This window comes from Oryctolagus cuniculus, chromosome 9, assembly GCF_051225735.1.
Source record: "Oryctolagus cuniculus isolate XC-2025 breed Fujian yellow rabbit chromosome 9, ASM5122573v1, whole genome shotgun sequence".
NCBI lineage: Eukaryota > Metazoa > Chordata > Mammalia > Lagomorpha > Leporidae > Oryctolagus > Oryctolagus cuniculus.
This window is the reverse complement of record NC_142875.1, coordinates 97,471,997-97,583,189: the sequence shown is the minus strand read 5'-3', so window position 1 is coordinate 97,583,189 and position 111,193 is coordinate 97,471,997. Positions and strand designations below refer to the sequence as shown.

The 111,193-nt window shown below is 44.6% G+C and overlaps 2 long non-coding RNA genes across 2 annotated transcripts; both read left to right on the top strand.

The window, feature by feature from the left end:
* Positions 1 to 1,158: 1,158 nt before the first annotated feature.
* On the top strand, positions 1,159 to 14,828 carry LOC149124674 (uncharacterized). Its single transcript, XR_016213421.1, has 3 exons — positions 1,159 to 1,499; positions 2,488 to 2,560; positions 12,989 to 14,828. It is a non-coding gene; the product is annotated as an uncharacterized LOC149124674 (long non-coding RNA).
* Positions 14,829 to 17,889: 3,061 nt separating this feature from the next.
* Positions 17,890 to 89,649, top strand: LOC103349020 (uncharacterized). Its single transcript, XR_016213420.1, has 7 exons — positions 17,890 to 18,133; positions 19,607 to 19,777; positions 41,643 to 41,875; positions 80,004 to 80,128; positions 81,467 to 81,594; positions 86,153 to 86,215; positions 89,496 to 89,649. It is a non-coding gene; the product is annotated as an uncharacterized LOC103349020 (long non-coding RNA).
* The last annotated feature ends 21,544 nt before the right edge of the window (positions 89,650 to 111,193 follow it).

The window sequence follows — 111,193 nt, the reverse complement described above, 5'->3', positions numbered from 1 at the left end:
CTATCAACAGCTCACGGGGTGGTGTCACTGTTGGTAATCATTGTCGTAAGTATGTTTCATTTGGATTTGTTGAGTGGCAATTGTTATATTCCGACAATCCTTCTCCATTCATTAGGTGATGATGTTTTTTATAATATGAAGCTCTCCTGCATTGATCTTCCCGTCTGCCCCCTGCTCTGAAGTCTCTCTCTTTGGGTACCTGTCGCTCCCCCTCTTCGTGGAGGAACGACACCAAGCCCTGCCTAGGCTTCATATCCGAGTCACGGCACCATTATGTCGCTCCCCCTCTTCGTGGAGGAACGACACAGGACCCTGCGCTGTTCTTTCGTCTGCTCGGCCCTCACCGGGTTTGCTGCTGGTGCTTCCCGGGTTGGCTACTATCCCTTCCACCTCCGTGGAAGGGCAGTTCCCCCTGGCCACATTCCCCACTTCCGCAGGGGAGCGGCACACTGCCGGCCGGTTCTCTCGGGGGCTGCACAGGTGTTCCCCTTAGATGTTCCCCTTAGATGTTCCTGGTGCATGCCGTCTCTCTCCTCCTTTATAGTCCTCCTCTGCCAGTCCCAACTCAGCTGCCCACACGCCGAGTACGCTGCTCTCCAATCAGGAGCAAGTCCTACAGTTTATTGGTTGAACTGGAGGCAGCTGTGCAGAAGCTGTTTACTTCTCTCCCAGCGCCATATTGTGGGAGAGCAGATGCATAGAATAAGTCTTAATTCCAGTAACTCAGTCTAGTCCGGATTGCTCCCCACAGGTACCAACATTCAAGAGGAGGAAATGGTGCAATGGGCATCACTGTGGGTGTGGCAAATAAAGTTCTTTGTGTTTTTTTCTGTAGTTCTCCTCTCTCTCTCTCTCTCTCTCTCTCTCTCTCTCTCTCTCTCTCTTCTATCATGGGATCATGGATTTTTATATGCATATATTTAATGTGTTTTAATCAATAGTATTCATTAATCCTTTTGGCATTCAAATTGTATGGACTATGCCCAAGCCTCTTCAAACCTGCTCTTGTAAGAAATGATCCTTTAGTGAATTGAACTTGAACTGATTGCTTAATGAATTGAACTTGATTGCTTAATGAGTTGAACTTGATTGGTCAATGACTTGAAGATACTGGTAGTAAGTTAAGGGATAGGAGAATCAGAGAAAGAAAAATCCATAGAGCTTGAGATGCAACCATTAAGGAGAAATCAGAGCCAATTAACTCAGGATGGGATCACACAATGGCTCAAAGTCAAGACCAGAGACAGGGAGGTGGGGAACAGGTGCCAGGAGGAGCCTCCCGCCACACTGGGGGAGCTGACACCTGTGGGAGCCACTGCTGGATCAGAAGCCCATGTGCTGCACCGGAGGTTGAGAGAGAGAGAGAGAGAGAGAGAGAGAGAGAGAGAGAGAGTCTCCCTCTTGCCCGGAGGCTTAAGCAACCATAACAGTTGGTCCAGCAGGGCTGGCGAGAGTGGCATGGTGGCATGGAGCAGGAAGTGCTGTGGCCAGTCCCAAAGGTGGGTTTCAGTGTTGGATTGACTCAATTAACTGGGGAAGCAGTGGCAACAGGCCGGCGCTGAATGGGTGATCAGCAGCCAATGCTGCATGCCTATGATTAAGCCGTTTTCTCTCCGGGTGTATTAGAGAAACGACAGGAGGGCTAGTGGTGAGGCTGCCTCATTCACCCCGTCTCTGGGAAGAGAATGAGCATCTTCCGTGTTCTTAGATACACCCAAGGAACGCTCCGCCACAGCGGGGTCCTCTGTCTTCCTGTAATGGTGGGAGGGTCTTCCTTACCTCTGCTCTCATTAGTGCTCAGGTCACAGTTTAAGGTTTGTATTTTTTGCATGTTTTAACCTGCAAACCTCCTTCATCCTTATCTTTAAGGAGCTGCCCCTACAAGCAGTATGTTGTTATTGCTTTTGAAATCCATTCTGATGGGCGTGGACAGACATTTGGCGTAAGGGTGAACACACTCACATCCCACCTTGGAGTGCCTCAGAGCTGCTTCTCAGCTCCAGCTCGGATCCCAGTTTCCTGCTAACACAGACCCCGGGGAGCAGTGGTGATGGCTCACGTAATTGGCTCCCCGCCACCCAGCTTGTGACTCCGGCCCCAGCGCTTGGGGAGTGAATCAGTGGATGGGCGCTCTCTCTGTGCATTGTCTCTTTCACTGTTTTTTTTCCAATGGCTGCACCTGTTCCAATTCCTCTTCTTCCCCATTTTGTCTTCTGGCTGGCCTTTATTTAGGTATGCTCTCTTTCCCACTTGTGGACCATGAAGAATACAACAAGCACCCTTGGCTGACTGGAGTCCAGTATAAAAGGGCACGTTGGTCGCTTCCCGGGGAATTCAAAGACCTTATCTGAAAGTCCTTTCTTCCTGCCTTGGTAACTGCAGCTGGCATGCTGCTGCTCTTGGTATCTTTAAGACCCTGTAAAGCAGCAACGTGATTGCTCCCCAGCTTGCTGTTGAGTTCACCGCGATCATATTTCCTCCTTCCAGGGATTTTCATTGCTTCCTGCATTCCTGTGCTTTCTCCAGAGGTCGTTTTTCTTTCTCTAAAGAACATTCTCTGGTATGTATGTGCTGGTAACACTTGGCCCAGATTTTGTTGTCTGGAAATAATTTCAGCTTGCCCAAAAAATTTTAAAGGATTTATTTATTGTTTAATTTGAGAAAGAGAAAGAGAAAGAGAGAGAGAGAGAGAGAGAGAGAGAGAAGAGAGAACTTCCATCTGCTGACTCACTCTCCAAATGACTACAATGGCCAGGTCTGGGCCAAACTGAAGCCAGGAGCTAGGAGCATCTCCCAGGTCTCCCATGTGGGTGCAGGGGCCCAGGGACTCGGCCATACTCTGCTGCTTTCCCAGGTGCATTGGCAGGGGGATAGATCGGAACTGAAGCAGCCAGGAATTGAACTGGTGCCTACATGGGATGCTGGTGTTGCAGACGGCAGCTGTATCTCCTATGCCACAACGCCACCCTGATCTCATGGTTTTTGACTTCTAGTGTTCTGATGAAAGTTAGCGGCCAGGGGCCAGTGCTGTTGTGTAGAGGGTAAAGCTGCTGCCTGTAGTGCCGGCATCCCATATGGACACTGGTTCAAGTCCTGGCAGCTCCACTTCCGATCCAGCTCCCTGCTATGGCCTGGGAAAGCAGCAGAAGAGGGCCCAAGTCTTTGGGTTCCTGGACCCATGTGGGAGACCTGGAAGAAGCTCCTGGCTGCTGGCTTCAGATCGGCACAGCTCCAGCTGTTTCAGCCATTTGGGGAGTGAACCAGCAGATGAAAGAGCTCTCTCTCTCTGCTTCTGCCTCTCACTTTCAAATAAATAAATAAATAAATAAATAATTCTTTAAAAAAAAAGAAGAAGAAAAAAGAAAGTTAGCGGTCAGTCTCACTGTTGGTCTCTGATGGCGAAACCTCCCAGCATCCTGGTTTCTTTTAAGATTTTCTCTGCTCCGTTTTTCAGCTTTCATCACTTTTATGATACTATGCCTCACTTTGCTTTTCTTATACCTCTCCTGCCTGGGGATCCTATTTTGCTGGATATGTGACCCAATATTTTTAATCAGCTTTAAACATGTCTTTAGATATTGCTTCTTCTCCATTAACTCTCTGTCCTTCTGGGACCCCACTAACATGTATCCTAAGTCACTTCTGCTGTGAGCAATATGGCTCTGTCTCTCCCTTCTGTGATCTTTATCTCTGTTTCTCTCCATGCTTCAGTCTGTATATTTTGATATTCTTTTAAAATTTAACTTAATTTTCAAGATTTATTTAGTAATTGAAAGGCAGAGCTACGGGGTGGTGCGGTGGGGGGAGAGGCAGAGAGAAAGAGAGATCTTCCACCTGCTGGTTATTTTCCCTCCTAAATGGCTGCAATGGCTGGGGCTGGGCCAGGCTGAATCCAGGAGCCAGGAGCTTCACCTGAGTCTCCCACATGGGTTCAGGGGGCCGGGCACATTAGCAGGAAGCTGGAGCAGCTGAGATTCGAATCAGCATTGCAAGTGGTGGCGTAACCTGCTGTGCCACAATGCCAGCCCCTTATATGATATTCTTGACTAATTTTCTCTTAAGGGCTATCTAATCTGCTGCTAAATCCCTCCACTGAATTTTAACTATAATTTCTGTATTCAACCATTTAAATTTTTTTTGCAACTTGTGACAAAATGTTACTGTCTTTAATAGAAAGTTGATTTTGTGAATCAATTTAAAGATACCCCAATATAAAAATGGATAAAGGTAAAGGATATACAATTATATCAAAGTAATATATTAAATAACTACAGAAATTCAAATCAAAACAGGAATTACCTATTTTTTTAAAAAAAATTTATTTATTTATTTGAAAGGCAGAGCTAGAGAGAGGCAGAAGCAGAGACAGAGAGAGAGGTCTTCTATCCCCTGGGTCACTCCCCAGATGGCCACAATGGCTGAAGCTGTGCCGACCTGAGGCCAGGAGCCAGGAGCCTTCTCTGGGTCTCCTACACAGGTTCAGGGGCCCAAGGAGCTGGGCCATCCTCCACTGCCTTCCCAGGCAACAGCAGAGAGCTGGATCAGAAGTGGAGCAGCCAGGACTCGAACCAGTGCCCATATGGGTTGCTGACACTGCAGGCAGTGGCACTAACCACTATGCCACAGCGCAGCCCCAGTAATTACATAATAAGGGCTACAAAAGGACACCACGAACTGCTGGTGGGAGTAGAGGCAGCCGTGGCACTCAGACCTTGGTGGGTCCTTTGAAAGTATCAGAGCCTTGTAATTTCCCATCCAATATTATAAAGCTTTTTAAAATTTCTAAACAGCAGAAAAGTATTGCTCACAGTTCTAGAGGTGAGAAGCCAAGACGAGGGCGCCACAGATGCAGCGTCTGGTAGGGGACTGCTGTCTGCAGCAGAGGCGGCACCTGCTTGCATTACTGTCCCCAGCAGAAGCAAGCGGGAGCCTCACACCTCTTTCATAAGGGCGCCAATCCCCATCCCTGTGGGCTCTGCCCACATTCCTCAATCTCTTTATTTTTAAGAAAAAATTTTTAAAAAGTTTAATTCGTTTTTTTTTTAAAACAGATTCAATGTGATTTGCAGATAGGACTCTTTTTTTTATTTATGTGAAAGGTAAAGTTACAGAGAGAGAGAGAGATTTTCCATCTGCTGGTTTAATCCCCAAATGGCCACAATGGCCAGGGCTGGGCCAGGCTGAAGTCAGGAGCCAGAAGCTACTTCCTGGTCTCCCACATGGGTGCAGGGGTCCAAGGACTTGGGCCATCTTCCACAGCCTTCCCAGGCCATAGCAGAGAGCTGGATTGGAAGTGGAACAGCTGGGACTCGAACTGGTGCCCATATGGGATGCTGGCGCTACAGGAGGCTTTACCTGCTATGCCACAATGCCAGTCCCACCATTTGAGCTTTTTACACTTAACAGTTCACATCTGAATATTTCCGTCTTGTTTAATTCCATGACCATCTTTTTTTTTTTTTTAAAGATTTTATTTATTTATTTGAGAGATAGAATTACAGATAGTGAGAGGAAGAGACAGACAGAAAGGTCTTCCATCCGCTGGTTCACTCCCCAAATGGCTACAGTTGTCGGAACTGGGCTGATCCAAAGCCAGGAGCCAGGAGCTTCTTCTGGGTCTCCCACATGGGTGCAGGAGCCCAAGGCCTTGGGCCATCTTCTATTGCTTTCCCAGGCCATAGCAGAGAGCTGGAGTGGAAGAGGAGCAGCCAGGACTAGAACCGGTGCCCATATGGGATACAGGCAGAGGATTAACCTACTGTGCCACAGCGCCGGCCCCATTCCGTGGCCATCTTAATCATGGTCATTTCAAGATCCATGTCTGATCATTCCAGTATCTGGGCTCCCGAGGGTCAGCTTCTGTGCTGATTGTGGGGACTGTGCTTCCTGTCTCAGGTGGAGGGAACTCCAGGGCCCTTTCTGCTGGGTCCATTTCCAGGCCTTCTGGTCTACCCTGATTTCGCCTAAGATTACAATTGTGCTATTTCCTTATGGCTTACATTTTCAGACCTCGTTGCCATTTCAATGGAATTTGTCTGCTGAGCAAGAGCTTGGGGTCCAGAGCAATGGAAAGATTCTGCCCTGAGTCAGTACAGCCCTCTGTGATGAGGACGGGCAGTTGTTACTTTTCTCTGTGGCTCACCATCTCAAAGCCCTTCTTAGGTTCTAAGAACAGGAGCCAGGGCCACCCTCAGCCCAAAGACACGACCTGCTCTTGCCTGCCAGAGGGCCCCACCTAGACATTGTGGCTGCAGTGAATGCGGCAGAGGCCCAGGGGGTTGAGCCCCCCGCTGGCGGAGTGGAGGCGGCAACGCTGCTTCCAACAGGTGGGACAGCAGCAGGTGCCTTGGCGTCCACGTTAACTTTGTCCTTACATAAACCTGGCTGTCGTGGCAGCCCCTCGGCAACTCCCAGAGTCTTCCCTTCCACTCTGTGAGATACTTGATGCTGTCCCAATAGATTCCTGTTCTCAGGGTGGGTTTTTACGGTTGTACTGTGCAAACACGTACCACAGCTAGCACAGAGACCGAGCAGGTGAACGCCCAGGGATGCGGGTGTCTGCTCCACTCCTCGCAGAGGACCAAGCTGTGAGGTGATCGAATGTCAGGCTCAGCCCCTCCCGGCCAGGGGAAGACCAGGGGATGCTGGGTGTATGCAATTGTCCTGGAAGGGCAGAATACTAATTTAGGTCCCATATCGGGCTTGAAAGAACTCATTTGGGAGAACGTTTCAAGAAAGGAAGAGAACAATGCACAGATATGGTTAGAGCAGATGCAAGTTGGGCTCTGACCTTGACCTGGTGTGGGGCCTGTGGCCAGAGCAGCTGCAGGGGAAGCAGTGCTATCTACACCTCCTGGGCAGAGCGCCCCCTCTTGGGAAGGTGCAGGGGTCTTCTCTAATGCCCTCCTGCAGACCTGTGCTCATGGGACAGCCAGGCTCTGGCTCCCTCCTGACCCTGACCCTGACCAATGCACCACCCTGGCCTGGCCATTCCCAGAACAATGCTGAACTCGGCTTCCAAGGCCTGGAGGGTGGAGAACTTTAGGAGACCATGGTGTCAGTTCGGGACACCTCTGTCCAGTTTTGCTGTCAGACCCCAAGTTCCAGGAGGGCAGGGGAAGTCCCTTCAGCTCTGTTCCCTGTGCACACGGTAGGCTCAACAAATCAGCAGTGATGTGCCTGTCCAGCTTCTGCTGCTCTTTGCCAACACTTACCCCAATCTGCTGGGTCTGGGCGGATGAATTCAGTGACAAGGCACACGTGGAGTCAGAGCAGGGCTTCCGAGCTGAAGTTCTGGGCTGGGCCAGGCTGAAGCCAGGAGGAGCTTGCAACTCCATCTGGGTCTCCCACGTAGGTGGCATGGGTCCAAGCACTTGAACCATCTTCCACTGCTTTCCCAGGGAGCTGGTGGAGGAGCAGCCGGGACTTGAACCACTGCCCATCTGGGATGATGTTGCAGGCATCAGTTTAACTGGCCATGCCACAGCTTCGGCCCCTAGAAGGGCAAGTCTCGGCGGGTGGCTCCTACACACTTGTCAGGCCAGTGGATTTGCTCCACTATCGGGATTCTGGCATGCGTTTTTTTTTTTTTTTTTTTTTTTTTTTTTTTTTTACAGGCAGAGTGGACAGTGAGAGAGAGAGAGAGACAGAGAGAAAGGTCTTCTGGCCAGTGCCGCGGCTCGCTAGGCTAATCCTCCGCCTTGCGGCGCCGGCACACTGGGTTCTAGTCCCGGTCGGGGTGCCAGATTCTGTCCTGGGTGCCCCTCTTCCGCTCTCTGCTGTGGCCAGGGAATGCAGTGGAGGATGGCCCAAGTGCTTGGGCCCTGCACCCCATGGGAGACCAGGAGAAGCACCTGGCTCCTGCTTTCGGATCAGTGTGGTGTGCAGGCCGCAGCGCGCCGGCCGCGGTGGCCATTGGAGGGTGAACCAACGGCAAAAGAAAGACCTTTCTCTCTGTCTCTCTCTTTCACTGTCCACTCTGCCTGTTAAAAAAAAAAAAAAGAAAAAAAGAAAGGTCTTCCTTTGCCGTTGGTTCACCCTCCAATGGCTGCCGCGGCCGGCGCGCTGCGGCCTGCACACCGCACTGATCCGATGGCAGGAGCCAGGTACTTATCCTGGTCTCCCATGGGGTGCAGGACCCAAGCACTTGGGCCATCCTCCACTGCACTCCCTGGCCACAGCAGAGAGCTGGCCTGGAAGAGGGGCAACCGGGACAGAATCCGGTGCCCCGACCGGGACTAGAACCCGGTGTGCCGGCACCGCAAGGCGGAGGATTAGCCTAATGAGCCGCGGCGCCGGCCCTGGCATGTGTTTTTATCCATGTCTATGGTGTGTTTGCCCCATACACTTAGAATGCAAGCTGAGAGTGTTTTCCCACCATGCCCCAGGGTCGACACAAGCCTGGAGGTTTCGGCTTTTCTGTTCAAGTGCCTTTAACACTGGAGGAGAGAGCACCTAACTCAGGGTGTGCTCCCCAGGCAGTCTTCCCATGCACACATCTATCAGCTTGCTAATTCAGTCAGATCAAACATCTGCCCTTGGCGAGTGCCCTGGGGCTCCTCACCCCTGCCGCCACGCTGGCCTGCTGCCTCCTGCCCTCTCCTCCTCCTTGCTCACAGCACTCCAACCAGACTGCTTCCTCCTTACTCTTCCAACACTGCAAACCTCAGCACCTCCCCCCACCCGCCCCCACCTCCAGCTCCAGGCCATCTTGCAGCTTTTTTTTTTAAAGACTGATTAATTAATTAATTTATTTGAAAGGCAGAGCTACAGAGAAGTACAGGCAGAGAGAGAGAGAGAGAGAGAGAGAAATCTTCGATCTGCTGGTTCACTCCCCTAAAAGGCTGCAACAGCCAAAGCTGAGTTGATCTTAAGCCAGGAGAGCCTGGAGCTTTCTCTGGGTCTCCCATGTGGGTACAGGGGCCCAAAGACTTGGGCCATCTTCTACTGCTTTCCCAGGCCACAGCAGAGAGCTGGATTGGAAGAGGAGCCGTGGAGACATGAACCAGTGCCAATATGGGATGCTGGTGCCCCAGGCAGAGGCTTAGCCCACTATGCCACAGCACCAGCCCCATCTCTCATGGCTTTTTTCCACAGCCTGCAAATGATTACAACATCCAGGGCTAGGCCAGGCTGAAGCCAACAACCAGGAACTTCATCTCGGTCTCCTAGGAGGGTGGCAGGGGCCCAAGTACTTGGGTCATCTTCCACCACCTCTCAAGACAGGTACCTTGTTAGCTGGAAAGCAAGGAAGCATCTCAGACCCTGCTCAGGTCCCCCAGACCCTCTGATCTAAGTCTGCTACAGCTTCAGCGTGCTGCTCCCCAAAGTTCCTGTGTTGGGCACTTTATTCCTCCATGGGGCAGTGCTGGGAGTGGGGTATGATGGGAAGTATCTGGGCTATGGGGCAGAGCCTGCATCTGTGTCTTTGTCACCTGAGGGAGCTCCGCCTTTCTGGGGCGGGGAACCAGTTGGTATGATGCCAGGCTGCCTGTCACACGTGGCCTCTTGTGCCTGTATCCCCTCACCCTTGGTGCTTTTGCCCTGGTTGAATCAGCACGAGGCTTCCACCAGATGTGACTTCCCAGCCTCAGGGTCCAAAACAAACCTCTCTGCTTTGTAAATTACCTGTCTCATGTATTCTATGATGGATGGCGGCAGTGCCCTATAATTTGGCTTTATGTTACTGGTACACACAGTATGCTACCACGTGGAACCTCAGGGAAGCACGTCTTGTCTTCCTGGGGAGGGCGGGCTTGCACTCTGCAAACCCTCTGGTAATGGGGCACTTCTTGTTGGCAGGTACTCCTCTGGGTGGCCTGCACCCCTGAATGTTGGCCTCATGGTGGTGGTGGCGGTGGGTCTTCCAGCCCACGGGGTCTCTACATTCTGCCTTGGACCGTGTCCTGCGTGCCCCTCCACTCAGAGGGGCAGAACGTGCCAGGCAGGATGGCAAGGGAGGTTGTTAGTAGGAATAGATGTAAATGAATTGACCCAGAACCCTGGGGCAGGAGTCCACGAGGCTGAGGCTTAGATACAACATCATGAGAGAAAATAACAAATCCAAGTTCCAAATCAAGGACTTAGCGTCTGCAGCCTGAGCAGTTGCTCTGCCTGGGATGCAGGGATGCTGGGGATCAGGAACAGGAGACCCAGGACAGGGGCTGGGGTGCAGTGGGTTAAGCTGCTGCCCCAGACACCGAAGTACTGTATGGGAGTGCCTGCTCAGGTCCTGGCTGCTCCACTTCTGATCCAGCTAAGGTGTCTGGGAAGGCAGTGGAAGATGTCCCAAGTCCTTGTCCTTCACCACCTACATGGGAGACTCAGGTGGAGTTCCTGGCTCCTGGCTTCCTCCTGGCTCAGCCCTGGCTGTTGCAGCCATTTGGAGAGTGAAACAGAGGATGAAAGATTCTCTCTCTCTCTCTCTCTCTCTCTCTCTCTCTCTCTCTCTCTCCTTCCCTCCCTTCCTTCCTCCCTCCCTCCCTCCCTCCCCCTCTCACTGTCACTCTGACTTTCAAATCAATCAATCTATAAACATTTTTAAAACAATGAACAGGGGACTTGGTTTCCAGGCTCTACGTGGATCACTCCAAGCTTTCTCCTTAGCAGGAGGCACTGGGCTGCAGCGACTCAGACACAAACCCACACGAGGAAACCCCCAGCCCCATCTCTGAGTCAGGGTTTGGCAGCTGCTCACTCCGCTTTCATCACCGTACACTCTGTGAGCCTCTAGACAGAAGGGGCGCTCATGCTGATTTTGCTTAAAAATAATAAAACAACTGCTATTGACTGTAACTCATGCAAACAGGGAGCAGCAGGCCGGGGAGGTGTGGCCTTGGGGCTCCTGAGTGCGGGTCTCAGCTCTGCACCTGTGAACACAGGAGACCTCATTTCCTCACCTGGGAAAAAGGAGATCACAGCAACGACCTGGGGTCCACGGTGGCTGTGAGGGAGGGGAGCATGAGAGCTTGCAGGTGCTAGGTGCACGGCTGGAGGCTCAGGTGAGGCAGAGGGAGGGCAAGGCCAGGGATCACTAATGAAGCCCCTTCCTGAGAATCCCTCCCCATAAGGAGAGTCCTTGGGTGGCTTCGAGAGCAGGAGCTGTGCTTCTCGGCTGAGTCAGGGTAATAATAATAGTCACAGCCATGGTGCTGGAGGTGTGCGCGGTGTACCAGATGTTCCCCACATAGATGCTGCTATTTCTGATCGTGAACCTGACATTGTTAATGTTCACAGCAACTCCGTACTGTTACACCTTTCAAATTAGGAAACCAGCTGTTCAGTAATTTGTAGGGCATGCCAAGGCTACGAATTGAGCTTCAAGCTGGGAGCCCCACCCAGGGACCTGAGACGGAGAGACAGCAGCTGCAGGAGCCACGGTCCTGGGGTAGCTCTGTGGCTGCACAGAATGAGGCATGGCAAAAGGACCTCCTTGGCAGATGCACATTTAACCCGGGCCCTGCAATTCATCAGCACCGTGGCAAATCCTTTCCTAAATGTTCTTGATTGAATCCTCATTGCCACCTGCTGTGAGAGTATGAGTGGCAGCACCAGAGCCCACAGGGAGAGGTGGGGTGGCTGCATGTGTTTCTGCTGGGGGCCTGGCTTGCTCCCTCCTCCTCTCAAAAAGCCGGGATGGGGCTGGTGCTGTGGTGCAGTAGGCTAAGCCTCCACCTGCCACACTGGCATCCCATATGGGTGCTGGTTCTAGTCCTGGTTGTTCCTCTTCTGATCTAGCTCTCTGCTATGGCCTGATAAAGCAGTGGAAGATGGCCTAAGTCCTTGGGCCCCTGCACCCATGTGGGAGACCCAGAGGAAACTCTTGGCTCCTGGCTTTGAATCAGTGCAGCTCCGGCCATTGTGGTCCATTGGTGAATGAACCAGTGAATGGAAACCACCCCCCACCCCCAACTTCTCCTTCTCTCTCTGTGTAGCTCGGACTTTCAAATAAATAAATAAATATTTTTTTTTTTTAAAGAAACCGATGTATCCTTCCGAAGGGTCTTTCATATCATTTCAGGCCTCAGGATCTGCGTGACTGTGCAACGTCACCGACACGTAGGTCATGCTTCTACTCCACACACTTTGCTTTCGTGCTGCAAGACAAAGGCCTCTCTGCCTTGCTGCCGGACTGCGACAACGGCCCCAGGTCCCTGCAGAAGGCTCAGCTCTCTCCAGTCCTAAAGCTCTCAAAAGTCTCGGGGCTGAGGGCTGAGGGCAGATATTTGCTCAGAGTTCTTCCTGGCCACTTCCAAGAGTGTGCCTTTCCCTCCCGGCCTAGGGTTCTAACAGGTTTCGGAGGCCTTGTTTCCGGTAAGGGCTCACTCTTGGTAGACATTCTGAGACATCTTTGTGTGGACAAGACTTTCTTTAGCTCACAATTCAGCTGTAGTTTGCATGCGGCTAACTTGGCCCCTGGTCTTGGGAATTCGCACCTCAAGCTTAGCCATCTGTGTTTGACCCCTTTGGGTAGTTCCTTCGCATTGTCCCAGCTGGCGCTGTCCAGGTGCCATGGAGTTTGTTCTGTTGGTGCAGCGCCAGCATTGCTGAATCTTGACTTGTGCATAGCAGCGTTTCATTGCTCCGCTATGGAGCAAAAATTTGCCTCAGGAAGTGACATCAAGCCTTAAGTCTTAACGGCATATTCCTTCCAGAAGTCATTATTCCTTCTTACCTTAGAAAGGGAAACCGTTTCCATAGAACATAAGTGCAACAATATTCATAGCAGAAAACTTGGTAAGGAAGAAGGCACAAGCCACCACTCAGTAATAATCAGTATTAATATATCGAAGAATTTCCTTCCAATTCTTCTCCTATGTTATATGCATCATGTGCATATTAAATGTGTATTTAGTTGTTTTTAAAGTACATCTATTTAGACTCATTTCAGAGTGAATTATTGCATTGGCTACTGGTATTTTTTTTTTAGCCTTTGCTTCCTTTGTAGTTTAGGAGTAGCAGTTGACCTATTTCCTATTTTTTTTTTAAGGTTAGCTCAGGGGCTAGCACTAATGGCACAGTGGGTAAAGCCCCCGCCTGCAGTGCTGATGTCCCATATGGTCACTGGTTCGAGTCCTGGCTGCTCTACACTTGTGATCCAGCTCTCTGCTATTGCGTGGGCAGTAGAAGCAGTAGAAACAGTAGAAGATGGCCCAACTCCTTGGACCCCTGCACCCACGTGGGAGACCCAAAAGAAGTTCCTGACTCCTGGCTTCAGATCGGCGCAGCTCCGGACGTTGTGGCCATTTGGGGAGTGAACCAGAGGATGGAAGATCTCTCCCTCTCTCTCTGCCTCTGCCTTTGCCTTTTTGTAACTCTGCCTTTCAAATAAATACATCCTTAAAAAAAGAAAGATTAGCTCATTATCCTACCACATTTCTTGCTGGGTTGGTTCTCTTTTCTCTTAATTTCTGATGTTTCTGTTGCTTCTTGGAAGAATTTTACTGGAAGGAGGCACCTCCCAGGCTACTTACTGAACTAAATTCCCGCAGGTTCTCACTTTTCTTTGCTTTACAAATGAAGAAATGCAAGAAGTGTCAGAGAAAATGACTAACAGGCCTGCGATTAGGGACAGAGCTGGGATACATTCCATCTCCACTGAAGGTGGCGCTGACTGGCAGCCGAGATTCTGAAGTTGAAATGAAAGAAGGCCAAGGACAACGCACTCTGCCTCATCTGTGTTTTCTGTAATCGCTGTGCCCATGGGCTTCAAACCTCAGCTACAAGTGGATGACCCCTGCCGCTGGGTCAGAGAAGGCCCCGCAATGGACGCCGGGGCGGGGGCCGGTGGCCCACACGCTGCAGTGGGTGACAAGCTCTTGGAGAGAAATGGCAGCACAGGTGCCTGTCACACAGCTTTTCCCACCCAGTGGCTCAGAAACAGCCACTAAGGGCAGCAGACTCCCCGCCGCAGCCATGGCAGCTACAAACCCACGGGAAGCCTTGGCGCACAGTAGCAGGGACCTCTCCTGACAGTCCCTTGTCAGGTAGTCAAAGTTGTCCATGATGACAGCCACAAAGAGATTGATGATCTGCAGAGAACAAGGAGTAAAATGAGGCACTCGAAGAGGACTTTCCTACACCCTTGCCTCTTGAATCTACCTTGCCAGCTAGTGCCCTTGCTCAGCAGAAGCCAAAATCTCTAAATCCCAGCATCACGTTGCCATTTAAACAGCAGCTCCTAGATCCTGGGTCTCTTGGACATAAACTTGACCTGGCTCCCCTGAGAGTTGTATGTAATGAGCCCACATGTAGGCTGGACATCTTCCCTTACACCAAGTTGCTGGGACAGGCTATCTTCTTTTCCTCACTCCTCAGCAAGGTTCCAAAAGACTGTAAGCTCCCTCTAGGCCTCCATACATCACCTCTGTCCTCTGGGACAACCCCACCAGGACAAGAGCCAAGAATGAACAGAAAGATGCTGGCTGAACTTGCTCTTGCTCTGGCCCAGGGCTTCCTGCCTGTATCTTTGTGTGGCTGGGCATTCCTAAGAAGTCAGCTTCTCTGATGGGGTTACCCTGATCATGAGCTGCAGAGACCAAGGTGCTGGGCTGCCCCGTCACTGTTGAGGCCCTCCTTGGCTTACCAGGAAGGCACAAAGCATGTAGAAGCTGATGAAGTAGAAGACGGTGAAGCTGCTGCCGCAGGGGGTCTCCCCTTCTGTGCTGTTGTGGGGCTCAGACTCTGGGGCACACTTCTTGCCTGGCATGCAGGCCAGCATGATATCCTGCCAAGCCTCCCCCGTGGCACACCTGAGGGAGAGGTGAGAGAACCCAAGATCCCTAAAGCCAACCTCACTCACAGATGCAGCTGGAGCCCCCCGCCCCCTCCCCATGGGGAATTATTGAATGAGTGTGATGTTTATCACTCCCTGAATGCTCTGATGCAGTCATAAAAGATGAAAACATATAGCATAATTTTGAGTGTTCTGAAGTTTTAAACAGCGACACATTATACCTTTTCTATAAACGCATCCTTTTTGGCTCTCAATATTAAATTTTTGAGGTTTAGCCACCTGGGTATATTTTAGCTCTAGTGCCTTCATGTTAGCTGCTGTACAGGAGTACAGTCTATAAGCACAGCATTAAGACAATCCAGAGGTGGGTATTTGGCTTAGTGATTAATTAAGGTATCTGCTTCCCACAGCAGAGTACCCAGGTTTGGTAGCCAACTCCAGCTCCTGATTCCAGCTCCCTGCCAATGCAGACCCTGGGAGGCAGTGGTGAGGGCTCAAGTGATTGGGTTCCTGCCACCCACGAGAGACCTGAATTCAGTTCCTGGCTCCTAGCTTTGGCCTTAGCCCAGTCTTAGCTGACTGTGGGCATCTGGGGAATGAACCAGCACATGGGAGCTCCTGCCCTATCTGTCTCTTCCTCTCAAATTAATTTTTTAAAAAATCTACCTTCCTGTTAAGGAATGTTTAGAATTTTGTTTTTAGCTTTATTTATTTATTTGAAAGACAGAATGATAGAGAAGGAAAGACAGACAGACCTTCCACCTGCTGATTTACTACTCAAAAGCCCACAACAGCATGGGCTGGGCCAGGTCAAAGTCAGGAGCCAGGAACGACACCCAGGTCTTCCACATGGGTGGCAGGAACCTAAGTACAAAGTCCATCATCTGAGACCTCCCAGGCTCATTTTAATCTAGCAGGAAGCTAGATTAAGAATGGAGGTTGAGGGGCAGGCGCTGTGGCACAGTGGGTTAACGCTCTAGCCTGAAGCGCCGGAATCTCATATGGGCACTGGTTCAAGACCCAGCTGCTCCACTTCCAGTCCAGCTCTCTGCTATGGCCTGGGAAAGCAGTAGAAGATGGCCCAAGTCTTTGAGCCCCTGTACCCATGTGGGAGACCTGGAAGAAGCTCCTGAATCCTGGCTTTGGATCGGCACAGCTCCAGCCATTGCGGTCAATTGGGAAGTCAACAAGCGGATGGAAGACCTCTCTCTCTTTCTCTGCCTCTCCTCTCTCTGTGTAACTCTGACTTGTAAATAAATAAATATTTTTTTAGAAAATTGGAGCCACTGGGTGGGAAAAGCTGTGTGACTTGGTCCCAGGCACTTCAATATGGAATTTCAGGTATCTCAAATGGTGGCTTAACCCACTGTGCTATAATGCGCTCCACCCCTTTTCTATTACAAATAACACAGAAATAAACATGCAAGTCCACACTGTAGGTATCTGCTTAGAAGTGGAACTGCTAGTTGAAAGTACATGTGCCTTCACTGGTACCAGGCATTTCTTGCTCTCTAAGTGTTTGTCCAGTTTCGACTCCCATCATCAGTATGGGAGAAGTGTTATTAGAATTGCATCAACTCGTGGTATTAGTAGTGAATTCTTAAAAGTGTCATTCATACAGTAAGTGGCAATGATATTTAATGGTTTTTTAAAATTATTTTTATTGTTTTGACAGGCAGAGTTAGACAGTGAGAGAGAGACAGAGAGAAAGGTCTTTCTTCCACTGGTTCACCCCCCAAATGGCTGCTACAGCCCGCGCGCTGCGCTGATCCTAGCCAGGAGTCAGGTGCTTCCTCCTGGTCTCCCATGCGGGTGCAGGGACCCAAGCATTTGGGCCATCCTCCACTGCCTTCCCAGGCCACAGCAGAGAGCTGGACTGGAAGAGGAGCAACTGGGACCAGAACCAGGTGCCTCAACTGGGACTAGAACCTGGGGTGCTGGTGCCGCAGGTGGAGGATTAGCCCGTGGCGCCAGCCCTCTAATGGCTGTTTTAAAATGAACTGAAAATTTTATCTTCAGTTAAACTGCATGTTCACATTTGAGCTTGTTGGACTCTGGGTTATTTTGGTTGTTCAATTTGTAGGATTATTTATATTTTCTTCATATATCCATCTTTTGGTAATTATATGCATTACAAGAATCTTCCTCCAGTCTGTAGCTTGCTTCTTGCTCTATTTGTAGCATATTTTGATGAATCTAAGTCTTAAATTTCAATGTGGCCAAATTCCTTTTTTTTTTCTTCTACATTTTATGCTTTTTGCATCTTACTTAAAAACCCCATTCGGTGGGGGGCTGCATTGTGGCATAGTGGGTAAAGCCACTGCCTGTGATGCCAGCATCCTGTATGGGCACCAGTTTGAGTCCCAGCTGATCCACTTCCAACCCGTTCCCTGTTAATTCATCTGGGAAAGCAGAGGAGGATGGCCCAAGTGCTTGAGTCCATGCACCCATGTGGGAGACACAGAAGAAGTTCCTGGCTCCTGGCTTCAGTCTGGGCCAGCCCTGGCTATAGCAGCCATTTGGGGAGTGAACTTGCAGATGGAAGATCTCTGTCTCTCTGTCTCTCTCTCTGCCTTTCAAGTACATAAAATAAATCTTAAAAAAAAAAGCAGCCTTCAGTGCTGGCATTGTGATACAGTGGGTTAAGCCACCACCTGTGACACTGACATCCTTTCTGAACATGGGTTCAAATTATGGTGCTCCACTTCTGATCCAGCTCCCTGCTAATGTATGTGGGAAGGCAGAAAAAGATGATGGCTTAAGTGCTTGGGCCCCTATCATTTATGTGGGAGACCCAGATGGGAGTTCCAGGCTCGGAGCTTCAGCCTGGCCCAGCCCTGGCCATTGCAGTCATTTGGGATGTGAACCAGTGGATGGAAAAAAATCTCTGTCTCTCCCCTTTCTATAACTGTGCCTTTCAAATAAATAATAAATCTTTAAAAAAAAATCCTTCCCTATTCTAGGTCACAAAGGTATTTTCCTCTATATTTTTTGAAAGGTTCTAAAGTCTTTTCACAATAACTTATAAACCTGAATTACTGTATTTTTGTGTTCAACATTAGGTATGCATATGCTTTTATCTCCCGGTGGGAGCTGGGGCAAGGAACCGCTTCTGTTCTGCTCAGAAAGACTGGCGACACACTGGAGCCAGAGGCCTGGAGCCCTTGGCTTCAACCCTGCCCCGCGGCCCCAGTGACAATGGCCGGGAGATCTCCCTCGCTTTTGAACGTTGGGTTCCACCCCTGCCACGCCTCCTGAGAGCTGCTTGCCAGCGCCACGAGCGCAGTGACGCTCACCCGCACGCACGCCGGCACGCACGCGCAGTGTTCAAACTAACGGAAGGACCAGACCGGCGGCTGAGGGGCCTGGATGGCAGCGGGGAGTGGGGTTCCTGCTCAGGTGAGTTTCTCCAGTGTCTTCAGGATGCGCAGGGTCGGGGCCAAATCGAGGGCAGTATGGACAGCGTGGGTGGCGAGCTGGAGTTCAGGCTTCAAAAGGTCCACCTGCGTGTCCGTACGACCCCGTCCCCTCCATTACAGCAGCCCGACTGTGCCCACTTCACCAGCCCGGCTGTTAGGGCAGGAGCACCTTCGGGGAGCTGTGGGGGTAGGCAATGGACATGACAACAGCAGGCGGCACAGTGGGCACAAGGGCATAGAGAGGGGGACAGGGATGATGACATGAACCAGGAGATGGTAGCCAGGCTCCTGTTCCCCGGCCTGGGTACCCTGAAGCCCTTCGCCAAGGCAACCGGGCCGAGACCCTGGCTGTGGATCTGAGGCCCAGAAGCATGCTCTGGAGGCGATGGAGGACATGGCAGCTGGAATGTGGCTGTGATGTGGAGACAAATTCTGTGGAGGGGAAGATGGGGCAATGCCATGGTAAGGTCTACCTCCCCCCAGGACACCCACGTGGCCAGTGTCTCTCCACTATGGCCACACCCCTCCATACCTCCAACCTCCTACCCCTCCCAGTATCTTGGACAGTGTTTGGAGGTCCAGGAGCACATGTCATTGGTGGTAATGGCAACTGGGCGGCAGTTTGTGGACACGTACCATAGAGGGGAGTATGAGGACAATTGTGTGAGCAGGTCTGTGCCTAGACCTGAGGACCCCACCCCCAGGCACCCTGTCCCATCTGCCACCTCCACTTGCTTGCCTACCCCTGCCAGCCTGACCGTGGCCCATCTGATAGCCCTGAAGTGGTTTGGAGACCCAGGGGCTCTTGGCAGGAGGCAGCAGGGATGCTGTGGAAAGTAGGATTTGAGTGGAGTCATGGCTGGACAGGGTCATCAGTAATGGCTGATGGTAGCGAAGCCAGGGTTACACTTACACCCTGTCGCCCTTGCCCCTGCTGCCGTCCCCACTCCTGCCTGAGAACTCCCTCTGCAACAGCCCAGCACAGGGACATATGTCAGCACCCAAGACAGGCAGGCAGGAGGCAGGACAGGGCTGGTAGCACAGGAGCCGTGAGTGACTGAGGGCCTTCTGCTGCAGCAAGTTGGCAGCTGTTGTGGGGAGGCCCAGCATTTCCTGCAGGGGCAGCCATTTGCTTCTACTCTGCTGAGCTTCACTGCCTGTCTCTTCTCGCTTCCACCACACACACCTTCTACCATCCCAGTCAGACCCCACCCCTCTAATAGCCAGTTTTTCCAATGCACAGATGCAGGGACAGGCAGACAGCCAGGCAGGCAGATGGCAGGCTGTTTGGGGCTGACTGCTGAGTGGCCAGGTGGAGCGCAGACCTCAGGTAAGTTTGCTGCTGGCTGGCACAATGGGCTTTAACAGGGTACACAAGGCAGGGCATGTAGGTGTGGGAGATTAGGGAGTAAGAACCAGACCACTGATGTCTGTCCTCTCCTACCTCTGCCAGCCCTGTAACAAACTGCCTGCCAACTCTTGTGGACCATGCTGGAACAGACCATAGTGGTGTGAAGTGAGGACATCGGGGCCTCTGCTGTAGCACTCCTTCTCCCCGTGGCTGACATGTTAGCATCACCTTGGAGTCTTGTGCCTGGAGCAACACAAGTGTGAAGAGCAGCAGGTAAGGACTGACCTGACCCAATATGCACAGGGAAAGAGCTCAGAACCTGGAAGGCAGAAGCACTGGGGATGGAGAAGCCACCAGGGCCCAGGTTCTGCTGCCAATCCTTATCCTCAGTGACTCTTTGTGTTCCTTGGTGGAAATCAAATGGTAGGTGTGGAGCCTGTATCTTAGAGCAAATGGTAGAGATCTGCTGTCCATTTGGGGTAGGTGGAGGCAGGCTGGGCAGTAGCCCCAGAAAGCCTGGGACTAGCGTGAGGAGTTCTGTTTGTGCAGAACAGTGCTCTGGCCTGGTTCCCTTTTCACAGTCAATCTCCAGGCATAACTCCCGGCTCTGCCTCCTTGCCTGGGCACGGGGTGCAGAAGGTGTTGTGTAAAAGTCACATTTCCTCTGTGTGCTATGGTGCCCTGGTCTTTAAAATCTGTGGTCTCTAGGGCAGCTACTCTCCATAGCCCACTGTGGTTCAAGTCCTAGGAGGGGCACCTGGAGGCGTGGCCTGCAGGACCCCAGGACAGCTCAGGGCCAACACTTAAGAAGCACTTTTGACCAGCTTGGGGTGGGGCAGGGCTTTGTGCCACCAGTGTTTCTCTGGGTGTTGTCAAAGTGTTGGTGCTATAGGATCCCGGCCTCAGGCATCCCCACCCCCAAAGCATAGACATTCACAGTGATATTTAGTCATGTGGGAATGGTCACTCAGCCTGCTCTCTCTCCCATTTCAAACCATTACCATGCCAGCACTGTGGGATTCCTGGCTGCCATAAATTGCATTAGATGACTGTGGTATTTCTCAGCCTTCCTTGCATCCTGAACTCAGTCTGTTCCATTCACTCACCAAGCAAATCACTTGTTACTTGAATACAAAAACCCTGTCACAATGTCTGTATTTAAGAATCACATGCAGGGGCCGGTGCTGTGGCTCACTTGGTTAATCCTACGCTTGCAGCACCGGCATCCCATATGGGCGCCGGGTTCTAGTCTTGGTTGCTTCTCTTCCAGTCCAGCTCTCTCCTCTGGCCTGGGAGTGCAGTGGAGGATGGCCCAAGTGCTTGGGCCCCTGCACCCAATTGGGAGACCAGGAGGAGGCACCTGGCTCCTGGCTTTGGATGGGCGCAGTGCCAGCTGTAGCGGCCATTTGGGGGGTGAACCAATGGAAGGAAGACCTTTCTCTCTCTCTCTCTCTCACTGTAACTCTACCTGTCAAAAAAAAAAATAAATAAATAAAAAGAAAAGAACCAAATGTGCCTTCAGAGGGTCAGCCATGTGGCTGGATTTCTCCCAGTTCTGGTCCTGTGGTTTCATGGCCAGGGGTGGAATGGAAATGAAAGGCAAGGCAGAAAAAAAAAAAAAAAAAAAAAAAAAAAGAAAGGCAAGGCAGTGCGAGTAGGTTCATCAAGACCTGGCCGACCTCCATCTTTCCAAGGGGACTAACTTTTTATTTGATCCTTTCTATTCTGTGGTGAAGCCTGTAGACTTTGAATTTTTAGTATTGTATTTTCAGTTCTAAATTTTCCCTTTGGGTTTTCTTTTTATATTTGTTTTGTGACTTCCTGTTTCTTTGTTGAGCTTTCCATTTTTTTTTCCATTTGTTTCAAGTGTGCTTGTAACTGTTCATTCATTCAAAAAAAATTTTTTTTATTTGACAGATGGAGTTAGATAGTGAGAGAGAGAGAGAGAGAGAGAGAGAGAGAGAGAAGGGTCTTTCTTCTGTTGGTTCACTCCCCAAATGGCCAGCGCTGCGCCGATCTGAAGCCAGGAGCCAGGTGCTTCTGCTTGGTCTCCCATGTGGGTGCAGGGACCCAAGCACTCGGGCCATCCTCCACTGCCCTCCCGGGCCACAGCAGAGAGCTGGACTGGAAGAGGAGCAACCGGGACTAGAACCTGGCACCCATATGGGATGCCAGTGCCGCAGGCAGAAGATTAACCAGAGCAATGGCGCTGGCCCCTTCATTCAAGCATTTTTTACCACAAGCACTTTAAATTCTTTGTTGAAAGGTTACAGCATCCCTGTCATCTCATTTTTAGTGTCTGTTGATTCTCTTTTTTCACTCCCTTTGATATATTCCTGGTTCTTGGCATAATAAATTATTTTCTATTTAAACTTATACATGTTTTATTCTTTTGATAATTTGAATCTGATTTGCATATTACATTTAACTGGAATGGTATATCTAACCCATTTACCGTGTGTGTGTGTGTGTGTGTGTGTGTGTGATTGAGACTTGCATATGCTCGATAGGAGTAAATATTCAGCATAGTTGTTTCGATGATTGTTTTTTAATTCTTAATTTATTAAATTATAAAAAGTTATTTATTTGAAATGCAATTCCAGAGAGAGGGAGAGAGAGAGAGAGAGATCGTCCATCTGTTGGTTCACTCCTCAAATAGCCACAATGACCAGGGCTGGGTCAGATAGAATCCAGGAACCAGGAGCTTCCTCTGGGTCTCACACAGAGGTGGCAGGATCCCAAGTACTTGCACCATCTTCCTCTACTTTCCCAGACACATTAGTAGGGAACAGGATTGGAAGTGGAACAGCTTGGACTCAAACAGGCACCCATGTGTGATGCTGACGTCACTGGCAGCAAGCTTTACCTGCTAATGCAGCCCCAGTTTCAATTGGTATCTTAATTGATAACTTACTGATATCTTAGTCCCTTTTTTTCTGCTGAAATGAGCACAGAGGTTACGTGAAAGACCTAACTAGCAGATCCAGGTCTGAAGGATCAAGTCATCCCATGAATAATTTGTTTTTTCTATTTCATCATGATGATTTTCTTTGGATTAGGATTTGCCTGGCTTCAGCTTAGCTAGATCTAAACTTCTCTTTACTGTGTTCTGTTTGTTGAAATGCAGCTGTTTAAAAGTGTTTAAAAGAGAGGAAGTGATTTTGATATTACATAGTGTTGTCATCTGTAGCTTACAGTTTAACTCTTTAAAACCCATCCCATCTGTGAATTGGCATATCTGTTTCTGTTTATGAAAATGTCCTTAATTTCTTGATGAAACAAACTATTTTCAATTCTGATTGCTATGAAAAATAACAGAAGATAATTTGCTTTGTAATGAGCTTAATAGTTCAATTGCATACGGGCAACATGCTATATATGAAAAATTACTAACTGAACTACAGGCATTAAATACTGAAAAATTAATGGTTTATTATAATTTATTTTATTTAACAATCTTGGAAGTTGGCAGCCAGCAGCAGTTCCATTGTGACTGATTTCAGGTCGGGGAACAGAAGACCTCTGTCCATTGACCTGGAGGAAAGTATTGAATTTTGGACTGGTATTCCCCAACTCCTGCAGTGGAATCCAATATAAGAGATTATGGGTGCTGAAAATAAAAAAAAAAGGAGCAAGAACATTTAAATATTGTAATGTCCATGCAGTAACAGCCATGTTGAGTGGCCCTGGTCAATGAGCTGAAAATGAAGCCAGTGAGGCCAATTTTAGAAAGATCCCTGTACATGTGCTATCAAAAGCATGCATGTATTTTACCTACTCCAGTTGTTGTCTGTGTGCTCAAGGGGCAGCCCTCTTGGGTGGAGGTCTGAAGGCCAAGAATCACTATGGGAGTGGATGACCCCGGGGACTTAACTTAGTGCCAATCAGTGGAGTGACAGCACTTGTTCTTCTTCTTGCCCGTTTCCCTTCCTCTGTCAAGGTTACTGCAGACAGTCGATTGCTTGAGCAGATAGTCACCAGACATTACAATATGTAAAAGTTCCTGCTCCACTTTTTGTATTCAGCTCCCCTAATTTCTCTTGGATTCCATTGTTGGGGTAGGGCAAATACCAGCCCAAAATTCAATATTTTCCTGTAGGTCAAAGGAACTTGCCCTCACCCATGTCTACTTGTTTGTGGCCTGTGATAGGGACATGGCAATACAGAGGCACATGGGGTGTTTGGGTTGGAAGATCTCAGTGTGTAGCTTCCTAGTGCATGAGTTAGCCTAGCCCTAGTTGCTGACTGTTGTTTTACCTCATGGGGAGACTTAGCTCTTCATCTATACATGTAAGGTGCTGTTTGCAAATGGTGGGGTGGTTGAGAAGTCCCACTCAACATCCTCTTACATAGCCACCGTGCAGGTTGATGTGGTACTCAAGGTGACAATATCAGGCACATCATGGGAAGGCTGCAATTATTGCAGTGCTAAATTTATTTGACACTTATTCTTTGACTTAGAGGCCCTGTTCCATTTCCACTGTTTTACATAGTACTGTGATAATCATTAGAGCTAGAACTTGTATCTTTTTGAAGGATTTCTGTAAATGAAATTTCTAACTCATTTATTTGTAAGACTTTTGATGCATGAAACTAAATTGACTGTCATGAAGGATGGATTTTTGGCCTCCCCGATCTACACTGATGTTGAAAATTACAAATATTTTATGAAAACGTGACAGAGTTCGCTAGGGGACTGTGGGGCCTGAAGTCATCTGGAAGTGTCTTCCTGCATCTGCCACCAGACTCAGCACCCTCCCGTGTCGTGTCTGCATAGCTAGAGTCTCAGTATTTCTGAAGCTGCACTGGAGTTGAGCCTGACTGGGTGAGAAGGAGGAGTGTGCAGGATGCTGTTGGGGATGAGGACCATGTCCTGTTTCCTTGTTTACGCCGTCTTTCCCCATAGGGCCGGAAGGAAGGGGCCAGGTTCTCTTTACATCCACTTCCTGAGTGGCCAGGGCTTCTATATCAGATCCTCCTTTGCAGCTCAGGCTCATTGCAAGCAAGGAGATGGTGCTTGTGTGTGTTGTATGAGGAGACATTGTCCCATCAGGAGAGACAGACTAGGAAGCATTTCCCTTGTGACTCAGGGGTGGCAGGTGTAACTGTAGACTAGCTTCCTTCCTCCAGACCGCATTTTCACAACTCCTGCAGCATCAGGCCGTTTGCAAGGCTGTGCCAGGACGATGTGGGGCACTGTCAGGACTCTCAGTGCTGCTTCTTCCCTGCTGCTGACTAAAGGAATAGATCCTGGGGCCTCAGCTTTCTGTGAGTCTTCTGATCACAAGTCTTCTGATTGGTGGTTATTAAAAGTTGAAATAATTTTTGCATCTCTTAGGATAATTAAAATGTTTTATCCTTCATCCTTTTGATGTCACATATCACATTCATTGATTTTAATTTTTAAGCAATTTTAAAACCCCATTGATGAATCCCACCAGGATTATAGAAATCAGCTCTTAACTGGTCACTCTGTGTCCTCCTTTGCCCATCCATGTACTTATTCTCTGGTCAGCAGGCAGAATGAACCTGTAGAAATTGAAGTTTGATGCTGGGCCTCTGCTCAGAACCTGTCCCCACATGACTACTCACTTCATGCAGAATAAGGACTTGTGACCTTCAAGGCCCAATCACTACTTTTTCTGTCTGTCTGCATCTGCTCCAGTCTCTTTACTATGTACTTACCACACTGATCAGTCTCTTGTTGACTGTTCTCTGTGCTGCTCCCCTCATCCCCTTCTGTGTCAACATAGCCATATTAGTTCACTCAGAATCATTCCTGAGGCTGGCATTGTTACACAGTGGATTAAGGCTCTACCTGGGATGCCAGCATTCTGTATGTGTGCCTGTTCAAGTCCCTCCTGCTCCACTTTTGATCCACCTCCCTGATAATGCACCTGGGAAGGCAACAGAAGGTAGTTCAAATGCTTGGGTGCTTGTCACCCATATGGGAGACTCAGATAGAGTTCCAGGAGATGGAAGAGTCTTTCTCTCTCCACCCTCCCTGCCCCGCTGTGTGTGTGTGGAATGTCTGTTTCTCCCTCTCTATATAAGTACCTCTATTTTTCAAATCCACTGGGAGTTAGAAAAATCCCTTCTTCAGTAAGCATTCCCCAGCATCCCATCTACAGCTGCACACTCTGAAGTTTCTCTCTCTTGACTTAATTTTTTTCTGTAGCATCTGTCATTACTTAAGTAATTATTAGTCAGATTTACATTACAATAATGAAACACTTGTAAAAATATAAGGAGAAGGTTTTATTTATTTTCAGCACACAATTTGGATGTTCGAGTCTGAGATGAAGTAGCCATACTTATTGGCTACTGTTGAAGGTGGTGGGTGGCAGTGGTGGAGCGTAAAACATGGGTAGAAGAATCATATGTCAAAACATGATGCAGAGAGAGCATCTGGGCCCAACTCATGCTTAACCAACCCTCTGTTGGTTTAGAACTATCCATCTTCATTGCCCCTTTTCAGCACTCTCTGGAGGTGCTTAATTGTACAGTGTCCTTAGAAATAGAAATGAACCATCATTATTTGTAGATAATATGATAGTCTATGTAGAAAACCCAATCTATAAATAAATTATGGTAATTAATAACTTTAGAAAATAGGCTGGATGTAAAAAAATCAAGCATTAGTGTATTTATTACAGTTTATTCTGACAAAATATTAAATAATGTTTGATAACTGAAGTTATTAAATCTAAATTTTTGTCCACAAGAAATTTGATGAGGAGGGAGAAAATCAAACCTCAAATAGGAGGAAATCACCCTATATAACATATGTTTGACAGATAAGTAGTAGAGAGGATATACTAATATATTTAGCATATATTAAAGATAAGGAAACTGAAACTCAAATCACAATGAAAAATTTCTCAAAATTAGCTCAAAATTGGGAATGTGAGCAATAGCAAGGATTGGGAATGTTTCAGAGAAATGAGAACTCTTATACACTCCTGGTGGAAGTATATATTGGTGCTTTCATATTACTTAATAATTTTGTCCTTGCCCTGTGCCTTGGAGAATCTTGGCACAAATGGTTGAGCATATATGATTGCAAGAATGCTTATACTAGTGAAGTTTGCACTGGAAAATAATTATTGCTTCTCAAATATCCCTCAACACTAGAATGGGTAAATACATTTAAGACATTATAGTCAGTTTGAAACATATACTAAGAAAATGTACTGTTACATGTATTCATGATGTACTAATCTCAAAAGCATAGTGTTGAACAAAAGAAGAAAGTCACTGAATACATGTACTATGACTAAATTTATATAAAATTTGAAAATATCAAAGATAATGGAATCTTGCATAAGATTATACATGTTTTCCGTACATGACAGCTGTGCCAGCTCTTGTGCATGCGCCCAGGAGCCCAGGAACTGACCTAAACAAGATGCCATATTATCACTACTGTGGCAGTTGCTCAGGTCCACACACCTGGCAACTGGCAGTAAGAAAGCACCACTGTGAAAGCAGAAGGAGCTGTGACCATGGCTCTTATGCACATGATCCAGGGATTCAGCCAGAGGGAAAAATCCACATTCCCTATTGACATCAAGTCTGGCTGGGAAGATTGACAGGAGATTGGGTACCCACATAGGCCTAGGAGGTGCTCCCAGCCTCTCAACATATCACAGGCTCTGGGGCTCAAACCACCTAGGTGGAGTACCCATAGGGAGCTGCCTCTGGGAACATTGTTGCTGTGCTCTAGATGGGACAGTCTAACAGGTTGGAGTGGCTCCCATGTACCCTGTGACAATGGAAGCCTTGTGTGCTGAGACTGTGGGAATTCTGACTGCATGAGAGAGTGCAGGGTGTAGCTGGGTCTCTGGGCAATCAGTGTGAGCGGCTCCACATGCTCAGAGCTCTCTGATTAACTGGGTCATTACAACAGAATCCATGCCGACACTGAGAACTGCACTGATTCTTTGTGTGGTTCTTACAGCAGCTCAGACAAGTATTACATCCACTATGCGTTAATACCCAGGCATTGGTCACATTGGAAGAGAAAATGAGGGTGTGATTATGATAACAGAGGTGATAAAACACTCCCTGCTAATAAAAAAGGATGTATACCATGCCCAGCTTGGGTGTCACCCTGGATACTTGCCCAACCCTATAGCACTGACCAAAGCTCTCTGGCCACACCCAGCACCCACTTCTGGGTTTTCACTGAAAGAGCAGACACTCTACCAAGCCACAGAGGAATAAACCAAAGATAAAAGCCATCAGAGAAACACACCAACAAGTGTCTCCACAAATGCCTTAAAATAAATGCAGAAATTCAAGAAACAGTAAGGAAGACCACATGATGTGCCCCCCCCTCCAGAACAGAACAACACTTCAGTATCAAACTTTGAAGATGAAGAGATTGATGAAATGACTGAAATGGAATTTGAAAGATGAATCATAGGATTACTTTGAAGCAATGAGAAGCAAATTCTCAAATTAGAACATACATGACATGAATGAAAAATACTCACAGGAAATTGAGATTTTGAAGGGATATTAGAAATGAAGAATTCAGTGTATCAAAGAACAACAGACTGGATGAGGCAGAAGAAAGAATATTTGATCTAGAAGACAAATCTTTGGAAATATATTAGTCATATACACACAAAAGAAAAAAAACAGAAAAATTAAAAACAATGTTCAAGATTTGTGGGACGCTATAAAAAAAAACCCAACATGTGGATCATAGGAGTTCCCGAAGGTGTGGAAAGAGAGAATGGATTATTCAATGAAATAATTACAGAACCTCCCTAATTTGAAAAAAGGGATGTCTAAATACACGAGGATGATAGAAATCCTTATAGTCATGACCAGAAAAGATCTTCACCATGACACATTGTAGTCAAACTTTCAAAAGTAAAACAAAAGATTCTAAAATGTGCATGAGAGAAATTCCAAATTAATTTCAGAGGATCTCCAATTAGACTCACAGCTGACTTCTCATCAGAAACCCTACAAGATAGGAGAATGGAGAGAAATAGCCCAAGTTTTAAGAGGAAAAAAACCTCTTAACCCAGAATACTGTACCTTTCAAAGCTCTCATTTATGAATGAGCATGTATACTAAAGATCTTCCTTGACAAACAGAAATTCAAAGAACTTGTCACCACTCACTTAGCCTTAGAAAAGATGCTTAAGGATGTGCTAAACACAGAAATGCAGGTAGTAATAACTATGAAAGAAAATGAAGGCAGAAAATCTCCCAGTAAAAGTACAAAGGAAATACAAAGCAAACATTGGAGTATTCACAGAAGAATGGCTGGGCCAAGTTGTTAACTATCAATAGTAACCTTGAATGTAAATGTTCCAAACTCTCCAAATGAAAACTGCAGGTTGGCTAAATAGATTAAAAAACAAGACCCATCTATTTTTTGCCTACAAGAAAATCTCTTCACCAACAAAGATATATGGAGACTAATAGTGAAAGGATGGAAAAGATATTCCAAGCTAATGGAAAGCAAAAGAGAGTAGGTATAGTAATCCTAATATCAGATAAAATAGACTTTAACACAAAAGCTGTTAAAAGAGACAAAGAAGGGCACTCTGTAATGATTTAAGGGATCAAATCAACAGGAAGATATAACTATAAGACATGTGTGTGTACCAAATGCCAGAGTACCTGGCTGTTTAAAAGAAATGTTAATAGATCTAAAGGGAGACGTAAGTTGCAGTACAATAGTAATAGGGGACCTCAACACCTCACGTTCATCAATGGATAGATCAACCAGAGAGTAAATCAAAAAGAAACAACAGAGCTAATCTACATTATGGACCAAATGGACCTGATATCTACAGAACCTTTCATCCTACAGTTGCAGAATTCACACTCTTTTCATCAGCGCTTGGAATTTTCTCTTTGATATACCATATGCTAGGTAATAAAGAGAGTCTTAGCAAATTAAAAAAAATCAAAACGACATGTGTCTTTTCAGGCCACAATGCAATGAAGTTGGAAATTAACACTAAAGAAGATATAGAACATATACAAACCCATAGAGACTGAACAACATGCTTTTGAATGAACAGTGTGTCATGGGAGAAATAAAAAGATCAAAAGAGAAGTCAAAAAGTTTCTGGAAACTAATGAAGACAATACAATATATCAAAACTTACGTGAAATGACAAAAGCAGAGTTAAGAGGGAAGTTAATAACAATTGGTTACATCAAGGAATTGGAAAGGCACAAATAAAGGAGCTATGAATACATCTAAAGGATTAGAAGAACAACAAACAAAAACCCAAATTAGTAGGAGGAAAGAAAGAATTAAAATCAGAGAAGAAATAAACAAAATGGAAACCAAAAATAAATACAAAAGATCAGTGAATTGATACATCATTGGCCCAACTAACCAAAAAAAAAAGGGGGGGGGGAGGACCAAAATCAACAGAAACAGAGATAAAAAGGGAAATTTAACAACAGACAACACAAATATAAAGAATAATTAGCAATTACTACAAAGTGCTGTATGCCAACAAATAAGGAAACCTACAAGAAATGGATAGTTTCCTGGACACACATTATCTACCAAGCTTGAGTCATGAAGGCATAGGAAACCTAAAAGACCAATAACCAAGAAAGAGACTGAATCAGTAATAAAGACTCTCCCAACAAAGGAAAGCCCAGGACCAGATGGTTTCACTGCTGAATTCTACCAGATATTTAAAGAACTAATTCCAATTCTTATCAAGCTATTAAAAAACAATGTAAAGAGAGGGAACCCTCCCAAATTCCTTCTATGAAGCCAGTATCACCTTAATTCCTAAACCAGAAAAAGATACAGCATAGAATGAGAACTATAGGCCAACATTTCTGATTAGCATAGACCCAAAATTCCTCAACAAAATACGAGTTAATTGAATCCAACAACATATCAGAAAGATTATTCAACTGGATCTAGTGGGATTTATCCCTGGTATGTAGGGATGTTTGAACATTCACAGATCAGTAAATGTGATACATCACATTAGCAAGCAGAAGAATAAAAACCATATGATTATTTCAGTAGATGGAGAGAAAACATTTCATAGAATGCAGCATACTTTCATGATGAAAATCTTAAGCAAATTGGGTATAGAAGGAACATTCCTCCTCACAATCAAGGCTATCTATGAAAAAGTCACAAACAGCATCCTAAAGAATGTGGAAAATTTGGAAACATTGCCACTAATACACAGAACCAGACAAGAATTCCCACTGTTACCATTACTATTTAATATTCTAATAACAATTATAGTAGAAAGTCTTAACAATAGACTCAACGAGGTAGAAGAAAGAATACCCAAGCCAGAAGACAGCTTTTTGGAAATAACTCAAACAAAAATTTAAGAAAAAGAAAAATTAAAAATAATGTTTGAGATTTGAAGAATATCAGAAATAACCAAACATACGTGTTTATGAGTTTCCAAAGGAAGAAAATAATGGATCAGAAGGCATACAGACTGAAAGTGAAAGGGGCCTGCCCCGTGGAGTAGTGGGTAAAGCCGCCACCTGTGTGCTGGCATCCTATATGGGCATCAGTTCAGGTCCCGGCTGCTCCACTTCCGATCAAGCTCTCTGCTAAAGCCTGGGAAAGCAGTAGAAGATGGCCCAAGTCCTTGGGTCCCTGCATCCACGTGAGAGACTCAGAAGATGCTACTGGCTCCTGGCTTCAGATTGGCGCAGCTCCAGCCATTGCGGCCAACTGAGGAGTGAACCAGCGGATGGAAGACCTCTCTCTCTCTCTCTCTCTGCCTCTCCTTTTCTCTCCGTGTAACTCTGACTTTCAAATAAAATAAATAAATCTTAAAAAATAAGAAAGTGAAAGGGAGGAAAAAGATATTTCAAGCTGATAGAAACAAAAAGTGAGTAGGATTAGCATCCTAATATCAGACAAAATATACTTTAACAGAAAAACTGTTTGAAGAGACAAAGGGAGACATTATGTAATGATTAAGAGATCAGTTCAAGAGAAAGATGTGACTATATATTTATATGCACCCAATTATGGGGCAAGTGGTATATAAAACAAATGTTAATGGGTATAAAATATATATTCCAATATAGTAATAACAGAGAACTTCAAACCCCCCTTTCATCACCAGACAGATCAACAAAAGATCTAATCTACACTATTGGAAAATGTACTTCATTCATATCTACTGAATATTTTATCACACAGTTGCAGAATGCACACTTCTTATCAGTGCATGGACATTCCTTTAGGATAGACCGTATGATATGCCATGAAACAAGTCTCAAAAAGTTTTTAAAAAGATCGAAATCATATCATGCAGATGTTCTGAACAAAATGGAATGAGACTAGAAATTAGCAACTTAAGAAACTCTAGAAAACATGCAAACACATGGAGACTGAAAAACATGCAACTGAATGAAAAGTGAGTCATAAATAAAAAAAGTAAAAAAATTCCTAGAAATGAAAGATGAAAACACAACATACCAAGACTTTTGTGATACTGTAAAAGCAGTGTTAAGAGGAAAATGTATAGCTTTAGTGCATACATCAAAAACTGAAAAGTCATCAAATAAACGATCCTACAGTACATCTCAAGGATCTAGAAAAACAACAACAAACCACACCCCAAATGAGAAGGAGGAAAGAAATAATAAAAATGGGAAAAGAAATGAACAAAATTGAGACCCTCCCAAAAAGAAACTAGATATCAGTGAAATGAAGAGCTACTTTTTTAAAAATAAGCAAAATCAATACACTGTGGCCACACTAACCAAGAAAGGGAGAAGGCTCAAATTAGTAAAATCAGAGATGAAAATGCAGATGTTAAAGTGGATACCACAGAAATAGAAAGAATCATCAGGGATTACTACAGACAACTGTATGTCTACAAATTGGAAAAATCTAGAAGAACTGGATTTCTGGACAGATGTTTTCTACCAAAATTGAGTCATGAAGACATAGAAAACCTAAATGGAACATTCAAGACCCAGGTGGAATTGATACCCTCCCAACAATGAAAAGCCCAGGACTGGATGACTTCACTGGTGAATTCTAACAAACTTTTAAAGAAGAACTAATCTCAATTCTTCTCAAATTATTTTTAAAAATTGAAAGAAAGAGAATCCTCCCAAAATCTTTCTATGAAGCCAGCATCACCTCAATTCAAAATGAGAAAAAGGTACAACAGAGAAAGAATTATGGGCCAATATCCTCGAAGAACATGGACGCAAAAGTTCTCAACAAAATACTAGGTAATCCATTTCAACAACACTTGGAGAAATTCATTCATCTGGACCAAGTGGGATTTTTGCCTAGCATTCAGAAAAGTATCAATATATGCAAATAAATAAGCATGACACATCACATTAGCAAGTTAAGGATTAAAAACCACATGATTATGTCAGATGCAGAAAAAATTTTTGATAAAATACAACATGAATTACATACACTTTGATGGTAATGTAAACTAGTACAACCATTATGGAAGACAGTATGGTATGACTCAATTCTGAAAATGCATCTACCATATAACCCAACCATCCCATTCCTGAGAATTTACTTAAACTAAATGAAATCAGCATATGAAGAGTTATCTGTACCCCCATGTTTAGTGCAACTCAAATCACAGTTGTTAAGATACTGAATCAACCCAGATATCCATCAACAGATGACCAAATAAATTGTGACACACACACACACACTATGAAATACTATTCAGCCATAAAAAGAATGAAATCCCATCTTTTGTAACAAAATGGTTGCAACTGGAGACCATTACGATTACTGAAATAAGCCAGAGGCCAGTGCGGTGGCATAGTGGGTAAAGCCACCGCCTACAGTGTTGGCATCCCATATGTACACTGGTGCAAGTCCTGGCTGTTCCACTTCCAATCCAGCTCTCTGCTGTGGCCTGGGAAAACAATATAAGATGGCGCAAGTCTTTGGGCTCCTACATCCACATGGGAGACCTGGAAGAAGCTCCAGGCTGCTGGCTTTGGATTGGCCCAGCACTGGCTGTTGCAGCCATTTGGGGTATGAACCAGCAGATGGAAGACCTTTCTCTCTTTCTCTCCTGCTGCCTCTCTATTTCTCTGCCTTTCAAATAAATAAATAAATCTTAACAAAAAAATAAGTAAGCCAGTCCCGAAAAGACAAATATGTTATCCCTATTTTTTGGTAACCAATATACAGACTATAAAAATCTATACTATATATGAGCAAAATTGACATTTTGAGATTTGATGATTGTTTATAGCCCTTCATTATACTCCTGAGGAATAGTGATTTTTCTACTTACTATTTGTTGAATTCTTTATTTAGGGTTGAGCTTGTGATTATAAAGCAAGTTGAAAGTATGTCATAACAAAAATTAAAAATAAAGGAAGGAGGAGGGGATGTGGGAGTGAGGGAGGGTTGGGTGGAAAGTATCACTATGTTCTTAAAACTGTATGAAAGATGTGAAATCTGTTCCCTTAATATAAATTTTAAAAAGCAAAAAAATACAGAGAATCACAAATTCTGATAAGGATGTAGGGCTAGAGAACTCTTGTATACTGTTGTTTGGAATGTAAATTTGTTCAGCCACTCTGGGAAATAGTTTGGAGATTCCTTTAAAACTAGAAATGGAACTGCCATGTGAGCCAGCAGACTCACTATTGAATATATACCCAATATACATGAACTAATTAAAGAGATACCTGCTCAACCATGTTTACTGCAGAAATGGAACAGTGGCCAAAACATAGAACCTACAAAGGTGTCCATCATCAGATGAATGGATAAAGAAGATGTGCATACACACAATAGAATAGTGTTCACCTGTAAAATGATGAAATCCTCAGCTAAATGGATGGAACTGGAGGACCTCATGCAACATGAAATGAGCCAGATAATGAAAGAGAAATAAAACGTGTTTTTCCTTTTATATGGAACATAGAATTAAGAAAAAACCTCATTCCTTCTGAGCACAATGTTGATTATTAGAGGCTGGGGTGGATCGGAGGGATAAAAGGATCTTGGATGTGGACTGGGTTGAAATGCTGGATGTGACTCTGGATCTTGTGCCAGAGTTCGATGGATCTTGGCTGGGTAGAGGACAGCACTCTGGTTCTTGTCCTGCCATCACCACTGAGCAGTCATAAATTGTTCATTTTTTATAAAGTGAAGGATTCATATATAGCTCAGCTGTGGTATAATTTATAGTTAGGTAGAACTTGGTCCTGACTTAACCCTGAAAGTAAGAATTGTCATCTTCTAATCCAAGATATATGTAAGTAGTCCCCTTGAAACTCCAGGTGGATGCAAGGGAGCTGCTGTCTCAGGAAGCTAGAGACAAGAGTAGCCACCTCTGTACATGCACCTTGACACCTTCTCATCCTTTTGCTGAAAGGATTCTGTTTTCTGGAAGAGGCCAGGTACCTGCTATCCACGAGTTACCCTTTTGTATGTGGCACGTTAGATTACTGTGGCTGAACGCTGGTTTAGTGTCTCTTAACCATGAAAAAGTCTGCTGCATATTTATCATTTCTATAATCTGGAGGTGGATGCCTGATCATCACAAAGACACCAGCAGTTATTTTTCTGTATTTTAACGAAGATAAAGGACATCTCAGGTGGGCCTACTAGCTTTCATTTGAGAAATCCTTAGGGCACTGGCTCTTAAGTGGGGGTGATTTTGCCTTGCAGGAGTCATTCATCACTCTCAGGAAATGCTTTTGGTTGAACATCTCTAAGGGGAGGGCTACTGGCATCTCATTGGCAGGGGGCAGGGATGCTGCTAAACATATTATAATGCACAGTACACACCCATACCATTCTCTGCAGAAAGAATTATCCTGTCTAGAATGTCGATAGCACTGAGATTGAAAATCACTTCCTTGGGTATTATATGTCTCCTTTGTTCCTGAAAGCTCTTCGTTTCTCAGAGGAGTAGTTACTTTCTCTGATTTTGGTACTTTCTATGCTTAGTATAACAGGGAGTTAAATATTTACTCTGCTCTGTACAATTGGGGAAATTGTATATAGATCTAAGCAAAATTGACTAGAGTTTTGTAGGGGTGGTTGTGTACTGAAATTTTGATGTCAGGCTTCCAGGGTATGGGTTACAACTCTGCATTTTCTCATCTGTGACTTGGACAAGTTACTTAACTTCTGTGTTTTATCATAGGGGATAAAAATCTTTAATTCACTGGATTGTTATTAAGATGAAATGATTATTTATTTAGAACTCTTATTGTATTTTTTGGCATTTGGTAAACACGAAAAAGATAATGGTTTAATCATGGGCCTATCATGGGGACTTTGTGGACACTTAGAATAATGGTTTGGATAAGGTGTACCTATCCTTGTATCCATATCATGGGTATGGACAGAGATTCTTCCAAAGAGGCAGGGGGAGAAAGCACCTGTGATGAATGCCATTGAGAAATGTCAGAAAGGTGGGTACATTTCTCTGCTAAGGGTGTAGGAGAAGGTATGTCAGGTGCTATAGAGGTAATCTTGAAACATACTGCTTTGGAGCCTTCTGGGTAGATTTAGAAGAAATGACCCTACATTTTGAAATCAGTGTGGGGAGCAGGATGTGCCCTCTGAAAGTCAGTGTTGTAAATACCAGCCTTATTTTGAGGTTTAAACATTTATTCTTACAATATAATTGTGTGGATCTAGGTAGTTCTGAACTCACAGACTTCTCTGATGAAATTGTTGTCCTTGCTGGAGATCTGAAACCCATTTCCTAGGGATTGAAGGCAGGAGCTACAAGCCAGCAGATGAAGGATGGGTAGGAAATGGCTTGGTTTGGTTCTGTAATGTGTAACATATCAACAGCTCATGGGTGTGGTGGGATACCTCCACCAGGAGTGAAGAGATTGCAGCTGCCACTTGTGGCTGAGACTTATGGTGTCATGACCTAAGAATGATAATGGGGCAGGGAAGGGAAACCTTATTGAAGGCTTATTTCAGAGATTAAATGAGCTGGATTCAATAGTGGAATTATGTGTAGAGAGTGAAAGAAGCCAGGGTCAAGCTGGCTGCAGTGTTTTAGCTGTGGTGACCAGGTAGACAGATCTTTCTAGTCCTGTCAGTCTTTGAAGGTTAAAGTAAGATAATTTAAGATAATATTTGGCACATTTTAAGTGAGTGTTGATTCATCATGAGAGTCCTTGTCATACAGTGTGGTGATTAAGGGTAGGGAGCTAAGATTTGGATCCTAAATCCCACTAAGATGGAAGGCACCCTTAAGCAGGTCACTTTGCTTCTCCTAACACTGTCCTCTCTACTACACTGAGGACACTGTATGCTTCCTATTATTATGACGATCCAAAGGGAGAATGCTGGCTAGTACTTTTCTTTTTACTCTACTTTTTTGTGTTCCTGGACACCAGGCCAAGTCGAATGATGATTTCTGTATAACACCCTAAAAATCATGCTGGAGATGTTTAGGTAATGACATTGAGGCACAGTTTAGGAATACCCAACTCAGTCTGTGCCGCCTTCCTAGAGTAGAGGGACCCACCTGACCATAACGTGGAACATCAGGGACTAACCAGATCATGGGAGAAGCCAGTTTTGTGAAGGAGGATCTTGACTGAGCCAAGAGCAAGGCATGTGAGATGGCAAGTGTATGTGGACTGGTGAGCATTTGACATCACTGGCACTGTAGTGTGGAGCAAGGACAGTTGGCCAGTTTGGGAACTTGAGCTTTATTTACAGGCATTGAGAATACATGCATGGGTTGTACTCAGTAAGAAACAGGTGATGTTTGTGTCTCGAAAAGATGATGGTGATGCTTATGTACATGATTGATGTGAGGTGGAGGGGAACTAAGAGACGATTACAAAAGTTCACAAGAGCAGTGATGTTTACCGAAGAGTTGATAGTGGCTGTTAAATGACTTGGGAATCAGATTTTTCTAAAGTAGTAGAATAATAGAATAGGATCTGCAATATAAAATCTGGTGGCTGATGCCATTGGAGGTAACATTTTAAGAATGAGAGGTTTTTATGGTTAGAAATATTGTTAATTGATTTTAGTAATAAATATTTTGTGTGAGAACTTAAGGAATTCAATTTTGAGATGGCTTTCATAAATTATAGTATATCATAGACAGTAACTAGCACATACTGAGAAATTAATATCTGAAGCCATGTTCCTTTAGACCTTGTTGGAATTTCTGTCTCCTGATTTCAGCCTGGCCCAGACTTGGCTCTTTTGAACATTTGCAGAGTGAAACAATAGATGGAAGATTGATATCTCTAACTGGCCTCTCTCCCTCTCTCTATGTGTCACTCTGCTTTTCAAATAAATAAATGTATCTTTTAAGTTGAGAAACCTTGTGATTTTTTTATCTCAATACTCAGAGTCAGAGAAGTGTATATTACATTGCAAATCCAAACTTATATGTCATATATAATATATTTTAGATAAAGATATCATTTGTTATCTCCTCTAAAAGTAATTTATAATTCAGTCATTTGCCTTTTCTCCCAAAAATGTCAAAAAAGGAAATATTTCATAATGTTACAAATGTTAAGCCTTTCACAAATTTTCTCATAATGGAAGAGAATCTTCTTTAAAATTTTAAAAAATTACTTTGCATGAAGATTCATCTTTTTTTTTATACTTTCAGTGTATGCTTGTATATGTTTGAGAGATGTGTATATAACTGTAACCACCATCACCATTCATATACAACATTTTTTTGTCCTTAAACTTTGCTTTGGGTCTTTTTGCAGAAAATCTCCCCCAGTCCCATCCCTCACCTCTGCCCCAGGCACTCACTGATCTGCTTTCTTTTTGTTTATTTAATTTATTTGAAAAGCAGAACAGAGATAGATATGGGGACAAGAGATATACTCCATCCTTTGGTTCATTCCCCATATGCCTTCAACATGTGATACTTGGCCATGTCAATGCCAGGGGCTGGAAAATCAATCTGGGCCTCCCATACTTGAGCCATCACCTGCTGCTTCCCAGAATCACATTCGCAGGAAGCCAGAGTGGAGGGGTGAGCGGAGACTCAAATGGGGAGAGCACCTTCGAGTCTTTCTCTGTCCTCTTTGTCTATACCTCTTTGTAGTTGAATCAAGTCCTCTTTTTACTGCAGCTGTTGAATCAGATACACTTAGTGTCTGTCACCTTACGTTACCAAACCCTGGTGTTCTTCACCTCCTCCCACCTTTGTCCTGTGAAAGGGGCAGTGGTTCTGCCTAACTGAAGTTACGTCTTGTTCCTCCTTTCATCTCCCCAACATGGTTCCCTTTCTACAATCCAAACACTTGGCTATTTATTGCAAAGTTCTCATATCCCTGTTAGCAAACAAAAAATTCTGAACTATATGTACAGGTATCTTAATGCACTTCAAGGAACCTGCACAAAATTGTTGGAATGTCAGCAAAAACAAAATATTCTAAGACTGGTCATACTAATGTATAGTTACATTTCATTTCCTAGTCCCTTTCTTTTTTTTTTTTAAATATTGAATATTTATTTATTTTTTTCTAATTTTTTTTTATTTTTTGACAGGCAGAGTGGACAGTGAGAGAGAGAGACAGAGAGAAAGGTCTTCCTTTTGCTGTTGGTTCACCCTCCAATGGCCGCTGCGGCCGGTGCACTGCAGCCGGTGCACCGCGCTGATCCGATGGCAGGAGCCAGGTACTTCTGGTCTCCCATGGGGTGCAGGGCCCAAGGACTTGGGCCATCCTCCACTGCACTCCCTGGCCACAGCAGAGAGCTGGCCTGGAAGAGGGGCAACCAGGACAGAATCCGGTGCCCCGACCGGGACTAGAACCTGGTGTGCTGGCACCGCAAGGCGGAGGATTAACCTAGTGAGCCGCGGCGCCGGCCCCTAGTCCCTTTTCTACTCTAAGACAAAATCGATTGGACTTTCTCTATATTGCAACTACATATGTGTGTGTGTGTGTGTGTGTGTGTATAAAGAGTACAAGATTTGGATCTTATACCTGAGTTGCTTGTAGCTGGAAGTACCATTAAAGTAATGTAGTCTATCGTTAAAGCATGTGACGTAGACTGATGTTAGTTAGGTGTTCTTCCACAATTTTAGTGATCAGACCATTTAAATCTCATATAAACTTGTTGGAATGGAAAGAAGTAGAAAGATTCTGTTTCCATAAATATGTGATGACCTTAAGACTAAAACCAGATGAATGAGGAAGAAAATGAAAGGCTGCTGTCATTAGCACACACATAAAAGATCTAAATAGTAAGCTGAATTCTGTAATATATTGAAATGGTAATATCTGTGATCCTGTTTATAATTGAAAAAAAAAAAAAGCTCACTGTAGGCACCCTATTAACAGATTCAAGGCAGATGAAGATACCGTCTCGGTAGATGCAGATAGATATAGAACAAATATTTGTGTTCACCACTCATTAATAAAATAGCTCCTAGCAAGTGATAAAGGAAGCTTTCCTAATTTGCTACAGAGAAATTGCAAAACACTTTAAGAGAACATCATTGTCAACATTACCACTTTTAGAAAATGATAAAACCATGTAGAAGATAAGGATACCTATTCCCACTATTCCCACTCCTCTTCGGCATTTTATAGGGATTCCTAGAGAGGGTAATGAAGAAACAATGAGAGATTTATGGACTAGAAATGAGGAAACATTAATGGGGTAGCACACTATCTTCATAGGAAACCCTACAGTATATAATCATAAATTATCCATATTAGAAGTAATAGGTGAGCCTCTCAGAGTGACTGGATATAAGATCACTGTAAAAGATCAAACTCATTTTTATATTCCAACCACAAATGCTGAGGAAACTTCACTTTATTCATTTTCTACATATGTATTTATATGAGTGACAGCTCCCCATGTTGGTTTTCTTCCCAAATGCCTGTAACAGCAGTCAGAGCTGACATCAGGAGCTGGGAATTCAGTTCAGGTTTCCCACGTGGCTGGCAGAAACTCTCTCAATTGAGCCTATACCACTGCCTCCCAGGGTCTGCATAAGCAGGAAACTGGAGTGGGGAGCCAGAGGCAGACATCAAATGCAGGCTTTCCAGTGTAGGATACAGGCATCTTAACCACCAGGCTAAACACCTGTTTCCAGAAAACTTAGAATTTTAAATGATATATTCATTTTTGTTTATTTGAATGGCAGACTGTCAGAGAAAGGGGAAGAGGGAGGGAACGAGAGACACACAGAGGGAGAGAGAGAGAGAGAAACTGGTTCTGTCTCATCAATGCCTGCAACATTTAGAAGATAGATAGATAGATAGATAGATAGATGTCTTGCACAAGTGAGATTACAGCATTTACTAGAAGTGAGAGAGTGAACATACATTAACACATGAGTATGGGCTACTCCACATGGAGAGATACCCAACATGAGTGTACCAGAGGGTTGCCCATAAAAGAAAGAGTAGTACCTCCAAGCATGGGACATGGCAGAAAGAGGCCTCTCCCTCATTCTCAGCCTCTTTTATGAGGTAGCAGATAAACTGGGTAGAGTCTTAGTATGTCTAAAGGCCTCAGGAATTTTACAACACTTATTTGTGAAATTGAAATTCCATGTCGTTGTGGTTGACTCCTTCCTGGTTCTGGATGTGACACAGGTAATCAAGCCAACAGTTAAAGAAACAAGCCTTACATTGCAGTGCTGTAAGGATTGCAGTTCACCTAGACTTTGTAACCACAAGCAGGACCAGGTCTAAATTCCCAAATCTTAACTGTTCTCTAGAGATCTTTGCCTCCTAAACAAGTCAGATAATTCTGAAGCATTTGCATTAGTGAGTCATGCTGACCAAATGTGATTTTGTGTGCTTCTTGCCATAACTTCTTAAAGTCTTTTCTTTCTCCTTTCCTACTTGTCGCTAAAAGCTTCCACATGAGAGTTTCTTGTGCCTTAGGAAACCTCTGTTGTTGGGACATTTAAAGCAGCCTGCACACTCAGTTTTTGTCGATACCAAAATACAAAGTTTCACTTTGGGTATACCATCTGTATCCCAGATTCTTTGTTAGTCTTCTGTAGAAAAGTGGGGTTCCCTCTTCCTGAGCATGGATTGTACTTACAGTCTTGTTTCTAATGAATAGACTGTGGTGGAAATAACAGGGTGTCATTTCTGAGACTAATTCCTAAAAAGGCATGTGGTTTCATCCTTTTTCTCTCATTTGGGTCATTTGTTCTAGGGAAGCCATCCACCGAGTCATAAGGAAATCCAGGAAGCTCTTTGCGGAGGTCCCCATGGGCTCCAGCCAACAGCTGTAGGAGTGAGCCCTTTTGGAAGCGGATCATCCACCTTCTTCCCCACCTTCAGATGACTGCAGTCCTGGCCAGTGTCTTGACAGCGTCCTCATGAGAAGCCCTGAGCCAGGACCAGCCAGCTAAGCCACCGCTGAACTCCTGACACAGCAATTGTGAGGTATTTCAGTTGTTTTAAGCCACCACATTTTGGGGATAATTTGTTATGTGGTGAAAGATAACTGATAGACTATCGCGAAACATTTCATACTTAAGAATACATAGGCCTTTTGTCCATCTTATAAAATAAGCCCATTAGCATTGTTTAGTTCTTTGAGATTCTTATTTTTCTGTTGTTATTTTTTTGGATTTTCTTGGAAGCAGAGATATGCGTTAAAGATATTATTAGCGTGTTTTTGTTTCTTCACTCTTCTGGAGTTTCTACCTTTGGGAAGTTGTTGCAAAGATATCAGTGACCATCACATCTTCTTAGTAAGTTCTTGTCTTTAGCAGTAGAAAAGTTTTGCTTGACTGTTACCCTGAGATTAACATTATAACCCTTGACTTTTGAAATTTTTAATTACCCATTATATCCTTCATTCTTTTATTTCAGGCTCTCATATACAACATGGAGTTGAATTTTACTGTGTGAGCCAATCTGAGAATCTTTTCCTTTTAATAGATGATTTACACACACTTTTAAAGATTGATACATCTATTGTATTTGCTCTCCATTATGTCATTTTGAAAGAAATTCCTTTTAAAAATAATTACTTAATTGGGAAGCAGCAGGAGGAAGACAGATAGGGAGAGAGTGAGCACACATGTGGGAGAGCACAGGCGGTAGTGCTCCCATTGGCTAGTTTACTCACAAGACTTGCAATGGCCAGGGAAGCTCAATCAAGGTCTCACCTGTGAGTGGCTGGAAGCCAGTCACTTGCTCCATCACTGCTGCCTCCCAGGGTCTGCATAGCAAGAAGCTGGAGTCATGAGCAGAGCTGAGTCCAGGTGCTGCACTGTGGGGAGCAGGTGTGTTAAACAGCGTCTTAACTGCTAAGCCAATATACACTGCTCATTTATGTCATATTTATACATACTAAAATGCATGGTGTTTTATTACTTTCCATGTGTTTATATATTTTTGTAATTGTCTCATAGTAGTCACCTTTTTAACAATATTCATATGTCCTTCAGCTTCCCTTCTTCAAACATTGACTTTACCTGGAACAACAGTGAGAGCACCTGAAACCTCCTCCTTCTCCCTGTGGGGCCTTTCACCATCCAGTTTTAGTCAATAGTATTATGTTTCCTAATGTTTATTGTCCTGTCAAACATATTTTGGTCATAATACTCGGTTTGTTGTGTTCATTATTTTTAAATTCCTTAAAGAGGGAGTGAAATACAGAGAGAGAGCTCTCATCTTCTGGTTCACTCCCCAAATGTCCACAATGGCTGAGGCCAGAGACAGGAGTGGGTATTCCCTCTAAACCTCCCACGTGGGAGGCATGACCCTTACCACTTGAGCCATCACCTGTTGCCTCCCAAATTCTGCATTGGTTCAGAAGGCGGAAGCAGAAGCTGGAACTGGGAATTGAAATCAGGTACCTTCCTATGGGATGCAGGTATCTTAGCAGAGGTCTTAACTAGCATCTCGACTGCTATGCCATATGCCCACCTCCATCCTTTATCCCCACTTTTTGCCTGTGAGACAGTTGGTGAGCTAATTCTGCTTCTGTATCTTTCCTTTCTATATATTTTTGGTTTTGTTAGTGCTAATTTTTTAGAAATAAATTTACTATTCTAGGGAAGCAAAGATTTATTTTCTCATCATAGCTAGGTTCTTGACTGAGACCCTTGAACCAAAAGGTAAATAAGAGAATAGAAGACACTTTGATTTCATGTGAGTGCTACATGATCTGGTAGCACTTTTTTTTTTTTTTTTTTTTTGATGGGCAGAGTAGACAGAGAGAGAGAGACAGAGAGAAAGGTCTTCCTTTGCCGTTGGTTCACGCTCCAATGGCCACTGAGGCCGGCACACCACACTGATCTGAAGCCAGGAGCCAGGTGCTTATCCTGGTCTCCCATGGGGTGCAGGGCCCAAGCACTTGGGCCATCCTCCACTGTACTCCTGGGGCCACAGCAGAGAGCTGGCCTGGAAGAGGGGCAACCGGGACAGAATCCGGTGCCCCGACTGGGACTAGAACCTGGTGTGCCAGCGCTGCAGGCGGAGGATTAGTCTAGTGAGCCACGGCGCCGGCCTGATCTGGTAGCACTTCATAAATGAAGACCAAAATGGGAGAAATCTGTCTATTTCTATGCTTAGTTTGATGAAGGTGTGAACAGTCATAGGGAAGTGTGATTGGAAAATAGAGGGGTTTGAATGAACAGGAATAAACTGAGGGGAACTGAGCAAGTCCACTTGTCCATATTCTCCTGTCCTAAAGTCTTAAGAGATGATGATGGTTCTTTCCTCTGGGTATAGTGAAAGTGTCTTCAAAATGAAGATTTAATGACCAGTTTCAGGGAGATGGGGAGGGGATGGTGAGAGTGACCTTCTTGTTTATGCTTTGTTCTCATACCTGAAGGTGCTGTGTTTTGGGAAGAATTTTTTGAACCCCTCGTTATTCTAACCTCCACTTTTGTTTTAGTTTTAGACGTACAGCTAAATATAGTCAACACTCCTGACTTGTGTCTTTGCACTTGTCTCTTTCTTTTGTTTTTTAAAAATTATTTTATGTTTTTTAAACATGTTGCCACCTTCACTTCTAATTTAGATATTATAAACATATACATGTATGCTGTTTTATTTTTGGAAACAGGGATATTATTATCACAGAGTATGAAATTCTTGACAGTTGTCATAACCTGGAGACCAAAGAGTATATTGTCATTTGCAAAGTATGATTTGGTGAAGAAATACTTGTAACCATATGCCAAATTATATGTCATCCATACAAATTTTTATTTTCTCATTATATTGATATCCACAAATAAGAGAAAATATGATATTTGTCTTTCTGGGTCTGGCTTATTTCACATAGTATAATCATCCCCAGTTCTATCCATTTTATTGCAAATGGCAGGATTTCATGATTTCTTATGGCAGAGGAATATTCCATAGTGTGGATATACCACACTCCGTTTATCCAGTCCTCAGCTGGTAGACATCTACATTGATTCCATGTCTTTGCTTTTGTGAATTGAGATGCAATAAACATGGGAATGCAGTTGTCTCTTTCATATGCTGATTTGATATCCCTTAGACATATTCCTAGTAGTGGGATTGCTGGGTAGATATATTTGTATTTATCTGAAGAATTTCCATACTGTTTTCTGTAATGCTTGTGCCAATTTGCATTCTCACCAATGCAGTATTAGGGTAGCTTTTTCTCCATAACCTTAACAGAATTTGTAAGTTGTCCATTTGTATTCATCTTTTGAAAAATCCCTGCTCATATCCTTTGCCTATTAATGAACTACATTGTTTGCTTTGTTGTTTTTTATTTTATTGAGCTTGTTTTATATTCTGGATATTAATCCTTTATCAGTTGCATGGTTTGCAAATGTTTTCTCTCATTCTGTCAGTTGCCTCATCAATTTGTCAGTTGTTGCCTTTACTGTGAAGCTTTTTAACTTGGCATAATCCCATTTGTCTATTTTTGCTTCACTTACCTGTGCTTCAGGGGTCTTATTCAAAGTCTTCCCACAGGCCAACGTGTTGCGCTATGTTCTCCTGCAGTAATTTGATTGTTTTAGTTTTTAAGCTTAGGTCCTTCCTCCATTGTGAGATGATTTTTTCCTGATAGTTCTCTTCCATAAATTTTTTATTTTACTTTTTAATTAGTTTTAACAGATTCAGTGTGCTTTATAGATACAATTCAAAGAACATAATGATACTCCCTTCCTCCCTCCATCTACCTCTCACCCTCCCACCCTCCTCTCTTCTTCCTTTTTTTGGTTTTGAGATAACATATTTTAAATTTATATTACAATAAAAAGGTTTCATACTTTACCAAAGAAGTTTAACAAGTAAGAAGAAAAAGTTCCTAGTTTAGTGGGAATATAGGCAGTGGTTATAAACAATCATGGAATGGAAAAAAATGGCCATTTCACTCGTAAACAGTAAATTTTAAAGTAATAAGAAATCATTAAACTGTAGTAGTATCACATTCTTAACCATTGGTTTCACAAAGGTATAACACAAGATTTTACAAAACTAAACTATATTTGCAGAGCTGCACAGCAGTGGGTCAATAGAAAGAGGGCTCTTCCATCCAGTGTTTCACTCCCCAAATGGCCAAAACAGCCAGTTGTTTGACAGGCTTATGCCAGGAGCCAAGAATTCCATCCTGGTCTCCCATGTGGGTTACAGGGTTCCAGAAACTGGATAAATAAGAGAGTAGCCAGGACTTGAACCAGTGCTCTGATATGGGATGCCAGAGTCACTAGCAATGGCTTAACCCACTACACCATTATCATGGACCCACTTTTAAAAGCTGAAAGAAAGAGTGAGAGAGAAGGACAAAGATCTCTCATCCACTGGTTCACTTTCCAGGTGAAAGCCAGGAACTGGGTTCCTTATCTAGTTCTCCTATATGGATGGAAAGGACCCAATTACTTGAACTAATACCTGCTGCCTCCCAAAGTGTGCATTAGCAAGAAGCTGGATTAAAAGCACTCTGATTTGGGTGCTGGATTCACAAGCAGTGTTCTAACCCACTGCACAATAATCACGGCCTAGTTAAAGCATATTGACAGGAAAAGAGAGAGATTTACTATCCACTGGTTCATTTTCCAACTTGAAGCCAGAAACTGGGTATTCAATCCAGGTCTCCCATGTGGATGTCAAGGACCCAAATACTTGAGTCTTTTACCTGCTGCCTCCCAAGGTGCACATTAGTCAGATGCTGTTTTGGAAGTAGAGTGGCCAGGACGTGAACCAGGCACTCTGATGTGGATGCAGCATCCCTTGGAGCAAATTAACTGCATAATTAATTAACGATTTGTGTAAATGGATGCACTCCTCCCTCCATTTACTTATTTCTCTTTGGTTAGAATTCCATTATCAAAATGTTGTCATTTCCATGTCTTCTAGAGTTTTTAACCTTTATATTTTTCATATGTTCTTCCTTCCAAATGTCTTTTTAAACTAGTCAACAGTGGGAAAATAAATAACCATATTCAAAAAGATCCCAGGACTCCAACAGACATTTGTCAAAGGAGGCACACAAATAACCAACAGATATATTAAAAATGCTCAATGGTATCAATTATCAGGGAAATAATTAAGTGAAAGCATAATGAGATTATTACCTCTCACCTGTTTGAAGGTTCTTATCAATAAGATGAAAAGTGTTGTTTAGGATTTGGAGAAAAGGACCCACTTGCACACTGCTGGTAGGAATGTAAATTAGTATAGACATTTTGAAAACTAACATGGCAGTTCCTCAAAAAATGAACAGTAGAATTACCAAAGAACTGAACAGTCCCCACTGCTGGGTACATGCCAATAGGAACTGAAATCAATACATTAGAGAAATGTCAGCACGTTCATGTTCACTGCAACAGTAATGAAGATATGGAAACAACCTAATGTCCACCAGCAGATGAGTGGGCAATGAAAATATACTGTATGTATTCCACATACATAATGGAATACTGTTTGACCTTTAAAAATAAAGAAGGTCCGGATCCAGTGCTGTGGCCTAGCAGGTAAAGCTGCCTCCTGCACTGCCAGCATCACCTATGGGCACTGATACGAGTCCCTGCAGCTCCACTTCCAATCCATCTCCTTGCTAATGGCCTAGGAAAGCAGTGAAGAATGGCCCAAGTGTTTGGGTCCCTGCACCCACATGGGAGACCCGGAAGAAGCTTCTGGTCTTGGATTGGTCCAGTTCTGGCTGTTGCGGCCATTTGGAGAGTGAACCAGTGTATGGAAGATCTCACTCTCTCTGTCTGTCTCTCTCTGTAACTCTGCTTTCAAATAAATAAGTCATTTTTAAAAATTCTGTCATATGCAACAACATGAATGTATCTAGAAGACATTCTGCAACCATCTATAAACAAAGTTTATCACTACTTATTTTCAATTTTGCAAAGCCCCAGCTACCCCTCCCCCTTAGAGAAGTAAAGAATTTTGATGTAGCATACTATGTGCCACCTATATATTTTTCAGCAAAGACTTAATGACAAAATGCAAAAAGCCAAAAGTCAAAGAGAAATAGGATGAATGAAAAGCAAGATGGCAGATTCAATCCTTCTTTTTTGATTTTTGTTTTGTTTTAAATCAAATTGTCAACTCTTATTTATATAAGGTAATCAGATTTCATGTATTTCGTATCTACAGATTTAGGTGAAGAGTGATACTACTCATCCTACCCTCCATCCTGCCCATGCTCCAATCTTTCCTCCTCCCTTTCTTATTCTTTCTTTTAATTCTGACAATGACATATTTATAATATAATTTTATTATAATCATATGAACCCTCTACTAAGTAAGGAATTCAACAAAAAGTAAGAAAACAAAACACTCTTCCACAACAATAGATATGAGGGCCATGGCATTGTATGTCTATACAAAGGCTATCAATTTTTGTGTGTTCATTTTCTACTCTGCAATGTTAACAAACTCTTATGAACAGTGAAGCCATGTGGCCCTGGGCTTTTCTTTTTTGGGAGAGTCTTTGTTGCTGTTTTAATTATTTGGCAGTATAGATTTTCTAGGTCTTCATGCCTCAATTTTGGTAGATTGTGTTCACGAATCAATTCATTTCTTCCAGATTTTCAGTCTTTAGGCATAGAGCTCTTTGTAGTAATAAATGATTTTTTTTTATTTCTGTGCTATCCATTGTTATATCTCCTTTTTCCTATCTGGTTTTGATTTAGGTTTTCTTCCTCTTTTTTTAATTTTTCTTTTGGTTTGTTGAGGCAGTGGTGTATCAATTTTGATTGTTGTTTCAGAAAAAAAAACCCTCTTTGTTTCACTGATCTTTTACATTTTTGTTTCAGTTTTGTTTATTTCTTCTTTAATTTTAATTATCTTTTCTCCTCCTAATTTTGGGTGTGGTTTGTAGTTTTGCTAGGTCCCTGAGATGCAGTTGTTACTGGGAATTTTTTTTTTACTTCCCTTTCTATTTTTTCTGTAACCCACTACTTATTCAGGAGCTTGTTTTTCAGTCTTCATGTGCTTCCATATTTTGTAGAGATTCTTAGGTTTTTAATTTCATGCTTTATTCCATTGTGTCCAAAAGCAACATTATGATTTCAATTTTTTTGAATTTCCTGAACATGTTTTATGGCCTAGCATATGATCTATCCCAGAGAAAGTTGCATGCCCTGATGAAAAGAATGTGTATTCTGGAACTTTGGGGTCAGATGTTACATAGATATTAGTTAGGTCCGTTTGGTCCATAGTACAGATTTGTTCTCTTGTTTCTCTGGTAATGCTCTCTCTGGTAGTTGATCTGTCCATTGGTGAAAGTGGAGTGTTGAAATCCTCCCTTTCTATTGTATTGGAGCCTATGTCTCCCTTCAAATTTATTTGAAAGTCAGAGTTATACAGAGTGAGAAGGAGATGCAGAGAGAGAAAGAGGTCTTCTGTCCACTGATTCACTCCCCAATTGGCCACAATGGCCAGATCTGCGCTGATCAGAAGTCAGGAGCCTGGAGCTTCCTCTGGGCCTTCCCATATAGGTGCAGGGGCCCAAGGACCTGGGCCATATTGTACTGCTTTCCCAGGCCATAGCAGAGAGCTGGATCAGAAGTGGAGCAGCTGGAACTTGAACCGGCACCCATATGAGAAGCCAGAACTGTAGGTGGTGGCTTTATGTGCTATACCTATAGCTCCTATAGCTCCCTCTTTTCCATAGATTTGCAAGTCTCCTTCTCCAGCTCACCTCCCACATACAAATTTCAGAGATGGAAACTGGGACAAATCAAACCTTTGTCCTACTTAAGCTCTAGTCCTGGTCATAATTGTGAACCTGTGTGTTAATTGCTTGTTTGTTTACACCTGTTTATCTTCATTTCTAAAATAGGAATAGCAAAATTGTGAACACTGTGTAAGGTAGCCTATGTGAAATATAACTTGTGACACACTGTGCAAAAAAAAAAAAAAAAAAAAAAGGTAGCTCACTTTTACTGAATACACACTGAGTGGCAGACATTGAGTCAGGCACTTTCCACATCAGCTCATCTTGAATTTTTAATAGCCTTATCGGGTCGGTGCTCTTATCCTTGTCTTACATATGGTGGAACTGAGGCTCAGCAAGCACAAGTGTATGGGCACGTGCTGTGGTCTGCAGGTTACACTTCTTTTTTTTTTTTTTTTTTTTTTTTTTTTTTTTTTTTTTTTTGACAGGCAGAGTGGACAGTGAGAGAGAGACAGAGAGAAAGGTCTTCCTTTGCCGTTGGTTCACCCTCCAATGGCCGCCGTGGCCAGTGTGCTGTAGCCGGCGCACCGCGCTGATCTGATGGCAGGAGCCAGGTACTTCTCCTGGTCTCCCATGGGGTGCAGGGCCCAAGCACTTGGGCCATCCTCCACTGCACTCCCGGGCCACAGCAGAGAGCTGGCCTGGAAGAGGGGCAACCGGGACTAGAACCTGGTGTGCCAGCACCGCAAGGCGGAGGATTAGTCTAGTGAGCCGCGGCGCTGGCCTGCAGGTTACACTTCTACACAGGATACCCACATCCTATATCAGAGTGTCTAGGGTTGAGGCCCATCTCTTCCTTCCAATCCAGCTTCCTGCTAATGTACCTGGAAGACAGCAGAAAATGGCCCAAATGCTTGAGATGCTAGCCCCGAAGTGGGAGACCAGGATCAGTTTCCTGGCTCCTGGTTCTGGCCATGTTGAATCTATGAAAGCTTAAGGAGTCCAGGTGTGTTAGCTGGCTTGTGGTGAAAGTCACTTGAAGCAGACAATCCGGTAGCAGAGCCAGTCTTCTTACCCATCATCCTGACCCAGTGTCAGGCACTTACTCTTATCTTCACCCATATTAGTTTTGCTTTTTATTCTCCCATCTTAATGCCTCACACAGCCCCCTCCTTCCTTCGTTTTTCTTTAATTTTTGCAAAAACACTTCAATCCACTGTGCTACCAAGAACTTTTAAGGTTTTTTAACTTTCATTTTATTTTAAAGGCAGAGAACTTCCATCCAGTGGTTCACTCCCCAGATGCCAGAAGCAATCAGAGCTGTCTCAGGTCTAAGTCATGAGCCAGCAACACAGTCCAGCTCTCCTGCTGTGTAGCATGGATCCAAGCACTTGCACGTATTAACCAGTGTGCAAAATGCTCACCTGATGAAGAATTTTAGGAATGTGCCAAATAAGAACTTTTATTAAAAAAAGATTTATTTATTTATTTGAAAGAGTTACACAGAGAGAGATGGAGAGGCAGAGAGAGAGGTCTTCTACCTGCTGGTTGACTCCCCAGGTGGTCGCAATGGCCAGAGCTGTGCTGATCTGAAGCCAGGAGCCAGGAGCTTTCTCCCAATCTCCCACGTTGGTGCAGGGGCCCAAGGACTTGGGCCATCTTCTACTGCTTTCCCAGGCCATAGCAGAGAGCTGGGTCAAAATTGGAACAGCTGGGACTTGAACCAGCACCCATATGGGATGTCAGCACTGCAGGCGGCAGCTTTACCCACTTCACCACAGTGCCGGTCTCCCAAATAAGATCTTGAAGAAATGTCATACACCCCTCTTTCTCAAGTTTTGCCATCCCCATTTCTGCAGGAGAGAAAAGAGGCATTTCAGCAAAATTAAGTAATTTTTCTAAACGCCATAATTAATGAAGAGCAAATCCGGGACCCTGATCTCTCCTACCACAAACCAACATGAGTAGTTCCCAAAAGCATGAACCCAGATCACCTGGCCTCCATCATGAGGCTGCTTTTGGAAGTGCAGATTGCAATGTGCTTCCCCAGACCTTGGGAATGATGTCTTAGTGATATTCTTCTGGAATATGCCTTAAAAAAAAAAAAAAAAAACCAAAAAAAAAAAAACTCAGGTAACTCTCCTTTTACTGATGTTTGAAAACCATTGTGCTAACTACCAGAATGGGGATGAAGAGTTTCATGTTGAAAGAATACTAGCAAAAGGCAGAAAATTAATAGTTTTATTTTAGGGGTGGTGAGTAGTCTGGGGGAATACAGAAGTATGAAAGAATGTGACGAGATGCAGTGAAAGATTGAGAAAAGAATGGCTGTGTTATGGAAGATCTTCAAAGGTATTAGAGTTAAGGATGTTTTTCTAGGAGATAGAAAGCCATCAAATATATTTTCCTTCATATAAATGAATTTCAGGTTCCATAATAAATAAATCATAATGCATTTTTAATTAATTTTGAGCACTCATAATATACATGATCTTCAAAAAAATTTTGGCATGCAAATAAGTTAGCAATTCTATTTACTGTGAACTTTTTGAAGTAGCTCTGTGGTTGTATTATGTGTGTGTGTGGTATTTATTTACTCAGGTGAATCCATAAGATTTACCTGTAATTTTGTTCGAAAAATTGTTGGTCTTTCTGTCTGTCTACTTGGAGAGAATAACTTTGCTATTAGGTCTTTTTTATGAGTGGTTATAGTTAATACTTTGGAAGTTACTGTATAGAGTGATCATTAAATACTTAAATGTATTAACATTTAACATTTTCCAAGAAGGCTCTTTTGCCCACCACCTGTTTCAATTTACAGTACATATAGTACATATACATAGATGTTTGAGATCCACTCCCCGAAATTTTTCCACGGTGAAATAATATCTCACTGCTTGGAAATATTTAATTTCACTTCAAAGTTAGGTATTTTATTGTTAATAAATCTTTAGTGATAATTCATTTTAATAATATCAATTCTCAGTCCAGGGAGAACCAAAAGGTTTATCTCATTCTTTCAACGTCCTGGAAGTTTTAGCCAGAGCCATTAATCAAGAAAAGGAAATGAAAGGGACACACATTGGAAAGGAAGAAGTCAAAGTAACCCCCATTTGCAGATGACATGATTCTATATATAAAGGAACCAAAGATCTGCACGAAGAGCCCATAGAAGCTCATAAGAGAGTTTGATGAAGTTGCAGGATATAAAATTAACACACAAAAATCAATAGCTTTTTCATACACAGTTATGTATGCTGTTTGGAGTGCCATGGCTGAGAAGGAACTTGGGAGATGAGTCCCATTCACAACCCCTACAAAATAATTTAAATACCATGGAACAAATTTAACCAAAGAGATGAAAGATTTCTACAATGACAATTACAAACTATTAAAGAGAGAAATAGAAGAAGACACCAAAAAAAAAAAAAATCTTCCATGTTCAAGGAGTGCAAGATTCAGTATCATCAAAATGTCCCTACTACTGAAAGCAATTGATAGATTCAGTGTGATCCGAATCAACGTACCAGTGTCATCAATGATGTTACAATTCCTATAGAAACCGTTAATAGCTAAAGCAATCACAAGCAACAAAAACAAAGCCAGAGGCATCTCAGTACCTGATTACAGGACATTCTACAGGGTGGATATAATCAAAACAGCCTGGTAATGACACAGAAATGTGTAGAGCAGTGGAAGAAAATAGAGACCCCTGGAATCAATCCACACATCTACAACCAAGTAAACTTTCACAACAAAGCTAAATCAATCCCTGGTGAAAGGACAGGCTCTTCAAAAAAAGGTGCTGGGAAAATTAGTTCTCCACATGCTGAAGCATGGGAAATGAGGACTCTATCTTACACCTTAGACAAAAATCAACTCAAAATGGATCAAAAACTTAAATCTACAACTGATACCTTCAAATTACTAGAGGAGCACACTGTGGAAACTCTATAGGACATTGACATAGACAAAAACTTCTTGAAAAAGACCCCAAAAGCACAGGCAATCAAAGCAAAAATAGTCAAATGGCATTACGTCAAGCCTCGAAGATTCGGTACTGCAAAGGAAACATTTAACAAAGTGAAGAGGCCACCAAGAGAATGCGAGAAAATATTTACAAGCTGTGCAACTGATAAAGAATTACTATCCAGAATCTATAAAAAAATGCTCAGAATCACTAGACATCAAGGAAATGAAAATCAAAACCACAATGAGGTTTCACCTTCACCCCAGTTAGAATGGCTCTCATAGAGAAATCAGCAAACAATAAATGCTGGTGAGAATGTTGGGGAAAAAGTGCCCTAATCTGCAGCTGGTGGTAATTCAAGCTAGTATAACTGTTGTGAACGACACTATGGAGATTCCTCAAAAAGCTGAAAATAAGTCTGCTATATGGGTATTTACCCAAGGGAAATGAAATCAGCTTATGAAAGAGTTATCTGTACCCCCATGTTTATAGCAGCTAAGAAATGAGATTAACCCAGATGCCCATCACCTAATGACTGGGTAAAGAAAATGTGGTATATATACACTACAGAATACTACTCAGCTGTAAGAAAGAATGAAATCCTGTATTTTGCTGCAAAATGGATGCATCTGGAAACCATTTTAGTCAGTGAAAGAAGCCAATCCCAAAAAGACATATACCATATATTTTCCCTGATCTATGGTAACAAATAGAGTGCAAAATAATGTAATGTGTAGGAATGAAATTGACATTTTGAAAATTTATTATTTTTTACACCCCTACCTCTACTATTGAGGAAAAGTGTTTTTCTTTTCATCCTAATATTTTTGAATTCTTTACTTAGTAGAGGATTGATCTTTCTATTCATGAAAACTGGACATAGAATCACTAGATCATTAGAGAATTATGTACCTGGCACACTGTATCAGGCTATAGGCAGTGTACTTGTGTAACAGGTATCCCAGCCTAACTGTCTGTTTGAAATGCCTCAATGATGAGATTCCTAGCTGCCATGTGTAGCTGTTAAGGGAGCCCAGAATTATTGTGGCCTGATTTAATACTATCAGGTAACTTCTCTGAGTCTCTGCATCAAACAAGAGATTTTCTTTCTCTTTTATAGAAGTTTATTTATTTAAAAGCAGAGAGAGAGAGAGAGAGAGAGAGAGAGAATCCTCCATCCCATGGTTCACTCCTCAAATAGCCTCAATGCCCAGAATTGGACTGATCAGGAGCCAGGAGCTTCCTCTGGGTCTCCCATTCCTCTGGGTCTCCCACGAGGCTGCAGGGGCCCAAGCACTTGGGCCATCCTCTGCTGCCTTCCCATGTGTGCCACCAGGGAGCTGGATTGGAAGTGGAGCATCCAGGTCTCAACCAGCACCCATGTGGGATGCCAGCACTGCAGGTAGAGGCTTAACCTTCTGTGCCACACTGCTGGACCTGACATTTGTTACAAGTCTTGTGGAGAGGAATGAGGCACAAACATCTTGGCTTTGTTGGCATCAGAAACTGAAGTCAGTATCAATGGCTTTTCTGTAGAAGGGAATCATGATTTCAGCACCCGTTAGGAAGGTAGTTTCTCTGAGGCTCTGGGCAGGTTATGAATGAAGATAGACAGTAATGTTGTAGGCGTTCTTGAGTGCCTGATATCTCCTCTAATCAATGTAAGGATCTGTGCTGCTTGTGTGCTGTCACTAGAGAGATGGGACTGAACTGTCCTGAGTGGCTCCCTTGAATTATCTAGGTGTCTGGATTTCTCTGGAAGTGTCAGAGCCCTCTATCATTCGGATTTTGCTATCAGTGAAAACAGTATGATCTGTCTTCAAGTCCGGAGTACTGGGTTGGACCAGTGGTTGAACTTTCAGAGAAGAAATCTTGCCAATCTTTTCTTCCTGGCAGAGGAGGACATGCCTTTCTTGGGGCATTCCAGGGACTTAGGGTGACCATACCCTGGAGCATGCCAGGATGTGGGAGGGATCCTTGGTGGGAAAGCTTCCCCAGGGAGGGTCAGTGGTGCCAGAAGCTGCGCAAGGGCAGAAGGGTCCTGGAGAGAGGGGGGCTTCCCAGTGGAGACAGGAGGCTGTGCAGAGGAGGTTCCAGACTCCAAGAGCTTTCCAGGGAAGGAAGACAGACCAGGAGCCAAGGACTGGCCAGGAGAGAGAGGACCATGGAGAACTGGGCTCTTTGTAGAGGTGGATGTTGTTCCAGATCGAATAGGCCACCTGGGAGTGAGCGGGGCCTTCATTGCTGGAGGTGGCCGGGCAGTTTGAGGAAAGTCCTGCTTAGGCCTCACTGCCTCCAGCTCAAGGGGCTGCCCTGGAGTAGGAGGGGCCGTGTCAGGGGTAAGGTGGGCCCCCTGAGTCTGAGTGTGGTGAGAGGCCAGAGTGGTCCTCAGGGCCGGGGCCTGCTGAGGAGTCATAGTCCCCGCAGCCTGGGCCAACTGAGGGGTTAGAGGCCTTATAGCCTTGGCTTTTTTTTGGGGGGGGGGGTCAGAGTGGTCCCCAGAGCCTGTGTTTGCTGAGGGTGAACTGTGATCCCCAGGTCCTGGGCTTGCTAGGGAGTCAGAGTGTTCCCCAGAGACTGTGCTTGCTGAGGGCTCAGAGTGGTCCCCATGGACTGGGCCTGCTGATGGGTGAGAGTGGTCCCCAGGGCCTGGGCCTGCTGATGGGTAAGAGTGGTCCCCAGGGCCTGGGCCTGCTGATGGGTAAGAGTGGTCCCCAGGGCTTGGGCCTGCTGGGTGGTCAGTGTTTTCCCCAGTACCTGGGCCTGCTTGGGGATTAGAGTGATCTCCAGGGCCTGTGCCTGCTGATGGGTCAGAGTGGTCCCCAGGGTTTCTGCCTGCTGGGTGGTCAGAGTGGTACCCACGGCATGGGCCTGCTAGGAGGTCATAGTTTTTCCCCAGGGCCTGGGCCTGCTGTGGGTTAGAGTGGTTGTCAGGGTCTGGGCCTGCTGGGGGGTCACAGTGGTCGTCAGGGCCTGGGTTTTCAGAAGAGTAAGAGTTTTGTACTTTGGATGGGCTTTTGGGTAAGCGGGCAGGGCTCCAGGTGGTGAGGACTTGGTGAAGGGGGGAGCGGCGTTTGTGTTCAGCTCCAGCTGTCTCTGTCTTCAGGCCCTGGCTCAGCTTCTCCTCATTCTTCTTCGGGACCACCTCTTGCTGGTTCATTGTTTGCTTCCCTGCTTCCAGCTCTTGCTGCTTGGGCTTCTGTTCTTGCTCCTTTCCCGTTTGCCTCTGCTTCTCGTGTTGGTCAGAATGCGTCAGAGTCCTCTGTGTTGGCTGCTCCTCCCATACCTCTCCTTCCTGCCACCGTTGCTGCTTGTCTAGCCCTTGCTTTTCTTCCTGCCTCTTGATCACAGTCTCTGCCCCTTTCTCCATTTTGGCCTTGAGAATTGCCAGGTTTTCAATTTCTTCCCTTTTGAATGGTTCTCCTCCCTGGCCGTGGTGCTCTTGAGAGACGACTTCTCGATGGCATCTGTTTTCTCCTGTAGGAAGGTCATGATGGCTCTGAAATGCTTCCAGATTGTGCAGTTTACTTTTGTCCTCAGAAGCTCCCAGGGGTCTTCAGATTCCGAGTCTTCAGTGACTGTTGTGTGTAATGAAATAGGCCTCTTGGTGGAGGAAGGTTCAGATTGGAGTTTCCTGGCATGTGCTGCCACGCTGGTTGTTCCAGTTTTCCCATCCAGGCTCCTTGTCTCAGCGGAAGGGAAATACAGTCTCTCTGCTTTGGTGGATGTCCTGGTTTTATCCCTCCTCTTTTCTGGTGTTCTCGTGGCTCAGAGTACTGGTTAGTTTTGTCCTCCTTACGGGTGTCCTCACTTAGTTGAGACCCAGAAATCTCTTGCACATGTTGGTCTTTTTTCTGCTTCTTTTTTCTTTCTGATATTGGCCAGCCCTGTCGTCTGGATACACAGCTCCTCTCTGCCCCGGTATTTTTGTGCCAGCAGTACCTTCAGAAGGCCCAGGTCCCCTTTGTTGATTTTCTTCAAGTCAAGGGTGTTGTTGTGCAGGTAGGTCTGGGGTCATTTCAGCTGGGAATGTAAATAAAGGAGCAGAGTCCTGCTTTATCTCATAGGCTTTGATCTTTATTTGAGCTTTATTTGGGGGAGCTAATCTAAAATAATTTTAATTCCCTTAGTAAAATATTTTCCGTACTGTTCTCTCTGTCACCTGTAATGCCATTTGGCCAAGGATGTGGGCAGTCATGTGTATTCTTGATGGCCTATAGTACCTTTGGATTGAATTAATTCATAATTTTCTTCTATTTCTTGCTGTGTTTGTTGAAGCAACTAATTTGTGCTCACTGAGGTCACATATCATTCTTTGGGACAGCTCTTTTTCTGTTTCACACCTCTCAAAAACATACTGTCACTTATAATGTTAGAAAAATTTAATTGTTCAGTTAGGGCACTGAAAGCTTTAGAAATAATTAGTGTTTTTGATGAGATGTATTTAATAACAATATTTTCTAATTTGTTGAACATTGTACAGCCTATGAGTTCCTGTAACATATTTTGATTTTCCAAAGCCTTTGTGTTTGTTGCAAATTGATCAGCAATCATTTTATTTGGTCTTATTGCATAGGCTGTTGCAGGTCACTATATGAATCTTTGTTTCCAAGTTTTCCATAGAGCACCTCTAGATACTGGAAGCTAAAAAAAAAAAAAAAAAAAGACACACAAAAGAACCCCATAAAACAATACAATGAGATTGCATTGCTTCCTGTCTATGCTCTGTGTTTAAGCCTAATGAATTTAGAGTAAATTAACAGATAACTGTCAGTTGAAAGATTTTTTTTTTTAAATTTTTTGACAGGTAGAGTGGACAGTGAGAGAGAGAGACAGAGAGAAAGGCCTTCCTTTGCCATTGGTTCACCCTCCAATGGCTGCCATGGCTGACGCACCGCGCTAATCCGATGGCAGGAGCCAGGTACTTATCCTGGTCTCCCATGGGGTGCAGGGCCCAAGCACTTGGGCCATCCTCCACTGCCTTCCCTGGCCACAGCAGAGAGCTGGCCTGGAAGAGGGGCAACCGGGACAGAATCCGGCGCCCCGACCGGGACTAGAACCCGGTGTGCCAGCGCCACAAGGCGGAGGATTAGCTTAGTGAGCCGCGGCACCGGCCAACTGTCAGTTGAAGATTAATCAGAATATGTTAGCTCTGGGGCTGGCATTGTACCCAGCAGGTGAATCCACCACTTTGCATGCCTGTCGTCTCATATTGGAGTGCTGGTTGGAAGTTCACCTGCTCTGCTTCTGATCCAGGTCCCTGTTGAAGAGCCTGGTCCCCTGCCACTCCTGTGGGAAACCCAGATGGTGTTCCAGGCTCCTGAATTCAAACTGGCCCAGCCACTTTTGAGTGAACTAGTGGATGAAAGATCTCTTTCTTTCTGTCTCTCCCTCTCATGCTGTCACTCTGCCTTTCAGATAAATAAATCTTTGAAAAAAGAAAAAAGAGAGAAAACTGTAGTTCCAACATAGTGTTGTTTTTAGAAATGTGTTTTCTTACTGCCACCTGGAGTTAAGGAGGTGATCTCAGTTGTGAGATAATTAACTAACTTCTACTTCCAACGTTGGGATTATATATAATGCAAATCCAGATTTTTCCCTGAGTTTGGGTGTGCTTGATGCTTTCAGTTTTCTCTTTGAGGTTCCTGTCTCTTTGTTCTACCTTGTGTTACTACTTAGCAACTTTGGATTTTTCAAAAGGCCATAAACAGTTGACACAATAGGCAGAAGGGTCACAGAACAGCTAAATAGGAAACTCACCAACACCCCCCCCCAAAAAAAACAGTGACTCAAATGTCTGTGTCCCTGCCAGTCATGTGGGAGATTTGGATTGTCAGAAGTGTATCAATAGAAAAAGTCCTAAACACATAAATCTAGGAAGTAAAATGATAGAAACAGATACACTTTGAACTCTGTAATCATGTGGGAGTTGATGAGATTATACTAACATCTGACAAAACAGATGTTAACACAGAAGTAATGGTTCTAGAGGCAGTGAGGGCCAATTCATCTGCAAGCTATAATGATTATAAACGTAATACATAATGCACAGCCAAGCCTCCAAATACACATGGGATGTGATGTTGTGATGTAATGTAAAGGACAAATAGATAACCACAATAGTTGTGTGTTCAGTTTCACATTCTAAGTAATAGGTAGAACATGGGGCCTGTGTTTGGTTCAGTGATTGGATTTCAGAGCTCTTTAAATGTCTGAAAGTCATTTAACTGGACACTTAACATGTATGAGGTTTTTTTTTTTTTTTTTTTGACAGGCAGAGTGGACAATGAGAGAGAGAGACAGAGAGAAAGGTCTTCCTTTTTTTTGCCGTTGGTTCACCCTCCAATGGCCGCCACGGCCGGCGCGCTGCGGCCTGCACACCGCACTGATCCGATGGCAGGAGCCAGGTGCTTATCCTGGTCTCCTATGGGGTGCAGGGCCCAAGCACTTGGGCCATCCTCCACTGCACTCCCTGGCCACAGCAGAGAGCTGGCCTGGAAGAGGGGCAACTGGGACAGAATCTGCTGCCCTGACCGGGACTAGAACCTGGTGTGCCGGCGCCGCAAGGCGGAGGATTAGCCTAGTGAGCCGCGGCGCCGGCCCAACATGTATGAGTTTTATGATCTGAAATTGTATCTCCATCAAGCTGCATTTTGAGAAAATTTGCAAAATCACCAAGTAAGCTTAGCTATTTTTTGCTTTAGTTTCTTCTTGTGCTTAAGGAAAGAGATGCTAATGCTACATAGTGTATTGACGTTGTTCTCAATGGCTCTCAGTGTGTCTGGAAGCATCTCCATTTGTACTATCCAGTGGTAGTGTTCTTCAACATCAAACACAGTTATGTCAGACAAAATAACATCTTGAAGAGAGGAGAAATGTTATTTTGTGCATGCAAGTAAATAATTGTAACCATAATATGAGATAACTACTAAGTAAATAGTAAGATGCAGTAATACATGAGTGTGGTTATCTTGCACTTACTACTATTCTGAGGCTTCTCTGAATGAAAAAATTAAAGATTTGGAGTAGCAGGTGGAATGGTAATTTTTGTGAGTCATGTTTAAAGGTGTCTGCATGTGTTTGTTCCTAAACTGCAGGGAGGTAGGATTCTAAAATGGGTGTAGATGCTTTCATATTGGGTATCTAAACCCACATCAATGCCTTTGACCAGTTTTCTAGTGTTTCCTACCCTATTACGGGACATTTTTTATATAAAGATAAAATTCTTTTAAAAGAATATAATGAGGGTCCAGCATTATGGGGCAAATTGCAAGATTCTGCTTGCAGTGCCCGCATCCCATGTTGAGTGCTGGTTTGAGTCTTGGCTGCTCTGCTTCCAAATGCTCTTGTTGTGAGTGCAGTAGAAGACAGAACAAGTAGCTGGACTCCTGTTACCAACGTGGGCTCCAGGTTATGGTGTGAACCGTCTTGGGCCATGGTGGCCATTTGGTGAATCAATTATTAGATGAAAGTTTTTCTCTCTCTCTCTCTGCATCTGTGCTTATTATTATATCCTTGTTTGTTGTTTAATTGAGCCAACATCTATTCAGATCTATACTGTTCTAGGTTCTGTGACTACAGCGTTGACTTCAAGATCCCTAACATCATGCTCCTTACATTCTAGTGATAGCAGACAGGAAATAAAAATTAAAAGTTATGTAGTATATCAGATATTAAAGATATAGACAAAAATAAAGGTAAAGGGCGATAGCAAGTGTGAGATGATAAGGAGTGGATATGTTCAGAAAACACATTATTGTAAAATGAAAGTTAAGCACAGAATGAGCCATATGACTATCTAGTGTAAAATATTCCAGGCAAACAGATAGTAAGCATAAAGATATTGGGTTGGAACATCACTGGCTTTCTTGAAGAAAAATAAGGAAGCTAGCATAATTAGCACTAAGGAAACCAATGTGTATTTTTTAAATAGTTGCTTTTAAATTTTTTCCCAAAGAAACGTTTTATTTATGGAATACAAACTTCATGCATTTCATAAATACAATTTTAGGAATATAGTGATTCTTCCCATCATACCCACTGCCCACCCACACTGCCACTCCTTCTTCTACTCCCTCTCCCATTCCCAGTCATATTCTCCACTAAGACCCTTTTTTGATTAACTTTATACACAGAAGAACTACTCTACACTAAGTAAAGAGTTCAACAATTTGCACAGAAAAATATAAAAAGACTGTTCCTCAATAGTTGAGATAAAGGCTGTTCAATGTCATTGCATCTTGAAGTTAATCTCACTTCTTTTTTTTTTTTTAAACTTAATTAACTTTAAAGAAGCACCAAAGAATGATACATCTTTTGCCAGCACTTAGACATAATTATGATACAGCTCTTTGAGGACAGAGGTCCTGCATGGAAAGTAGTGCAGTAACTTTTGTACTGGGAAATAGGACAGTCGCTTTCTAAACAGCTTCCTTAGTGTGTTCTTCTTTAATCTGACTAACCCTTCATAATTTACCTGACGGCTCCTCCTTTCTCTTGGCTGCTGGGTTCATGTGTTGTGTCCGAGCTCATTGCTGCACTTTCACTCCTTCCACACTGAACCACAGCATCCCTCTTCCCTCCATAGAATTTCCTCTGCAGTCTTCTCTCCCTCTCTCCCCGAGAATGTACTTCCTCCATCTCCATTTTTTTTTTTTTTTTTTTTTTTTTTACTGTTTTCCTCTATCCTAAAGCACTGCACCCTTTCGCTATTCCACCATCTTGGAATCCTCAATTTTTCTCTGAAACACTTCTGGAAACTTACTCCATTCTTCTAACCAGGCCGGAATGTTGACAAGTGTCTCTTCTCTGTTTTCAACATTCTTAGCATAAGTAGCCAACCTCTCCAAAAACATGGTTCTCCGTTTCTTCATATGTGCTGTAAAGGAGATAGTCCTTCCAGAGGGCAAGTCAAAAATCAAGACTGTAGCCAGCCATTATTTGATGCACAATGCTCATGATTTTACTCACCTGTGTTTTAATGTCTTAAAGGAAAAAAGTGATAACACATAAACAAAAATCTTTGGAGGAGCGAATTATTAAATTTTATTTAAAGGAGTGTAAGAAGTCTCAATAAATAGAGTGGTACACCATGCACATGGATTGAAAAACATTAAAGGTCACATGGGATTAAGCATTAAGCATTAAGGTTCACCAGATTAAGCAAGAAACTCATTATAAATCCAGTCAAAATTCTAACACTTTTTTACAGTTGATTGTAAACTTCTGAATCTAGTTACAGAAATTGTACAGAAGAGCAAATGACTAAGAATACCCAAGACACTCCCAGGGTAGAAACATTTGGTAGTGATGTTGGAGGTAGAATTAAGATTGATTGTTCAACATTATGATAAAATATGGAGACTTTATAGTTTTATTAAGCTCTTTTTCTAAAATTGTGGTAATTAGGGCTTTCTAGTATTGCAAATTGACCAATGAATCCAAATGGAAACCATCATCCACAGAAAGCTGATTTATGAAAGAATCAGTTTTACACATCAGTGGGGAAAGAATGAACTTTCCAGTAAATGGTGCTGGGACAGCCAGTTATCCATATGGAAAAACATAGTAAATTGAACTACTGCCCATACTTTTCACATAAAGCAGTTTAGGGCTACCTATAGACAAATATGAGAATGGAAACTGTAAAACTTTTACAAGGTTCTAAACAATATATGTTTAGGTAGCAAATGATTCCCCTTGCCAAAAGCCAACTTTTATCCATCTATTAAAAAGAAAGAGAAAGATCTGCATGATGTGAAGTTATTGTCAAGCCATAAAGTTTTTAAAAAGTACAAAACAGCATCTGTTTTATGCTCTCCTTCATGTATGAAAAGTTAAGATTCATTTCACCTGAATCCAGTCATTTATGAAAAGAAATAAAAATAAATTTGACGCTAGAGAGATTGGATAAATGGATATATGTGTGGAGTGGAGGGAATGGGTGGAAAAGAGGATTAAGAATGGGGTAACAAAGATGAAGAGGTAGTGACATTTTCTACGTACATATTTTACATAGCTCTGCCTTTTATCACTAAAGTCGTGTTTCACTGCATTCCACACAAACATTAAATTTGAAAAAGAAGTATTTGGGATGATCCAGAATATAATGCAGATACTAACAACTGGAACTAAGTGTATACAAATGAATATCATAAGTTCACTGAGAAGAAAAATAGAAACTTTGGCAAACAGTGTTTTGACTGGACAATGTAAGGTTAAATACAAAACAATTGGTGCATAAACTCTACTTATCCATAAATGTGTTTTCTCATAGTCTTATGGATGAGTGATTCTGGAACTGTGTGTATACTAGAAACAAATAATACACTGTGTAACACAGGAATTGGGTTTCTTATTGTGGTTTCCATTTACATTTCCTCAGCTAGTGATGTTAATCATAGTTTCGTACATTTGTTTAACATTTGTATTTCTTTTTTTGAGAACTGTCTACTGAGCCTCTTCCCCATTTCTTGACTGGTTGTGCTTTGCTGTTGTGTTTTGTGAGTTGTGGATATATACTGGATAGTCATTGTTTTTCAGATAAGTAACTTATATTTTCCTCATTCTGTTGGATGTCTCTTCACTCTTGTTTATTTCCTTTGTTGTGCAAAAGCTTCTGATTTTGATATGATCCCTTTTATCTAGATCTGCTTTTATTACCTATGGTTTCAGTGTCTTATTCAAGAAGTCAACACGTATACCAATGTCTGGAAGTGTTTCTCCTACATTTTCTTTAAGCAGCTTCACAGTGTCAGATATGAAATTTAGGTCTTTGAGCTATCTTGAGGGTTTTTTTTTTAATTTACTGAGTGGTAGAAATCTCGTTTCATTTTTCTATATTAATATAAATGAATGAAATTATATGTGTGTTGTATATATCCACTTAACCTGCACCATGCACTGAGGAGATAATCCTTTCTCAACAGTATGTCCTGGACACCTTTGTCAAAAGTCAGTTGATTGCATGTATGTGGATTATTTCTGGGCTCCCTATTCTGTTGCATTCATCTAGGTGTCAGTTTTTATGCCAGTTCCATGGTATTTTAATTTCCATAGATTTGTAGTATGTTTTGAATTCAGATCTTGTGATGCTTCCACCTTGAATTCTTTTTTAATAAATCTATTTCTTCATATACTTGAAATGTAGAGTTACAGACAGAGAAATCATCCATCATCTGGCTCCATTCTAAATGGCTGTATTGGAGGGGGCTGGGGCCAGGCTGAATCCAGGAGCCAGGAGTTTCATCTGAGTTTCCCACATGAGAGTAGGGGCCCAAGGACTCGAGCTATCTCCCAGTGCTTCCCCAGGTACATTGCCAAGGAGCTGGATAGGAATGGAACAGCTGGGACTTGGACCAGTACCACTGTGGGATGCTAGTGCAGCAGGCAGCAGTTTACAGTTATGCTACAGCACCATCCCCATTCAGTTTCATTTCTTTTGCTCAGAATCCCTTTGTTCTGTGCCTTTTCTGATTTCATATGAATTTTAGGAATTTTTTCTGATTATATAAAGAACGTTTTTGGTATTTTTGGTAATAATTGCATTGAATATGTAGATTGCTTTAGATAACAGACATTTTTTTTTTAAGAGTCAAAGCATAAAATTAGAAAATGCAAACTTTTTTACAGTGACAAATTAGATCAGTAAGGCTGATGGGGAAGGAATTACAAAGGGGTATTAGGAAACTTTTGGGGGTGATGCATAAATTATCTTCATTATGATAATGGTTTCAAGGGTGTGTGTATATATGTCAAAATGCATCATCAAGCTGCACATTTTAATTTTGTGCAATTTGCATGTCAATTATATATCAGTCAATAAAATAGAGATAATGGACAGAATGGGAGAAAATATTACAAATTATACATCTCATAAAGGATTAATATCCACAAACAATATACATGGAACTAAAAAAATTCAACAATAAAGAAACAATCTAATTAACAAATGGGGAAAAATCTGAATAGACATCCTCAAAAGAATAAAAGGGCCAACATTGTGGCAAAGCAGATTGGACTGCTGCTTACTACACCAGCATCCTATATCAGAGTGCCAATTTGAGTCACAGCTGCTCTACTTATGATCAAGCTTCCTACTAGTTAGTGTGCCTTGCAATGCAGCAAATGATAGCCCAAGTACTTGGACCACCACATGTAGGAGACCAGCATGGATTTCCTGGTCCTGGTTTCACTCTGGCCCAGACCTGGCTATTACAGTTTGGGAAGTGAACCAGTGGGTGCAGGACATCTCACTTTGCCTCTGTCTCTTCCTATCTACTTTTGAAGACAAACACATAATAAAAAAAGAAATACAAATGGCCACTGAACATGTGAAAAAATGTTCAATTAACAGTCAGGGCTATGCTGATCAAGCCACCGTTTCCCATAATGTCCACCTCACTCCAACAGGTTTCCCTCTTGGTGTTCAGTCAGTCGTCACCGATCAGGGAGAACATATGGTATTTGTCCCTTTGGGACTGGCTTATTTCACTCAGCATGATGTGTTCCAGGTTCCTCCATTTTGTTGCAAATGACTGGATTTCGTTGTTTCTTACTGCGGTATAGTATTCTAAAGAGTACATATCCCATAATTTCTTTATCCAGTCTATCGTTGATGGGCATTTAGGTTGGTTCCAGGTCTTAGCTATTGTGAATTGAGCTGCAATAAACATTAGGCTGCAGACCTCTTTTTTGTTTGCCAATTTAAATTCCCACAGCCAACATCCTATTGAATGGGGAAAAGTTGGAAGCATTTCCACTGAGATCTGGTACCAGACAGGGATGCCCACTCTCACCACTGCTATTCAATATAGTTCTGGAGGTTCTAGCCAGAGCTATTAGGAAAGAAAAAGAACTTAAAGGGATACAAATTGGGAAGGAAGAACTCAAACTATCCCTCTTTGCAGATGACATGATTCTGTATTTAGGGGACCCAAAGAACTCTACTAAGAGACTATTGGAACTCATAGAAGATTTTGGCAAAGTAGCAGGGTATAAAATCAATGCACAAAAATCAACAGCCTTTGTATACACAGACAATGCCATGGCTGAGGAAGAACTTCTAAGATCAATCCCATTCACAATAGCTACAAAAACAATCAAATACCTTGGAATAAACTTAACCAAGGACGTTAAAGATCTCTACGATGAAAATTACAAAACCTTAAAGAAAGAAATAGAAGAGGATACCAAGAAATGGAAAAATCTTCCATGCTCATGGATTGGAAGAATCAGTATCATCAAAATGTCCATTCTCCCAAAAGCAATTTACAGATTCAATGCAATACCAATCAAGATACCGAAGACCTTCTTCTCAGATCTGGAAAAAATGGTGCTGAAATTTATATGGAGGCACAAGAGACCTCGAATAGCTAAAGCAATCTTGTACAACAAAAACAAAGCCGGAGGCATCACAATACCAGATTTCAGGACATACTACAGGGCAGTTGTAATCAAAACAGCATGGTACTGGTACAGAAATAGATGGATAGACCAATGGAACAGAATTGAAACACCAAAAATCAACCCAAACATCTACAGCCAACTTATATTTGATCAAGGATCTAAAACTAATTCCTGGAGCAAGGACAGTCTATTCAATAAATGGTGCTGGGAAAATTGGATTTCCACGTGCAGAATCATGAAGCAAGACCCCTACCTTTCACCTTACACAAAAATCCACTCAACATGCATTAAAGACCTAAATCTACGACCTGACACCATCAAGTTACTAGGGAACATTGGAGAAACCCTTCAAGATATTGGCACAGGCAAAGAATTTCTGGAAAAGACCCGGGAGGCACAGGCAGTCAAAGCCAAAATCAACTATTGGGATTGCATCAAATTGAGAAGTTTCTGTACTGCAAAAGAAACAGTCAGGAGAGTGAAGAGACAACCGACAGAATGGGAAAAAATATTTGCAAACTATGCAACAGATAAAGGGTTAATAACCAGAATCTACAAAGAGATCAAGAAACTCCACAAAAACAAAACCAACAACCCACTTAAGAGATGGGCCAAGGACCTCAATAGACATTTTTCAAAAGAGGAAATCCAAATGGCCAACAGGCACATGAAAAAATGTTCAAGGTCATTAGCAATCAGGGAAATGCAAATCAAAACCACAATGAGGTTTCACCTCACCCCGGTTAGAATGGCTCACATGCAGAAATCTACCAACAACAGATGCTGGCGAGGATGTGGGGAAAAAGGGACACTAACCCACTGTTGGTGGGAATGCAAACTGGTCAAGCCACTATGGAAGTCAGTCTGGAGATTCCTCAGAAACCTGAAGATAACCCTACCGTTCGACCCAGCCATCCCACTCCTTGGAATTTACCCAAAGGAATTTAAATTGGCAAACAAAAAAGAGGTCTGCAGCCTAATGATAACATAGACATTTTAATATTAATATTTCCTGACTATTGTCAGTAGATTTTCTTTTTAGATTTCTCTTTTGGTGAGTTCATCATTAGTGTATATAACAGTTAATGCTCTTGGCATGTTTAGTTTTGTTATCTGCAACTTTATTGAATTGTTTCTCAGTTCTAGCAGTTTTTTGGTGGAGTGTTTAGGTTTTACCATGTACCACACCATGCCATCTGCAAACATGAATGTTTTGACTTCCTCTTTTCCAATTGTGATACCGTTTCTTTCTTTCTTTCTCCTCCCTAAATACTCTTGCTAATTCTTCCAATACTATATTGAATAAGAGCTGTGAAAGTGGACATTCTTGAGTTGTTTCAGATCTGAGGAGAAATGGTTTAAGCATTTCCCCATTCATGATGATAGTGGCTGTGAGTTTGTCCTATAAATCACCTTCATAATTCCATAGCTTGTCCCCCGGCGCAGTAATCACCTCACTCTGTCACATGGCTATTATTCAAAACACAGAGAGTAACAAATGCTGGCCTGGAAGGGGAACACTTATACACTGTTGGTGGGAACATTAATTAATGCAGCCACTGTGGAAAAGAGTAGAGGGATTTTGTAAAAACTAGACTTACGCTTGCCATATGACCCAACAGTCCCACTACTTGTACCCAAAAGATGTGAACACATTGTATCAAAGCAATACCTACATCACTATGCTTATACCAGCACTGTTCACAATAGCCAAAATATGAAATCAACTAATATGTACATCATCACATGGATAAGAAAAATATGTTATATATACCACATGTGCATATGCATATTTAGACACATACACACACACACACATGCACACATACATTGGGATATTATCTGCTATAAAAAGAGTGAAATTCTATCATTTGCATCAAAACAGTTCCAACTGAAGGACATGATATTGAGTGAAATAAACTGAAGCCAAAAAGTTAAGTACTATAGTTCTTCCTTGAATGTGGGAGCTAAACTTAAAAAGCAAGGAAGAAAGAAAGGTCTTTCTGAAACAGTATTTCTGGAAATAGTTTTGTCAAGCTTTGTTTTATGTCTTTGTCAAATTGTTAAGAATGATATACTATTATAGTTTTCATCATCTGTGATTATTTCAAAATTCACTGTATATGAATAAAATTGACATCTCTTCATTTGATTTCTGGTTTTAGCTTTTGCTTCTATTCCTCCTGAATTATGGTCTTTAATTTTTCACTTGTAGAACTCTTTATTTAGTGGAACCTTACATCTGCAAGTGTAATGTAAATTAGAAATATATTAAAATTAAAAGGAAAGAAAGATAGAGAAGAAAGCAGGAAGGATGGAGGAAAGAAGGAAAATATTGTATTCAGAGTTGTGTCTATGAAACACATTGAATCCATTCTCATTGTATTAGTATCACTTTAGCATGAGAATTGATGAAGAAAAAAGAATTAGGTTTCTCACTGTTGAAGAAATAAGTTTCAAATAAGGAACATAACACCAAAATAGAACCTGTAGATACAGGATTGGAATTTGAAGTATCAGTGTAAAGTTACATTATATAAAACATATACATATGCATAAAATGTATATATACATATATATACAGGTAGGTAGACATATAAATATAAATGTGTAATACACCTAGGTTAATGTACATATGTATATTTCCTATCTCAGCTGAGATGGTCCACAGGCAATGACCTAGCACGCAAAATGAACATACCTAGCCCCAAATTTTGGTATCTAAACATTCTCCAACACAAAGTTCTTCGAGGAAGAAATTATTGACTTTAGGACAAAGAATATACAAGATAAACCTGAAGTATCTGACATATCCATAAAGTAAGGATAGATAGAGAGATGTAGATGGACAGATATTTGTTGAATTCATACAGGAGTCACTGCGTAGGAGTTCCTAATGGCCAAATATGGAGCAATTAGCGCCAAAAAATAAATATTCTTAGCCCTCAATTGTAGCCCACAGGAAAATAGATATGAGTCCATATTAATGTAAGAAGTAAGTATCCAGTACATAAATACAGTGATAGTTTCTCCTTGCAATAGAATTCCAGCTAAATGGCTAGAGATTCCAAGATGCCAGAATAGGGAATGGCATACTATGCTAAGCTAATGATAATTAGAAAAAAAAGTGTAGAAAGTGTACTCTCAGTGGAGAATTAGAGAGAAAACTGCACTGGAGATTCTACAAAATGAAGAGGACTGCCCTGGACCTGTGTGGAAGGTGCAGACGTGCAGCACGAACATGGACACAATGCACTTCAGCAGCCAGGAGAAGGAGTGGGCAACAGATTGGAGATGCAGGTGAAACCAGACTGCAGACACCTCTGGTGATACAGCCAAAGGGAGGGCGTGTGTGAGTCGGGCCTGGAGCCCTAGGGGCTAGTGGTTACCTGCAGACCCAGGGAAGTAAAAGGGGCAAATTTCTCTCAGCCGATCCTCCCCACAGTGGCGCCCACCGCCCAGCTGAAAAACAACGGTCACTGTTATGTACTTGGGCGGCAGCTGCAGAAGCCTTTGTGGGCACATACAGCAACTGGCTGAGACAGGACACCATCTTCTCAGCAGTACTGGTGGCAGTGATGGGGAGAGGGTGACATCCGGCCAGTGCTCTTGTGTACACATGTGATCCAGAGATTCCAGCAGAAGGAAAAATCTGCAATCCCCTCTGACTTTGAGGCTGACTTGGAGGATTGACAGGTGGCTGGGCACCAACATAGGACTGTGAGGCACCCACAGACTCCCAACATACCACAGGCTCTGGGGCTCAAGCTGCCTAGGCGGAGCTAGCTCCTGGGACATCTGCCTTTCTGTGGACTGGACAGTCTGGCAGAGCAGAACCTCTGCACCCAGCAACAGTGAGAGCCTTGTGTACTGAGCCTGTGGGGACTTGGTGGGTAAAGCTGGGTCTCTGGACTATCACTGGGTGTGGCACCACAGACTCAGAGCTCAGAGCTGGGGCAGGTCATTGCAGTGGGCACCATGCTCAGAGTGAGGACTGTGCAGATCATTTGTGCAGTTCATACGGCAGCACGGATGAGTGTTGAACCTTCTGGGGACTAAAACCCAGCCATTGCTCAGTTTGGAGGAGAGGAGATGAGGAGGTGATTATACCAACAGAAGTGACCATCTCCCCCTTTGTGTGAACAAGAGATGTATGCCCAATTTGGGTGTTACCCTGGATACTCACCCCACACTGGAGGACTGACAAGAGCTCCCTAGCAACACCCAGCACACACCTCTTTATATTCACTGAAAGTGCAGACATTCCAGTAAGCTACAGAGGCATAGCTCAAAGATTAAAGCCATCAGAGGAGAAACACCAACAAGTAACTCCACAAATGCATACAAATAAAAATAAGGAAGACATCATGATCCCCCCCAACATGAACACACACAACAAATTTCAATAGTAGAAAGTGAAGTTGAAGAGCTTGATGAAATGCAGGAAATGGAATTCAAAAAAATTAATCATAGGTTTACTCAAAAGCAATGAGAAGCAAATCCATGAACTAAAGAAAACCATAGATGACATAGATGAAAATTTTCCCATGAAATTGAGATTTTAAAGAGAAATCAAAATATTAGAAATGAGGAATTCAATAGATCAAATAAAAAATGCTATGGGAAGCCTTAACAACAGACTTGGTGAGGCAGAAGAAAGAATATTCGAGCTAGAAGACAGCTGTTTGTAAATCCTTCAATCAGACCAACAACAAAAAAAGAAAAGAAAAAGGAAATTAAGAAATTAGAAAACTTAAAAAACAGTGTTGGAGATTTATGCGATACTATCAAAAAGCCCAACATATGGGTCTTAGGAGTTAGTGAAGGTCTGGAAGGAGAGAATGGACTAGAAGGCCTATTTACTAATTTCCCCGGTCTGGAAAAGGAAAGACACATTCAAGTACAAGAAGCACATTGAACTCCTAATAGACATGATCAGAAAAGATCTTCACCATGACACATTGTAGTAAAACTTTCAACAGTAAAACAAAGAAGAGATTCTAAAATGTACAGGAGAGAAACACCAGATAACTTTCAACAATTGGACTCAAAGTTGACTTCTTATCAGAAATTCTACAGGCAAGTAGAGAATGGAGAGACATAGTCAAAGTCCTAAGATTAAAAGAAAAAAGCTGTCAACCCAGAATATTGTACCCTGCAAAACTCTCACTTATGAATGAAGGTGAAATAAAAACCTTCCATAACAAACAGAAATTGAAAGAATTTGTCACCACTCATCCACTCTCATAGAAGGTGCTTCTTATAAAAGATGCTTAAGGATGTGCTACACACAGAAACACAGAAGCATAGCCATCATTGTGGAAGAATGTGAAGGCAGAAAGTCTCCCAATAAAAGAACAAAAGAAATCCAAAGTAAATAATAGGAATATTTATGGAAAAATGGCAGGGCAGAGTTGTTACTTACCAGTAGTAACCTTCAATGTAAATTACTTCATCTCTCCAGTTAGAAGATACAGATTGTCCAAATGGATTAAAAAACAGGACCCATGTATTTGCTGCCTACAAGGAACACATCTCACCCACAAAGATACATGCAGACTGAAAGTAAAACAATGGAAAAAGATATTCCATGCCAATGGAAGGCAAAAAAGAGCAGGTATAGTCCTCCTAATATCAGACAAAATAGACTTTAACACAAAAATGGTTAAAAGAGATGAAGAATGGAACTATGTAATGATTAAAGAATCAATTAAACAGGAAGATGTGACTACAATAAATGTATATGCAAACAATTATAGGGCACCTGGCTACTTAAAAGAAATGTTAACCGGCGCCGCGGCTCACTAGGCTAATCCTCCACCTTGCGGCGCCGGCACACCTGGTTCTAGTCCCGGTCGGGACGCCGGATTCTGTCCCGGTTGCCCCTCTTCCAGGCCAGCTCTCTGCTGTGGCCCGGGAGTGCAGTGGAGGATGGCCCAAGAGCTTGGGCCCTGCACCCCATGGGAGACCAGGAGAAGTACCTGGCTCCTGGCTTCGGATCAGTGTGATGCGCCGGCCGCAGCATGCCAGCCATGGTGGCCATTGGAGGGTGAACCAATGGCAAAAGGAAGACCTTTCTCTCTGTCTCTCTCTCTCACTGTCCACTCTGCCTGTCAAAAAAAAAAATGTTAATGGATCTAAAGGGAGACATAGACTCCAATACAATAGTAATGAGGGTGTTCAACACCCCCACTTTCCTCAAAACAAAATATAGAAAGAATTAAATACCTGGGATAAATTTAACCAAGAGTGTCAAAAATTTCTACAATGAAAATTATAAAACATATAAAGAAATTGAAGAAGACATAAAAAAGTGGAAAAATCTTCCATGTTCATGGATTGGAAGAATTAGTAACATCAAAATGTCCATATTACCTTAAGCAATTTATAGATTCAATGCCATCCCAATCAAAATACCAAAAACATTCTTCTCAAATCTAGAAAAAATGATGCTAAAATTCATAACACAGGGCCGGCACCATGGCTCACTTGGTTAATCCTCTGCCTGTGGCTCCAGCATCCCATATGGGCACTGCATCTAGTCCTGGCTCCTCCTCTTCCAGTCCAGCTCTCTGCTGTGGCCTGGGAGGGCAGTGGAGGATGGCCCAAGCACCTGCATGGGAGACCAGGAAGAAGCACCTGGCTCCTGGCTTTGGATCGGCACAGTGCCGGCTGTAGCAGCCATTTGGGGAGTGAACCAATGGAAGCAAGACCTTTCTCTCTGTCTCTCTCTCTCACTGTCTATAACTCTACCTGTCAAAAAAAAAATAAAAATAAAATTCATAACACAAGAAATCCCAAATAGCTAAAGCACTCTTAAACAACAAAAAGAAAGCTGGAGGCATCACAATAACAGGATCAAGATATACCACAGGGCAGTTATAATCAAAATAGCCTGGTATTGACACAAAAACTGATGTGCAGACCAATGGAACAGAATAATAACCCCAGAAATCAATCTGCACATCGACAATCAACTTATCTTTGACAAAGGAGCAAAAATCAATTCCTGGGGCAAAGACAGTCTCTTCAACAAATAGTGCTGGGAAAACTGCATCTCCACATGCAGAAGTATGAAACAAGACCCCTACCTAACACCTTAAACAAAAATCCACTCAAAATGGATTAAAGATCTAAATTAATGACATGACACCATCAAATTATTAGAGAACATTGGGGAAACCCTGCATGACATTGGCACAGGCAAAGAGTTCTTGGAAAAGACCCCAGAGGCACAGGCAGTCAAAGCCAAAATTAACAAATGGGATTACATCAAATGGAGAAGTTTCTGCACTGCAAAAGAAACACCCAGGAAAGTGAAGAGGCAACCGACAGAATGGGATAAATGATTTGCAAACAATGCAACTTATAAGAGATCAATAAACCAGAATCTAGAAAGAGATCAAGAAACTCCACAACAACAAACAAATAACCCAGTTAAGAGATGGGCAAAGGACTTAAACAGATATTTCTCAAAAGAGGAAATCCAAATGGCCAACAAGACACATGAAAAAATGTTCAGGATCACTAGGCATCAGGGAAATGCAAATCAAAACCACAATGAGGTTTCACATCACCTCAGTTAGAATGGCCCTCATACAGAAATCAACAAACAATAAATGATGATGAGGATGTGGGGGGGAAGGTACCCTAATCCACTGTTGGTGGGAATGTAAACTAGTACATCCATTGTGGAAGAAATCTGAAAATCTATGATATGGCTCAGCCATCCCACTCCTGAGAATTTACCCAAACAAAATAAAATCAACATTTATGAAAGAATGATCTGTACTCCCATGTTGATTGCAGTTCAATTCACAATAGCTAAGATATGGAATCAACCCAGATGTCTATCAACTGATGACTGGAATAAGAAATTGTGGTATATATACACTATGGAATACTACACAACAATAAAAATAATGAAATCCTGTATTTTGTAAGAAGATGGATGCAACTGGAAACCATTATACTTAGTGAAATATGACAGTTCTCAAAAGACAAATACTATATGTTCTTCTGATCTGTGGTATCTATTAGAGTACCTAAAAAGTAGTCTATAGGAGTGAAATTGACATTTTGTGATGTGACGATTTTGAACACCTTTGTCTTGACTGTCGAGGAACAATATTTTTGTTTGTTTTTTCTTTTTTTCTTCATACTATTTGTTGAACTCTATTTAGTGTAGGATTAATCTTATGAGTATAAAGTTAACTCAAAATAGATCTTTGTAAAAAAATAAGAATGGGAATGGGAGAGACAGGAGTAAGAAGGGTGGGAGTATGGGTAGGTAGGGAAGAGGAAGGCAGGGTGGGAAGAATCTCTATGTTCCTGAATTTATATATATGAAATGCATGAAGTTTGTATTCCTTAAATAAAATTATAAAGAGCCCAAGAATAATGCTTCTCCCAAAAATATTTTCCTGAAAGCCTCATTTGTAAATCTTATTAAAGCCATTTTCTGCTGTAATATAAATGATAATCTGAAAAGTCTTTTATGACCTTTTTACTTTTACAGTGAACTCAATTTTATCTTATGGTAAAATAAAGAATCCACCTGCTGGAGCTCAGCACGTGTGGGCCTTGGCACAGCTGCTGTGTCTCCTCCATGTCTTATCTCTGACCTCTCTCCCGGCCCTGGGCCTGCCACATGGAACTGTAGCTCACATGTACTGCATAGGAGGGCATCTAGGATGTTGGCCCATTTGCCAGCCAGGGACATGAAAATCCCAGACAGTTGTCACTGGTCACGGAGTCGGTGTGGCAGTGTCCTGCAGGACAGGGTCTACAGTCCTTGAAGCTGCGTGCACCAGGCCTCTCTCGGAAGGAGCCCCCAGGACACAGGTGCTGGGCAGGGCTCGGGGTGCCCAGAGGGTAGTAGTAGCCAGCAGGACAGTCCACTGGCCATATGGCAGTACTCCCTGGGTCCCAAAGGGACAGAACCTGTGGACACAGTGGGTGTCAGGATTGAGGGTTTGACTGACTGCATTCACAGGCTTCCTAGAAGGCAGGAAGCTTCTGGAACCCCAGGGATTTAGGAAGACATGAAAACCCCAAAGCCCATCCATAGTCGGGGGAAATGGACATCGGATGGGCAGTGGGCTGTGTCCACTGAGCTCTGGCAGGAGGCTGCAGCCCACGGAGGCCCTGTATTGGTGTTGGAGGAGTCATTGCACTGGGCTTTGCAGGGCGGAAGGCTAGGATATCGCTGGCTGGTGGCTACTGTCCATGAGCTCCCTGTAATGTGTCTGGGCCCTTGCTGTCCTCAGAGTGGCAGGGACTGTCAGAAGTCACAGGACAGAGAGGCAGGGCCTCAGCCCAGGTGACAGCATCTCACTTCCCAACAGGGTGCGTCTTGCAGATGCTCTATCCAGGTTCATCCTGAAACTGCCCAGTGGTGCAGAGTGGGGGCTCCACACTACCTGGGGGACATGAGTGTCCAGGGGGACAGAGGTTGTCTGGAAAAGCAAAGAGAGGGGGCTGCTTCCCCCTGGGGGCTTCCCTACCTTCTTCCAGCCAGAACCCCAGAACCTGGGACCACTTTCTGTTCCTCCAACATGGGTGTAGCTGTGACCTGGGCTGTCCCCCCAGGAGGGCAGGGCAACTGTAGGGGATGGGGGGCATTACTGGGGATCACGAGGCAGCCTTGGTCTTGGCAGCCAGATTGTCTCACCAACTAGGGTCCCAGGGGTCTCAGTCCCACAGAATGCTCCTCTGCCGGTGGGTTTGGGAAACCCCGTGTGCTGTGAGTCCCCAGAGCTCCCACATCATCGTCCTGAGTGGCAGCAGCAGTGCCCTGTGGTGCAGTTCCCTGCGGGAGGGGACTGCTCAGCGTGGTGCCCACACTCCTCCCTCGAGGCTGCCACATGGGGTCTGGGTGCCTCGCGCTTCCCCCACAGGCTGGCCAAGGATGGCAGGAGTCCCTGACCCAGGCCTGCTGTTTTTCCCTCGTCAGTCAGCATGGAGGCCCTGGCACTGCAGGCGAGTCTGGCCCAATCGGAGGTGCGCCCTCCACAGAGCCCCAGGATGGCCAGGCCTGCATTTTCCTTACGGACAACATTCCCAGCTCTCTCACAGGGCAGTCTCCCAAATGTCCCCTCGCCTGGACCCAGGATTCAGAGGGGACAGATGCTGAGACTCCCCAGGGAGAGCCTGGACCTGTGCTGACCCCCTCCCTATGGTGAATGTGGCCACAGGGCAGCTCTGCTTCAGTACAGGGGGCAGGGACAGGGCTCCCAGCACTGGGCGATGTCAGAAGTACCTGCAGAGCTTTCTGGAACCAGGCACCAAGGCCCAGCCCTGCACTGGGGGCTGGGCCACTGTCTGTCCTCAGAAACTCCCAGTGTGATCAAGGGGAGGGTCTTTGGGGGTGGGGAGCAAACAGCTGAGAAGCCCGCTCTGCCCTGACTGCGTGGGTTATCCATCAGGCTGGGAGACTCTTCCTGCCTCCTGTCCTCATCCTGGGCCCTGTCCCTGAAGTCCATCCCTGCCCCTGGCTCTCTCTTCCCCCAGAACACTCTGGTTCCTCTGTACCTGTTGGTGTGGGAGTCCAGCCAGTGCACAGAATTTCCCTGCAGGGCACAGCTGGCATTCGGTGACGCACACCAGCCCCTTCTGAGGGCCGTAAGTGCCCACTGGGCAGTGCTAACTTGTGGCTTTGGTTGTGCCCAGGGGTAGTAGTACCCATGAGGACACCCCAGATGCAGTCCTGGCAGTGTCTCCTGTCTGAGGGGTTCTGGGGCTGCACCATGGAGCCCAGTCTCAGAGTACTGCCTGGGCTCTTACCAGCCTTTCCCCTTTCCTGTCCCATCTTGCTTCCTCTCACCTGCTGGGCACTGCCCACTGTGAGCCTGGAGTCTGACCTCCTTGCAGCAGGAGCCGGGTGCATAGTGCTGGCACTCAGGGCCCTGGCTGCTTGGGGAGGCTGGAGAAGGTACCCGTGGGGCCTAGCATGGGCCTGCGGGAACCTGCAGCTGAGGGCACAGTGGAGCCATGGATCCAGGCGCAGACTTTCCTTCTGGGCAGTGGGAGTGTATGCAGCCCCAGAGCACGGGTGACCGTGGAACCCACGGACCTGTAGGACTCTTGCTGCCCAACCCTCCATGCACCACACCCCTGAGCCCTCTGGGGCACCAGAGACCCAGGCCCTTCACCTGCAGCTGGGGTAGACCCACAAGGCCCCGACCAGCCAGAGCTGCTCCCGGTGAGACCAGGCCACTGTCACTGCCCCCAGAGAACCACTGAAACCACAGCAGATGCCCAGTGTGTGCTGAAGCCACGCCCTGCTGCAGGATGCTTCACATTGGCCCGCCCCCCAGTGCTCCCCTCCCCTCCCTCTGGCTTCCTCCCCACTGTCCCCTATGCAGGGTAAGTCAGCGGGTCCGTCTGCAGTCCTGGGGCATGGGCAGGTGGGGCTGAGAGCGGTGCTCAAGGAGACACAGCAAAAGGATCCTGGGGATCAGGGGCCCCGTCACTCCGTCCTCTGGGCCGAGGAGGCTGTGCTATCTGCACAGAAGCAGCCAGCCCGGCAAGGACCACCAGGTGTGGAGAGGCCTGGGAGAGAGGGGGCCGGGCTGGGTGCTGAGTAGACTTACTGGAAGAGGCCATGGGGCAGACTGGGGTCCCTGGGGGTGTCAGTCTGGAGAGGTCTTGAGTATGGCTGAGGTCCCTGACTGGGACTGACCTGTGCTGAGCCTGTCCTGAGTCTGAGTCGAGCGTTCCATCTCACTGTCCCTTCCTGCCCACCCGTGTGTCACAGGCACCACTGCTGTTCACAGAGAGCCTGTGGTCATCGTCACAAAGTCACAGAGCTGAATTTGGAGCAAGAGTTCAGCTCCCTGCAGCTTGGGTCCCGATGTCCCAGAGTGCCCAGGCCCTATGGGAACTGAGCGCCAATTAGAACAGGGAGAATGGGTGTACACCGGAGTCCTAGGGACCAGTGCTGTCTGCCCACGTAGGCTCTCGGGAAATGTGGGCACTCAGGGCCTTGTGGGGGGAGGTGAGCAAGGTGCTACCAAGTCCCCCCTCTGCACAGAGACCTGCCCACCTGGCCACGCCCCATGCTACTCTGTGGTGACTGCCTGTGTGCAGCCCCCACTGAGGGCAACGACATCCATTGTGTAGCAGAGTCTCATTTTGCAAAGACACTCATTGGGAGTCGCACTCACACTGCTTCTCCTAGGGGTCCAGGGGTCGGGCAGGGGTGGAAGCTCAATGGCTCCTTACTAGAGGTGGCTCAGAAGGAGCTGGGTGGGCAGGGCGTGAGCTCTGGGCTGCCCTGGGGGCAGTAGGAGCTGGTGAGCACGTCTCCCTTGTGGCTGTGGTGGGCCACGGTAAATAGGTGCAGGTGGAGTTGTCCAGGTTGAAGGGGCGGGCAGTCCATGCCGCCAACATGCAGAACCAGCCTGCAGGGAGGGGTGGTCTCAGGGGCAAAGGCCAAGCTCCATGGGATGCAAGCCCAGTCATCCCCACAGCAGTTCCAGGAGTCGTCCAGGCAACCCAGGCCCAGGACTGGAAATGCAAAGTACAGAGATGGAGGTGGGGAGCTCCTTAGGATGGAGACTCAGCTGGGTCACAAGGCCCCGAGGCCTGGGTCAGATTTCCTGCTCTCAGCAGTGGCAGGGTGGCGGGGGGGTGGGCAGGGCAGGCAGCTGCCCAGGCTCTGGGTCAGGGACTCTGGAGTTGCAGTAGACCTGAGAAGCCATCCCTGGATGGCTTACTTAGTGCCTGAGAAGGAAGCTTCAGAGGAGGGGGCCCTGTCTGCTGCTTCCTGGGGACCCCTGATTCCAGGGGCTGGACAGGAGGCACAGTGTGGCTGGGGCTCCCCGCACCTCTGCTGCAGGGCTGGTCCTCGGTCAACTTGCCCTGAGCTGAAACAGCCACTCCCGGCTCCCCAAGCTGGGGAATCTGACCCTGGGTTGGGTGGCCTTGGGCCTGGGGACCACAAAGCCACAGAATGTTTACAAAGGTCCTTGCTGGTGTTCAAGTTTCTGGAGAAAACAGGACCCTGACTCCGCAACATATCTCTAGAGCAGTTTAAAGTCTATTTGCCAACTTTTCAGACTCCTGAAGAACTGGGACTCTACCTATGCCTGCCCCCTGCTGGCCAGACAGGGCTGTGCAAGGAGCCTCCTCCAGGATATGCCAGAAGGCTCTAGGAGCAAGGCACTCTGGACTTGAGTTCCAGGTAAGAGCCCCACGTTCTCTGAGCTCTTGGGGGTGCAACCTGCGGCTTTGGCCATGTGCCCCTCCTCCGCAGAAAGACATGGATTGAGTTCCTGACCATTGGCTTCTCCCGGCCCTGACCCGGCTGCTGTGGCCATCTGGGAGTTAACCAGCCAATGGGATATTTCTCTCTCAATCTCTCTCTCAATCTCTCTCTCTCTCTCTCTCTCTCTCTCTCTCTCTCTCTCTCATATCTTTCTAATCTTTATCTGTCCCTCCTCGACTCTGTATCATTCTGCATTCCTTATAAATAAGTAAATCTTAAAAGAAAAAGACACTTGGGACTTGGGGGACAGCCCTGGCCTGGCCTCAGCCTGCTGGTGATGAATATGCCCTGGGGACACAGATTTTCTCCTGGTGGGTCTCTTGGCCTGGAGAAAAAGAGACTTTGCTCACCCCTAGGCCCCACCCAGAGCTTAGCATGTTTCCATGGCAACTCTGGTGGCCCCTGGGCTGGCCTGAACCTGTGTCCTTGCTGTGTGCCCTGCCCATTCGGGCCCACCTCCCAGCACATGGGGCCTGGGGCATCCCTGCTGCCATGATGGGGTCCGGCTCTGGGGCTGCCAGTGTATTCATCACGTGGGGCCCCTTTAAATCCGCGGCTGCACATCCGTGTCCCTGTGTGTCAGGAAGGCTGAGAGGAGGCCAGGGAGGTGGGGGACAGTGCTCACCCCTCATGTGTGGCCCCAGACTGCTCACAGCCCTCAGGTAGCCTGCTGGCCCTTGGGGACCCTCAGCCCCTTCCTCAGAGCCCAGGCAAGGGGTGGTCCCAAGAGGAGGTGGGCTTCCAAGGACTGAGCAGCTAGGAACCTCTTCCTTGGGAACATTCCTGTCCCTCAGCCCAGAGAGCTGGGGCAGTGCAGACCCCCTCCCCACCCTGGTCAGCCTCCAGCCTGTCTCCTCCCACGTCCACACACACAGCCATGGGCCCTGAGTCCTCTCTGTGTGCCTCTCCCTCAGGACTGCTGGGCACGTTTCCCAAGGCACCCTCACCTGGTGCACAGGGGCCCCCAGGGGCAGCCCAGCCTGCCCTCCAAAGCACAAAACACCCTAGGTGAGCAAGGAAGGCCCCATCTCACATCCCAGGAGCCGGCCAGGCAGGGCCACTCCCTGGGGTCCTTGGTGCCAGCAGGGCAGAAATGACCAGAGGAGCACAGGTCAGCAGAGGGGATCCCCTCTTGGAAGAAGAGGGACCTGTCCAGGCCTTCCACTGACTTCCCTTCTCGGCCCACTGAGCCCCTCTCTGAGGAAGCTGTGTTGAGCAGCTTTGGACGTATTTGGAACACTTTCCCCCTTTCAGGTCCTTCCTCAGGTTGGAATGATCCCATCGATGGATGCGAACTGCCTGAGGCTGTTGCAAGGAATCCCAGGCCCCAGGCTGCTGCTGGGCTGTGGCTGTCAATCCACCACTTGCCTGGATTCTCCCTGGTTAGTGCATGCACAGGGCACCCACACAGCACTGCCTCCTGTGCCCTGCTGTCAGCCCCTGTGCCCTTTCCTGGCTGACGTCATACGTATTTGTAGCCAGCCCTTTCCAGTGCAGCCTGCACATCAGCCATTGGGCCCCTTCTGTACTGTTGCAGCGTCTCCTATCAGCCAGGTTTCTAATTGCTCTGTCTGCAAGCGTTTCAGCCCATCTTTGCCAGGCTGCTCTGCCTCCATCAGGCAGAAGGCAGGACCTGGCCTGTCTCTGGGCTCGCACTTACCAGGGCCATGGTGCTGGAGCCAGGCCCACAGTGATAGCACTGCTGCAAAAGCCCCTGGTTCTTGGCCAGGCTGGCTCTGCCACAGAAGGCCCCGGGGTGGCACGTCTGGCAGTCCTTGGGCCTGGACGCACCCTCCTGGCTCCTGGGCAGTCCTGTCCGATTACTCCAATTGCCTGGGAGACACTGGAACAGGGTGTGCTGCTGTAGTAATGGTCAACTAGCCAGAGCATGGAGTACCAATCTGGGAACCTGATTCCTACAAGCACTGCCCAGCCTAGGCTCTGGGGTGGCTGCCGTGCTCCCCTGGTGAGTAGAAGAACATGGGACTTGGGGGAGAACTGGGCCGTCAGGGTCAGCAGATCCTATCCCCAGCAAAGCTGCCTCTCCCCATGCCGGGTCCTGGCAGCATGAGTAGAAAAGGCCTGGCCTGCCCTGCTCTTTCCTCCCTCTCTCCCTCCCTCCCTCCCTCCCTCCCTCCCTCCCTCCCTCCCTCCCTCCCAGGGACTGCTTTGCAGAGCATCAGCATCCATGGTAACTCGAGGGCCAGTGGGGCCTGCTGCCCCAGGGTGCTTGACATCCTCACCTGCCCCTCTCAGAGCCCAGCCTGGCACTGCCCTGCACCCCAAGGGAGACTGTAGGTCAGTGGGCCATGGACTGGCTGGGTGGGGAGGGCCGTGTGCCTGGAGGGAAAGGTCTGGTGCTGTGAAGTCCTCCACACGCTGCTCCAAAACACAGAGCAGCAACAATGCGAAGCCTGCACTCGCCCCACACCACAGCCTTGGCTGCAGAGAAGTGGAAGTGGGGACTACAGACCCCATCCCGTGTCTGGCTCCTGGGTTTGCCCTCAGCTTGGATGGAGTCCCCACAGCTCCAGGTTTCCACTCCACTCTGATCACCAGGAGGGCCTGGCAGAACCGGAGCAGTGGCCTCCAAGGGGATCCCCTTCCCGGGGCCCAAGCTCTGCCTGCCAGGGCCCTGGCCCTCTCTGCTGCCCATTCAGTCCACATCTGCTGCTCTCCGCACTCGCGCTGCTGGTCATGAGGCTTTGTAACCCATGCAGCCTGATGGACAGCGCATGGAATCCTCAGGTGGCACCCACAGGAGTGCCTGCTGCTCTCTGCAGACCTAGTCCTGCAGGGGCTGGAGCCAGGGGCCGCTTCTGGTCTGCTGGGAAACAAGGGCAGCTCCCTGGAGGAGCCAGAGGCCCAGAAGCCCTAGGCTTCTTGAGGGCCCCCGGGGCCTCGGTGCCACAGGCCAGAAATCTGCCTGGTTTCCGGATGCTTGGACCCACCCCGACCATGTCCCCTGGGAGCAGCGTGCGAAGGCCCTATGCGCAGTTACACACGCATGCACAGTGTTCAAACGACCTGAAGGATGGGGCTGGTGGCTGAGGGGCCTGGAAGGGCATGGGGCTCCTGCTTGGGTGAGTTTCCCCAGTGTCTTCAGGAGGCCCAAAACCGTGGATGGTGCAGGGGCCCAGGGATGAGGCCGAGGCAGTGGCGGCGCAGGCAGCATGGCCGTATTGGTGGTTCCCCCATCTGCCTGCCTGTCACCTCCGTCACAGCAGCCTGACTGTGCTTGGTTGACACCCGTGCTTGGAGCAGAACGCGTGGGAAGAGCAGCAGGTGAGGATGACCCAGCGTGCACAGGAAAAGGGCACAGAAGCAGGAAGGCAGAGGCATCGGGGGTGGGGAGAGCGCCAGTGCCCAGGTTCTGCTGCCGACCATTATCCTCAAGGACTCTGTGCTCCTTGGTGGAGATGACACAGCAGGTTTGAGTTGACTCATGGACCACCTGCCTTTGTCCTAGTGATTGCTAATTGGCCCTTCACTGCCTGGATCCCATTGTAAGCAGGTGTTGACTCTGTATAGGAGTGACTGCCCACTGTGCAGGGTGGCCGTGCTTGTCCATTCTCTCATTGTCCAGCCATGGTGTAGATGCTGTGTGTTGACATGCTTGGGGACCAGCCAACAATGTCCTCAGTGTCTGTGCCAGTCTATTCCCTGAGAAAGCCACAGGCAATGTGTTTTAGGAACGGCTGACCGCTCTCTAGGTAACTGTGCAGTCCTTGCCAGGTTGCCTGCTAGGTGTGTGTTGATCTTTCTTTAGGAACTCCTGGCTGCAGTCCAGGTGACTGCCCCTCTTCTGTCACTGTTCAGTTCACGCTACACGGGAGTTGATGTAGTTGAACTTCTGACCGTATCCCAGTTGACTGTGCCTGCAATTTCCTGCTCTTACCACATAGTAGGCGCGTGTTGACCTCACCAAAGATCCTCCTGCTGATACTGTCTTTGTGGGTGGTGTTAGTATTCTAATATAAGAATTCTGGGGTGGTGGATATATTTATATTTTTGCTTTTATATTCAGTCCATTGCAACCACATGTTCTTTAACTTTTCTGAAAAGTAAGTTTAAAAAGTCTGCTGATCCTTTGAAACTGTGGACAACATTAAATTCTGAATAGAATTGCCTGCAGTGCCGTCATCCTTGAGGGGGTTCTCAGATGAGGGAGACTGAAGCATAATTGAAAGAGAATCCTGTCCTCCTGCAGTTCTATGACCCAGGCCTCAAGTTGCAGGATGATGAGAGCCCTGGTGTGGAAGATACAGGGACTTCCTGGAATAGCAGGTGGAGAAGTGAGTAGGAAGGAACATAGGATTTAAAGTAGGATATGGGAGCCACTGAAAATTCATCTAGAGTGGAGGCATCTGCAGTAGAAACAGGAAAAGGTTTGGAAGTAAGTAGAGAGCCTTGGGGTATGTGCTGTAAGAGGCCTTGGATGCGGGATGATAGGGATGTGGGAGGAGCATCCCTCTGGTCTCTCAGAGCGGCTTGCTCTGTGTGAAGCACCAATGTGTGTGCACACTGTGTGTGTCTCCAGAAGGCCTGCCTTCCTGCTTCAAGGCCTTCGGGTCCCTGAGCCAGTGTCTTAACTTTATAAGCCTGCTGCCTCATCTGTGAAGTTAGAATAATGTGCCCTACTTTGCTGCTCTTAGAATTTACAGGCCAGCATGTGAAAGAAAATCTGCATTCAGGGTCAGCCCACAGTTGGTATTTCTATCAGGGGAGGGGAGGCAGTGATAGAGGAGGACACAGGTTTATATTTATTAACTGGCCACAGGCCCTCTGAACAGGAACCTGGGTGCCTTCTCATCCCCTTCAGTTTTGAGCAGGTTGTAGCTGATGATGTCAGTGAAATTCCCAAGCTGGATATCCCAAGTTGTGGGGATTAGCTTTTCTTCAAAGGTGCATCTCCAGGGTCCTCTGATCTCAATAAAGGGGATGAAACCACGTGGGCATTTGTCAGAAGCTGTGACTGTGGCCAGTCCCTGGGAACTTTGGGAATGCTGACGGTGTAGGGATTCATGTGTGAGATTCTGATGAACAGCTTCCCAGTCAGTTGTGAATGCCAAAGCCCAGCTCAGCTCCCCTCCCTCCAGGCTCCCCCAGGGAGTGGACATTCTCTCATCAGGTGTGGGTCTCCCTGCTGACCAGGGCTGTTGTGTAGCACAGACACACACCTGAGAGTTTTAGACCAGCTGATGAGCTGTAGCAGTTCGGGTTGTTAAATGCTGCCACAGTTTACTTGGAAGGTTTTTGGGGGCAATATGTTGTCTTTTGTAGGCTGCCTTGGGAGACTGTGTAGTTGGAGCCCCGCTGGCTTGCAAGAGCAAGAGAAGGAGCTAAGTTTTACATACAGTAGAGAGAATCATTTTGATATGAGAAGTCCAGAAGTGAGTGTTGCTTTGATCTTTTGATAAAAGTTTCCAGAGGGAAAGTTGGGTACAGGCTAAATATCCACACCTTAAACACCTTCTCGGATACTAACATTGGCTGCAATGTGTTGAGGTGGAAGCTGTTCGAAGTCAGTCTGAAGGTACTGCCCCTAACAAAAAGGAAGAGTCTGCAGCATACACTGTGTGCCACTGTGAGTTTGTGGTCTTGGTGGAGAAGCAGTGTGAATTACAATGCTGTGTGGTACGCAGCACCGAGACAATGAGCAGAGCTGTAGGAGCCCAGAGGAACTGGTCCAGTGTTTTCAGTGAGTTCCTCATGCTCAGACCTTTAGTTAGATTTTATTTCTGGCAGTCTGCCACTTTACCTTTCTGAGCTGTTTTCCTTATGTGTTCTTGGGCCTAGGGTCACATGGCACCTCTGACAGCCTCTCCTGTCCCCTCCTCCCTTCAGAATGAGCCGTGAGACCCCTCCTGCACTCTACTGTGTTGCTGTTATGGGTTAGTATTGCTCAGTAACTTGGGTTACACTCTGCTTCCCTTCCAGCCCAGAAGTTCTGGAGTGCAGCATGTCCTTTGTTCTTCTCTGCAGCTGGGTACCTAAACCACGGTAAGTCATTGGTTGGTTAATACTTTACGTGCTTAAGTTTTGAGCAAATATTACTCTAGAATTGGTTACATTTTCTTGGAGATGTACTTCAGCTGGAATTGAATTCATGAGTTTTTTTTTTTTTTAAATGACTTGATTTGGGAAGATCGCAGGATGGGATGTAAAAATTAAATTGTGGGGGTGATGCTTAAATTTACTCCTATAATAAAGTTATTGTAAGCACAGTGGATCACAAGAAGATAAATAGCCATGTTAGTAGAAGACACCTGAATACTGCTACAAAAGTAGAAGTGTGAAGAGTTTAGGGTATCTCATACCTTCTGTCTCTGTGCCTGTGTGTGCTGTGTGTATTTTACAAAGTGGGAGCGTGACTGTACCACCTTGTTTTGAAAATATTCTCCTGTGTCAACAAATAGTATCTGAAGTCATGGGTTTTTTAAAATGATTTATATATATTTGTAAGTTAAGCAAGTCAAAAAGAGAGACAGAGACGGATCATATGCTGGTTCATTCCCCAAATGCTTGCAACACCCAGGCTTAGGTCAGAGTGAAGTCAGGAGCTTAGATCTCATCTGGGTCTCTCATGTGGATGGCAGGGATCTGACAACTTGAACCATCCCATGCTGTCTTCTGAATGTGTGTTAGCAGGAAGCTGGACTAGGAAGTGGAGCCAGGACTCAAACCTGGGCAGTCCACTATGGTATGTGTGTACCCCAAGCAGCGTGTTAACTGCTGTACCGAATGCCTACCCCAAGACATGTCTACTCGTGGTCACTCAAGCAGAATGGCCCAACACGGAGCTTCTCCAGCATAGGTATTAGAATGATACTTGAAACAGACATTTCCATAGGCCCTTGATACTGAGTATTTTACCAAAATGTGTATAAATGAAAACTGTCAGGTGAAGGCAAGTGCTTATAGCTCTTCCACAGTGCTAGAAGAAAACAATTTGCAAATGAAATGCAGACCTTCAGGATGAACATAATTCACCCGAGCGATATCTGTTTTGCTGAAATCCAACTTCAGCTGCGAATGTGAAGGAGGCATTTGCTCTTTGGGATTATCTCCATGTGCCCCCTGCCCCCTTTTCTCCTGCCAGGTTGCTGTGTTTGCACCACAGTCAGCTACGGGGTGTGCAGCGCATCATCTGGCTTTCCAGGGGCATGCCCACATGACTTCCTCCTGTCCCTGTGTTCTTTTCTGCTGGTCACTGGTGTATGAGGATTGCAGCATTCAGTACTTGTCAGTACAGTTCTAAATGCAAATTTTGGCCATGGAGGGAGAGCCTTCCCTTGTAAGATGACCCTTATTCAAGACCATGCTGATGGATTTTAAGATCACTCTGGAGATGAAAATTGAACATGGAAAACAGTTCTTTGTTGGATGTCAGATCCCTGAAAACACGTCTTTGGATCCCACCTGGAACAGTCCTGTGCAGGGTACAAAGCGTGGTCTCTGGCGAGTCTGAGGTTGGATTCCAGGGAGCCACCAGTGCTTTGTGGGTTGGTGAATGCTTCTTTATCTTTCTGAGCCTGAATGTCTGAATCTGTACAATGGAGCAAATGGTCTCTTGAAGCTGTTGATTGAACAGGTATAGCTCTCAGGAGTGCAGATTGAATGATTCTGTTTCTCTCCAGGCAGAGTGCCCACGTGTGCTTTGTTGAAGTCTCCCTTCCCCAGGGGGCAGATCACTTGGTGATAGCTTGGCTGACTTCACAGCCTTCTGCTCACTGTGGGTCATTGACAGTTCACCATTTGAAAATTCCATGTATCTAACTGAAAGCTCTATCTGCTTCTCTTACTGGCCAGATGTGTGTCTCTGGGGATGTGAAATGGGAAGGGATAGATTTGTTTATTTTTCTACTCTCATCCCTGTACCTTGTGTTGGGGCGTGCAGGGCAGGAGGAGGCACACTCTCTCAGATGTTTCTTGCCTGTGCTTTTTCAGGTTCTGTAGGGCTGAGTAGGAGGACAAGGGACAGGGGAGTGTCCCTTAATTGGCAGCTGTTAAGTCACTCTTGATCACATTTACTGGTTGCCAGGCCAGTGCTACCTGAGTGTGAGTTCTGTGGAGGGTGGACTCCCTCATGCACTGTCCCTGCTTCTGGAGAAGAAATTAGATTATGCTCTGTCAGTTTCTTTCTAACCACTCCTCTTTGGATACCCCCAGCTGTTGTCTGTGTGCTCAAGGGGCAGCCCTCTTGGGTGGAGGTCTGAAGGGCAAGAATCTCCATGGGAATGTGTGACCCCGAGGATTTACCTCCATGCCAATCTGTGGAGTGACAACACTTGTTCTTCTTCTTGCCCGTTTCCTTTCCTCTGTCAAGGTTACTGCAGACAGTCGATTGCTGAGCAGATAGTCACCAGGCATTACAATATGTAAAAGTTCCTGCTCCACACTTTTTCTATTCAGATCCGCTAATCTCTCTTAGATTCCCCCGAGGGGTAGGGGAAATACCATCCCCAAATTCAATACTTTCCTGTAGGTTAAGGGACATCGGACTTCCCCCTCCCCAGTACTTATTTGTGGACTGTGACAGGGACAGGACAGTACAGAGGCAAATAGGGTGTTAAGTTGGAAGATCTTAGTATGTAGCTTCTTAATGCATGAGGTAACCTTGCCCTAGTTGCTGACTTTTTTTTAAACTTCTTCATCTGTAGATGTAAGATCTTATTTGCAGGGGCCAGTGCTGTGGCACAGCTGGTTAAAGCCCTGGTCTGAAGCACTGGCATCCCATATGGATGTCGGTTCTAGTCCCTGCTGCTCCTCTTCCCATCCAGCTCTCTGCTATGGCCTGGGGAAGCAGTAGATGGCTCAAGTCCTTGGGCCCTTATACCCATGTGGGAGTCCCAGAAGAGGCTCCTGGCTCCTGGCTTTGGATCGGTGCACTCTCTGGCCGTTGCAGCCATCTGGGGAGTAAACCAGCGGATGTAAGACCTCTCTCTCTGTCTGTACCTCTCTCGGTAACGTCTTTCAAATAAATAAAATAAATTAAAAAAAAAAGAAAAAGAAAAAGAAAAAGAAATCGTTCTTAAAAAAATAAAAAGATCCTGTTTGCAAATGGTGGGATGCTTGGAAAGTCCCACTCAACATCCTCTTAAATAGCTACATTACAGGTTGATGTGGTATTTTTTTTCTTGACAGGCAGAGTTAGTGAGAGAGAGAGACAGAGAGAAAGGTCTTCCTTTTGTTGGTTCACCCTGCAAATGGCCACTACAGCTGGCGCGTTGTGCCGATCTGAAGCCAGGATCCAGGTGCTTCTTTCTGGTCTCCCATGCAGGTGCAGGGCCCAAGCACTTGGACCATCCTCCACTGCCTTCCCAGGCCACTGCAGAGAGCTGGACTGGAAGAAGACCAACCAGGACAGAACCGGCACCCCAACTGGGACTCGAACCTGGAGTGCTGGCACTGCAGGTAGAGGATTAGCCTAGTGAGCCGTGGCGCCGACCCAATGTTGTTGTGGTATTAAAGGTGATAATTTCCAACTTATTTATTTGTAAGAATTTTGATGCATGAAACTAAATTGAATGTCATGAATGATAGAATTTTGAATTTTGGCCTCCCCGATCTACACTGATGTTGAAAATTACAAATATTTTATGAAAACATGACAGAGTTCACTAGGGGACTGTGGGGCCTGAAGTCATCTGGAAGTGTCTTCCTGCATCTGCCACCAGGCTCAGCACCCTCCCGTGTCGTGTCTGCATAGCTAGAGTCCAGTATTTCTGAAGCTGCACTGAAGTTGAGCCTGACTTGGGTGAGAAGGAGGAGTGTGCAGGATGGTGTTGGGAATGAGGACCATGTCCTGTTTCCTTGTTTACGCCGTCTTTCCCTATTGGGCCAGAAGGGGCCAGGTTCTCTTTACATCCACTTCCTGAGTGGCCAGGGCTTCTATATCAGATCCTCCTTTGCAGCTCAGGCTCATTGTAAGCAAGGAGATGGTGCTTGTGTGTGTTGTATGAGGAGACATTGTCCCATCAGGAGAGACAGACTAGGAAGCATTTCCCTTGTGACTCAGCGGTGGCAGGTGTAACTGTAGACTAGCTTCCTTCCTCCAGACCACATTTTCACAACTCCTGCAGCATCAGGCCGTTTGCAAGGCTGTGCCAGGACGATGTGGGGCGCTGTCAGGACTCTCAGTGCTGCTTCATCCCTGCTGCTGACTAAAGGAATAGATCCTGGGGCCTCAGCTTTCTGTTAAATGAAATTAGTCTTCTGATTTCAGTTATTACCAGTTTAGCATGATTGCTTAAAGAGTACTTGGATGTTTTACTACTGAAAAGCCATGCAAAACTCAGTTTACCATGCAATGATTTCCACAAGTTCCTCACAATAAGTGCTTTCAAATGACCTAGTGAGCTTTAAAAATGTCTAAAGCCCACATGCTCTTGTCTAAGTAAATCAGCACCTCTGGGGGCTGTGGCTCAGTGCTGTGTGTTGTTAACATGTTTACATGGCATTGCAATCCCCCTTATTAAAAACCTCTGCAAAGAAATACTGCAGATATAATATGTGCTGTCCAGGGAGTAGTCTATTTTTTAAAAATATTTATTTATTTATTTGAAAGTCAGAGTTAGAGAAAGACAGAGAGGAGAGACAGAGGGAGATCTTACATCTGCTGGTTCACTCCTCAAATGGCTGCAATGCCTGGGACTGGGACAAGACAGAGCCAGGAGTCAGGAACTTCATTTAGGTCTCCCACATGGTGACAGAGTCCCAAGGATTTGGGCCATATTATGCTGCTTTCCCAGGCATATGAGAAGGGAACTGTATCAGAAATAGAGCAGCTGGGACTCAAACCCGTGCCTATATGGGATGCTGGTGCTGCACACTGTAGCTTGACCTGCTATGCCACAATGCCCTCCCTGGAGTGAATCATTTTTTAAACATACATGTATGAATTGTAGACCATGAAGTATGTATGTGATGTGTTGATGCATTTATATGTTGTGGAATGTTCATATCAAGGTAAGCATATCTGTATCCTTAAAGATTTCTCATTTATTTGGGGTGGAAAATGTTTAGGTTTCAGAAACACATAGTGGGCTGTCACTATTTACAGCCACCCTACTGTGCAGTAGGGTGGCAGAGCTTATCTCTCCTCTCCTGTAACTTACTACCTGTTGAGCAACCTTTCCCCATTGCTGCTTCCCCTATACTAACCTCAGCCTCTGGTAGCCAGCCTTCTTTCCTCAGATTATGAGCTGAAATGTTGTAGAGTCCATATTTGAGTTATATCGTGTATCAGGTATACTGATTTACATATGTTACATCATGTGTATAGGTATACTGACTGCATTTCCCTTGGGTGTGCACTATGTAGTAGGATTTCTGCCTCACTGTACAATGGTTCTATTTATAATCACTTGAGGAACTTCCATAATGTTTTCATAATGACTGTACTAACTTGACTCCTCAGCAACAGTTTGTAAGTGTTCCTTTTTTTTTTTGCCATATTCTCACCACAACTCGTTGCTGCTGTCTTTTTGATAGTAGCCAGTGTAAGTGGACTGAAGTGGCAGCTCCCTGCCATTTGATCTGCTTTGCCTTCATGACTAGTGATGCTGAATTTTTTTCATATACCTGTTGACCTTTTGTAAGTCTTCTTCTGAGAAGTCTCTATTTCCTTTTTGTTTTTGGTGTAGAGTTGTTTGCATCTTCTATATGTTGGATATTACCACTTTATCAGATGTGTAGTTTGAAAATACTTTCTTCCCTTGTGTAGTTTTTCTCTTCAGGCTGTTGATTGTTGCATTTACTTTTTTGTTTGATGTGATCCCATTTTTCTGTTTTTGCTTTTGTTTCATTTGCTTTTGGGGTCATATGCAACAAATCCTTGTGCACTGCAGTATCCCATAGCATGTCACTTTGGTGTTCTTCTAATAGTTTCTTATTTTCAGGACTTACACTTCAGTCTCCAGTGCATTTTTAATTGATTTCTAACGTGATGGGAGACAAGGGAGTCCAGTATGGTTCTGCCTGTTGATAACTTGTTCTCCCAGTAGATTTTATTAAAGTGATGGCTTCTGCCTGTGTATGCTGTTAGCACATTTGTTAAATCTATACCATGAGAAGCATTTACCGATTCAAATAGGTCCCAATCAAAATATCAATGACATTCTTCTCAGATCTAGAAAAAATATGCTAAAATTCATATGGAAACACAAGAGACCCCAATAGCTAAAGCCATCTTAAACAACAGAACAAAACTGGAGGCGTCACAATACCAGGTTTGAAGACATACCACAGGGCAGTTATAATCAAACGGCCTGGTACTGGCACAAAAATAGCCATGATTTTGCTTCTCCTGTCCTCTGAGAAATCCTGTGATCCTTCTTTTGAACTCCTTTCCAGGCACTTCATCAGTCTCTTTGTCTTCACACTGTAATATTGAAGTGTTGCTGTGTTCCTTTGAGAGAGTCATGTTGTCTTCCTTGTTATCATTTCTAGTATTTCAGCTTTTACTTTTAGGCCTCTGTGGAAACACTTGTTGGTTTTCTCCACTGATGCATTTTATCTTTGACCTATGCCTCTGTGGCTTAGTGGAGCGTCTGCCCCTGGTCAGTGTTCAAGGATGAGGCAAGAATCTCAGGTGACATGCACGTTGGCATGATAGATCTCTTCTGTTGTCAGTAGGAGGAGAGTGTGATCCCATCTGCTAGTGTATTCACAACCTCACCTTCTCTCTTCCACGGTGGTCAGTGCCTGAGTCCAGTCCACCTGGGTACAACCCTCATCCATGCTGGTGCATGAACTACAGACAAGATCTGTACAGTCTTCAGTGGAAGCATGACCGCTCTGCATTGACCTTGCATGGGCAGTTAGGGAGCTCTGAGCTTCTGATGCCAGACTCAGTGATTTCCCAGAGACCCAGCAACCCCGCCCCACACCCTACTGTGAAGTCACAGATCTCCTACAGTCACAGTGAGCAATGCTCTCACAGTCATGGGTTTCAGAGAATCCCTTCTCAGTCCCATGATCCTGCCCAGTCCACAGAGAGAGCACAGGCTTTCCCAGAATCAGCTACCTGCAGGTGCTCTGCCTTGGCAGTTTGAAGCCCAGAGCCTGTGATAGGTAAGAGGATGTGAGCACCTCAAGGTCCTATTTGGCTGCCCTCCTCAACCCTCCTGGCCACACTCAAATTTAGTGGGAAATGCAGATTTTCCCCTCTGGTAGAATCCCCTGGTCGTGCCCTTGTGAGCCTCCACAGGCTCTACTGGTGTCAGAATGGCGCCTTCTCACCAGATACAGGGTGACCTTGTCGGGGTTTGGGGAGAAAGAAATGTGCTTTTCCATGTGGATTTGGTGGTTTCATGGGGCCAGCGATGTGGCATAGTGGGTAAAGCTGCCGCCTGCAGTGCTGGCATCCCATATGGGCGCCAGTTTGAATCGTGGCTGCTCCACTTCTACTCCAGCTCTCTTCTATGGCTTGGGAAAGCAGTAGAAGATGGCCCGAGTCCTTGGACCCCTGCACCCATGTGGGAGACCTGGGAGAAGCTCCTGGCTCCTGACTTCGGATCTTTGCAGCTCCGGCCGTTGTGGCCAATTGAGGAGTGATCCAGCGAATGAAGACCTCTCCTTCTCCCTGCTTCTCCTTCTTTCTCTGTGTAACTCTTTAAAAAAGAAAAGAAAAAAAAGAAATTTGGTGGTTTCAGGTCTTCAGTTTAGGTCCTTGATTCATGATTTGATTTTTGTATAGGATATAAGGTTGGTATCTTGTTTCACAGTTCTACATTGAGAAATCCATGTTCCCATCACCATGTGTTAAAGAGACTTTCTCCAGGGAATGATTTTAGGTCATTTGCCAGTGATTAGTTGGTTATAGATACATGGGTTAATTTCTGTTTTGTTCCATTATTCTATGTTTCTGTTTTTGGGCCAGTACCAGAATGTTTTGATTATAACATCCCAGTACTATGTTTGAAATCTGATATTGTGGTATCTCTTGTTTTGATTTATTGCTTAAGATTGGTTTAGCTATTGGGGTCACATGTGTTTCCATCTTTTTTTTTGCTTTGTGAAGAATGTCTTTGGCATTTTGATTGGGATCTCATTGAATCAGTAAATTGCTTTGTGTAGTATAGACATTTTGATGACATTAATTCTACCAAGCCATTAATATGAAATATTTTTTCCATTTTTGATGTCTGCTTCTGTTACTTTCATTAATATTTTATAATTTTCCTTGTTTAATTTCATGGTATAATTTTCATTTTTCCTATTCTTAGGAAAACTTACCCCCTTGCATTGAATTTTTTGTAGCTACTGTGAAAAGGGGTGTGTTGTTTGTATATACTAAATTTTACAAATTATTTTATCAGTTCTAATTGTCTCTTCATGGATTCTTTTGTTTCCTCCTCAAAAAGGATCATGCCATCTGTAAACACTGATAATTTGACTTCCTGCTTTCCAGTTTACATCCATATTATTTCTTGTCCTTGTCTAACATGCCTGGCTAAAATTTCCAGAACTATATTGAATAATAGTATTGAGAGTGGTCCTCCATGTAGCTCCAAAATTAACCCATTCAATATGTTTCTTATTGTGGGTTTGTCATATGTTTCCTTTATTGTGTTGTGATATGTTGCTTCTGTCTCCAATTTTTAGATTTTTTTTTTTAGGAAAGGAGGCTGTATTTCATCAAATGCTTTCTCAACTTCCACCATATGATTTTTAGGATGTGGTGTAGCATATTTATTGATTTGCGTATGTTGAATGATCCCTGAATCCTGGGATAAAGCCACTGGGTCAGGGTGGATGATCTTTTGATGTGTTGATGGATTTGATTTGCTAGTATTTTGTTCAGGATTGTTGCATCTATGTTCATTGGGATATTGATCTCCAGTTCAATGTTTATTGACTAGAGAAAATACAAAACTGTTAAGCACAGTCAGAATAGGGTAATATAGTATGTTGCCAGGCAGCACTATGGGGTCATTTGAGGTTAATGTTTATTTAAAATATGACCAGTCCACAAGTTCAAATGTTTTATGGAAGCCACATTCCACCACTAGTGTGCAGTCATGGAGTAGGCAGGGAAAACTGTATATCATCTGGATGATAGCCAGCCATGGACTACCTCAAAGCAATACAGGAGCAAAGGAAATGGAGTGAAGTGTTTACAAGGGACCCCTTATAATTATTGACCATGGAATTTGAATGGAGTGACAAACATGTGGATGTGAGTGGGTCAGGGAGTGTAAGAGGACAGTAGAATCAATGATGTAAATGTTGTTGTGGAGAAAATTGTTGCAGTTGGGGTACTGGAGGTATGAGCTATCAACAGATGATATTTGGAGAATAACACATTTGAAAGAGACTATGGGAAGGTTGCAGTTCTCTGTTTTTGTAATGACAAGTTAAAGATTTTGACCAATGACTAAAAGACTACATCATTGGAGAGGATATTTTAAAAATATCAGAAGCCAAGTATTGGAAAGACCTATGTAATATTGAAGTTGCTGGGACTTCTGATAGAGTGATGATGAACAAGAAGGAGGTATTGCTGCAACATCTAGGGTGGTAAAGTGGTAGACGGTCTATAATAGGTGAGTTAAAATAGACTATTTTGGGGGAGTGGAGGGGAATGGTCTGGAAGTAGTATTCAGGAGTGAGGACTCCCCTCTGTCATTTATAGCCAAGAGATAAGAAGTATATCTGAGAGAGCTCCGGGTGAGGCAGTACTATCAGGTGAGGGCCAGAGGTCAGTTGCTGCTCTATATGTTGTGAGGTCATATTGTTATAAACGTTTGTATTAATGATCACTACACATTTTTTATCCACAGTCCCCAATTGTCCCTCATGATGATTTTACCTTCAAATCTATTTTTGTCTGTTGATAGTTGTCCTCCTGGCTTTTTTTTCCCTTGGTTCATATTTACCTTGTTCCATTCCTTTGTTTTCATTTGTCCTACCCTTTTTTGAAACTTTTCTCTTCCAGACTGTGTATTGCTAGTTCGTACTTTTTAATTCAGTGTGGGAATTGTTTTTCTATGAATGAATCACTTTCATGTTAGAGCTTTGTATTCCACTTTAGTTGGTATTTTTTTCTTTTTTTATTTCCTCGAACAGATCATTTTTTTTCCCTATGGTTTTGAAAGACATGTACCTTCTTCCTGGGCTTCCACGTGGATGCAGGGGCTCAAGGACTTGGGCCATCTTCTACTTGGGCCATTTTCCCAGGCCATAGCAGAGAGCTGGATTGGAGGAGGAGCAGCCGTGTCTAGAACCGGAGCCCATGTGGGATGCCAGCACTTCAGACTGGGTCTTTAACCAACTGTGGCATTCGCCAGCCCCATCATTCTTACTCTTATATTTCATAGCATTTCTTAACTGTTTCTGTTTAATAAATTAGTACTCCAAGAGTATTTTCTAAGAGGGTCTTTATAATATTCTACTCAGATTTGGAGGTCTGGGAATATTGTGTCCTAACAGGTAAATGCTAGCTAGCTTCAGTGAACATAGAATTTTAGAGTTAAAAATTTTTTTCAGTGTTTTGAAAAGGCTACAGAATTGTTTTCCCGCTTCTGATGGTTCTCTTGAAAATCCTCGTAGTGGCCGGCGCCACGGCTCACTAGGCTAATCCTCTGCCTTGCGGCGCCAGCACACCGGGTTCTAGTCCTGGTCGGGGCACCGGATTCTGTCCCGGTTGCCCCTCTTCCAGGCCAGCTCTCTGCTGTGGCCAGGGAGTGCAGTGGAGGATGGCCCAAGTCCTTGGGCCCTGCACCCCATCGGAGACGAGGATAAGTACCTGGCTCCTGCCATTGGATCAGCGCGTTGTGCAGGCCGCAGCGTGCTGGCCGCGGCAGCCATTGGAGGGTGAACCAACGGCAAAGGAAGACCTTTCTCTCTGTCTCTCTCTCTCACTGTCCATTCTGCCTGCCAAAAAAAAAAAAAAAAAAATCCTCATAGCATTCTGAATCTCATTCTTCATGGGTGAGCTGTTCTTTGAAAGCTTGTCAGTTTTTTTTTCTTTGCCTAGTCAACATGATTAAGAATTCATCTTCGGGCAGTGCCGCGGGTCACTAGGCTAATCCTCCGCCTTGCGGCACTGGCACACCGGGTTCTAGTCCGGGTCGGGGCGCTGGATTCTGTCCCAGTTGCCCCTCTTCCAGGCCAGCTCTCTGCTGTGGCCAGGGAAGGCAGTGGAGGATGGCCCAAGTGCTTGGGCCCTGCACCCCATGGGAGACCAGGATAAGTACCTGGTTCCTGCATTCAGATCAGCGCTGTGCGCTGGCTGCAGCGCGCCAGCCGTGGCGGCCATTGGAGGGTGAGTCAATGGCAAAAGGAAGACCTTTCTCTCTCTCTCTCTCTCTCTCTCTCTCTCTCCACTCTGCCTGTCAAAAAAAAAAAAAAAAAGAATTCATCTTCAGTTCCATTGAAGTATCTCTGAGTATTCATATTTCCCTCTTAACCCTATTTATCACTCCATAATCACTTCAAGATTTACCTTTCTTTGGAAGATCTTACATGTTTTTTCATATTTCATTTTCTTTCCCTTCAATACTTATTTTAAAGATTTTATTTATTGATTTGAGAGGTAGAGTTACAGATAGAGAAAGGGAGAGACAGAAAGAAAGGTCTTCCACCTGCTGGTTCACTTCCCAAATAGCAGCAATGGCCATAGCTGGGTCCATCTAGAGCAAGGAGCCAGGAGCTTCTTCCAGGTCTCACACATGGGTTTAGGAGTGCAAGCACTTGGGCCATCTTCTGCTGCTTTCCAAGGCCATAGCTAGAGCTGGATTGTAAGAGGAGCAGCCTAGACATGAACCAGCGCTCATATGGCATAAGCCACAGGAGGAGGCTTAGCCTACTATACCACAGCACCATTGCCTCCAATGCATTTTTTAAAATAATTTTTATAAAGATTAATTTATGTGAAAAGCAGAGAGAGGGGGAGAGAGAGAGAAACAGATGTTCCACCCAATGGTGCACTCCCAAAATGGGCACAAGCTGGTTCTGGGCCAGACTGAGGCCAGGAGCCATGAACTCCATCCTGATCTCCTACAGAGGGTGGCAGGGAACCAAGTATTTGGGCCATCATAACCTGCCTTCCAGGGTGCGTTAGCAAGAAGCTGGATCCAAAGTAGAATAACCAGGACTTGAACCATTGCAGGAGGTATTCTCTTTAAGTAATCATAGTAGTTGTCTGGAAATTAAAGTGTTCACTCTAAGAAAATGTAGCAGGACATAAACGCAAGAGACAGATCAAGCCATGCACATTCATGAAAAACAAACTGGGCATTTTATTGAAACAGTGAAATTTGTTTTGAACATGCTTGTATTGAATTTTTATAGTCACTTAGGAGTCTTCTTAATCCTGGGAGTGAAACAAGAAAATATTATTACAGATTGCTCAGAAACACATTTGTGGGATATAGGTAAATCATAGGAACCTAAGAGAGCCTTCAGAACTCACAAGGCAAGCTTAGTAAAATCAGTTTGTAATCCATATTCATGAAAGTCACATTAAAGGACAGAATGTCTTCCAGGACAAAAAGAAAAAAGATGAAAGAGCATGGTGTCACAAAAGCTAATTACTTACCAGGTAGCATTTTTTAAAATTCATTTGAAAGAGTAGAGGGAGGTTGGGAGAGGAGAGGGGGAAGGGAAGAGAGTGAGAGAGTGAGAAAGAGGAAGAGAGTGAGAGAGTGAGAGTGAGAGAGAGGAAGAGAGTGAGAGAGCGAGAGAGAGTGTGAAAGGAAGGGAGATCTTCCATCTGCTTGTTCACTCCCCAAATGCCAGCAATATCTGGGATTATGCCAGAAGACTGGAACTCAATCATCCAGCTGAGTGACAAGGATTCAAATACTTGAGCCATCCATTGCTGTCTCCTAAGGTGTTTATTAGCAGGAAGCTGGATCAGAACTGGAGGTGGGACTCAAACTCAGACACTTTAATATGAGATTTGAGTGTCTCAAGTGGCATCTTTTTTTTTATCTTTTATTTAATGAATATAAATTTCCAAAGTACGACTTATGGATTACAATGGCTTCCCCCCCATACCGTCCCTCCCACCCACAACCCTCCCCTTTCCCACTCCCTCTCCCCTTCCATTCACATCAAGATTCATTTTCGATTTTCTTAATATACAGAAGATCAGCTTAGTATACATTAAGTAAGGATTTCAACAGTTTGCTCCCACACAGAAACATAAAGTGAAAAATAATAGATGATTTTTTTAAATGATGATGAAATCAGATCAGACCTATTGTCATGTTTAATCCCAGTGAGAGTCAAGTTGGGAATTGATAATTTCTTTTTTTTTTTTTTTTTTTACAGAAGATCAGTTTAGTATACATTAAGTAAAGATTTCAACCGTTTGCACCCCCATAGAAACACAAAGTGAAATATACTGTTTGAGTACTCGTTATAGCATTAAGCCTCAATGTACAGCACATTAAGGACAGAGATCCTACATGAGGAGTAAGTGCACCGTGACTCCTGTTGTTGACTTTACAAATTGACACTCCTGTTTATGGCATCAGTAATCTCCCTATGCACCAGTCATGAGTTTCCAAGGCTATGGAAGCCCCTTGAGTTCTCCGACTCTTATCTTGTTTAGACAAGGTCATAGTCAAAGTGGAGGTTCTCTCCTCCCTTCAGAGAAAGGTACCTCCTTCTTTGAAGACCTGTTCTTTCTCAAGTGGCATCTTAATCACTGTTCATGCCTAACCCATTCCACAGTAGTCTTATCTCTAAAGTTAAAACATGGCTTCAGAATTAACAATGGTTGTTATTTCTGGGGGTAGAATTCATTTCCAGTGTTCTACAGCAAGAATGCATTGCTTTTGTAATTAAAATATTTAATGGCATTTCATAGGGCAATTATCATATAAATATGGCAATCACTGCAAGGAAAAATGGAGCAATATTCTTATAATGTTGACAGTTGTCCTAATTTCTATCAGAAAGAGCAGAACAGTACCATAAGTTATCATGCATTTGTATGATTGACTTTCATGTAATCAAAAGAATGACAATGTAGGTCTACATTAATATAGGAAAACTCCAAACATATGCTGTTAAGTGAAACAAAAGCAAGTTTAAAAACATACGCAATGTGAGCTCATTTTCACTTGGTACATTATGTCTATATTTGGAGAAAAATGCAAGGTATACTAACAAGCGAAAAATAAAACAGAGCACTGCTTAAGAGACAGAGCAAGCCTCTGAATGCGAGCCAGGTGTGATAGGAATGTTGGAATTTTCAGACCAGTATTTAAAGGAATCATGAGAAGTGTGCCATGGAGCGCCAAATGTAAAAAGTAATCAAATACCAAAACAGGTAGAAAATGTAAGCAGAGAGATGGAAATTCTAAGAAAAATTGAAAAAAAAAAGTTGAAGATCAGAAACGCTAACAGAAATGAAGAATGACTTTGATAGGCTCATTCGTAAATTGTACACAACTAAGGAAAGACATCCTGAGCTTGAGAATGTGGTGATAGAATCTTCCCAAACCAGAAAGCAAAGGGGGAAAAGACTGAAAAACAGAATATACAAGAACTGTGGGAAAGTCACAAAAGGTATCACATATGAGTCATGGAAATTCCAGAAGAAGAAAGAAAAACTAACAGAGAAACTTTGAAGCATTAATGACTGAGAATTTTTCCATATTGACATTAGGAACCAAACCATATCCATGACGCTCAGAGAGCACTAAGGTGTATAAATCCCAAAAGATTCCACTTGATCAATGGAATAGTAGAAGGAGCCAAGAAGACACCCATCTATGGTCAATTGGTTTTAATCAAGATACAAGTATACATGATGACTGTATATGGGTGAAATGGTCATTTTTCCCATTCAATTTTTGCTTGTAGCAGTTGTTTATATTTCCACTAAAGTAGGGTTGTGAGTGATCAGAGCCTGTCACTCCAGACGTCTGGCTCACAGACAACAGTTGATGACTTAGGGAGAGCTCCAACAGTGAAAATGACAAGGTAGCAAACAAGGTAGCAAACAATGTGGCAATGCCTAGTCAGCCACCCCCCACATACCCGTGGGATGAACTTAGAGGACCTTGAGACAATAACTCATGCAAGGTCATCCCATCCACACCCAGTGAGGATCCCCACATTTGTAGCAGTACTCAGGTACCCCAGGCTCTCAGGGCAGCCGCTAGACCTCATCCCACCTGCATGTTTGCCATTAATATAGAAGTGAACACAAAATTCAGGCACTGGATTCCAACACCTGTAAAAAGGCTTCTGCTAAACACAGGCCGAGGATATGCTTGTGTCTTTCCAGAGAATGCAGGACAGCCCATTTGGGTACCAGCCAGAAATATCAAGCCTGCGACTGACAGCCAACCAGAACCAGCTGAACAAGACTGAGAGCCTACCTTGTTAGCAGACGCACCTGCCCTATCATCCTACCTTGAGAAACTGCCCATAGCCACAATCCGATACTATTTTATACCCCACTAGCTCTGGTCGGCCACTCAAATGGCCCACAGCCTGTGTGCAGTCATGCCATTCCGGATTACCATTGTTCCTCATTCCTACCCCTATCTGAGCAAGAACTCCTGTGGTCTCTCGTTTTGAGCGCTGGTTAGTCAACGACAGGTAAGATCCCCTGGGGGACAACCTAAGACAGGCACAGCCGCGTATGGAGACCACATGGAAACGGGGTCAACAATGGTATGGTCAAGAATCATGCCTCCCGTTGCTCAGAAATAAATGAAAAGGGGGAATGGTGGTGGAATGAGAAGGCCATGCCAGGATGGCCACTGGTAAGCGAGCGTCAGTTACTCAGGAATGGCTTTGAAACCCACCTGGCAATGGAGCCTGCCTGGCAACAGGCTGTGATTGGATGGCTTTGGAAACCACATGGCCAACGGAGCCTGCCTGGCAACAGGCTGTGATTGGATGGCTTCGGATACTGCCTGGCAACAGGCTGTGATTGGTTAGGGCATAAACTGCCCCTTGACCGGATTGGCTGCCTTGGCTATATAAGCTGTGGTACCAACTGAAATAAACGAATCTGTGGGCTGCTCGCCTCTGGCCCACTTTCACCCGACTCCCGGGGTCTGTGTGGTGACTCCGTGCCTCTTGCCCCCACCACGCTCCTCTTCTCAGAGCAAATCAACCTCAACATTGGGTCTCTTTGCTTTTTTACTTGCTCAACTTCTTACTTGGTGTAGTATTAAGCCCTTTTACTGTAATGCAAATTTAAAATGTTATCTCAAAAACAAGGAAAGAGGAAGGAGTGGGGATAGGGAGGAAGGGAATATTATTGTGTTCTTAGAATTGTGTCTACATATCACATTGAATCTGTTAAAAACTAATTAAAAATAAAAATTTTAACAATTTTTAAGAAAATACATGATTGGGAAAAGACAGTCCATTCAACAAATTTTGCTGAGAAAACTGCTATCAGTAAGCAGAAGAATGAAATTGGATCCATGTGGGACTTTATCTCTCTCTTATCCAAGAATTCACTAAAAATGGATGAAAGATTTATAAGACCTGAAATAGTGATACCACTACAAGAACACAGAAGCTTCCATGGCATTAGATGAGGTGGTGATCTCTGAGATATGACTCCACAAGTCTGGTCATTGAAAGTAAAAATATGTAAATGGGTTTACATCAAATTAAAACGTTTCAGCATGCCGGGGCCAGCACTGTGGTACAATGGGTTAGAGCCATGGCCTGCAGCACCTGCAAGCCATATGGGTGCCAGTTCCAATCCTGGCTGCTGCACTTCTGATACAGCTCCCCACTAGTGTGCCTGGGAAAGCAGTGGAAAATGACATAAGTCCTTGGACCTATGCACCAACACAGAAGACCCAAAGAAGCTCCTAAGTCCTAGCTTCAGCCTGGCCAAGCTGGGTTATTGTGGCCATTTTGGGAGTGAACCAGCAGATGGAAGATTCATATTCTCTCTCTCTCTCTCTCTCTCTCTCTCTCTCCTCTCTTCCTCCTTCACCCCTCCCTCCTTCACACCTTCTCTCTCTTTCTCTGATTGTTCCTTTCAAATAAATAAAAATCTCAAGTTTCTGTATGCCAAGGTGAGGAAATTACCCAAAGAGTCTAAAAAATTTTTTCAAATCATACATCAAATAAGGGACTACAACCCAAAGTATGTAAGAAACTTAAACTACTCAATAACAATAAATAATCCAAATAGACAAAAGTACCCAACTTGACATTTGTCAAGAGAAGACATGCAAATGGCCAACAGATACATGAAATAAAAAACTCAACAGTTTTAATCAGGGAATGCAAACTGAAACCATAATGAGATTATTACCTCTCACCTGTTAGAATAGCTCTTATGAAGAAGATGATAACAAGCACCAGTTATGGTTTGGACAAAAGGAAACCCTTGCACACTGTTGGCAGGAATAAGTTAGTCTAGTCATTTTGAAATCTAGTATGGTGGTTCCTCAAAAAATGAAAAGTAGAATTACCCTAGGATTGAGCAATCCCACTTCTGGGTACATATCAACCGGAACTGAAATCAGTGCATTGGAGAGATGTCTGTACTTCCCTGCAACATTTTCACAGTACTCAAGATCTGAAAACAACTTAATGTCCAGCAGCAGATGAACAGGTAAAGAACAGGTGGTATACATGCATAATGGCATACTATTTAGCTTTTAAAAATAAAGAAGTTTTGTCATTTGCAACAACATGAATGTATCTAGAAGACACTCTGCCAAGTAAAACAAGTCAAGAACATAGAGACAGATAGTACATGATCTCACTTATACATGGAACCCAGAGAGTTGAATTCCTAACAGTAGAGCAGATTGATGATTACCAGAGACTGAAGCAAGGGAGTTCTCAGGAAGAAGGGACATGTTTGTCAAAGGATGCAAAGTTTTCTTTAGACAGGAGGAGTAATTCCTAGGATTCTCTTACACAACATAATTGTCAGAGTTTCTGTAGCATATGTCACAAAATTGCCTGTGATTTTTGTCAAAGATTTATTCATTCATTTGAAAGGTAGAGTGATCAGGAGAGATTGAGCGATCTTCTACCCAGTGATTCACTTCCCAAATGCTTGCAATAGCTGAAGATTGGCCAGGACAAAGCCAGAAGCCCAGAACTCCATCTGGGCCTCTGAAGGGAGTGGATTGGGACTCATGCATGTGGTCCATCATGCACTACCTTCCCTGGCACATCAGTAGGAAATTGGATCTGACGTGGTATAGCCAGAATGCAAACCCACCTTTTGATAGGATGTGGGCAATCCCAAGCTTAACGTGCTGTGCCACATTGCCTACCATGAAAGAGTAGATTTTAAGTTTCTATACCACAAAGAAATGATGTGTCTGTGGATGCATGTGATACTTAGCCTGATTTGCTCATTCTCCAATATATGCATATATTGAACAATCATATTGTACTGCGTAAGTATATACAGCTACTATTTTCAAGAGAAATGCGAAATACTTAAATGTATTATTAATGTTTTGCATTGTCAGCTAGATACTGTCAACTACATGGTAGACACAGTGCTGGCTAAAAATAAAGCTTTAAGAAGGAGAAGGAGAGAAAACAACAATATCACTATACAGTGATGTTTTAGTGACAAATTTACTTTTTTTTTTTTTTTGACAGGTAGAGTTATAGACAGAGAGAGACAGAGAGAAAGGTTTTCCTTCTGTTGGTTCATCCCCCAAACCCCAAATGGCCGCTACGGCCGGCGCTCCACTGATCCGAAGCCAGGAGCCAGGTGCTTCCTCCTGGTCTCCCATGCGGGTGCAGGGCCCAAGGACTTGGGCCATCCTCCACTGCCCTCCTGGGCCACAGCAGAGAGCTGGACTGGAAGAGGAGCAACCGGGACTAGAACCTGGCATCCATATGGGATGCCAGCACTGCAGGCGGAGGATTAACCAAGTGAGCCACAGCACTGGACCCGACAAATTTGCTTTTAACATTTATTTACTTTCATCTGTTTGAAAGGTAGAGAGAGAGAGAGACAGACAGACAGACTGATTTAGTACTCCAGTGCCCACAACAACCTAAGGCTGGGTCAGGCTTAAATCAGGAGCTGGGAACTCAATGTTGTTCTCCCACATGGGTGGCAAGGACCCAGATACTTGAGCCATCAGCACCTGCTGCCTCCCAGGATGTGCATTAGCAGAGTCTGAATTGGAACTCCAGATGCAGCTCAAACCCAGTGACCAGCATTTGGGATGGGGGCGTCCCAAGCAGCTTCTTAATTACTGTGCCAAAGGCCTGTAGTTTTTCTTCTTTTTCCGTGCTTATATTTTATTTATTTTCCTGAAAGTCGTTTGTTAAAACATACCTAGTGTATATTCTGAAAAAAGGAATTTCATTTTAGCAAAACAAAATTTCAGTTATTTAAAGAAAGAAAACAAGGACATGCAGTGGCAGACGGGTCAGCAGGAGAACAAGACAGGGTCAGGGAGTTGTCTCGGGTTGTCCACAACCAGCATGCAGGGCCAGGGTGCATGTCAGGTACGTCCTTGCAGCAGAGACAGATCGAAATCATGATCTTAAGTCCCAGTCATATTGATGTCCCATGATTAGTATCTGCCTTGATTCTGTACTCACCAGCCAACTTTCTAGTTTATAATTTGTATCTGAAGTATCTTTTTAAAGTAGAAGGCAAATGTTCTAACAAGTCAATGCAAACATCTGAAAATTAAGATTATCATATACTTAGTTTCAATAATGCAAAGCCCCAGCTAAGACCTATACAGGGAAGCAAAGGATTTTGATGTAGCATACTATGTGCCAGCTGTGAGTTTTCAACAAAGATTTAATGATAAAATTCCAAGAGCCAAAGAGTCACAGAGACACAGGCTGAGTGAAAAGAGAAATGGCAGACAGTCATTCTCAGAGCCCTGATCTCACCCTATTTGGTAAGATTTTCCTGCTTCGATTCAGCATGGAAACTCTGCAGTTGACAGTCTGTTTCATGTGTCTGTGATGTGGCACAGGAACATATCTGAAATTCTGCTTCCCCTTAACTTCTGCATCTAAAATGCCTGACCCTGGGAGTTGGCATTGCAGTACGGTGGGTTAAGCTGACTCTTGAGATGCCTGGTTGGTTGGTTGGTTTTATATTTTTCGGAAATGAAATCCTCATGTCTGTGACACACCAAACTCTTACTTTTGGCAACTGCCTGGTGCCACAGGAGAAAGGTTAGGGAAACAAAAGCCAGATGATGAAAAACCTACTTTCCAGGGTGCTCCCAGTCCTTACCGTGTTTTAATGGACGCGAGAGATTTCCTGAAGGTAGACTGGATGTCTAACTCGAGCAGCCTCGGAATGTCTGGATATCCACCCAGCTGGTCCCAGGGTACATTTGTTGGTGTCTTCTCTGTTATTGGGTAGCTTGAATCGCATATATCAGTTTTCCAGATGGCATCCATCTGGTCATCTTGGTGTCTGCAGAGTCAGAGAAGCATTAAGTGAAAGTGCGTGGCTGGGCTGTGCCAATAGCCAATCAAAATGTCTGAGTCTTTCTCTCCCCTCAGCGCTTCACCACGGCCTTGTCCTGTTTTGCCCTCCCCTTGCACTGACAAGCATCGGCTATGCCCACTATGACAGACAGGTGGATGAAAAACTAGAACTTTCTGAAATGGTTAACAAGGCTGAATTTCCATGACTTCACCTAGAAATCCATATTAAAATACCTTCTTAGCATTATGAAGTACAGCAGACGTGGGTGTTTTCTGCTCCCTTCCCAGAGCTCCTCCGGGAGTTAATGCTTCTAAGCTTTTTTATTATACATTCTTAATGTAATTTATTTCTTAATGAGGAAGAATGCATTCCCCCTTTGTGTTTTTAGAAAGGAACTCAAGACCAATAAATCAACCTTTTGGTAAATTAGTTCAGAGAATTAATACTGCCTTAGACTCTCCCCTGCACCGTATCATAGTGGTGGGGAAGAGGAGGATCTTGGATGGAAAAACTACTTTAGGTTTTGTGCATCATCTGAACGTGTCAGTCTTTCCACCACATACCTAATATTCTTGACAGGTTGCATATCCTCTTCTGCTGGTGGCTGTTGGAATGTGTGTTGTTGGAATGTCTGTTGTTGGAATGTCTGTTGAACAAATTCTCTAGAGGGAGGTATCTTCTTCTTATGGATGTGCAAAGGAATTGGTCGACTAAGATTCAATTTATATGTCTCTTGGAGCTATAAAAAGTTAAATCAGAAGGAGGATGTCATAAAAAGAAAGGAGCAGACTCTTTGGGGAGGTCTTCTGAACTGGCCCTACTCTGAACTCCAGCTCCTTCTTTACCCTGCACTTGCAAGTCTTCCTCCTCCTCCAACTCCCCTCCTACATGCGCAATTTCAGAGAGGGAATCTATGGCAAATCAAAACCTGGGTCCCAGTTAAGCTCCAGTCTTGGTCCTAATTGTGAAACTTTGTGTTAGTTGCTTATTTATCTACACCTGTTTATCTTTATTTCTAAAATGGGAATAACAGGAGTGTGGACATTGTATAAGGCAGCATATGTGGAATATAAATTGTGATGCACTATGCAAACCTAAGATAGCCAGCATTTACTGAATACTCACTGAATGGCGGACACTGAGCCTGGCACTTCCCACATCAGCTCATTTGGAATTTACAACTACCTTAGGGTTGGGAATTTTTATTTGTGTCTTACATATGGAGGAGCTAAGGAAACTTCAGTTTTGGGGCATGTATTATGGTGCAGCTTTTTTTTTTAAAAGATTTATTTATTTATTTGAAAGTTTGAGTTACACAGAGAGAGGAGAGGCAGAGTTAGAGAGAGAGGTCTTCCATCCGCTGGTTCATTCCCCAGTTGGCCACAATAGCCAGAGCTCTGTTGTTCCAAAGCCAGGAACCAGGAGATTTTTCCTGGTCTCCCACGTGGATACAGGGGACCAAGGACTTGGGCCATCTCTGCTGCTTTCCCAGGCCATAGTAGAGAGCAGGATCGGAAATGGAGCACCAGGATTTGAACTTGCACCCTTATGGAATGCCATCACAATAGGCAGCAGCTTTACTCACTAAGCCACAGCGCCTGCTCCTGTGATGCAGCTTATTAACCTGCTCAGGAATCCTGCATCACATATAAGAGTGTTTGAGGTTGAGTCCATCTCTGCCTTCCAATCCAGCTTCCTGCTAATGCTCCTGGAAGGCAGCAGAAAATGGCCCAAATTCTCAAGACCTTGCCACCTATGTGGGAGACCAGAGTCAATTTCTTGGCTCCTGGTTTTGGCCATGTTGAGTGCATGAAATCTTAAGGTGTCCAGGTATCTTACCTGGCATGTGGTGAAAGTGATTTGAATCCAGATAACCTGGTAACAGAGCCAGTCCTCTTAATGATCACTCCAATTCAGTGTAAGGTATTCATTCCTATCTGCCCTCTTATCCATTTTGCTTTTTATTGTCTCTTCTTAATGCCTTCATACCAGTATGTCAGATTCCAACATTCCTGGACTCAGACCCTTACTCATCATCTGAAATGTGCTAGACCTGTGATTCCTGTTCGATGGCTCATGTCACGTCTTGCTGGGCTCCATGCACAATTGGCCATATTTCCAAATCAAAAAGTCTGGGATAGTCTTTTTTTAAGATTTTATTTATTTATTTGAGAGGTAGAGTTACAGACAGTGAGAGGGCGAGACAGAGAGAAAGGTCTTCCATCCATTGGTTCACTCCCCAAATGGCCGCAATGGCCAGAGCAGTACCGATCTGAAGCCAGGAGCCAGGAGCTTCCTCTGGGTCTCCCAAGTGGGTGCAGGGGCCCAAGGACTTGGGCCATCTTCTACTGCTTTCGCAGGCCACACAGAGAGCTTGATTGGGAGAGGAGCAGCTGGGACTAGAATCGGTGCCCAAATGGGATGCCGGTGCCGCAGGCGGAGGATTAACCCAGTCCACCACAGTGCCAAAGAGTTGTAATATTTAGAGAGAAAATAGTCCTAAAACTCCAGCTTGTGTTGTTTGTACTTAGAACTTCAGTTAGTGCTAGGAGCTTTCAAACACATAATCCCAGGGGAAAAATTCCCATCTCAGTGTTTGGAAGGCTGCTGTCACTCCCAAAACATATTGGCAGTTTTCTTAGAAGGGGCTCTAGGCCATAGTGCGTGTATGGCTGCTTGAACAGGGTTGTCTGGCCTAGTACTATGGAAGCAGGTTGTCTCCCTTCTTGTCAAATCCTGAGAGTAAACCCAGCTGTTTGAGAGTTTTGATGAGAAAGGTAACCAACCACCCAGGATTAGGGAGCAGTGACTTCAAGAGGTTTCACCTCTGGAGTCAGGGAGAGGTGGGATGACCAGGAAGGAGCTGAACGTTTCTGAAACTTGCACCTATTCTCCCCTAGAGATCTACCAAGTATTCCTGTTGTCCATCTAGCAGTGTCACTGGTCATGGTGTCATGGTGAGTTGAATCATCTCAAAAGCTTATGCACTCGGAACCTCTGAAAATGTCCTTACTTGGAAGAGGGGGCTTTACATATGTAATTTGGTTGGAGATCTCAAGGTAAGATCACCATGGATTAACCAAGATGTCACTGGGTCCTAAGTCTGATGGCATGTGGCCTCCAAAGAGACCAAACTGAATCCAGAACACACATGCTGAGGTGGTCATTTGGAAGATGGAGGCAAAGATGGAGTTTAGTGGCTGCAAGCTTAGGAATACCAAGGATTTCCAGTGGCACTGCAGTCTAGGACAGAAGCCTGGGACGGAGTTCTCCCTCAGAGGACCCAGAAGAAACCAGGCCTGCAGCACCTTGATTTCACACATTTCTGACCTCTGGAACCATGGCAGATTTCCTTGGGGGACTTTGTATTCTGCCAGGGTGCATTTGGATATTTATGCCTTCATTCATGGCCATAGAAAATTGTCAACTTAAAAATTAGCCTCTTATAAATTCCTTAAATTGCAAGTCTTGCCCGTGGTTGCCTTGCCAGGGCCAAACAAATGATTTCATGGACCTTGTCTGGCCCATGGGCAGAACATTCCCCACACTGTACCATCAAGTTTCTGGTAATTTGTTAGGGTGTCCCTGGAAAAGTGGCATTTGTGGTCTGTGCAGGTTGGTGTTAAACTTTCAAAACATGGTGCTGGGGCTGGTACTATTGCTCAGTGTGTTAAAGCCCTGGCCTGAAGTGCCAGCATCCCATATGGGCACCAGTTCTAATCTCAGCTGCTCCTCTTCTGATCCAGCTCTCTGCAGTGGCCTGGGATAGCAGTAGGTGATGGCCCAAGTCCTTGGTACCCTGCTGTCGCTCCCCGTCTTCGTGGAGGAACAACACAGGACCCTGCGCTGTTCTTTTGTCTGCTCGGCCCTCCCCGGGTTTGCTGCTGGTTCTTCCCGGGTTGGCTACCGTCCCTTCCACCTCCGTGGAAGGGCGGTTCCCCCTGCCACTTTCCCCACTTCCGCGGGGGAGCGGCACACCGCCGGCCGGCTCTCTCGGGGGCTGCTCAGGTGTTCCTCATAGATGTTCCTGGTGCATGTTGTCTCTCTCCTCCTTTATAGTCCTCTTCCACCAATCCCAACTCTGCTACCCACACACCGAGTACGCTGCTCTCCTCCAATCAGGAGCAGGTCCTACAGTTTATTGGTTGAACTGGAGGCAGCTGTGTAGAAGCTGTTTCCTCCTCTCCCAGCGCCATATTGTGGGAGAGCAGATGCATAGAATAAGTCTTAATTCCAGTAACTTAGTCTAGTCCGAGTTGCTCCGAGTTGCTCCCCACAGATCCCCCTTTCTTTTTATTTTTGGCGTTGATACGCGCCTGTCCTCGGTGCTTACAAGTCCTATCAATCAGGCAAACCGAATCCGGGTCCTCTCTTCGCCATGTTGTGAGGAGGTTTTTAGGCGCTGATGTGTGCCTGTGTTCGGTGCCCTGCAGCTCATGCTCTGCTCTGCTAGAACTGCCTGCAGGTGCTTACAAGCCCTATCAGGCAAACCGAATCCAAGCCTTCTCATTGCTGTATTGTGGGGAGACTTATGTTGATAACGTGCCTGTCTTCAGTGACCTGCAGCCACCCACAGGTGCTTACAAGCC